At 38.9% G+C, this 144,179-nt stretch overlaps 1 protein-coding gene across 1 annotated transcript; it reads left to right on the forward strand.

The window, feature by feature from the left end:
• Positions 1-1,717: 1,717 nt before the first annotated feature.
• LOC136875686 (myotubularin-related protein 10-B) lies at positions 1,718-109,481 on the forward strand. Its single transcript, XM_067149245.2, has 13 exons — positions 1,718-1,884; positions 1,971-2,028; positions 10,834-10,970; positions 27,697-27,849; positions 32,490-32,614; positions 32,729-32,863; positions 43,586-43,747; positions 43,829-43,974; positions 63,015-63,161; positions 63,248-63,420; positions 76,646-76,816; positions 82,402-82,854; positions 108,166-109,481. The coding sequence occupies exons 1-12, from the start codon at positions 1,822-1,824 to the stop codon at positions 82,843-82,845; spliced, it is 1,914 nt and encodes a 637-aa protein (XP_067005346.2). The 5' UTR covers positions 1,718-1,821; the 3' UTR covers positions 82,846-82,854; positions 108,166-109,481.
• Positions 109,482-144,179: the final 34,698 nt, after the last annotated feature.

Raw genomic sequence — 144,179 nt, forward strand, 5'->3', positions numbered from 1 at the left:
AAATTTGAATTATAAATTTACAGTGGTGATACCCAGAAGGGAGGAGTGAGCCGCAGACGCTGGGGCCCGTCTTAAGTCTGGGGGCTGTACATGGTACACAGATGGCTCGCGGACGGAGACGGGCACAGGCGCCGGGGTCTGGGGGCGTAAGACAAGGCTCTCCCTTCCTGTGGGTAAATATGCTACTGTTTTCCAGGCTGAAGTATACGCAATACTAGCCTGTGCTGTAAATATATGGAATATGCCTGGACACAGGAGACACATCACTATATGTAGTGATAGCCAGGCAGCGTTAAAAGCACTATGTGCAGTTAAAACAACATCAAAACTGGTATGGGAATGCCAAAGGATGTTAGATCAGCTGTGTGAGCTTAGCTCAGTTACCCTATTATGGGTTCCTGGGCACACAGGAATCAGTGGAAATGAAGAAGCTGACAAACTGGCGAAACAGGGCTCAATGGGTTCCTTCACAGGACCAGAGCCCTTCCTGGGAGTGTCAATCTGAAGTGTGAGACTGGCAATATCCCAATGGATAAACCAGTCTCACCTAGATATTTGGAAGAGGTTGACTATAGCAAGACAGGCACGTGAACTTATCAAAGGGCCTAGTCAAAGCTATAAAAAGGTCCTAATGAATTTGAATAGGACCAGAATGAGAATGGTAGTTGGGCTGTTAACAGGCCACAATACCTTACGGAGACACCTACACATCATGAAAATCACCCAGGATCCGATGTGTAGAAGATGCGGTAAGGAGGAGGAGACCTCCGCGCATGTGTTATGTCAGTGCGAGGCTTTTGCAAGCACTAGACATCGATACCTGGGCTCACACTTTGTGAGCCTGGAGGACATCAGGAATGCCAAAATCCGGACACTGGTATCCTTTATAGGAGCACTAGGGCTGGACTAATCAAACCCGTTCAAGGGGCACAAAGGGTCTTCATAGACCTACGTGTGGAGCTCTGAAAAAACAGGGCTCACCCATTTCTTATCTATCTATCTATCTATCTATCTATCTATCTTGGTCCTAAAGCGAGTAAAATCTTTCGTCCGCAATTCTCAAAGACAGAGTCGTCTCTCTACATCAGTAATGATGTCTATAGGGAAGGATCATGTTGTTGAGATGAAAGCACGTGAGGAGTTCTACAGTGACATTACCAAGGCGGGAAAAAAAATCACAGGGTCGAGTTTACCTACATGTAATTGTAGGGTGAGTAGAATTGGAATTTACTAAATACATTGTGCTACTCTATGGTTACCAGTTGCATGCCTCCGTGGGGAATCTAAGACACGCCACTGTTCAGTAGTGAATGCATGATTGATTGAATACGAAGATTGATTGCTCCCTCCAAATAGGGTAGGCGTTTAGAAGAGCATCCGGCCGTAAAACCCGTCAATCCACGTAAGTGCCTTCCCAAGCTAATTGGGAAAAAATGCCAGGAAAAATGTTGAAGATTTCTCAGATAGTGACCTGATTTACCGTTAGTACTATTTTGAGTAGAGCTAGTATAATGGAAGTTGTATGTTCATGCAAAATATAGGCCATCAACTCTTTACTCTCCGGAGATTTTTGCTACAGGCCACGTGTTGTTCGACACCTTTTTATATTCATATTTGTGCCGGAATGTAGGCCTATTATCTTTTTGAACAGAGAAGGTCATGGAAGTTTTTAAAGAGCACAGACCAAATTGGATCTTTCATGCACCGCATGCACTGTTGTTTTTGCCATGGAGGTGGGACGGTAGTACTGTGTTGGTAGTAAATATGTCATTATTTATCATCTCAATTAGTTCAGTTCCGTCGGAATGATTTCATGTGGAAATGAATGACAGAATGAGTAATAGCTTTAAAAGTTATGTAGGGATCGAAGATTATGATTTACAGGTAGGAAGTTCATGAAAGATAGGTTATTTTTCTACAGAGCTCAAACGAATTATTTTCCTAAACAGTATGTGTTCGATTTATTTTAGTCGTCGAATGCCAGTGGGGATGAGTCCTTAACCGAGCTTAATCCAAGACTTTTGCCAGGTAAGAATTCAACTCTTCGTAGATATTGTCAGGTTATGACATAGTACTCATTTGCACTAATGCCATTCCTAGAAACTATGTATGGCCATTTCAGTGCACGACGACAGAGAGGACTCATGGTAGCCTCGTGACATACTGGTATACTCGTAAAATTAATGCTAGTGTATGGAATCTCATTTTAAAACCTTTCTATCAATTTTTGCCCTAGGTTGGCCGTCAGGGTCTGTGTGCCAAAAGCCTGGATTAAAACCCAAAGCTCTCCGCAGGGTTCATATGGAGTGTGGGAATATGACGCTGTGGATGGTGATTTGTCTGTCGGATGGAGAAGTTAAGCCTTCGTGCTATTCGACAGGAATAACTATGTGATGGCACTGGGTTTCGCTGTCTCCCTTCCTACTGTCATATATGACGCCATTCGTTTTATCTGCTTAATTAATCTGATGACTTCTAAGTCAGGAAGGGTATTTGGTCATAAAAGCTTGCTATGAAGATTCATCTCGCTTTATACCCAACCTCGTAGAGAAAAGGGACAAGGGTTGAACATGTAAACAATTACAGCAAAGCTGTCTACTTTGGTGGGAGAGGGGTAGTTTTGCCATTCACACACAAAACCGTAAGCCACAATATAAATTTAATCGATCGGATTACTGGTGCCTGCACCAACCAAGTGGAAGGCTACTAGTCATGGCTTTAACGCTATGGAAGGAGGATGGGAGTACCTACCCAATGAACTCAAAATTGTTCCCCAAGCACATCGACCAATTCATGTGGCTCAGAAAGAACCTTAAGCCCTGGACCAATAGTACGAGTACTGAGCTCGATAGCTGCAGTCGCTTAAGTGCGGCCAGTATCCAGTATCCAGTATTCGGGAGATAGTAGGTTCGAACCCAACTATCGGCAGCCCTGAAGATGGTTTTCCGTGGTTTCCCATTTTCATCAGGCAAATGCTGGGGCTGTACCTTAATTAAGGCCATGGCCGCTTCCTTCCCACTCCCAGCCCTTCCCTTCCCATCGTCGCCATAAGACCTATCTGTGTCGGTGCGACGTAAAGCAACTAGCAAAAAATAGTACGAGTAATTAACAAATTATGGCTAGCCCTGGACCAATAGTACGAGTAATTAAGAAACTATGGCTAGCCCTGGACCAGTAGTGAGTGTAATGTACAAATTATGGGTAGGCCTATATAGTATGAGTAATTAACAAATTATAGCTAGCCCTTCACCATTGTTAGTAGTAATTAACAAATTATGGTTGAGTCCAAGACCGTCTAAAATGTTGTCTTATTAAGTCTTAAATGTCGTCATTTTGAGAATCGATTAACAAAACTAAAACAAAGAACTTTACAAGAGGGAGACGCTCTACATCTTACAAAAGACATGATTAAGCGCAGTGCTCTAGTAAAGAAAGTCGTTTGCGATATGTGTGTGTATATATTTTTGGTTCATTTTGGACTACTAGGGACCACGGAGCTCGTCTTTAACTCTTAGCTAAGGTCTTCTGATTTTTCTTGGCCCAGTATGCTTGGATTTTCTGGCTGTGTACCTGCTTCCTTCCATCCGTCCACTTAGGTCTGGTGGTCCCTGTACTCTTTTCGTGTGTGAGGGACAGGGGGAAGACTCCCTGTAGGATGACCCTTCTGTACTGAGATCGGTTCTGTACGGTGTCTAATGGGATCTGTATTTCCTCTAGGTCTGATTTTACTGAGTTGAGCCACTTGGTCTTGGAAGCCTTTCCCCTACTTGTCACTATGAGGTTTCTGTTGGTTAGCTTGCATAGTTTCAGACAGCTCATGTGCCCGTAGGCAATCAGTCGCCTCTTCCTCATGTATGTGACTATGTCTTCCTGATGTTCGTAGAGCTCGTTGTTGTGCCTGATCCTGTGGGTGCCATCCTCCTGTCTTATGGGTCCTAGTGTCCTCCCCAAGATCTTCCTCTCTTTAAGTTGTAGTTTCCTGAGTGTGCCCTTTCGATTCATCAACAGGCACTCAGAGGCGTAGAGTACAGAGAGTCTTACTACAGAGTTGTAGTGCTTCAGCTTTAGGATCTTGGAGTGTTACTTGGAGGTGTAGATGCTTTTACAGGAATGATAGGCCTCTCTGACTTGGTGCACCTTGTGTCTGTGGCCAAAGTTTTGCTCTCGCTTGTTGCTGAGACCCATTCTCCTAAGTACTTACTGCAGGAACTTTACTTACAGTGTTGTTTCCTAGTGGGATTGTAGAAGGAACCTGCTTTATATTAGTGATAAACTCCGTCTTCTGTAGGTTGACCCTCAAGCCGGTTTATGCTGCAATACTGTAGAGGCTCTGTAGTTGGTGAGTAGCCTCTTTTTTCTATGCTGTTGGCCAGTAGGGTGAGATCATCAGCAAAGCCTAGACAGGTTACTCTGAGGTGGCCTTTCTTGTACCCAAGCTTCAGTCCTGGTTCTGATGACAATGTGGCAGTCCATTCCCTGATGATCTTCTCTAGTACACAGTTGGATAGGATGCAAGAGACATCTCCCTGTCTGACTCCTGTCTGGATGAGAAAACTCTCAGAGAGCTCACCCCTGAACTTGACTTTGGAGGTGGTGTTCGTCAAGGTGACTTGGATAGCTTGGACCAGTCTGGTGGTCTTCTCATCTAGGCCTAGTTCCTGCAGGGTAGAGAAGTGGGTCTGTCTGACTACTGAATCATATGCCTTTTGGAAATCCACCATAATGTCTACCCAGATGTGTCTCCTTTGGCTCCTATATGTGAGGATGGTCTTGTGGTTTTGTATCTGTTCTGTGCAGGACCTACGGACGTGGAAAACAGGCTGGTATTCACCTAGTTGGGAGTCCAGATGTTCGGTGGCTCTAGTTAGCAGAGCTGTAGAGAAGATCTCGTAGGTTACAAGCAACAGGGAGATGCCTCTGTAGTTGTTTAGGTCGGTCTTACTTTTGTTTTTGTGTAGTGGATGAATCACGGCTGAGGTCCATCTCTCTGGCAAGATCTCTGTTCTCCATATGTCTTGGATGATCTGAGTGATACTCTGTAGGGACTGCTAATCTACATGCTTCCACATCTCTGCAACTATACCATCTTCATCTGGGGCCTTGTTGTTCTTGAGGCCTTTGATTATCTCCTCTATTTCTTCCGTGTTGGGTGGTACAGAGTCCTGGTTCCTGATAGTGGGCTCGGTGAAGGTCAGTCTCTCTTTAGGAAGTCACAATCCTCATTGTTCAGCCGTTGGTTGTGTCTCCTTTGGCTCCTATATGTGAGGATGGTCTTGTGGTTTTGTATCTGTTCTGTGCAGGACCTACGGACGTGGAAACCAGCCTGGTATTCACCTAGTTGGGAGTCCAGATGTTCGGTGGCTCTAGTTAGCAGAGCTGTAGAGAAGATCTCGTAGGTTACAAGCAGCAGGGAGATGCCTCTGTAGTTGTTTAGGTGTGTCTTACTTTTGTTTTTGTGTAGTGGATGAATCACGGCTGAGGTCCATCTCTCTGGCAAGATCTCTGTTCTCCATATGTCTTGGATGATCTGAGTGATACTCTGTAAGGACTGCTAATCTACATGCTTCCACATCTCTGCAACTATACCATCTTCATCTGAGGCCTTGTTGTTCTTGAGGCCTTTGATTATCTCCTCTATTTCTTCCGTGTTGGGTGGTACAGAGTCCTGGTTCCTGATAGTGGGCTCGGTGAAGGTCAGTCTCTCTTTAGGAAGTCACAATCCTCATTGTTCAGCCGTTGGTTGTTGAACCTAGGTATCCTCGAGACCTTTGGTGTTTTGGGTACTCTCCTCAATGGTTGTAGGTTGGTCTTTACTATGGAGAGAGAGAGGTCAGAGTAGAGGTTGGCTCCTCTCAAGACCTTGACATTCTGTATTTCCCTGTGGTATCTCCTGTCAGTAGCCACAGGGTCTAACAGGGTCTAGCATGTGATTTGGACTCTTCCAGGTCATGGCCTTCTTAGTCAATCGCTTGAACACTGTTGTGGGACCTGAAGGATAGTGAGGAGGTTCTGCCATTGGGCGAGATGAATTCTAATAATATATGGTCGACCATTCTATGGTGTACAGCAAAGCCAGTACCCAGGTGTGGAACTGTCTTCATCACCCTCTTATCTGGTTTCCCTTTATAGATCCTGTATCCTTGGGTTTCCATTGCACCTTCATCTGTGAAACAAGTCTCTTGTAATGCTGCTATCTTGCTGTTATACTTGTCCAACACATCAAGGGTGTGTTTGAGTAGGTAAACAGGGAGTTTATGTTCACTGTAGCTAGGTAAGTAATGTTCTTTTTTTGTTGCTGTTTATGTGAGGGCAGTCGTGGTGGAGAACATGAAGGTGCAGGCTCCCCAGAATCCGATGACGTGCTTGCCCCATCGTGACTGGGGGTGGACTGGTTACCACCTGGAGTAATATTTTTGTTGATATTTTTCTTCATAATGAGTCGAACGAGTATATATGTGGGGTCACTCTAGTGGGTGACAGTTGTTAACTCTCAAGGTGGTTGTTAGCCCTGAGGTATATTTTATCAGCTGCCACTATCATGTGGAACAGACGCTGCCACTGGCATGTGGAACCATCGTGCCCTCTGCCCATTATGATGATGGACAGTAGACTGCCTCCTTCACCAGCTCCACTGTACCAAAGTCCATCCTCTCCGCCTTTGCTGCCGTTGAGGTTTTTTTAATGAACTTATGAGGCATTTCCTCCACAAAGGCTTCATGAAGCTTCCTATGAGAGAACTCCTCCGCCCAAAGCTGTTGGTTCTCTCATGGGTTGTCAAGTTTGGTATTGGCCGCCCAACCCTCGGCCAGACAGTCGTAGGTAGTACCGTCTACTGTCACATACAGTAGCAGAAAACCTCTGACCTGACGGAGTGTGTGTATGCATATATATATACATTTTCATGTTTTATAATATTTACTAATGGTCACCCAAATTTACTCTTGTTTTAGTTTAAAACCATTATGATCTTCTGTTTAATACACAAATAAGCATGAAATTTTACTAAAACCAATGTGTGCTGTAACCAGCCATGTACATACATTTATATATCTCTCTTAATTTTTTTTGTATGTACCAATACCCCCAAGGATCTGTTGAACTTCATTTTCTAGATTCCTATCAATATGACCTTCATCTTCCTAGTCCGGCTCCATGGCTAAATGGTTAGCGTGCTGGCCTTTGGTCACACGAGTCCCGGGTTCGATTCCCGGCTGGGTTGAGAATTTTAACCTTAATTGGTTAATTTCTCTGGCATGGGGACTGGGTGTATGTGTCGTCTTCATCATCATTTCATCCTCATCACGAGTGCAGGTCGCCTACGGGAGTCAAATCAAAAGACCTGCACCTGGCAAGCTGAACATGTCATCGGACACTCCCGGTACTAAAAGCCATATGCCATTTCATTTCATCTTCTTAAAACATAGAAAATAGTGTCACATTTGGAATTACTTCCACAATACTGTAGGGAAGTCCACTGCAACCCCCATGTAGGTAGGGCGTAGTAGAATACAGGGATATCCCTTACTTGAAGGGGGAGTAGGGGCTCTCAACTTGGGAGCATGGTTTGATGACCACACCCCCTAACTGAGTCTTGGCATAGCTTATACTTGTGCCAGGCTCCCCACTTTCATCTTTGCTGTCGGACTACCTTCGGCCAGCTCTGGTTCTCTTCCGACCCCAATGGAATTAGGTTTGGGAGGCTTAGGGAGCCTTCCATTGTGGTGCTTCTCTTTCTTTTACCGATATCTTAATTCCTTGAAGTGTTGGGCCTCTTCCATTTTCCCTCTGATTAGTAAGTGAGTATGGTTGTCCAATTGTACTTCCTCTTGAATCAACAGTCACCACCATCACCCCTCAGCTGCATTCTGTACGTTTTCCCACGACTTCTGTTTACTATAAGCTATTCTAAATAAGATATATCTCCATGGGACAAAATTTTGACACTGTTAATTGGGAATTTCATGAACCATTATCGTATTAATACTGGAATATCTACTGATAGCCATCATTATCAAGCCAACAGTTAGGATAAGAGAGGTACAAATCAAATGCATCAAGTAGAAATAGTTAATAAGGGACACGTATGAATCTTGTATGTCTTTCCTCTGTTAAAACTACACCATATCCATCTCCGATTGGACTGTAATGTATTTACTTATCAGCGCCCAGGTCTCAATATCAAAATTCGTGCAGAAATTCCTCTTTGCATTCCATTTTATGAAATTGAATGTACTGTACTTCAGATCATGACTTTCTATAAATTATTTCCATTTACCTTCGTATATTATTAAGAAGACCTCTCATGACAGAAATCTTTTGTAAAGTATATTAGTTTGCTGTATTATTTCATCAGCATCTAATGCGACCATCGAATTTAATGTTAAAGATTGTGTGTTTATTTTTAAAAGATTTTGTGTACTATTTTCAGATCCTTGTGGTCTTATCACTTTTATTCTCTAAAAGGTGTAATACCTTTATTGCCCACTTTTCGTATCCTGTTCTATTTTCCATCCTGGCTTTGGCCTTACACAAATCGAGTGGATTAACTATGAAATATGTGTAATAGATTTACTGTGAGAGAACAGTTTGGCCTTGGCCAGTATTTTGGATAAATACACCTTTCTCTTCAGTGTGTGTGCCTTCAGTCACTCTCGTACCTGGTAAGTCGCTGCTCTCCAACTGTTTCACTACTGTATAAGTTAATTGACTCCTGTTAGATATCAACCTGAACTTCCTTTACTAAATATGGCAGAATATTGGCAGTGATAAATTTGAAGGGTTATTTTCCATGCATGATGTAGTGCTTGGAATTAACACCTTGTTTCAGGATCAATCAATCACCACTCATCTGCATTTAGGGCTGTCACCCAGGTGGCAGATTCTGTATCACCTGTTTGCCTAATCTCTTTTTGAAAGATTTCAAAGGAAATCGTGATAGCTCTGAGGATGTTCGATTTTAATTGCCTTTTTCTTGTCCATACTTGCATATTTACCCTTTGAAACCCTATACAGAATGGTGTTACTTTTTAATTAAAGTTCTGAATATTTATATGAGTGTACTCTATATGTTTGAATTGGTTTGCAACCATATATTCAGTATTGCTGGGTCAATCGTAGTTCATTTCATGGTGCCTAAGTGTGTAAAGCTTGAATCCTAAGACAGAATCGTGACTTCTTCAGAGTTCATTAAGATGTTGAGACGTCAGTTCAGGGATGTTATACATTCACAAACATTCAACACACAGATTTTTGTTAATTGTTGAACCATAATTTGCTTTTAATAATGTTATAACTTCCATGTAACTACTATATAGTAAGAGACTTTAGCGTTGGAATTTTGCTGTTAGGAGTGTTTCTTATGAATATCAATGGGAATCTGAATCTACTGCTGTTGTTAGTAATAATTCTGAGACGGAACTTTGCCAGGAAGTTGGTGGGTGTGTCTGGAGAAGGGGTTTGCACACGCGAACGACGGTGGAGAGCTGGGCTGCTTCAGTACGCCATGAGTGAGCAAGCGATGCACACATCTGCTGCGCAATGCGTCATTATAAAATTTCTCATAAAAGAGGGCACCAAACCTTCCAAAATTTTTAAACTGCTCTGCGCACAATTTGGGGAAGAAACACGTATGCAAACTCAAGTGTATGAGTGGGCTAAAAAATTTGTGGCAGGAAGAGAAGCTGTGGAAATTTAACCTCATGAAAGGAGACCGCTGACAAGCATCATCGTAGGCAACATTGTTGCCATTCATGACATTAATGGTGAAGATCAGCGAATAAAAAATTTGCAAGTTGTTTTAGCCGTAGGAATAAGTTAAGATGAACTCCATTTCAGAAAATTGTCTGCCAGGTGGGTTCCTCGTCTCTTGAACCAGGAACAAAAAACTTTACACCAGGAAGTTCGTCAGAGACTCCTGTGTTGCTATGAGGAGGAAGGAGAGGATTTCTTGCATCGTAATTTGACTTGTGATGGAACTTGTGTGCATCATTACACCCCCAAGTCCAAGCAAACAAGCATGAAATGGTGGCGAAGAGACAAAACAGGTCCAGTCAAGGTCAAAACACGCCCTTCTGCTGGAATGGTGCTTGCAACCGTTTTTTGGGACTCAGCAGGCGTTTTGCTGATGGATTTTCTTCACGAAGAAAGGACAATTTATCGGCCTATTACTGTCGCCTTTTGGATGAAGCAAAAGCTACATATCACAAGCAAGCGATGCCGGCAACCGATCCGAATCGTCGTTCATCTCCTTGACATTGCAAGGCCACATACTGCTGCTTCAACGCAGGAAAAATTGGAGGAAATTCACTGGACACCTCTGGGACACCCTCCGTACAGTCCAGATTTATTGCCCTGTGACTACCGTTTGTTTGGACCACTCAAACAAGACCTAGGTGAACAGTGATTCGATGATGATGCAGGTATAGAAGAGTTTGTGCGGAACTGGCTTTGCATACGTTCCTCTTCTTTCTATCAGGAAGGCATCAAAAACTTATCAATCCTATGGAGAAAATGTGTATCGAAAGCAGAACTGTATGTAGGAAAGTGTATTTGTTTTGGTTGATGCAATAAAAAAAAAAAAGTAATTCCCATTTATATTTGATCTGCCCTCATATTATGCTAGAAGATTTATCAACCTTTGGCCTCTTGCATCAAACGCTCATAAAGATAACCAACTTGAACTTGCACGTTTAACACTGGGGGATGAGCACAAAACCAACTGCATTTTAACACTACAGGGTAACTTACTTTTAACCGTAGATGTGTTACATTATTTCAAATTTTTTTTTTTTGCTTTGATGACTTATCTAACCATTGTATCTGTTTATTGTTAAGGTGAGATGGTGATTGCTGAAGCACAGAATGTGTTGTTATTTGCTCCAGTCAGTAAACAAAACCAAGGAAAGTCTGGTACTCTGAGTGTAACAAATTTCAAACTCTCATTTGTTACAACAGAAGAAAGACCTAAAGAGGTAAGCAGTTGTTGTTTCTATACATACGTAATGACTTCAGGAGTTTCTCCAGTATAAATTGATGAAGGAATGGTTACCAGAAATGCATCTTCCATAATATACTTATGTACACGATACTAATATATTTTTATAATTAAGAATTCTTTTGTAAAATACTCTCTTGCCATTAGCTAATGAAATGAAAACTATCTTTAACAATTGAATTTAATGTTATTGTTCATCACTTCACTTTGTACATTTGTGGATAATGGTTGTAATTGCTTAATTTATGAGAAAAGATCTTGGTCATCAGTCTACGAGCGTACACTTTTTACCGAGCAAGTTGGCTGTGATGTTAGGGCCATGTAGCTGTGAGCACTCTAGCCCTTTTTGTATCCCATTGTCGCCATAAGACCTATCTGTGTCGGTGCGATGTAAAGCGACTAAAAAAAAAAAAGTACACTTCTTTGCGAAGTAGCACAAATATAAAGACCTATCTCAAATTCTGTATTTCACAACATTATAAGTAACATAACCAATGTTGGAGGTTTGCAAGACTGTTGATCTTCTGGTTGTATACCATGTGATCTACAAATTTGTATGTAACCATTATGTTTAGTAATGTACTGAAGAAAATGGAAACTTAGCTACATCTGTATGGAAAGCAGGAGTGAATAATATTATGCAAAATAAACTCACACATGTAACTTGCATAACCAATTTAGTAACACTACTGGCAGACTTGTGCTGCCCCACAGCATTCATTATAAAGAGGTCAGATAACTTGTCTTGACATGCCTGTCATAGTCATATTGATTTGCCTGCCCTTTTCGGTAGGTTTAATGAACATTTCAACACTGGTACATAATAATTGATCCATTAGTAATGTAGTTTATAACACTTCTTTTCACACAATATTAGTTGTACTTCGACTATTTGGGTGTATCTGGATCTTAACATTTTCAAACGATCTTGCCCGAGATAGTGCAACATACAGTAGGCCATGACTGAATACTGGTTCGGGTAAGAAGACACCCACCGAGCTTGATAGCTGCAGTCGCTTAAGTGCGGCCAGTATCCAGTAATCGCGAGATAGTGGGTTCGAACCCTGAAGATGGTCTTCTGTGGTTTCCCATTTTCACACCAGGCAAATGCTGGGGCTGTACCTTAATTAAGGCCATGGCCGCTTCCTTCCCATTCCTAGGCCTTTCCTATCCCATCATCGCTATAAGACATATCTGTGTTGGTGCGACGTAAAGCAAAAAAAAAAAAAGACATCCATCTTTTCAAGAGTTTGTTCCTACGCTTTATTGATAATCATACAGAAGACTAGTTGATTTGATACCTTCCCGTTTGTGTGTACATCGACATTTTTCTCTTAGTAGCATGTAAGTAATTAGGTATGTTCTGCCATCTGTTGAATATATTTAGAAGCTGGGTAAGATCAGAGAATCAAAGAGTATCCAGCAGAGATCTATGATCAGAGGAAGTTTATACTCTCTGGCTTGACGGGTAGTAATCAAACATGGCTGCATGCAGTCACATTACTAAGGATGAAAATCACATATACCGTATAAAAATATTGATAAAAGTGTTAATCGCTTAGCAACTCGCTAAATACAGAATATATTGCAGGTTAATATTTATAAGCCTTTGCCTGCAAATATTGGAGTGGTCATTTATTGATTTTATTTAAGGATGTACCCATGCTTCGCTACGAAATTCTAAATTTTATACAGAATTCTAGGTTAGGTAGTGTAAACGTTGTGAGCAAGATTGTATTAAGTTGCATAGCTCTTAAAGTTGCCCTAGAAGCACGATGGGCAAGTCACCAACGTTTTTCTCATATGAAGACTGGGTTAGGGAATTTTCATTGTAATGGTAGGCCAGCTTGCATACTGTCAGTAACAATCAGGTTGGGGAGTTTTCATTATAATGGCAGACGCTCACTCTCCGCCTGCGTGTATAGATTCTCAGAAAGACTCTCTTAGTGGTTTTCCCAACTGAAATGAACATGGGTCATTACAATGACGTCAGTAGGAATTGCGCGATTAAAAGCAATGCCTTCGTATGAAATACTCGATCAAATAAAAAACCTCACATTTTCTCACTTTTAATGAACAGTACTATGCTGTTGAACTAACAGTCCAAAGCTACAGAGCTGGAGTGACCAGGACGGAGACATCCGTGATCTGTGAACAATCTTCGTCCTTTTTTCGGCGGGGGGGGCGTTTCAAATAGTGGATAGTCCCAGGGCAAAAACCAAGCCCGTTTACTTATCTGTTTCCTGGGAGTACCCGATGAGTTGGAAAATCTCAATTCATTACAGTGGCGGGGGAAAGAACTGTCTGACGTGGAGGCACTTTTCCCTCCAAGCCAGAGAAGAAACCACATCTTCGCTGCTAATTTGGAAAAAAGTTAATGTAGATTTAATGAAAGTGAAGAGGAAGAAGCTTTTCCTAAGAAACGGTTCTTTTCAGGGTTGAATTTTGAGTTATTTAGTGAATTGTAGTACTATAATTTGGAATAGGGCTAAATTGTAATTCCAGACCAGTTCATACTACTGCTCCTACTACTTCTAACTGAGCCTCTGACTTAAGTGCGCACACTGCTCATTCAAAACAGCGCGTCAGAGTAGGTATCGAATAGCTGGCATACTATGATGAACCAGTGTGTTACGTACCAGCAGTATCAGAAAACATATGAACCAGAGGATTGGCATGCTAAAGAAGAAAGTTATCTAACTCCTCAGCTATTTCCCGCCAATATTCAGTTAGGCTGTTATACTCGGTACGCAGCAATCCCATCTATCGGAGTTGAGCGGCAGCATAAGAGACAAAGAACATTACAACAAACAACCGTCATTGTAATGTTATTGTTGATCTATGTTACGTGCTTTCGATATTCTAGGCCTTCACATTATTAATTGTCTTCCGGTTTTGAAATACCACTCTTATCATAGTCGGTACGGTAAAACTGAATAAAACATAAATGATCGGAAATTATATTCTCTATAACTTTTGTTATGTAGTACTTTTCCATAGGACCAAGAACATAGGTATTTAAAAATTAAATTTTAGGTTCCTTCCCCTAAACTACCATTTCACCCAGGGTGAACAACATTGTTTATAGCTTAAACTGTAGTTTCTTATTCCCCGACTCTACTGTATATACCGATTTTCATTAAATTCTGTTTACCCATTTTGTCGGGGCTCAGCGTTGATATGGACTTAGCAACAAAAATCCAAATTCATGAATATCTGTGTTATCATAGCCGGTACGGTAAAAATGCATAAGACATAAATGATCAGAAATTTAATTCTATATAACTTTAGTTACATAGTATTTATCGATATGACCACTAATAATATAAACATTTGAGAATTTAATTTTAGGCCTTCCCCTAAACTACCATTTCACTCAGCGTGAATAAAATAATTTATAGCCTAGATTGTAGCGGTTCACCCCCCGACTCGACATACCGATTTTTATTAAATTCTTTTCAGCCATTTTCTCGTGATGCGTGTACATACGTACAGACAGACAGACAGAAATTGCAGAGTAGTAAAAACTGCATTTTCTTCTTACTGTGGACATGATCGATACAGAAATACCATTCTTTTCAAATTCTGAGCAATGTCCAGACAAAACTCTTATTTTATATATATAGATCACTCAGAGTTGACTGAACTTACAGACATATCAATGTCTGATGATTAACCAGCGGGTAAATCTGGAGAGAATTAAAAAAGAAGAACAAAGCAAATTGATCCACTAGAATGGCTGCACAGACTGGACAAAGCTGTTTTTAGTAAACTTTTTAATATATAGATTATATCATGACTTCTCGTCCAAAGAACATAAAGAACATAAGATAGTCATCCCACACATCACTTTCATCATATCAGTAGAATTCATAACTTACCCAAATATCCATAACATCCCTCCCACCTTGAGGATGCTTCATTCATCTGCCACACTAATTTGTTTTACTTTATTTACAGTACAAAATTAAAACAGACTTCAAAAGTGTTCTTGCTCACTGTCTTGTATCGAGAGTTGCTGGTAAATGGCTACAGTATGACTTATGCACCAGAACATAGTAAATATGGCGTGCACCAAAACAGTACTGATTTCAAATGCACGTGTTATCACTTGTAATGTGTAGGAACTCTGATGACTCTTCCGACTCAAATCTGGACTTCAGCTTTCTTAACCTGTGGAACCCCTTCACTAGGAGATTTGTGCTTGACTCTTCTGAGCTGTCTTCAGTTCTTCCCCTTCATCATCAGTTACGGTATCTCCAATAGATAAAGTCTTTGTATTGTTCGAAGCAATTGTCCTGTAGCTATTTTTAGTCGCACAAGATGCACGACACCAACATTTCCAATAATCATTTCCACAGTTCTTCCAAGTGTCCCATTCAATCTCTTGTTGTTATCACTATCAATTAAGACAACTTCTCCCGCCTTCAGATCTTGATGCCTTAGATGACCAGCAGACTTTTGTACCAACTGATCTAGGTACTCTGGACGAAACCACTTTCTCAGGTAGTTTCTAAGTCTTTGAAGATGTCTCATTCGACTGTTGAAACTAATTTCATCTAGATGTCCACAGTCTGGTACTCCCTTCTCAAATTTCTTGCAGAACCGTAGATGGCATCAACACGTTGGCTGCTGCCTTACGTGCATGCGCATCATGTCGTTCCCGTGCTACCTGCCGTTGATGCGCAGGTGTGTCATTGTAAATGGTCCAGTTTTGCTTGTCTTTACTAATCAGCGTTGTGATTGGGCTTCGTTTTTCTGTAACAGCTCTCAGATTGAGGTTCGAGTTACGTGTTCGGTTTATTGGTTTGTGACCTGTTACTTTCAGACATAGTGTAATAGCAGACGAAAGTGGCAGTGACAGTTCCACTGGTCCTTCAAATTCCAACACAAAAAGTAAATGCAAAAGGCATATCAATGAGAAAACGATGTAAATTGTGCCATGAAAAGGGGAAAAGAACTGACTCCATTTACATATTATTGTCCTCAGTTCCCTGAAAATCCAACACTTTGCATAGAACCTTGCTTTAGGATTTACCACTAGTGCTATATATGATGTGAATGATGCAGTAATGTTCACTGCTGCATCAAAAAACAGTTACTGAAGGATATTCTTGGTGTGAACATTTATTACATAACAATATAACATCATTTGTTACAGTGAAATGTAAATATGTTGTATTAATAACAGACACATTGATGACACACTTGTGTGTCTACTGGCAGGTAAGATATTATATCACTATATATATATATATATAATGTGTATGTGTAAAAAACTTCACTCGTAATAGAAAGAAATTAAAAACATATCGCCTGATGGAATGATTTATAGGTTTAATTAAGGCGACAGAGAACGTGTTAATGGAAACAAGTCTGCTGTATCTGATGAAACACGTCAGAATCCGGGCATTGATGATCACCTCACAATAAAATCATAGACATCTCTTGAAACATCAAGCAACAAACCTTCCACATTGTCCTTCTAAGAACTGCTTGATGAGTTGGATCAGGCACTCTCACCAACCTCCCCACCAAGGTGCTCGGGGGGGGAGTGATTGTGAGCTGATTGTGAAGATCTTGATCCAGTCAGTTCTTTGAAACATGTTGTCTGAACTCACAAAATTAGTGCCATTGTCAATATATATGACAGATGGTCTTTGGGCCATAAAGAGCTAGAGAGCTTGAAGAAATGCCTCAGCGAACAATGAATAGATCAGCTCAATATGGCCTGCTCTAAACGGCACATGTAAACAGACAAATCCATGCCTTTTCTTGATCTTTCAAATATAAGGTTCCGCCAAAAAGGTACCGGCCACCTTGAATACCGACACCTCCCTTACACAGTCCAAAGGCAGAGGAGGTGTACTTGATTGCAAATTTCTTCCTTCATACCAGCAACACTTTACACAACTTTATCTCATTTTCTTCATTGTCCTTCTTCCACCAAGTATCCAGAATTGCTCTCTATTGATTCAATAGCAGGTGTACTCCGGCATGGCTGTTACTGATTTGTTCATCTCGAATGAGCCTTTCTACTGTGTTGTGATGAGAAGGTAATACAACATGGCATTTGAAAGACACAGTGTCTTTTCTAAGGAAAATTCTTGTTTTAATTTTGATGACTCCATTATCTAGAAATGGTTTGAGATAAACAAGACGATCATCTGTGATACCACCAAATGTCTCGTCCTGAATTAATTTCAAAACCTGATTCTCTGCAGCGGTGAGTTCTTCCACACTGAATTCACCTGTTCTTCTCACTGATGTCCCTTTTGCTTGTGAATTGTGTATAATTTGGAGAATCCGTGCAACCAGGCTTTCAAATCTTGAAAATCTGACAAGATACCAATCACAGTCTTTTTTCCACACTGTTAGCCTTCCTCCGTTCTGTCAGGACTGTTTCTTTATTGCAAGTCCATTCGCTCTCTGTTGGCCAATCTCTGGGTGTATGTCGGAGCCAACCAGGTCCCTCCCACCATTTTGACATTATGAGTTGATTGGGTGATAAAGGAGCCACCCAAGACCTGACCTGCACTAATTGAACAGAAACCTCTTTAGCGGTCTCTGTTCTCAGGAAGACAACCGCAGCATAAGCATTCTTGCTTGTATCAGGAAAAGTGTGGATACTGCAGTTCTTATCAGTTCGCATCTGTCTGGGGATATTCAGTCTGCTGAGTGACGATACGTTATGGAGCCAATCCTGGAAGTTTGTCTTCAATTCATCAGTCAACTCACAGTCCCAACCTCTCTTTTTCTCCCTAGTAGACTGCAGTATAATTTTGGAAGCAATGTCATGGGCGATGTAAATCCTATTGGATTGAATATGCATTTTGTAATGGACAAAACTAATCTCTTGATGACAGTACTAGTATCCATTTGTTTCAACAAATCCATGTTAATGTGCTTCATGTATCTTCTCACAGTTCCATATGATTCCAAACGTTAGATACTCTTCTTTCCTTCGTCACACTGCCATGAAAATAAAAACCACCAGAAAACATGACCGTACACGCAGCGTTAATGAAGAGACTCAAACTGTCTTCTGCATAAGCACTTGTAGCAACGTTATCGACATAAAAACTATGTGATAACTGTTGGAAAATCGGCACCTTTTCAGGATTTTTGGTACTGTATCTTTTCAGATGATGATCTACGGTATAGCAGCCTCCAATTGGAATGGGTTGCACCTCACTCTGAAGATGACTCTGGTATGGCAAAAAACATTAATTGTTTTGAATTTGTCATCTCACAATACCCCCCCTGTGGGTGGGGGATGCAGACGAAGAATACACCCACAGTATCCCCTGCGTGTCATAAGAGGCGACTAAAAGGGGCGACCTTGGCGCGGACATGGATTGCGGTGTGGTATAATGCGTTGGACCCCTGTGGATGGGAGGAGCTGAATACATTCACAGGCAATCCCTGCCTGTCATAGAAGGTGGCTAAAAGGGTCATGTGACCATGGTACCCTCTTTATTTGTAATTGTTATTTGAGGGTTAGTTGTAGACCGATTCAAAATTCTCCATGTACCTGCTGCTCGAAGATCGTGTGCAATTACGCTCAGAAGCCCGCACAGTGACCACCCACGGATCGGCGGGTGGAAGCGTCATGTACCCATGCAGCAGTATCCGTCTGGCAACACAGGTCCCCGCACAGCCGAATGCCAGAACGACATATTGTTATTAATTGTTTTTTTACTTTTTCTCTATATTTAGTGCTTTGTACACGCTATGGGTTACATGCTATTGCGGGTGATTGGAGGAAGGGAGTCATAGTGCTCATTGCTTCAGTCATTCCGTATTAAGCATCGTCCAGCATCGGACCCCGGGCAATACCGTCTACGACCAGGTGGATATTGCCTTGGCTGCTTGGTTCGGCTACACAGACCCCTGATCGGAGTGGGTGGCATTCGAGGAGGATGATTTCAGGCATGGTGTCAAAACCATTTCTGCCTGCCTTCTCGGGTAGTTCTCTGCCCAAGTCTTAAACTTTTGATTTCCTAGGGGGGAGGGGGGGGGGGCAACCCCTTGGGAACAAGCGCAGCGTATTAGTCTGGGTTCCAGCTTCCCTAGGTTAACGGCTACTACCAGAACCAATGGGCAAGATTTCAAGCTGGTCAAATCAACTCTTTTCAGTCGACACATCGAAGATGTATATGGTGAATTTGAGTATCTTAAGAAAATGCGCAATGGTGGTTTGCTTCTTAAGACGAGCACTGTGCTCCAATCGGATCGGTTGCTTAAGTGCGACCACTTTGGCGAAATCCCTGTCGAAGTGGAAGAGCACAAAACCTTGAATTTGGTTCATGGAGTTATTTTCCACCTTGATCTCGTTCTGAACACTGACGATGAATTGATGGAAGACATGAAGTACCGTGGCATGACACACGTCCTGCGCATCACGTGCAAAGTCAGCGGTGAAGACGTTGCCACGGGTGCGTTCATAGTCTCCTTCAAATTGTCAGTGTTGCCAGAGAAAGTCAAGGTAACAACCTATTGTTGCAATGTGAGGCCGTACATCCCGCCTCCTATGCGATGCTATCAATGCCAGAGATTTGGACACATGGTATCTCGTTGTTCAAATCCATCTGTGTGTGGTACATGTCGAAGAGAAGCTCATGGCGCGGAAGAGTGTACAACTCCATATAGGTGTGCTAACTGCCCTGGTCTTAATTCTCCTCGAGATCGGAACTGTCCGGTATACCTGAGTGAGAAGAAGATCCAAGAGTTAAAGCCCTGGATGGTCTTTCCTAGCAGGAAGCGCGCTATAAGTTTAATTCTCTGAATTCACCGGCCAAGACACTAGACTTCAGCATGATAGTACAGTCTCTCCCTGGTTCGTCATTTACAACTGGAACACCTTCCCAGGAGATTGCTGCGCCTAAGGCGGCAATTGCTTTTGTGAGCAACGCCGCAAAGAGAGAAAGCTCGAAGGCGGGTTCTTCCCAGCCTTCGACCACAAACAAGCCTGTGCTGGCTAAGAAATCTACGCCGGCACAGTAGGAGAAGAAGTCAACGTCTCCTTCCCTCACGAGGTTGGCGAAAGCCGCGCCTAACCCGGCGGAGGCGGCATCGTCATCGTCGATCAGGGCTGGGAAATTACCTCCCAGCTTGTCTAAACAAGAATTGATGGCAGGAAAGCAGAGCGCTCTTACAAGGCGTTCTTCCACCTCTCCTACGAATGGGGTCTTACACCCGACTTATATGGTGTCTGGAAAAACAAGGACTTCTGTCAGAGTACCAATGTGGTTTTCAAGACGCTCGTTCGACCACTGACCACCTGGTGCGCCTGGAGAGTTCTATCCAGGATGCATTTCTCCACAAACAGCATATGGTGGCTGTTTTCTTTGACTTAGAAAAGGCCTATGACACCACATGGTGATATGGTATCCTTTCAGTCCTGCGTCAATGGAGATTCCGAAGTAACTTGACGGTATTTATTGTGAATTTTTTGTCCCTCCATCTATTCCGTGTCCGTGTTCGGAGGGCATATTCGCAATACCACGTTCAAGAAAATTGACTCCTACAGGGATTTAGTGTCACTCTGTTCGCAATTGCCATAAACGGTATTGTCGCTGCTGCTGCTGGTTCAGCAGTAATACCGTCACTATATTTGTACGATTTTGCTCTGCATTATAGTTCGCCTAAAATGGCAGCCGCAGAGTGACAATTACAGCAAGCTATTAGGAGACTGGAACAGTGGACTTTGGAACATGGCTTTCGATTTTCAACCACAAAGACCTCTGGTGTACACTTTTGCTGGAAGCGCACTCTTCATGTGGATCCTGAGCTTTTCTTTGGGGAATGTTGCTCTTCCTATAGTTGACACTTACCGATTTCTTGGGCTCTTTTGTAATAGAAAATTATTATGGGAGGCACATTTGCAGCAGTTAAAACTGCAATGCACGAAGAAGTTTAATAATAATAATAATAATAATAAAAATAATAATAATAACAATGTTATTTGCTTTACGTCCCACTAACTACTTTTACAGTTTCGGAGACGCCGAGGTGCCGGAATTTAGTCTCACAGGAGTTCTTTTACGTGCCAGTAAATCTACCGACACAAGGCTGACGTATTTGAGCACCTTCAAATACCACCGGAGTGAGTCAGGATCTAACCTGCCATGTTGGGCTCAGAAGGCCAGTGCCTCAACTGTCTAAGCCACTCAGCTCGGCACCGCAGAGTCTTTTAAATGTTTCCAAGTTGGCCACACTAGGCTGCCTACAATAACGTTTATGAACTTCATGGCGTTCTCTGATAGCTGCTGCAGTTGCTTTGTTCCACCAAGGAACGAGTTTTTGGCAAGGAGTCCCTGAAAAAGAGGTAATAGACTCCTCAGCAGCTGCAGAAATAACTTGTTATGTAATTGATATCACCGTTTATGCTTCGCCTGGTCATGTCGTTAAAAACAGCTAGTGATGTGAACTTTGGCCAATCAGCATGTTTAAGAATCCATCGAAGAGGAGCCGTAACATACATTGAAATGGGTTGGCTCTCCTGTATCCAAAATACATAAATCCAGCTCTCTTACTAATGTTTCCAACTCCTTTCCCTTGTGGCAAGGCGCTTCAGAGCCCCATATAGGGTGATGAAATCGCCCAATAAGAGGAAAGGAGACGTCAGTCTATGCACCGGAAGCTGATCCATAAGATCAGTGACATCATTTATATTAAGAGGCTGGCCTGGTGGAAAATAAACATTACACATTGTTGCTATGTGTAGTACGCAAACTGCTACAGCTTCCAGCGGGGTTCTTAGTGGAATCTGTTCACTGTAGGTATCAGAACGGACAAAAATGGCAATGCAATTCCAGGAGGAAAACCCGCTGGTGCAGACTCAGACTGAACGCTGGTTCCCCTGTTTAGGTGGAATATGATGATCTCTGTGACAGTGGCCATTTTCCCATTGTTCTTACTTTGTTGAAACAGAAATCTCTGAGACATTTGGTTATGTCCCATTGGGAAATGGAGTGGCAGGCCACTCCACTTCCAAATAAGCTGAGAGGGATTAAAGGTACAACAAAGGTATGGAGGACTTTCCTTCAGGCTTCTTGGAGGGAAGCAGTGGTATTATGTCATCTTTGGATCGGCCATGGTATAGCAGTACTAATCGGGGGGGCTGACCGCACGGTGCTCCTAAGATTTTATAGGGTACACATATTATCCAGGTTAGACTATGGCAGTGCGGCATATGGATCAGCAAGGGAAAGCGTCCGTACGAAACTGAATGGTATCCATCACAGCGGAGTTAGGTTGGCGACGGGAGCTTTTCGTACAAGCCCCATTGCTAGCCTGCTCGCTGAATCTGGTGTGCTGCCTTTCCACCTGAGGCGCCTGCAAATGCTTGTGTCCTATACTGAAAATTTGCTACAGATGCCACTTCACCTAAGGTATCCTTGCGTATTCAACAATGTAAACCGTCAGCTGTACGCTGCTTAACCTCGAGCAGCGCGGCCGCTTGGAATACGCTTGGATAGCAGTCACAGATTGCTTGATGTACCTTCGGTTCCCTGCCTTGTCAGACAACCAAGTGGGGTACCTCCCTGGATAATACGACAACCTGAAATAATCCTCTATCTTCACACTGGCCTGAAGGAAAACACGGACCCTTCGATTTATTGGAGGCTCTTCCTGTCCGGTGTTGGCCGGTATCTAAGTTTAGTCGTTGTTTACACGGATGGTTCGAGGGCTGGGCTGTGTTTTCGTTGTCGACAATGATAGGTTTCTTCTTGCTCTCCCGGAAACCTGTAGTGTGTACACAGCAGAGCTCTGTGCTATCTGTGAAGCTCTGCGGTACGCACTGTCCGACACTTTCTTCTGTGTACTGACTCCTTGAGCTTGCTACAGTCTATTGATACCTGTTTCCCTCGGCACCCTCTGGTGCAGCAGATCCAGGACCGGCGGCCGGGTGTTCGGATGCCGGCACCAGAATCACGTTTTTGTGGCTCCCAAGTCACATGCGTGTTGCATCTAGTTTCGCATCTGGTAGATGAAGGGGTGCGAATAAATTCACGCCCACGACGTGGAATGGGTGTCTTTCAAAGCTAACCAATGAAAACGATTGTTCGTCCATTTCTATTGCAAATGGTTTTGAGAGGACCTGCTGCAATCACTGTTGACGATTAAGATATCAGATATCATACCACCTGGACCACATTTATGAAATAAAAAAACATACGCCTCAACCCAGGATCGATCCTTCGACCTCCTGCATGCTATCCCAAAACGCTATCCACTGCACCAACTGTACAGCACGACTAATATGTGCTGACAGAGGTAGTTACCCTACATGTGGTTACAGTGTTGCCAGATTGCCACTCTTCGACGTCCTTTTTCTGCCGGATATACTCGCAGGACGAACTTTTGTGAGAGACATTTTTTATTGCTGACATGTGAGGAGTCGCGCTGCGATGCCCGAGTGCTTGAATTTCAGTTCACCCTGTATAAGCCGTCACCCCAATTATCTTCTCTTGGAAACTGTATAATTGATGAAATCAACTCTCTTCAAATAGGTTCCTTCGTTTGGGCAGTCATTCAAAGATGGGAAGCCTGTCTTTTTTTCTGATGCATCAAATACCAGCCGAATAGGTGTAGTAGAGTTCTCCTTTAAGACTGGCCTGTGAGGAAGGTAGTGACAACGGTCTTCAGTATATTGTGCTTCTTCGATGATTCCTTCATTCTTCCATTTAGGGAGGACACTACTGTAAGCCTCAACATATTTGTTTCTTCTAGCTTCTTGGTAAAATTGTTTAAGCACTTTGCAGCCAGCAGTTAGAGGCAACAGGTCTGGATTGTCTCGTTACGGCAGATAGTTCATATCGATTTTTATCATTAACCAATACCTTATTAAGAAAGTGCTCCAGCATCTCTTTTTGAATCTGGTTCTTTGTCTTCTTCTCCACTGGGTCTGTCATTCCGAGAACGTCAAGTTTCCAAACGTTCTCCACACTTGTCTTCTGTAGATGCAGCGTGGTAACAACAGTTGCTAGACTGGAATAACATGTTGGATTTGAAAAGGCTTTCCCCCAAACAGTCCGTTCCAGAAGTGTCTCTGTGGCGACCAGTTCATTGGACAGGCTGTGTCTTCGTCCGGTCAGTAGATGACCTGCCAGGTCAGCTCCAACAAGAATCTCAGCTGATCCATTCCCATTGATGTATTCAACTTCCAATTCGCTCAACTCTTGAAGCCATGGTCCGTCTTCATAGGTAGCATAGTCAGTAGTTTTCTCCTGACCTAGAGCTTCAAATGTACACTTGTAGGAAGTATTAATACCCTCCATTTCAATGTTGTAACATTTGAGACAGCATATGTTTGTAGTGAGGCCCCCAAATAAAGAATGTTTTAGCCTTTCTTCTCGAACGACAGTACACCCAACTCATTCTGCAGACTTTTTCAAAATTTGAGACCTCGATCATCAATCTCACGATATGGTTACCATTTGTACATTTGAGTTTCAACTGCAACGTTTGTAAGATTACTTCCGTAATAGTATGTGATCTGGAGATGGGGTTAACATTACTGTTTGGAACGCTTCCAGCTGCAAGTTTATGTCCGCTTTGTGAAACCGAAGGCAATATAGGGTACATTAATACAACATGCATCTTTGAACAACACACACACATCTAACCTTTGCTCTAGACTTCTTAGCTGTGTGGCCCTCTTTTAGACAAATAAAACAGGCGTCTTTGTCAGTCAATATCTTCTTTCTCTCCTCTAGGTTAATCTCCTGTGCTTTGAAACAATTGACACTAACTTGTCCCCTACCATAAAATACACACAATTTTAAACTTACTGGTGCTCTTAGTACTAGAAATTAAACCTGTGGCAGTAGGAATCTTATCTGCTTTAAAACCATTATTGTGTATTATTGTCTACGATGTGGGGTGGGATTTTCTTCTACTTTATGCCTTTGTGCCTTTAAAATGTCTTCTGGCAAGCCGCTTTCAACAAGTGGATGGTGTAGAGAAGTTCACTTATCTTTGGTGCTACCCAACGATTCCATTGCCCTCAGTGATGTCTCTAACTTTTCATAAACTGAATTCTTAATGACTAACTTAAGTAGTTCGCAAACATAGACTTCCTCTAACATGTCTTGCTGCCCGAACCTGCCTTTCAGACCCCCAATTGCCTTTGGGTAATTTTCTGCCGTTGGAGGATAGCTTTCAATAAATTCCCATGCTCTTGAGCCTTCTGCAGTTGACTGAATCAAAAAATGGAACTTATCCTGTGGAGCAATGTGAGGATCACTATCTATTTTTGAAAACTGACCCCAATGACTAAGCCATTCTAACAGATCTCCCTGGAATTTCTTTAATTCTAGCTTTGATAACTTAAATCTCAGTACCGGTATTCCTCTTGAGCTGCTTCGTTCACTCGATTGACTGGAAAAATTAGGGTTTTTCCTTTCAAGCATTGTTTCTAGTTTAATTTTAACATTATGAAATTATACTTGATAATCATTGCTTGAAGTTATTTCTCTTTCCAGGAGGTCCTCATCTTCTTCTGTCTACAAAATAACAGAAAATATTGCCTCATTCAAACAAAGTAGATACCGTACTTTGTTTGTTTCTATTAATAACTATTTGGCTTTCAATTCCGTTAAGTTGACAATGCCGTCAGTATCCCTCTTGGATTCGAGCTTGTTGCACGCTTTCATAAATGCACTTCTAATTGCACCTCCTTCCTTCACTAACTTTTTCAGTTTCATTAAACAGTCACGGTCACCGAAATGTTATGTTTAGTAATGTACCGAAGAAAGTGGAAACTCGGCTACGTACGTACGGAAAGCAGGAGTGAATAACATTACGCAAAATAAACTCACAAGTGTAAATCATATGCAATTTATTAACATCATTATATCATGGCTTCTTATCCAAAATACATGACACCAAAAGATAGTCAACACACACATCACTTTCTTCCTATCCATAGACTTCATAACCTACCAAAATAAACGTAGCAGTAACTTTAACCACAGGGGCATGACTTTTCATTTCAAGATCTCGCATGCATTGTTTGAGATCGAGACTGCAGTCTCCTTGTTGAGAAGCTAGGGATGTTATCGCTGATCTCTTGCACCTTTTTTACAAGAAATTGTAAAATTGGCTTTTGAGAATAACCTATAAGAGTTATTTCCTGAGTTGAAGTTGAGCATCCTAGTACTTTGAACAATCCTTTGCTCTCCAGACCTATGCATTAAATATTTCTTTAAGGATAGTCCATGCATGAGGATATATTATTAGTAGATATTGGAGATTTAGGCTCAAAAAAAAATAAAAACATTTTAGGTGCCTATCTAGGTGGAGAAAATGCATTAAATGTGGGTTTTTTACGTTGCACTGACACAGATAGGTCTTATGGTGACGATGGAACAGGAAAGGCCTAGGAGTGTGAAAATGGGAAACAACGGGAAACCATCTTCAGGGCTGCCGACAGTGGGGTTCGAACCCACTATCTCCCAAATATTGGATACTGGCCGCACTTAAGCGACTGCAGCTATCAAGCTCAGTAAAATGGTTCTTATTATTTTAGAATAGGCGCAGTGAAATTATGAAATACATCTGAAGGAATACTGTAAAAGTAGAAATAATGCAGTGTTTTTTAAAATACTTAAAATGGTACATGCAAGACATTATATGTAACATTTGTGTGGTTGAGATTAAATTACTAAAACAGGCAAATAGTTAATCAATGACAACATATTCATTCATGCATTATTGTCATTTTCACTGTCGTTTCAGCCATAATGTTATGCAAAGTGGTGGTGTCAGTTAATGTCTGGGCAGGATTAATTTGAGTGCAGAGAATGATCTTTCAACATGTGCTAAAGTGACCAGCACGTACTTAAATAATGAACCCTAACAGGATTCAATCCTTCTGGTAGATCTGGGTTACACCCATTCAAAATATCTGACACACTTTTCAATACAGTATATCCCAGATTTCCCACATTTGCATTTTTTTCAAAACAATTTCTGCAACACTACCTGTAGTTCTTTTCAGCTGACACTCTGCTTTTGTAAACACAGACATTGATTCAGTGAGCCTGAGTTTTGATGACTCTAATTTTATAGTGTTTGCTAAGAATGTGAAATTAGTTTCTTCTCTTGTAGTACACACTGGGCCATCTTAATACACTGCAAGTCATGGTCTGAGAAACTGTTGACAGTGTTTTCTCACTGTAATACTGAACAACATGTAACCGTGTAGTACCCACCTTGTTAAAATAGATGCTAGAGGCAGGGGCAGATGTGGGCTCTTCCTTTAAAAGCAGCAACTTTTAATACTTGATTTTAAAAATATTTCCTTTACTGAAAAGATTAGATCATTCATTTTTGGGAACTGATTTCTAATTTCTTCTGCTAGTTAGTGTTAACATGTGAGACAAGTGGCACTTCAGCATCTCCAAAAACCATAGAAGTAGTTAGTGGGAAGTAAAACCAATAACATTATTATTATTATTTACTTATCTGACCTCCCGTGGTCGACTCTTGTTCTTTTACGACCCCAACAGTATTACAGTAGGTTTGTGAGGCTTGAGGAGTCTTTCATTTTCATGCTGTTTGTGGCGCTTTCTTTTCTAATGCTGATATCTTCATTCTTTGTACTGGGGAAACTTTCCATATTTTGAAATTATTGACGATTGTTTTTATGTGAAGCATCAAAAGAAACTGTTTCCAATGGATTTACTTCACAGAATGTATGTCAGCAGAGCTGTCTCCTGGGTGAGCATGATGTATGCTTGTCTAATGTTGATGTTATTTGCCAAATTGTTGATAAGAAGAAGCGAAAGTTGTCCCCTGGCACTAGCGTGTCTGGCAAGGTGAAAGGGCTGTATATCATGTGTAAGGTATGTGAACACTTCAGTTGCTTAACTAATTAATTTTTTATAATATCTCACTTTTATTCAACCTAAGTAGCATATTTCTTTAGATCGTGTTTTATCTCTGATGAAATGTCTGCATAGTTCCAGATATACATGGAAAAGTGATTGTTGATTGACTTGCTTTTTGTAAAGGGGCTGACATATTAAAGTGAATCAATAGCAAAATTCATAAATGCTAAGTGAACATTGTTAAAGAAGTTCCTCCTTAATGTTTTGCTTTGCCAAGAGTCCATTCAGTGAAAGTTGAATGTTTCTTTTCATTGGAATCAGTTACCAATTATACAGTATATATAGTTGAATACAGTGTGAAAGAAGTTGTAAGTTGATTATAAGGGAAATTCTGGGAAGGAAAACTTGGTTGTCAGATATTTAAATTTCGTATATAATTAGTTCCTGGTGCCATATTCTGAAATGTGACATGTTGTAAACTTTCAGGTTATGCCCAATCTACAAACCATTATAAAGCCTCATTCAGTTTATTAGTACTGTGTTTTCTGTTAAACAATATTGATTTATGTTTGATTGATTTATCTTTTGAAAGTATTGTGATGGTTATCAGGGAGGTGGGATGTTTTTTTGTTGAGCCGGGCTTGGCAGCTCATGCAGTAGAGCGCTGGTCTTCTGAGCTCAAGTTGGCGGATTCAATCCCGGCTCAGTCTGGTGGTATTTGAAGGTACTTGTATATGTCAGCCTAATGTTGATAGATTTACTGGCACATTAAAGAACACCTGTGTGATAAAATTCTGGCACCTTGTTATCTCCAGAAATTAAAAAATTACATTAAATTATTTTTGTTGACTAATTTTATCAAACTACCATTTACAATTATTTACAAGTTCTCTTGCATTTCAAGTTTTATACTCGACACTCTGTTTCCATTCACGGATGTAAGTGAACACACAACGCTCTGGCACGTCAAACTCTTGTTCTTGCTCTCCAACACGGCCTCTCACAGCACAGTATCATTCCAGCACAGTTAACTTCACAATTAACAATTCACACTGAACTCCATATACCCAGTTGACACACTCACTCCTCATTGAATTTTTACCTTAATAAGAATTTTAGGTGAATAAACAAATTATTTTAATAGGATTACATTCTTCTTATTCTTTCTGTTTTATGACCGTATAGGATCACTTCAGTCAGTCTATTATTCAAGTCTCTTAGAAGGGACTGTTCGGGCCTTGTGGTCCCTCCCAGTGTTCCAATTTTGTACTCTTTCTGGTGTTGAAAATATCTGTGTAGGATAGGATTATATTATTATGCTCCAAATATGATTTCTACTGCAGACTATATCATACAAGTGCATAATGAGGACTCTATAAGGCTGATGACACACGGAGCGGTTTTTGCCGAGTCGGCAGCCGCGTCGGCCGCTGCCTGTGATTGATACACAGAGCGGTTTTTGCCGACTGTGACGAAACCATTGCCTGCTCGATCTGCACCTAAAATGACTGCTTATAAGCAGTCATCGGGTGCGTATCGAGCTGGCAGTGGACAAAACGCATTAGCGAGCGCGACGTTAAAGTGAGGAAGTTAGCTAACATTATATCAAAATAAATTATTGTTCTTATTCTTATTCCAAACATCTACTTACTCTATATGTCCTTTTACGTGTATATTATTGAATTTCAAAGATACTTCATGATATCTAATACAGGAATACCTACCAATGATGCAATCGCCGCGTAAATTCAGTCACGGCCGACTGGATCTATCGCTAGAGCGACGCATCAAGTCGGCCGTGATTCAGCTGAATGTATTAAATCAATGGCGCTAGAGCGTGCACAAAGTCTTCAAAACGCTCGCTGCACCGCCAGCTAAATGACAGGCCGAGTCGGCAAATCTGCCGCCTGTCAGCGAGCACCGCTCTGTCTGTTTCATCCCATCTGATACAATAGAAACATGCGCCGACTCGGCGGCCAACTCGGCTGCCGACACGGCAAAAACCGCTCCGTGTGTCATCAGCCTAAATGCTATATGTGTGGTGAAAATTGCATCGATATCTGTTCAGTGGTTCTTGAGATTAGCCTCCACAAACAGAGATAGACACCTACCAGGGACTTTATTTTATAATAATTGTGTAGATATAAAAATTAAAAATTCTACCTTAAATTTATCCTACATCTTTCTCTTCTATGCATTGTGCCCAAAGGTCAAGAAATACTTCTATGTTTATAGCCAGCTATGTAATACAGTAAGTTAGGTAATAACTGCATAAACCTATGGTTGTTGAATTGTGTCATGACACAGTGTATGTGTTAAAAAACCTTTTTAAGACAAAATTATGGTACTAGAAACTTTGTTCAGAGCTGCGCATCTGTGCCATGTATGTTGCATATTGTGTGTCATGGAATATAGAAATATTCTGGTTGTGTCACACTAGACTATTCTACAACAACTGGCATGAAAAATGGATCATCTGAGAAATAGAACGTTCTGGTGGGAAGACATCATAATAAGCTTCTGGGCTTTTGCTGTGTCAAGAAAACAAGGTGAAATTTTTTACGTTTCACAGAGAGCTTTGAAGCATTTCACCTGACTATTACTTCAGTTTTCTGCATAATGGGAGTGTGATAAACATTTCTTCAACAGAGGAGCCACAAAACTTTCTCCCCGAGTCGTGTACTGCCGCTTTGTTGAAGGTATTGCATATAATGTGTTTTATGGCTGCAATTACATTGGGTAAGGCGGACCAGTGTAACAATACATCAAGGCCAGTCGTTTTCAGGTATTCAAGTCAGCAATTATCAATGATTGCCAGTGCACTCTTTTGACCCTTGTGACAGTTTACAGACAGTTTCTGCGGAATTAAGATGCTGCACACTCGGGATGAAGTTGTGAAGTTGGTGGATGCTGAGAAAAGCTTACACTACGTAGCAAATGTTCTTAGGGCATGGAACGGTAGTGTGCAGCATTTTTATTAAATGTTTTTCGGAAGTTCGGTGCTTACAATAGAAAGCCTGGGTTAGGACCTAGAAGAATTATATCTCTAAGGGATGACAGATTTCAGGTCCTCCAGATTTGGTGGGGCTGTCACTACAGTGGTTCAGGCCAAAACTCGCCTCACAAATGTCTGAAATGTTCGCAACACTGAGAAAACAGTAAGATAAAGGCTAGAGGAGGCAAATATGAAGTCAAGATGTCCTGTATCAGGACCAAAGCTCTCAGAGCGCACAAGGTAGCATGACTGAATTTTACAAGGTAGTACCAGGATTGGACTGCACATCCCCCTGTGGGTGAGGGCAGTAGAATAACACCCATGGTATCCTCTGCCTGTCATTAGAGGCGACTGAAAGGGGACCCAGAGGCTCTGAAGTATGGAACGTGGCTTGGCAACCACAGGATCCTGAGCTTAGTCCTGGCATTGCTTCCACTTGTGCCAGGCGCCTCACGTTCATCTATCCTATCTGACCTCCCTTAGTCAACTCTTGTTCATTTCCTACCCCGACACTATTAGGTTTCCAAGGGCTAGGGAGGCTTTCCTTTTCACACCCTTCGTGACCTTTGTCTTTCTTCGGCCGATACCTTCATTTTTCGAAGTGTCAGTTCCTTTCCATTTTTTTCTCTCTGATTTGTGTTATATAGAGGATGGTTGCCTAGTTGTACTTCCTCTTAAAACAGTAATCACCACCAGCACCTTGGACTGCACAACAGTGGAGCAAGTTATTTTCCTATATGAAAACAGATTTGGCCTCAAGTCTCTAAGACAGCTGTGAAAGAGTCTGGAGGAGACAGCTTGTTTCTCCCCAAGAGAGCCATGAGGAGGAGGCTCCGTAATGGTATGGTGAGGCATAAATACTCATGCCTGTACTGAACTTGTGTTCATTGGCGGTGGGGTGCTCGATGCCCAGAGGTACATTGATGGGGTTCTCAATGTACATGTCGTTTTTGCTTCATTCATCAGCGACAACTTCACATTCATTCATGACAGTGCACATCCGCATTCTGCTGAATGTGTCACGCAGTACGTTCATGACATTGGGATACGAACTCTCGTCTGGCCAGCATGTGGGCCAGACTTAAGTCCCATAGAACACATATGGGATGTGCTTGGTTGGAGACTTTGGAGTCATGGCATCATGACCCTGCAAGAACTGAGGGGGGATGTTTTGGTTGAAACATGGGACCTCATTCCTCAGGAGGATTTGTGAACACTTGTGAACTCAGTGTCTGCACCCTTTTAGTGTTTTTTAAAAAGCTTTTACAACATTTTCAGTAGCCATGTAAAGTGTATTTTGTGATGATGAAAATGTGCTGGATTTGAGAATACTGATTATGCTATTACATTTTTTTTAAACATTTCATATAAATATTTCATACCAAAAATGTTTTTTTTGTAATTTTCTTAATTCTTTAAATACTCTGAAATTTAGTAAATTAAGAAATAAAAATGCTAATAAGTCCAAAAAATAAACAATGTATAATAAAAATGCAAGTGATACATTTTTCGTGCTGGTGAATGTACTTTGTATCTAATACATCAGAGATGATATGTAGAGTGCAGAGCTCACTGTAATCTGTAGTCTGGTGGACATTGTGATCAGTAAAGTTAAACATTAAGTAGGCATAATTACTTGATATTTGTTATTTTCTTACAGAATATGAAAGTAATGACATTCAGCTTCAAATTTTCCCCTGTAGGACATGGCAAAACTTTGACTAATGCATTATTACATCATGCTTTTCCTCGAAGGCATCAGCTTGTTTTTGCATATGATTTCAGGTATGTGAAGTGCTGTGTTCACTTTCATTCAATTATTGTTTGAAAAATATGTTCACTGTCTTACAGTAGTTGCATACTACTTTTGAATTGATATTATTTCCTATTTGCTCACAGAGAACCATACTACAGTTGTTTACAAGATAGTTGTTGGTTCCGGCTCGAGCGAGACTGGCAGCTTGAATTAGATAGAACTGGATGCTCTGGTTGGAAAACTTCTGCTGCGAATTATAACTTTCATATATCTACCAGGTATTGGCTTAATCTAATTATCAGCATATGTCATTAATGTACAGAAAATGTATGCTTTCTACAAAAGCTTGCTTTCTTCAGCTAATGCTTGCTATTTCTAAGGTTGGTGGGGCTACCTAGGCTCATTTGGTTTCGGCTGGGGGTATAAGGCCAGATGCCCTTCCTGGTGACACATGATTTTTCAGGTGAAAATTCTAACCCAGAATCGACTGGGATTGGAACCTCGGCCATCTGGCTGGAAAGCCAGTAGCCAAGCCACTGCCCTAAGCATGCTCATCATACAATAAATTTATTTAAATTAAATAAACTAAATATTTCAATAAATCATCATAAGGGGCTGTACAAGGAGTGTAAATGAAAATTAGGAGCTATTCTGAGTGGTGGTGGTGGTGGTGGTGGTGGTGGTGGTGGTGGTGGTGGTGGTGGTGGTATTGTTTTAGAGGAAGTACAACTAGGCAACCATCCTCTATTAACACGTTGAGTGCTACATACTGCCATGTGGTGACATGCTTGACTTCAAATTTGAAATGGCGTATCACAATGTGGCAACACACAGTTCTCGAAAACTGACACCATACGGCGATATGGCAGAGTTTCGGGCGATGTAGTATTGAAGGCCAACTGTGCCATCTGCACGTGTTACATTGGTGCTACGTGAAGAGCGGAGTAGATGCCCCATTCGAGCTACGTATTTCTGCTTTGTGCCTCCATATGACATCACAGTTTTCTTCTAAAGTCACTGACTGGCCAATGGTGAAACTCGCAATTGCATTTGCACCTTGTTCACATCTTAATTATCATGTTGGTGTATAATTACGTAACAATATAAAGATTATGATAATATTATTGGTTTAACATCCAACGAATTACTTTTACATTTTTCGGAGATGTTGGGGTGCCGAAATTTTGTTTCACAGAGCCATTAAATTGTTTTTTCAATATTTCCACACCACTACAAGGTTTTCTCCATTTCAACAACCTCTTTTCTTTTTTCAGCCGGCCCCGCGGTGTAGGGGTAGCGTGCCGGCCTCTTACCTGGAGACCCCGGGTTCTATTCCCGGCAAGGGCAGGGATTTTTATTAATACCTGAGGGCTGGTTCTAGGTCCACTCAGCCTACATGATTACAATTGAGGAGCTATCTGACGGTGAGATGGCGGTCCTGGTCTAGAGAGCCAAGAATAAGGATTCGTCATCCTGACCACACGACACCTCGTAATCTGCAGACCTTCGGGTTAAGCAGCGGTCACTTTGTACATGGCCCTTCGGGGTTGTCGTGCCATGGGGTTTGGTTTGGTTTGATTTTTTCTTTTCAGACTCCCAGCTATTTTTATTTCAACCAAAATCTAACTTCAGCTAAGGTTGTCAATGAGTTCCCCCAGTCCATAATTATATAAATCCTATCAGAACTTAAGTCAACAGTGTCACTTTTACTTCTCAATTTTTTATTTTTTATAAGGCACCGTCACTCATCACCTTGGTATGATGCCTGCTTAATACATCATATAAATACAAAGGGAGTTCAATGTAATATACTGAAATAAAAATGTGTTGCATTTTATTATAATGAAACACATTTTTTTCTGAAAGCAGGTTGGTTTTATTGGATTCAAATACACCATCTTATTCCCCAATCCTTTTACTACAACGCCCCATTTTTCAACATAATATCTGTTCAATGCTACGGCCTTACCCTACCGTAATGTGGAGGCCTGTATGCCTGCACGGTACCACTCGACTGGTCGATGTCAGAGTCAACATCGTGCAGCGTCGATAACTTCCCCATCATCTACGTAGTGCTTCCCGTGGAGTGCATCCTTGATTGGACTCAGATTGAAGTCCGAAGGAGCGAGATCTGGGCTGTAGTGCGGATGAGGAAGAACAGTCCACTAAAGTTTTGTGAGCTGCTATTGGGTTTGCAGACTTGTGTGAGGTCTTGCATTATCATAGAAAAGGAGTTTGTTTGTTTGCATTTTTATGACTGCGAACATGCTGAAGTCCTTTCTTTAATTTCCTTAGAGTAGCACAATACACTTCAGATTTGATTGTTTCACAACGAGGGAGGTCATCAAACAGAATAACCCCTTCAGAGTCCCAGAACACCGTTGCCATGACTTTACCAGCCGAGGGTACAGTTTCTCTTCGTGGGAGAGTTAGTGCGGCGCCACTCCATGAATTGTCATTTTGTTTCCGGATCAGATTGATGAATCCATGTTTCATCGCCTGTGACAATGTTTGACAAGAAACTGTCACCTTCAGCCTCATAATGAGCAAGCAGTTCTGCACAGATATTTCTTCTTTGCTCTTAATGGTATTCCGTTAGGTGTCGAGGAACTCAGCGGGAACAAAGTGTTGAATACTCCAACTGGTGGATAAGTGTGTCAGCACTATCAACAGACACATCAAGTTCAGCAGCGAGGTGTTTGACTGTGGTCCATCAATCACCTCAAATAAGGGTGTCCGCATGTTCCAACTTTGAAAGCTTCACAGCTGTGTGTGGCCGGCCGGCACGTGGAAGATCAGACAGGTTTGCTCAACCTTGTTATGATGATGAAACACACCTCGCCCAACGACTCACCATGCTTTTGTCCACTGCCAGGTCTCAGTAGACATTCTGCAAGCACCTTTGAATATCTGTGATGTCTGGTTTTCCACCGAAAGAAACTCAATAACTGCTCTCTTTTTTGGTACCTTGAATAAGGGTGTCTGTATGTTCCAACTTTGCAAGCATCACAGCTGTGTGTGGCTGGCGGCACACAAGAGATCACACAGGTTTGCTCAGCCTTGTTGTGATGATGAAACATGCCTTGCCCAATGACTCACCATGCTTATGTTCACTGCCAGGTCTCTGCAGACATTCTGCAAGCGCCTGTGAATATCTTTGATGCCCTGGTTTTCCGCCAAAGAAATTCAATAACTGCTCTCTGTTTGGTACGCACCTCCGTTACAGTCACCATTTTGAAGGGTAGTTATACGCTGCCCCCTATTGGAAATTAATGAAATTTCATCAGACGAAGTGGGAATATTCAAACGTCCCAAATAAATTTCCAAATTTTTAAAACCGAAATTGGCCGAGAAAAAAAATGTGTTGCATTATATATTGAATGCCCCTCATATATTCCAAGATCGTATAAGCACCCTGCATTGCGTACAGTTGCTTTGGCACTAAGGGAATATTATTAAAATTCATGCTTGGCACAAGTGGAATAGTGTGCTATAATAGGCTCAGCACTCAATGTGTTAACACTAATCAGAAGGAAAAAGGAAGAGGTCTGATGCTTTGAAGAATGAAGGTATTGGAAATATAAAGGGAAGGACCTTGAAGGCCAATGCCCATTGACATACCATGACTGATGTTTTTATAACAATGATAGGAGGGAGGTTTCCACCAGCAAAGCTTTATCTCGGTGGTATTCTATACAATCATGATGTTGATTATTGTTATATAAATGCCATTAACTCCACTCTTGACTGGTTATGCTGTAAAGGATATGTCTTTTTTGTCAATGGTAATAGTTGGCTTAGAGACAGTGATATTAGTAGAGTTGGGCTACATCTTATTAGAAAAAGAACTTACGTTTGGTAAACTTCTCCTTAGAATATCTAGTAGAAGGCTCTTGGAAAAGTAATTAAGAAAATGGGAATTGTTCTAAATTATAAGTGAAACTTAAGTGATATAGAAAATAAGTACAACCTACATCAGTAATGAAATACACACGTGGATATGGAATCAGTTCACAGTGTTTAAGTGTTCAAGGCACCAAAGACATCAGTAAAAAGATGAGAGAGAGAGAGCAACAAGAAAAAGAACACACAATAGGACAAACACAATGACAGGGCAGCGTGCGAAGAAGAGCAATAGAAAGAGGAGACAAGGACAAACATGAAAACACAAAAGGACAGTCTCTACATCTTCAGAAACTGCTGTCTTCAAATACATAGGCTCTCCTCATTGGTCCCAGTTCTTGTACATCCACTGCTTCTTAGCTTCCAAAAAGCTTGTTTCTCTCCTTTCCAGCTTCATTAGGAGGGCGGACGTCAACACTCATTGAGGGGCCATCGGCCATCTTGACAGATCTTCAGTCTCGACGTGGGATGCGAACAATAAGAAGAAAGCTGGATAAATACAGGAAAAGTGAGGATACACAAGATGAAGATAATATAGATGGCAAAAGGTTAGGACTTAGGACATACACAAAAGGAGAAATGGATCCCAACGGGATAATATCTTTATTGGAAAGGAGCAAACGAGCATCAAATCAAGTCATATATATGTAGAGAGAGAGAGAGGAACAAGGAAAGGAACATACAATAGGACAAACACAATGACAGGTCAGTGTGGGAAGAGAGAGCACAGAAAGAGAAGACAAGGACAAACCTAAAAGCACAAAAAGGATAATCTTCACAAACTACCATCTTCAAATAGATAGGCTCTCTCCTCATCAATCCCAGTTCTTCTAAATTCACCCCTTCTCAGCCCCTAGCGAGCTCGTTTCTGCTTCCCAGCTTCATCAGACAAGTCGGCAATAGCTGAGCGCACCCTATCGTCAGGTCATGGTGTCGTATTCCAAGATGTGTAAGCTCTTATCCACACTAAACACTGCAGGTCTAGGATTGTATGGGAAGCTGTGGAAATATGTAAAAATCCTAACAATTTCAACAGGGACACTGGCTATCAATTACACAATACGTGGTTGCCAGCAGTTAAGGATTTACATAGGTAGTTCTCTTTCCTGTCCTTTCTCATTGTTATTTCGTTTCAGTGTTTTCCAAATTTGTACGTTCGTCATCACCAGATGGTTCATTCCAAGCTATGTGTTAATTCCCGTACTTTCATAACGTGTGTACACCGGCTATGCCCCCTTCCCCCCCCAGTCCCATACCGTCTCACATCATTATAATCCTCTGGTTTTCTCCACACACTTTCTTTCCATTCTTCAGCTCTGTTCTATTCTGGTGTGTTTTGTTGCATTTTTTACATTTTAATTTATTAGTTTCTATTTATTTCTTCTACCACATTCATTGCTGATTCGTCTTGAAGTCCTCTCTGTTACGTCTCATGCACACACAGTGTGATAGAACATTTTAATTGGAGCTTAATGTTGTTGTCAACTCCCACTTGGAATACCAGTGCTGTGTCAGCATACGGCGAGCCACCTGGTGAAGAATGAGCGTACCACTACAGTTCCAACGGTAATAATTCTTAAATTCAAACCTTCATTATTATAGAAGTCCTCCTCGTGAACAGTCAAGATTTTCTTCTGATGACACGGAGCGAAGCTCTGTGCGAAATGTAAAGAGTTTCACCTTTTTTCTTGACATGGCATAAACTTAAAAGCTCTTATCATGTTATATTAGTATAGAAAAGTGAGGGGGAAAGAGAAGCTGTTAAAGGGCAAAAATTTGAAAGATATCTTAGCCCTCATAACATTGACAAGGTTGAGGTTAGAACGTAAAAGGGAGGAGCTTATCTGAAGTGGTACATGCAGTTTGGGGCTGTCTCAGAAGTTTTTGGGCATTGGAGAGTAGTAATAGATTATGATATGGTTATATATGGTTAGATGTGTTGTAAGTTGGCTGTTAGTCCTCATAGCATTTCAAGACACCTGTCACAAAGAAATATGAGTAATTGAATTATGAGTGACATACTTATCAAAAGCAACTTGTTCCATGTCCTACAATATCCTTTCCAATTTTGGTCCTGGTGCAAACACCATAATAGTGTAGATTATCTGACAGGATTCACAACAGTAATTACATGTTATATATATATAGATCAACAACATCGATTTGGAAAGTTCTCAGCGCCATCCTGTACAGTGATCAGCTGTATCATTTCTGTTTGCCCTGTAATGTTTGAAATGTGTAAATATAGCATTGAATCAGCTTCTTGATTTAGGAGGAAGAATTTTCCCCCCCGTTTTGTAAAGGACTGTACGTGATCAGTCAATGATTTTCCAGTGGTTCAGTATTTCTGTCAAGATCACAAGCTGACTGACAGCTCTGCGTGCACGAGAAAAAGCTGTTACGAGTGCTAGCCCAGGACATTGTCAGGTAACGCAAGCTTGGAGGGGTGTACATTACATGTTCATGATTATTGTACTCCGTACAATATGTATATATATTCTTTCATATAAGGACATCTATAATTAAATGTGTTCAGCATGGCATTTATGCTTTGTAATCACCGTGCACCAGGAAAATAAATAATCACTACTTTATAAAGGTTGCCACAAGCAATGAAGTACAAAATAAAAGGCATTAATTTTTTTAGGGGCTTAACATGCTGGAATTCTCCAATGAACAGTTGTGAAGGATAATAATACCAAATTATATGCCGCTACTATATTGCTTCTGTAGCAAAAGTCATGCTTTTATAAACATAAACAAAAGAAAATAAGCTATGATAAAAGTAGCATCTCTTCAAGCAACCATGTTGAACAGAAGTACACAAACACACACTGAAGCCCTGTACAGGCGGAGACATCTCTTGTGCCAGAACCAGCGCAAGAGCATAAGTTCTCGTGTGAATATTACCCTTGCTTGCCATCTTATGGCATGCAGTGAACTTGCTTGTAGATTGCATGCCAACAAATGATGCCAGATATTGTTCCATTTTTGTTGCCATTGTAGTTGGGTATAAGTTATTGAAGTAGTGCTACTGTGTTTATGTATGAGAAAATGGAATGGAGCAGTCTAGCAGTAAATGTTTAACCAATCCCTACAAGGAAGAAACTTGTTGATGTAACATTAAGTCACCAAATTACTGTAATAAGCATACCAGAAAGAAAAAAATCTCTGAAAAGAATTGCATGTGCATTGAATAATGTTAGCCCTTCAACTACCAGCGGCATTATGACAGAAATTAAAAGTTTACATACCTCGTTTATGGCTGAACTGAACAAGATAAAACACTGGAAGAAGAGTGGATCAGGTTCAGGGCAAATACTTAAGCCCACAATTGGGTATTATGAAAAGCTATGTTTTCTAACAGAACATGTTCTGCTGAAACAAGGAACTCGTAATGCAGAAGTGAGTTTGCTGTCATATTCTGATGACGATATACTGTATATGATATATGTAAGGAAACTATTCCATCTCAAAACATAGATGTTCACGACCACTAAATTAGGTAATTTTGTGCTGGGAATTACGTAACAGGTTATGCTGTTGTTATGTTAAAACTGTTGGATATTGTTAAATCGTTTATTCATTTTATGAAGGTAAAAGGCAAAAGTTCAGGAAACTCAGTCCTAAAACCACCAGTATTTTGCCCCATTGTCGCTTGGGATCATCAGTTAAAAACATCATCTCTCCAAGATACTGGCTGACTAGCACGCTGGTAGCGACATCACAGCAAGCTGAACTATGATTAAGCACAAATGCAGTATCAACATACTAGAAGAGATATGTAAGGAATCAATGTCCTCTGTTCTCAGTTCATCGGTCAAGAAGCTATGTAATTCATGTCCACCTTCGTCTCTCTATAATATCCACAGTTTTGTCCGCTTTCATCTATTCAATCACTGTAATTTTCTTCTCCGGTGTCGTCGCAAAATTGTCCTAAAAATAATCGCTTGTACAACAGCTACCAGTGCCTCGATTTCTTATCAACCATTTTCCTGACATAATGTGTACCATTTAAGGCATCGTGTGTTCATGTGCTACTGGCAGAAGTCATACCAATACATTGTGCAATAAATGGTAAGAATAGATTGCGCCAGTTATGGCGTAAGAAATGTCTTTGTCTGTACAGGGCTGTACAGGGCTTAACAAATTACTGTGCCAATCCGTATGGCACAGCCTATGTATGTGTCAACCATTACTTCTAGACCAAAACAGATAACTAGAACTTGTCATTGATAGGCGTGCACAGCCCTGAGTCACTAACCTGGGGAAGTACAAGTCGATTGACTGTAAACGACTTGTACCCTCATGCATGGGTATTTCTAGTATGGGCCCTGCGCTTGCAGCGAGCAAGCTTTAACACCCGTGGTATAGAATAAGATGTGTGAGCTTTGTATGTGTTGTCATGATCCGCTGTCCAGATGGCAATATGTAAACCTGAGTCCTAGTGCAATGAACAGTGGCATGTAAGAAATAGGTATATAGAAATCACACTTCTGGAATAATTCAGCAGCTGGACATTTTGTAGTATTTGCAAGATGATTTTGCTTTCATTGAGTTAGATAATTCTCTTCTTATCTCCTTTGTGTGGAAGAAAATTCTGCATTTCAAGTAGTTGAATACAAGTTTGGGTAGTAATCACAACACATGGCCTTCACAACTTCTTGATTGTGAGGATTTCCCTGTAATTACATTTAAATCATTCAAACACTCAACTAATATACTGTATATTATCGCCCCATAAACTGTTAGCTACGATAGTGTTTCCGCTACAATTACTATTTCCACTCGCAACAATACATTATATACATTGTCTGATGCATTGGTAAGGTACGTATCACACTTAGTAGAACCATAATCTTTCATTAGTGTTGCTGAAGCATGTACACATATTCAGACACATCTTAAGTGCCTTCTACAGTCACTCTCAAGGATTCTAGTGTGTTGTGAAAAGTGAATGTATTGAAATCTTCTCAGAAGATATTCTGTCACATAATTATGTTTCATGTTCCTCTGATCCTTTATTCAATGCTTGTATAGGAATTGAAATTTAATGCATCAATCAGATAGAGCAGATCCCTCACGAAATTTCTAGTTATTTCCTATCTTCTAAACCCACTGAATGAACACTCTGATTTTATCCCATTAGTGACAGATCTACTGAATAGCTGAAATGCCAGTCAAATGTTCATTTGTTGGAATAAGTTTGGTTACAAATGAGCAGATGTGAGTTTATAGTAAGCTTTCATACCAGGGAATTTGGAAGGCATAAACTTTCCTATAAAATGAGTAATCACTTAATCACCATCATCACCATTGCAATATACCTGAACTTTGTCATGGAAATGATTTAAATATATACTGTGCATCTGAAAATGCCCACAGTTTTCTACATGAGTCATCTGGGTGTGGTGTGGATCACTGTAGGTTTCTTATGTTACCAGATATTTCTAAGAATTTCCATAACTTCTTGTTAGATTGGCTACCGCCTGACATGAAACCAATAAGCCTAACACGTGATTGTTTTAATTTTATGATAATAACTTGGATGAGAATTTTTATGATTGTCACCAGGGGTAGCGTTCCAGCTGTGCTTGAATCAAATTTAAAAAAAGAGAACAAACATGAAAACTAGAGCATGATTTGCCAACTGCTCCTTGTTCTCCTCGGGAGTAAAATTTCCCAAATCAATGAAGCTATCCACTTTAGCGAATTAGAGCTAAACTGAATTTCTTCCCAAAGTTTAACTTCGTCGACATTCTGCATTTTGACTCGTTCATGTCCTTTTTTTCACTAAGAATATTTTGCAGTGACAGCAGTAGCATGTTAATTTATGCCATAAGGGAATTTAAGGCCTTTCACCAATTTTCATAAGTTAGCCTCAGAAGGTGAAGGCAGCAATTCATGATTTAATCAGTGTCTTTGGGAGACCTTATTTTAAAAGTAGACAAAAGTAAAAGTAGTAAACTTATTATTATATCTCATTCCGTTTCTTATTTTTCAATTTGCATTTCTTTAATATTATATCGAATACAGTTTTCTACCAAGTGACCCGTTTTGTTTGTGTGAAGCTAGTGCTTAATTTTACTTTCAATATATATATTTTTTTATTTTCAAGTAAATGTATTCTAGCTTTAGCGATGTTCAATTTATTCGGTGTTGTGATCAAGTTAACGTTTCTGATTATTCAAGCTCTTCTTTAACAAAGGAATTAATTATTTTTCTAGCATTGACGATATCAGGTTTATCTTCAGCTGCTAAGCCTACGAGCTCTTCACCCGCGCATTCTAATTATGGCTTTTATTATCAAATGAGATTACAGATTAGATATAATATTATCAAAAGAAATATATATTTGCAAGGATTGTCTTCCTTCGAGAGAGTTCTGAATTTCTTAACTGTCTTTGAAAAATTTTGTGTAGATTTGGAAAGATGGAAGGCTGCTTCTGGCTTTAATTTCCACCTCTGTCTTAGAATCTCTACTCTTTCACCATTCATCAAGAACAAGCCTACTTGTACTAAAAAGTTATTAGAAATTGAACAGCACATGCAAAATAATTACAGAGTCAGTTTTATGGCCATTCCAGGGATAGCTTTCTTCCATTTTGAAAAGAAAAAAAAAAAAAAAAAAAAAAAGGAATTGCTGTCTTTGGATCTATATCCAGATACGAAACACATGGGTATGTTGTGGTACCTAGTTTTCACATGTTGTTCTTTTCAAACAGTGCATTTTACACATAAAGGTCACTAACTAATTAAGAAATAATGTGACAACTATATTGCCTAGATGTTTTCACTATGACAGTGAACAGCAACAAAACAGTCTGTGACTTTCATAAAAACTTACAACGTGACCGCAATGGCAATACTAGCATACTGCCGTCTCAGATGATGGTGCTGCTGCTATGCGTCAGGGCCATAACTCTTTTCATTTGTCTTATGGGTAAAAGATTAGCTCACACTTCTTCTATAAGTTACATCTGTAAATAGTAAACTTTCCCAGACTTCTACTTCCTTTGAGCAATAAATACTCCTAGTATTCTTCTGATTGCAGTGTTTCTTCTACAGTTCATTTTAAATGTTTTGACATGTTATAGTCTACCTCAGTGGCTTGTGGTGCCAGCAACAGTCCTTGACTGGCAGTTAGTAGATGCTGCGAGGCACTTCCGGGCTAGTCGTCCTCCTGTGTGGTGTTGGGGCACCAAACATGGTGCTGCCCTTGTGCGAATGGCAGACTTACTTCCGGGTGTTACTGAGAGGTAACTTTTTTCATCTGAATTTGAGAATTTAGACTAATAGTACCTTTTGACCATTGAAGTACATTTTATTTTCTATTTCAGGACGCAAGAGAACATCATGTTGGAACAAATTCGTAAATCTCATCCTACTTTAAAGCCGCCTAATTTATTGGATTTGGGCAAAGATCTCCCCAGTCCTCGAGATGTTCAGATAAGCTTCAACAAGCTGCGTGATCTTTGTGCTCCAGGTAGTTGGAAAATTAGCCATAACCACATACAATAGTTTGTGTGTGCACAGTCAAACCTCCATATAACAATATTTTTGGGCCCAAGTAGATTGTATTGTTATAACAGTGTTATTATTGTAATGAGGAAATAAACTGCATGCAGAATACTGTTTTACCTATAGGTAAAAAATAAAAAATCACAAATATGTATTTACATATTGTAGTGTTTATCTAATTTAACTACATAATAAAATATATAATGTATTACACAATAGCATTTGAAAAATTGTTTCTGCTCTTGTGTATTTTGGAAAGGAAGAGGCAATTTTTGTTTACTTTTTGCCTCTTTGATAATTAACTCATTGTTCTTAAAGATTCCTAAATAATTCCTTTGTAACACACTGAAGTGAGCTTGTAGTACATTGAATTTGTTCTGTTTGTTCCAGCAATTTTAAATAGGAGATTTTTCTTTCAGTTTCTACCCCACCATCACCACAGTCATTGTTTACTGCATGTCTGTGGATGAACTTTAGACCCGATAATAAGCAATCCACAAATCTAGCGAACACCCTGTAATTCAGAATGAAACTATAGATGGAGGCACAGACATACAATCACTGTAGTGGCAGTTGCTGATTCTCATAGAAAAATACTGATGAAGGTTTATATTTATGTTAGACGGCAGGAAACAAATAATAAATTATAAATTTTTACTTTTAATAACATTTCTTTTACATTTGCAATAAATAATAATAATAATTATTATAATTATATATTTTTTTTTTTTTACGAGGGAGTGTGGAAAATCTTTCATAAGACGCTTGTGAGGGTCCGCACTCAACAAGTGTGTGGAGATTCTTACCCACTAAAAACCACACTCCCTTTTCCCACAACATTTATCTCCGCCCCGGAAACCGCTCTCGCATTACTTCAGGACGGATGTCGTGCTTGATGCATCTTGTGCTTCATCTTCCTTCTTCTGCTTTACTGTCTGTCGTAATCATCCAGGTCCTTCTTCTTTTGACGCAGAATATTTTCTACGTAGACTGCCACCTGGTCCCAAGATTCTTGACTTCGTAGCATTACTGACACGATCCCTTCTGGCGTCAATTCTCCCTGCATAACTTCTAAGCATCTTCTTTGTGGCAGCCAATGAACACACACAAAGAAAGTATGTAATACGTCATCGATAACGCCGCAGTATATGCACACCGGACTAGTTGCTAGCCCTAGCCTATGAAGAAATTTTCAGAAGTATTCATGACCTGTCAAGAACTGTGTGAGATAGTAGTTCACTTCACCATGATTTCGGCCAACCCATACGCCAAGGTATCAGTCTTTTCGTCCATTTCCCTCTAGAATCGTCTTCCCATCTTGTTTGCCATCATTGCATTCTGTGACTAAGAGCCAAAGCCTTTGCCTTTTTCCTTCCTAGCTCTTCTTGTGTGAGCCAAATTTCTTGACTTTCGAAGGCCAAGAAGTCAATAGGAGCTACTGCTGCTACTACTACAGGTTCTGATACCGTGCGATATGCGCAAGCAATTCGTAAAGCTGCTCTCCGTTGTACAGCCGCAATTCTTGTCCGATATTTCACTGTTTTTAACGATTCAGCCCAAATTTCCGAACCGTATAGCATTATCGATTGAACAGTCGACATGAGAAGCCGCCTTTTACTAAATTTCGGCCCCTTGATATTTCCCATGAGTCTACTCAGTGCAGTCATGGTTTTTGCTGCCTTATCTGTTACCCGTTGGATGTGGTCCCAATGTGTAAGCTTAGTATCAAGCGTTACACCAAGATATTTTGTGCTCCTAGTTGTTTTGATGGCTATCTGCCCGATCTGCATTGGTACAACAGTATTAATCCTTTTCCTCGTCAGGAGGACAATTTCCGTTTTATGATCTGAGAGTTCTAACTTGTGATTTATCATCCATTCTTTCACACGTTGCATCACCTGGTTCAATTTAAATTGAGCCAGCTCTAGGTTACAGGTTACTATCACAGCAGCCACATCATCAGCATAACCCACAAGTTTTACATCTTCTGGCATCTCCAGCCGTAACAAACCATCATACATGATATTCCAAAGGTGTGGTCCGAGAATTGAGCCTTGCGCTGCACCAGCTGTGAGCCGTTTTCTTCTCTGACCATCTTCCGTGTCGTATAACAATGTACGGTCTTTCAAATAGTCTCGCAGTATATACATGAGATATTCTGGTAGCTTGAATGTTTCTTGTAGAGCTTCCAAAATATCACTCCATCTTGCTGAGTTGAAAGCATTTTTAACATCTAGAGTCACAAGAAGCGTCAGGTTTCTAGAGTAACTAGCTGATGTACCCGTGCTTCGCTACGGAATTCTACATTGTATACAGAATTGTAGGTTAGGTGTGTACACGTTGTGAGCAAGATTGTCTTAAATTGTATAGAAATGCAACGGGAGGTCACCAAACATCTTTTCTCATATGAAGACTGAGGGAATTTTCACTGTAATGGTAGACCCAATTTCATACCATCAGTCACAATCAGGTTGAGATGTTTTCATTATAATGCCTTTTTACATCCTCAGAAAGACTGTCTTAGTGGCTTTCCCAAATGAAATGAACATACAATGACGTCAATAGGAATGCTTTCATATTACGAAATACTCGTTCAAATGAAACACCACACATTTTCTCACTTTTAACGAACAGGACTGCGCTGCCTATCTAACAGTCCAAAGTTCCAGACCTGGAACGACCAAACCACAGACAGCCGTGATCCGTGAACACTCTTTGGCGGGGAGAGGGTCGAATAGTGGAGACTCCCAGGGCAAAAACTATGCCCAATTACTATTCTGTTTCCTAGGAGTACCCGATGAGTCATAAAATATCAATTCACTACACTGCCTCCAAGCCAGAAGAGAAACCCCCTCTTCACTGCTAGTTTGGAATAAATTGAATGTAGAATTTAATAAAAGTGAAGAGAAAGGAACGGCTCTTTTCAGAGTTGAATTTTGAGTTATTTAGTGAATATTGTGGTGCTATCATTTGGAAAAGGCCTAAATTGTTATTCTAGACCAGGCCATACTACTACTACTACTACTACTACTACTACTACTACTACTACTACTACTACTACTACGACGTGAGGCTCTGCCTTAAGTATGCACACTGCACACTGCTCATTCAAAACAGCGTGTCAGAGTAGGGATCAAATAGCTGAAATACTATGATGATCCAGTGTGTTACGTACCAGCTGTATCAGAAAATGTATGAACCAAGGGAATGGCATGCTAAAGAAGAACATTTTCTAACTCCCCGGCTACTTCCCGCCAATATTCAGTCAGGCTGTTATACTCGGTATGCAGCAGTAATCCCATCTATCGGAGTTGAGAGGCAGCATAAGAGATAAAGAACATCACAATAAACAGTGGTCAATGTAATGTTATTGTTGATCAATGTTATGCACTTTCGATATTATAGGCCTTCACATTTAGTTTTCTTCTGACTCTGAATTACCACTCTTATTATAGTTGGTACGGTAAAATTGAATAAAAGATAAATGATCGGAAATTGTATTCTCTATAACTTTTTATATAGTACTTTTACGATAGGACCAATAACATTGGTATTTAAAAATTACATTTTAGGCACCTTCTCCTAAACTACAATTTCATCCAGGATGAATAAAATTGTTTATAGCTTAGACTGTAGTTTCTTATTCCCCTACTCTATATACCGATTTTCATTAAATTCTGTTAACCCATTTTCTCATGTTTCGGCACTGATATGGACTTGGCAACAAAATTACAAATTCATGAATATCTTTGTTATCATAGCCGGTACGGTAAAAATGTTTGACATAAATGGTCGGAAATTTAATTCTCTATAACTTTGGTTATGTAGTATTTATCGATACGACAATTAATAATATAAATATTTGAGAATTACATTTAGGCCTTCCCCTAAACTACCATTTCACTCAGCGTAAATAAAATTACTTATAGCTTAAATTGTAGTGGCTCATTCTCCGACTTTGCATACCTATTTTCAATGAAATAGGACCACTAATAACGTAAGTATTTAAAAATAAAAATTTTAGGCCTTCCCATAAACTACCATTTCATTCAGCGTGAATTAAATTATTCATAGGCTAGATTCTAGCGACGTATTCCTAGACTTTGCATACCAATTTTTATGAAGATAGGACTACTAAAAACATAAATATTTGAAAATTAAATTTTAGGCCTTCCCCTAGACTACCATTTCTATCAGCGTGAATAAAATTATTTATGGCTTAGATTGTAGCGACTTATTCCCCGACTTTGCATACTGATTTTCATTAAATTCTCTTTGGCCGTTTTCTAGTGATGCTTGTACATACATACATACATACATACATACATACATACATACATACATACATACAGACAGACAGACAGACAGACAGAAATTACAGAAAAGTAAAAAGTGCATTTCCTGGTTACTGTGGACACGACCGATGCAGAAATACCACTTTTCAAATTCTGAGCAATGTACAGACAAAACTCTTATTTTCTATATATATGATTACCCATTTGAGCTCGTTCTGCTGTCTTCACCACTTCCTTCACAGCATCTAGCGTTGAGTGACCTCTGCGAAATCCATGTTGTTGGTCAGATAGGTCGCCAGCTAATCGAACTGCTGCTAGTATTCTCGGTTGTAGTAGCTTCTCTAAACCTTTCCCGGCAGTGTCCAGCATACATAGAGGTCTGTAACCCCCAGTTTTCCCTTTACTGATCAGAACCAATCTAGCTATCTTCCAACGAAAGCTAAAAATTCCCGCTTTCAAACAATGATTATACATTCTCAACAGCAGTTGAGGACATAATTCGACTGCCACCTTTAGTACTTCTGCTGGAATACCATCTGGTCCAGGGGCTTTCTTATTTCTAAGGGAATTAATTGCTGTTATCAATTCTTCAGTTGTAAAAGGTGGTACATTATCTAATTCTTTCTCGGCCTCATCATCAATCCTCTCTGCATGATCAGGGAATAGTGTGTGTACTATTTCTTCCATGGTGCGTGGATCCATGATAGGACTTGGTAGCATCCCGAATTTCTTCATAACAATTTTATACCCTAATCCCCATGGATTTTCATCCACTTCCTTAGACATTTCCCACCACTTGTCGGCTTTACTCTTTTTAATTGTATTTCGCAGTCTTTTCTTCATAGTCTTATACTCTACTGAGAGAGCTTCATCGTTATGTCGTGCTCTTTGTGTCCTTCGTCTGAGTCGCAGGCATTGTTTCCTCAGCTCAGCAATTTCTTCATTCCACCAATATGCTGGACGCTTGCCTCTCCATTGTTTGATTCTGGTCATTGATGCGTCACATGCTTGCTGAAGGAGTCTCATGGTATGTTCCACGCATTTATTAGCAATTATGCTTCTTTTGCCTCCGTGACATGTATCCGTCATACAATCCATTCCATTCTGTATTACTTCATGACATTTTTCTCTATCCATAGTGGCTATGTTCCATCTTTCTGGCTTGCGCGTGGTAATCCTTAGATGCGGAGTCTCTTGACGTACACGAAAAGTGATATACTGATGATCGCTTCCAGTATATTCTTCAATTACTCGCCATTCAGTTATCCTAGACGCAATATCTTCAGAAGCAAAGGTTACATCTGGTATAGTTCCCTGACACCCTGGTTGCCGAAAGGTTGTCACATCACCAACGTTGATAACCATTAATACCAATCTGGCGACCATCTCCATTGTACGCCGCCCTCTAGAATCTGTTTGAGGCATGTTCCATTCAACTGCTTGAGCATTAAAATCACCAGCAACAACTAGGTTAGTGTTCATCCCTTGCAGAGTATCTTCAAGCCCATCTAGTTTTGTCTGGAAGTCAGAAATAGCCTCATTTGGGGTAAAATAACAGCTGACAAAAATGACCTCAACTTGGACCCAGACAAACCCATCTCCGCATCCTTGATTTATAACCGAATTTTTTCCAGGGTCTGGTACCCCTATCGCAGCTGCCCCTAGATTGTCTGAAAACCAGCCTGGTTGATCTCTGTCTTGATATTGTTCGCTAAGAATCAATATGTCTGCTCCTATCTCATAGATCATTGGCAGTTAGACTCCTGTGTATATTGGCTTGAAGGATCTGTACCATTCACCACTGCTTTTTGGCCTTTTATAGTGCTTCACGAAACACAATACACTTGCCTGAGCCAAGAGCATGATGTCCTTTTGACTCTTCAACGCCCATATCTGTGCAAATTATGCATCATGGATTCGTTTTGCATCCTACTGCCTTGTGACCAGCTTCCCCGCACTTAAAGCAGAGTTTACTTCTGTCCAATCCTTGACAGTTTCGTGCTTGATGCCCATATGACAGACATCTAAAGCACCGATGAATTACGGCCCACCGTCTTACTCTGCAGTATAGCCAGCCTACTTTAATTTTGCCTATGTTTAACAGCTTCCGTGCCTAGCTATCTTCTATCTCCACAATGGCGAGTTTTTGTCCCCTGCTGTTCGGATTCGTGATTGAGACCTTCAATTCTTGATTAAGATTTTCTAATTCTCATCTTACAGCCTCCTCTACATCGGAAATAGTGGTGGCACTGTCCACATCCCGAATTTACAATGTAGTTCTAGGCGTCAAAACCTTTACTTCACCATCATGTCCAAGAGCACCTTTAAGTGATTTATTAAAATTTTCTCTATTCTCCTTTTCCGTGGCCTTATTAAATTCAAGAAGAACCGTTCCAGATATAGTTTTCCTGATCGATCTAATACCAGCGCCACTGTCTTCCGGGTTCACCTTGCTGCGGATATCCTTCACAACATCTACAAAAGTCTTGCCATTCATCGGTTTAATAAGTACGGCTTCTGGGCGGCTTCTTATAGTTGCAAGTCATTAACCTCATTTTTGGTCCGTATTGACGACAGTGATTACATACAATTTATAAAATATTTGTTTAATGTTAACCTAGTCAATACTTACAATACCACATTTTGTGGTTAAATAATTATAAAAAATAGAAAGATCGTGAACATGTTTTGCCCTTTTTAATGGGCATCATTAACACAATGTTGATAAATGTTGATAAATACCATCTGGTCCAGGAGTTGATAAATCGAATGCCGTAGAGTGTCTACCTCCCATCCATCACTTCTGTGATTATCAATTCTTCACTGAATTCTAGAAACACTGACACATAATCGTCCACTAGTACTTAGTCATCAACCGGGACATCAGTGTTCTTCCCAGTACCTTTTCCATACAACTTCAGACTTTTCTCAGGGTTACGTTATGGTTCTTCTTCTTCTTAGACAATATTGTCACATTCATCACTGTTCACAAGATTTGCTTTTCTCCAATCATTCTGGATAGTATTTTACTGACTATCCATCCAGCTGCTTGATATCATGTCGCATACTTGTTTCAATGGATTTTGTTTTAAATACTCAGGTAAGAAAGCATAGCAAATGCCGAGGCTACACCTTGATTAAGGCCAGGGCCGCTTCCTTCCCTCTCCTAGGCCTTTCCTCTCCCATCATCACCATAAGACCTATCCGTGTCGGTGCAACATAAAACAAATTGTAAAAAAAAGCTTAGCAGGAGCTAAATATTTGTAAATCTAGAAAACAAACGGAGAGCAGTGATTTGCCATTTAAGACCATGTGGATCGAGTACACATAAAAGAAAAACAAGGGTAAAAAATTTTTGGCGGAGCCTTTGTCAGTGGAGGATATAATCTCTGTTCTAGAATAATATCTGTTCTAGGTTTGTTATCACCCTTTCAGTTAATTTCAGGTTTTTTTTTTTTTTTTTTTTTTTAAGTTCTTGATGATTCTCATATCTAGTGGTTGAAGTATGGAAGTGCAGTTGGGTGGGAAGTATCACAACTCAACATTTTCAAGTTTTGGAACATTGTTGTGTGCATTTCAGTTATCTTCTGGGAGCACAATCTTCCACTTTTCCTTCATTTTTCTGTCTAGCAATAGAAGTCACTCGCTGAAAATTGCAGCCATCATCCATGTTGCCTTATTCATCTTGTAGTTAACTGAGCAAATAAAAAAGTTCAAGGTGTTGAAATATATTTTTAAAATAAATAAAAATACAGACATCCAAACAGTACATACTTCACTTGAATATTCATATTTCTTATCTGGCAAGCTCGTGACATTTTTGAAGCATCTAGTTGCTGCTGATATACCGATTATCAGTGAAGTTAAGTTCTAGGTACCTGTAACATTTGTGCAGAGTATAATTTTTTGAGACAAATCTTGACTGTTTTCTTCTTTTGGATTTTCCTCCTTTAAAAGCCATTGGTTTTTTTTTTTTCCTGGCATTGCTTGCAAAAATTATGCGATTTCATCAGCATGAAACCTCTTTAGGGCCACATTTTATGAGGTAAATTTTCATTTCATTGCCAGTAGAAGCAGAATACTCTTTTCCCAGCCACCACATTGAAGACAATGCCATTAACTGCCCTTGAAGCCATTGCTAACGTTTAAGTTCATATATGTATAGGAAACAGATAGAGAAGTGTAAGCAAGCGTACATAGAGTACACTTACTCTATGTCTTGGTCATAGGTATGTCGGTTTGAAAATTGGCAGCTTTTAAATATTTTTTTTTTAAGCTTTGCCATGTTCTCATGGGGCTGATGCAGCACTCTGATGGTCTTATTTGACCAGGTTTAATGATCTTTATTTTCAATGTATTATTTTCTGATCTCCTATTTCCTATATATATATATATATATTGTTCCTGTTAGCTTTCATACCTGTGCATTTAGCTTTAAAGTTTGTATCACCAAGTGGCATAGGTATGTCAGATAAAATCTCTATTCTATAATGTCTGTTCTAGGCTTATCACCCTTTCAGTTAATTTCAGTTGGCAGATCATAGGGTATCGTAGGATATTCTGAGCTCTTGTTTCAAAAGAATATTTTATTGTAGCGCTACCCATATCATCTGAAACTGTCATCTTCAGTCGCTTTTGTGCTGGACAAATTTTCCACTATTAACATTTTATTCAATTTCTTCTCCTTTCTAAGAAACGTTTTCAACATAGATTGCAAAAATCCATGTTTGTTTGCAGCTGCTGTCTGTTTCATTCCATCATCCAAATCTTTATAAATCCTGCTGATTGTTTTCCCAAACATGATGATGATAGTGATGATTGTATCCAAGTATCCTCAAATGTTGAAAGCTCTTGAGTATGAAGCAGCCACAGTACATTTATTGTTGACTGTAATGAAGTCTTGAAGTTGGGTTTCTACAGGGCAGTTAGGACAGATGCATACGATCTTGGATTGCAGCACACTCGCAGTCAAACTTCTATGAATAACCCCATCTTAAGTATAGCCTTGGTTCTAGGCATTCCAGTTCTTATCTTATTAAGGGTCTTCCAGACAACCCAAGATTTTGAAGTATGTGCTGCAGTTCCTTCTGTTGGCCAATTCCAGTTGGATAGTGTGGACTGTTGGTGCCAGTACTGACTCCTGAGAATGCTTGGTGTGGCTGGTGCTTGCCTGGTGTTATTATTTAATGAAACTCCTCCATGATCTAAGACACTGTACAACAGTTTATGAATTTCACGTTCACAATGGGTCCTATTGGCAACATATAATACACAAAATCCTTTGAAAAAGGAAATTTAAAAAAAAAAAAAGTAGTCAGAAAAATTAAGTATTGCGTAAATTAGAAAAAAATCTAAAGGGTCATGATTAAAAATTTAGGTACATATTTGCCCACATATAAGACAATGAATGTAGGGTATATTGAATTGTACAGTATTGACTCAGGTGGATTTTTTTTAAAATGTTCTCCATTTTCAAAGGAATTTGTGTATTTTTGCTAAGACACTGTTGTACTACTTCATAACCATAGAGAGGATGACGGTTGTTTGAGTTTCTCAGTTTTAGCTGCTATTTGCCATCGGATTGACATTTTTCGGTTTGTGGCAGCACAATATGGCATGTATCATTCAAAATAATATACACTTTCTTGGAATGGACAGAGTTGACTCACATGGGACATACTCAGGTGTAGAGAAAGAAAGTGCCCAAGGCTGTAGTTCATATATTTGCTTGATGTGCTCGCTAGCTTGACCCTGTTAACATGCGTGGTAAGTTATTCCTGGTTCTGACCTTCACACTGAGAGAATGACAATGTGCTCTAAAAGTAAGAGACTGATCAAGCTGAACCCCAAGGTATTTGACAACAGGGGTGAACTCAAGCTGCCTTCCTTCCCGACTGATGTTAAGTTGGTGATTAGCAGCTTTATTATGCGGATGTTTCCTAGAATCCGGCTGTTATTCAGGGACGATTCATTGGGACAGTTCTTCAGCCTGAATTCTACTTCCCAAAATGATCCAACACCAAGATCGTCAGCAAATAGGAAATGCTTGGTATTCAGTCTCAATAGATTTAGTGTAAATATTGAAGAGAATTGGTGCAAGGACACTACCCTGTGGGGAAACTTTTTTTTTTGGTTCTTCCAATGACTTTATTTATCTTGAAGTGTCACTTTGAATCTTCTGTTTAGTAACAAGCATTGAATGGTTCTTGTAAGTTTGAAGTCTTCAGTCATTTTAAACAGCTTGTTTATGAGAAGCCAGCGGTTGATCGTATCGTAAGCGACAGTCAGGTTGATGAAAACAGCTCCAGTTACAGGCCTTTCTGAAAACCGTTCTCAATGTACTGAGTAAGGTTCAGCACTTATTCTGTGCACGATCATCCTGGTCTTACGTCTGTCTGTTGATTAATCAGCTTACTGTCTACAGGAGAAGTAATTCTATTGAGTATAAGGCGTTCAGGTGACTCAGGATAGAGAGAGAGAGAGAGACGCCTGAAGTTCTTGGGGTTGTCTAGTGTCTTACCGGGTTTCTCAGTTCTAGGGGATCATCTCAGAATGGATACAAAAATTGAAGAAATTAGTTAACCACTCCAAGGTCTTTTCACCAAAATTCTTGATCTGTTCATTCCTAATACCATCTAAACCTGCAGACTTTCCTACTTTGAGTTTTTGGATGGTGGTTTCGACTTCCTCATGGATAAGTACTGTAGTATATCCACGCATGAAGGTTGAGCAACTACTGGCTGGGTGAGACGTGGGTGTCTTTTCCGCATGGATTTATCAGGCTTCCTGTTTATCATTAGTTGATGGGTCACTTGATCTGGGGTAACATTATAATGGCTTTGCGTTGTTTTTTAATGCTGGATAGTCAGGGAAATGTTGTCCATGCTTTCTGGCTCTCTTTGACATATTGATTTCAGAGTCTTCTGCCATTACCATTTTTCTCTCTCTTTTTTACCTATTGAGCTTGTTGGATATGCTCATAACCTCTTCATAAAAAGGATTTATGCAATAGGTAGCATACTGAACATCAAGTCTCTTTAATATTCTTGAAATAAGTAGCTTTTCTAAAAATCTGTCCTTTTCAAGGCAAAATGAATCAGCTCTCATAGTGATGTCACTGAATGTTGAAGGTTTCTCATCAGTGTTTCTCATGTGATCAAAAGACAAGTGCGACATCCTCTGTATCCAGGTGACCTACCTTGCTGGTGGTCAGCGGCCACCAGTCATTCCAGGCATGCAACTGATTATTCATCGTCCAAATTCTGTGTACAGTAGTGTTATCTTCTGCTGACCTGGACTGACAATCTTGTCCACAGACATCAATGAGAAGAAAGATACTAAAATTCTAACCATAGAAATCGAAGTTGTGACCATAACATCATTTTACAAACTACCTTCAATTGAAGTTGTCACTATAACATCATTTTACAAACCACCTTCAAGACAGTTTGCCTTTACAGAATGTACAAACTTCAGTAACCAATTAGCAAAGATTGTTGTGGGCGACTTCAGCAGTCACAGTACGAGTTGGGGATATAGTAAGACTAATGAAAATGGGGAAGCTGTTGAGCGATGGGAAGAGCAAATGATCTCGGTGTCCTATTCAACTCCAAACAGTCCAAATCATTCACGAGCATGTGGCGATGTAGTCACACTAACTAGACAACATCTTTATCAGCACCCGTATAAGAACTCGATGTATCAGAGCTACGAGTGACTGCTTCCCACACAGCCAACATCACCCCTGAATGTGCAGAATTACATCTTGCATTCATCCCCTGCACTGATTAAGCCAACCCCATTTCAATTTCAATAAGACTGAGTGGGAGGAGTTCAGACTACAACTGGACTCTGCTGTTGAAAGTATCTCTGCCAACTGTGAAGGATACAAAGACTTCACTACTGCTGTACAAGAGATCTAAAAAAAAAAAAAAAAAAGACAATTCCTAGGGGCATACGAAGAATGTATACGGTATTCCAGGACTAACTAAGGAGGAAGAATCACTACTAAAAAAATTTCAAAACTTATTGAGTTATGTTGAACAGAGGAATATGTGCATAGCAGCATGCAGTAGAAAATATCTGGGAAGACTAGCCTTTTTCTTAAAGGTTGTGTACTTCATGCTTCCTTCAATTCTTAGAAATTCCCATCCCCGGACTGTTAGCCATACCTGTTATTATCCACAGAGACGAGCTTATTACTTTCCAAGAATTATAGCTCAAAACACATATCATTATCAGTACAACAAATAATTACAAGTGATTAATCTCATTATTTCAGCCGTATTGAATTTCAGTATATTTAAAATTTTTACAATTGATTTATTGATATCCACCTTTTCAATACTTTACAATCCTTGTGACTAGGGTACAATTATTCTACTTAGGTTGTTGTGGTACATGTTTTGCTTGTCTTAGCAAACATCATCAGCCACTCAATTCTCTAAATTAGTCAGAGCTCTAAACCAGATGGTACATAAGTAAGATTGTCCCGTAAGAACTAATTGTTTACAATAATTTATGTATGATTACACAACCCAGCATTTTCAAACTTTTTTCTTGCGGCAAGAGGTGTGATAGGTGATCTTAACTAATTTTGGGTCGCTGAACATGAATCCGTTGTCCGTTTCTACGTATCACATCACGTTTTCTCGCAATAGGTATATCAAAATAAGAGATCAATCTGAATACTGCATTTAAAAAGTACTGAAAAATGTTGATAATTTTGGAAATATCTATATTTCTTTGTATTATTATATATATTTTGAAATAGTTGAATATTGTCTTGAGTTATTGTATACAATAATAATTATTGAGTATAAAATTACAAGGAAATATTTAGCATTTATTGTAATATAGTACTGATTTACACAAAAACACACAAACAACTCTGATGCAATGAAAGCATTTTATTTTAACAATTAAACATGATTTACAAGCAAACAATGTAACTTTTATTCAGTATCTTTATGAATTCATAAATGTGAACAAAATCAACTTTAACAGTCCTAGATGACCGCTTGGAATGAACGCTTGGCTCCCCAGCGTCTGACTGCATCAAAGTTTGTTTTTTCTTTTCAAACACCAACAATAGTCGGCCATCATTGGTTCATCCCACCTCCCGTGGTATCTTCTTTCTGCCTCCTTGATGTCCTGATGGAACCTCTCTCCCATCTCTTCATTAACAGCCCCAAGATTTTTCGGAAATTGATCGAGATGAGAATGTACAGTTTCAGACTCATTCTACGCAACTCTTTCATATCACCCAACATCGTTTTCACTATTGTTTCGTATTGTTCATCCTTTACATTTCCTAGGAACTTCATTCTGGCGTCTCTTATTGAATTCCATGCATCAAGTTCCATGGCATTCATCGTCTGTTCAAAGTTTCTGCCTTTCATAAGCTTTATAATTTGTGGTCCATTAAAAAAGCCTTCCTTGAGTTTTGCATCAGATAAATGTGGAAATTTGCTTGCAATGTACTTGAAACAGAGGCTACTTTTGTCCAAGGCCTTAACAAACTGCTTCATGAATCCCAGTTTGATGTGTAGCGGTGACAAAATAATTTTTTTGTGGGTGAACTAATGAAGCATTTGTAACATTTGTAACATTTTTCACACCAAGTGTCAAAACTTGTCTCTTGGGCCAAGAAGGTGCAGACCAGTGTTTGTCTCTAGCTCTGCTGTCCCATTCACATAAATAACTAGGGAATTTAGTGTAGCCTGCTTGTTGTCCTAATACAATACCACACACCTTCAAGTCACTACACACATCCAATCGGTGCTCATGATACTTGATTTTATCTAAAAGAGTTTGCATTGTGATATATTGTAATTTTCTTTTAGTGAAACCGAATGTGCCACAGGAATCGAAGCTAGAATGTTTCCGTTATGAAGTAGTACAGCCTTTAAGCTCCTCTTGTTGGAATCCACAAACACCCGATTTGCCGTTATCACAATGCAGCACTGTGCCGCAATGACACATTTTCAGACAGTAAATGGCAAATATCATGAAAACTAGATGTGATACAAAAGAACCAATGCCATTTCTGAAATCAGGAGACCTTATTTAGTTAAAATCATGTATCAGATGCCTTGCCGCAAAAATCATGCTGGGTAGTGTTATTCGATACATTTTGTTGGATCACAGTTTATTAACAGTGGATGGTTGAATTAGTTGATTATAACCTAAGATTTTAGAGGTTTGTATATTATCTTCCCATCTAATGGGGATAAAATGTAAGTATAATGTCAAAACATAGCCGTATTGATTAAGTTAACAATCAAGATAAATACAGATCTCCTTGAGTTCACATTTCGAGTTTTTCCATTGAGTACCATAGTCAACATTGGAAGCCAAATGTGCCTCTAGCCCTTTTCACAGTGACTCTGTTGTGGTCATTTGAAGATTTTAATTATAATTTATAATTTATTTTTTTCCCTAAATTCCCTTTTCTTAACCATCACCTGTACAGTTTAAAATCTTCAAGTTCATACATGCTTTACTTTAATGTGTCTGTGAATTTTTTCATATTCATCAGTGAGAGGAGATCTCCTGGCAACAAGAAAACTGACATACAACTATGTATACAAAGTGTTCCATCTTAGGCAATACAACATTTTATAACTAGCTTCAAGGACAATCATGTTTTAAAGACAGTTTTTAAGTGTTATCATTTCACTTTCTGCGGTTTTAGTGTGGCATTTGTTATTTCAAGTCAAGATTTTATTTTCAAGGACCCGTTAGAAACACACATCAGACTCCCAACAACATTGGAAGATCAAATAGACAATAGCGTTCCTTAACAGTGCTTATCATGTGTTTTTTAAATCTCTTTTAATTGTACTTAAGTATGTTTTGGAAACTTATAACTTCCTTATATATATTATATTATTATATACCGGGCGAGTTGGCCATGCGGTTAGGGGCGTGCAGCTGTGAGCTTGCATCCGGGAGATGGTGGGTTCAAATTGCCACTGTCGGCAGCCCTGAAGATGGTTTTCCTTGGTTTCCCATTTTTACACCAGGCAAATGCTGGATCTGTACCTTAATTAAGGCCACGGCTGCTTCCTTCCAATTCCTAGGCCTTTCCTATCCCATCGTCGCCATAAGATCTATCTGTGTCGGTGCGACGTAACTCCACTAGCAAAAAAAATAAAAATAACTTCCTTATAAAGGCTGAAGATGTCCCAGAGGCACAGCAAAACATGTTCCTCATGTAATTTAAATTCGGCTGTCTAGTAAATACATTACCGGGAAAGTTCGCTGTGCGGTTAGGGGCACACAGCAGTGAGCTCGCATCCGGGAGATAGTGAGTTTGAATCCCACTGTCGGCAGCCCTGAAGATGGTTTTCCGTGGTTTCCCATTTATACACCAGGCAAATGCTGGGGCTGTACCTTAATTAAGGCCGCAGCCACTTCCATTCCTAAGCCCTTCCTGTCCCATCGTCGCCATAAGACCTATCTGTGTCAGTGCGACGTAAAGCGAATAGCAAGTGAATATATTGATCAGTACTGAAAAGGTGAACTCCCTCGGTTTTTAATTACCGTATTTACTCGTGTATTTGTCCCTTTTTTTTTTTCACAAATTTGGGGCAGGGAGTTGAGGAGAGGGGAAATTACATGATATTTTCCAAGTTCAAGAAAAAGTTGTATGGCCATTTTAAAGAAAAATACAAGAAATACTGACTTGTAGGCAAGAGATGTTAATAAAGAACACATGTTTAATCATGCAACTCAGTAAATATATACATAAACAAAAGTATTATGCTAAAACTTGAAATAATGTTCGGTAGGTCGCGTGTAATCGTTTTTCACTTCTACGCTAATCACGGAAAAAAGAGGCCTGCTTTTGGGTTTAAGAGCACACTTGCTCTGCCGCACTCTCAACCACCTGCCAATGAGACAAAAAATTTGTTTTAAAATATCCACACCTTTAGATTATTTTACGTCATGCGAACACGAAGTAGAGACATGTGGCAACTTACCTTTCTCATGCATGATCACTCTCATCTGATGATTCAGCTTGTGGACTGTCGCGCTCATCATCGTCTTGTGTGTCTGAGTCTTCCATCCACATTACATTGTCGAGAGAATTGGATATGCTTGTGTTTTTTTTTTTTTTGTTGCTAATCACACATTCAGGGATCATAGCCCATTTGTCAGAATCCACTGGCACATCTGTTCGATTGGTGGTTTTTGAATTCTTCCTTTTGGTGTAAACCTATGTGCATTCATTGACATTCATTCCATATACAATTTACGTAGATAATCTTTGAAGGGCTTGTCACTGAAACATCGAGAGGCTAAAGAACAGATGTCAGACTGCCAGGTATAATTACGAGGTCCAGTTTCATCTCTGTAACTTTTTTCCCTTATGTCTCCCACAAGATGGCCTATTAAACTATCCAAAACAAGCATAGACTTCAGCTGTAATAAGGCTCCAGGATGTCTTCTCCGTACAGTATTCAGCCAGTCTTCCATCAATTCGCCGACCATATAACCCTTCTCCTGCACTCGAATGTAGATTCCTGGTGGGAAGAGTCTTCCGCTTAAAAATTATGTAAAGTGGCAACTTCCTAGTCTACTCTGATAGCTAACAAATATTACTGTGCACCTTATTTTCTCTGCTCGTGTACTTCTCACCAACACACAATGTGCACCTTTATTGGCATAAGCTTTTGGGCGGAAGCTGATGGAACTATCAGTATCAGTCTTCGAACGCTAGCGCTTTATCGCGTCAAGTGAGCCATCTGGTGACGAATGAACGTAGCGCTTCTACTTCTGTTATAATGTCTAAATTCAAACCTCATTTCTTGAGAAGCCTTTCTCATGAACAGTAGAGATTTTCTTCTGAAGGTGCAGAGCAAAGTTCTCTGCCAAATGTAAAGAATTTCACCTTATTTTCTTGACATGGCATAAGTCCAAAAGCCTATATCATGTCTATAACTACGGGCCATGAAAGCATCAATGTGCACCTATATTGCTAATTGTAGTGTTTTTCGGCCTGTCAAAAAACACCAGCGTTTGATCGACATTTCCAATCTGAGAAAGAACATAGTTGTTGTTCTGTTGTAGCCTGATGACAAATTTTTGAGATTCTAGTATCTTATCAGTGTACACTTCCAAAAGTCATTAACAGAGTGATGTTCTTCTTCGTAAGCTTAGTCCACTTCTTTGCATAAATCGTACTTCTCATCCTATACTGGCTTTAAATTTTGCGCACTGATTCTGTTCCTTCTCTCCGCCTCGCGCACTTTAATCTGCAACATTTCGTGTGTTCCTCTGTAAGCACGGTTTCTCAGTTCTGTCACATACTGTAGCACCTCCCCATCAATTTGTCTATATTTTCCACATTTCGGACCACAAAAAGACTGCAATGTTTTCTTAGCCACCATTAATTTTTCCCTATGGTTTCACCAGTATCATATTAACTTTGGATCGACTGAAAATTCTCGACCTGCAGAAGAAAGTACATGCAACTTAAATTCTGCTGTATAACTATTATGTTTATCCATCTTTGTTAGTTTTATTGCACTAAACGTTTTCACAATCTGCTCACGACCAAGGTAACTGCTGTACTGCCTGGAAGCTGGTTCAGCACAGGATTCCTGAACGCAGCAGTTGCGACACCACTCTACCCCCTGCGAGTGGGAAGGGGTTAAACCTTGACTGCTTGGAAAGCAGGTTTTGTAGGTTAGGACATACCTGTCAGCCCTCTTGATTTTTGAGGCTACTTTACAAATTTTTACCTCTTCTTCTGATCTTCTTAATTACTATTATTTGTTCCAAATTTTAATCAATTTGACCTCCAGTGATATATTTGTTAAAAAGAAAGCTCTGCAAATAATTCCCGTTCTCTAGGAGAATATCATAATTGCTTTGGTGATTTGCGCAACCTTAGTTTTGAGTTTAAGTTAAACTTCATGCTTTATCTTGCAAATGTAATTTTTCTATCATTTCTCACTTGGCAGTCAGCTCTACAGCTGGGAACTTGGGAGAATATTCGCCCCACAAGTCTGGCAGTAACTTGAGATGGTTGGTCAGCTGATCGGCCTAGGTGAGCTAAACAGAGGGTGGGGAAATTTTTCAGAGACAAATAAAATCAGGTTTTCAGTTCTGAAGAAACAGAACGGGGAAAATATGCAATAGAAGTAAATACTGTATTTTAAGAGTTATTTTACTTGCCGGTGAATATGCTGACACAAAGCTGTCATATTTGAGTACCTTCAAATACTACCGGACTGAGCTGGGATCAAACCCACTTTGGCTCAGAAGGCCAGCACTTCTTCGTCTGTGCCACTCAGCTTGCTTAGTGAATTTTGGAAGTATTAGGAAGTCAGTATGATGCAGAGATTTTAATTTTTGAGGTTACCCTGTTTATGGCTGTATTCCATACACACTGTTTTTGAAGTCTCATCTAAAGAAATGAGGGTCACATCATACTTACGGGTATAATGTTGGCTGATCACAATAGCATTGTTATGTGTCTCAAACAACATAAAACTCATTCATAGGTGTAATTTATTAATGGCTTAAAGCTCTTGTAATAGCAGGTTACTATTTCAGTTGAAGAGAGGTTGCTTACATTTAAAACAGAACTTGTCTAATTTCTAATGAGACAAGTAGAATGTTAAAAAAAATGTTGAATTTTGCTTGGTCTTCACCACTTATTTCTGCTAATTCTTGCTCTCAACAAATGTTTTTTCAGCTAGCCTGGAGCAGTTCCAGCTGCAGGAGAAAGACTTTCTGGCTCACGTGGACAGTACACGGTGGCTTCACTACATCTCGTTATGCTTGGCTAAAGCTGATGAGGCTGCAAAAGCCATGCATAATGATACTACGGTAGTCTTACAAGGTGAGCAAGAAGCCAGAACTTCAGAGTACATATTAAAAGATAAAATGTGTGTCATGTTGAAAGGAAAATTCTACTGTTTTGTGCAGAAGGTGATGGTCGAGATATGTGCTGTGTGGTGGCTAGCCTAGTCCAGATGTTGGTTGATCCTTATTGGCGTACACATGTGGGCTTCCAAACACTTGTGCAGAAGGAATGGGTTGTGATGGGGCATCCATTTGCTACTCGTTTGGCACATGTCTACCAAGAAGATTCAGAACAGGTAGGTGTTCCTGTAATTGTGATGTGTTCTGTTTGACAAGTGTTGGATGTTCAAGTTGCCATCTATTCTAAAATATAAAAGGCTTTGTCTCTCCACGATGCATCTCTCTTATTAAATAGTAGCATTTGCCTTTCAGTTTGACACAGGCATAAAAAGTTAGTTATCATGTACACTACTTGATCAAAAGTATCCATTTGATCAAAAGTATCCAGACACTCTTCGGTGCATTTAAAGTAGAGCCTAGATGTCACTTTGACCACCACTGCTGGTTTAAAAGGTGGCTAAGGGTTCGATGTTGTTCAGTGCTGTGAGATACGTGAAAACGTGAAGACGCAACTACAACAAAATCATGGCCAGGTAGGCGACGTGTTGACCAACGGGGATCATTGAACATTGAGGAAGGTGGTATAGGAAAATCACATGACTCTGTGTGATATCATCATCCTTGAATTCCACAGTGCCATGAATTGTGCAGTTAGTACCATGACTGTGTCCGGCTTCTTGGCTGAATGATCAGCGCAGTACTCTTCAGTTGAGTGGGCCCTGGGTTCGATTCCTGACCGGGTTGGTGATTTTAACCTTAAATGGTTATTTCCCTTGGCTTGGGGACTGGGTGTTTGAGCTGTCCCCGACATATCTGCAACTCTCACACCACCTGTAAAACTATCCTCCACCACAATAACACACAGTTTCCTATACACGGCAGATGCCGCCCACCCTCGTCGGAGGTTTGCCTTACAAGGACTGCACCCGGCTAGAAATAGCCTCACCAAATTGTTATTATACCACTTCTGTGTGCTGGGTGATACTAGGACTGGGGTTCAAGGCTTGGACACCCACTCATAAACCACACTTTTTGCTGGTGAATGCTAAGGGCTGTGTTTGCTAGTGGAAAGAGTGCTGCTACTGGTTTCTGGACAATTGGAGATATGTTATTTGAAGTAATGAATCCACACTGTATCGTGTGGCAGTCAGATGTGGTTTAGATATGGCAAATGATGTATGCCAGCGGCAGGGATAGGGAGGCAGTGTGCGGGGTGGTTTTTATGGAAGGGACTTGGACCTCTCATAATATTACCAAAGCACATTAAAGGTGGAAGGATATAATTACATTTTGACCAGCTGCATGTTGCCTGCAGTAGATGACCTATGCAAATATGATCACTGTGTGTACTCCCTACCATAAAGTGAGGTCTTTTCATGAGGGGTTTGTATACCCATATGAGGGAGGATAGGAAAACAAAATAGAGAAGGTATGAGAGCAGTATATCTAGATATACAGGTTGAACCTGAGTTCCAATGACAAACTTTCGGAGGTTGTTCAGGGATACCTTCTGAGTATGTTGGTATAAGGGATCCGTGTTCTCCAGTGGCTCATTACCAGGTTATTGCATTTCGTTTGGTTTGTTGCTCCAGTTAGCTTGTACCTGTATTGCACTGTAAATAATAATAATTATTATTACTATGAGGGGTCGAGTCATAAGTCATGGCAACTATTTTTTTTCTCGCGAACACGAGACAACATGGAAAATCTAAGATATGCAGTTGGAAATACAGGGCATGTACTTATGCATAGTGCCTGAAGACAATTTCTGACTTCAGGAGATTCTCGTAGGAAAGTGACAGAACACAGGCCATTGGTAAACATTGTTTTATTATGGTATAGACAGCAAATGGATCGTGTACAACAGGAAAGTCACAAACTTGGCATGGAAATTAATTGGAACAAGACAAAACTAATGATTGTCAACAAAGGTGCAGAGATTCAGCTGCCACAGCACCTTAACAATCTCCAAAGAGTCTGTCAGTTTCCTTATCTTGGTTCAATAACCGTGGATAAAAGTAGCTGTGAAGAAGAAATCAAACGTCGCATCATTCTAGGACGTACAGTATGGCAAAATTAAAAATCTGGCAAGATAGAGCAATATCTATGAATACGAAGAAAAGATTAGTCCATTCGCTTGTGGCTTGTGTTCTTGATCTTCTTGTGTGGATGCGAAACTTGGACCATAAAAGCTAAAGACAGGAACCGAATCAACGCCTTTGCAATGTGGTGTTGGAGAAGGATGTTGCGAATACCGTGGACAGCCAGGCGAACAAATGATTCTGTCATCCGGGAAATTGGAATACAAGAAAGTTTATGCCAAGTTGTGTACCAGAGAATCCTGCAATGCTTTGGTCACGTTATGAGAAGAGAGGATGACAACCTGGAAAAATTAATTGTCCAAGGAAAAGTTTCTGGCACAAGGACATGAGGATGGGTCGCAAAAAAGATGGGTTGATCAAGTACGAGAGATCATGGACTTACCATGGAGAGTTACTGTCCGGAAAATGCAAGTACGTACAGAATGGTATCAGCTTATAAAAGAAACAACAAAGTCCTTGGGTCACGATACTCATTCACGAGTGGAACGACTGGAGAGAGAGAGAAAGAGAGAGACAGCAAATACACAAGACTACATACAAAGGACAGATCTCCACTGGTGACAGGTTTTCGAAATAATCATCCAAGGTTTCCACTGTGCGTTGCCAGCAGTGGGGCAGGCGCTGAATACCATTTGCTGCATGTGTATCGCTAACGTGTGACACCTCTCTCCGAAATGATGTTACGATGTCCTCTTTGTTAGCAAACCGTTGTCCACCTAATGCTTCCCGCAGCTCTGCATGGCATTGGCGTGCACTTCTGCCGCAGAGAACTGCTATTTTAATATACGATCATTGCTCCTGCTTGTTGACTTCCATTTTGTGACTCTCTTACTCACACACTGAACTTGGGGGCATGCTTAGACCCACACTGTTATTTACATACACCATCTAGTGGCAGCATATGCAAGTACATACCGTACGTTTCCAAATGCATATCTTAGATTTTCCGTGTTGTCTCCTGTTCGCGAGAAAAAAAGTAGTTGCCATGACTTATGACTCAACCTCCGTATAATAATGTTATTTTCTTTACAGCCATCCTAATTGCTACTTCTTGAAAGATGCCGGGATGTCAGAATTTTGTCTTGCAGGAGTTCTTTAACATGTTAGACATTTAAAAACTCTTTAAAGGCCACCAACCTGGGCAGGATTTGAACCTGTGAACCCATGTCCTCTGCTGTGATTGTGGTACTTGACATTTTGAACAATACCTGTGAGGGAACAGTTCTGCATTTGTTACGTACTGTACTGTACAGTACACTGACAGAACAGATTGAACACATTGTGATAAAAGTGTAGGCCCTTCGTGTTTCGTCTGAGGGTTGTTGCATAACTTGCTCGTTTGTGTTGTATGTTTTGGTTACTGCAAATTACAGGCTTTTTCACTATTGTGAAAGTATTTTCACATAAACAAGGATGATTCAGGTAAAAAACCAAATAAATCATAATTACATTATTGCTCTGTAATGAGCCACCGGAGACTACAGGTCTCTTATACCAATGTACTCGTAAGGTATCCGTGAACAACCTCCGAAAGTTTGTCGGTGGTGTTTGAGTTCACCCTTTATATGTGCCCCATAAGCAGAGTAAATGCACAGTCAGTTCAATCAATTAATATGTTCAGTGCGGATCACGCGTTGCACGCGTCGCTAGTTTACGGGCATGTGTGGGGCACACGTCTCATGGGTCATGGGGCGGGTGCTAGGAAATGTGAATCACAGGTTTCCCACGTGGTAAGAAAGACACTCCTTGTCATCCCACACATCGTGTAAGTCCATTCTACTGGTAGGTTCATCCCTAACCAAATTTGCGCATGTGTATTTCCTATCCATAGTTTTCGTTATATGTCATTCTTTTTGGGATCTTTGTGCAGCAAGACAACTTCAGTGTGAGGTAAGACACTGCATTTTATGTTTTATTATTACTTCAAGAGAATTTTGAGTAATTCAGTTTTTAAAGTAAAGAAATTCCACTTCTACAATAAGTTCAGCGAAAGGACTGAACTTGTAATTGTCATTTATTCTTGCATCATATTTATGAGTAACATGAAAGAACTTGTAGTAGTCATTTTTTACTGCATCATGGTGATGCTCATTTTATCATTTTATTTATATTTTGTCCAGATGGCCGACAATGCAGTTCCTTCAACATCACAAAGCCCACCCAATAAAAGGCGCACTTGGACAGAGGAAATATCGCCTCTGCAGTTTTGAAATGATAAAGACGTAACATTACTTGACAGTCTCAGAGATGAGTCGGATGATGCGATGGAGTTTTTCAACTCAGAAATAGTCGGAAATTTTGGATGAGGATGAAACAGTTAGGAATCTTGAAAGTAGTTCTGACGTTCCTTCACATGAAGAAAAGCAACTCGCTGTTCCTGGCAAAGAATCTCCACAATCGTGACGGGTATTGGCATCTTCTACTGCAAGTAAGGGGCATCCTACTCAACCCTGCTTAGTATCAAAAATTCAGTTTTCGGGCAACAGGACTCAGTGATCTGACCGCAGTTGACTCCTTATAGCTGTTTTACAACTTTTTTTATCCCACAATTTTTTTAATTTCTGGCTGAGAAATGTAACGATTATTCGGTGTACGTTCTGTTTGAAAGCCAGGAGAAAAGGTCGAGAATCAGTGACTGGAAGGACACCACTGATGAGGAAATGAAAACTATCATAAGCGTAGTGTTTCATGCAGAATTGATTCGCCTGAACCGTATAAATGACTGTTAGAAGAAACGTTATTTATTTTGTTTGTTGCTTTGCAAATTCAAGAGATAGGTTTTTGCTGCTTTTGAGAGGTTTGCATTTCCAAAGAGAGCAAATGTCAACAATGCCCAATGACAGATTATTTCAATAATAAAAGTAACAAATTGTGTCATCCATCCTGCGAGTTCTCCATAGACGAGAGCATGGTGTCTTCAAGATGGAAACAATATATTCAAGGCAAATGCCTTAAATATGCTATGAAATTATATGTTTTGGCTCAGCCGAATGACCTTATCCACACGATTCATATATAGGGTGGGGGTAAAGATCATGAGGTCAGGGGCATGCTGTGAAAGTGGTGAACAAGTTACTGACAGGGATGTAAGGGAAAGGATAATTTCTACAACTCTGTTGGCCTTACAGAAGAGCTGCTCCAAAAGCAGGGTAATCCACCAGAAGTTGTAGCCAGTTGGTTGAAGAGGGGTGAAGTGATCAACCATTACACACAGGAAGGGGTATTTGTAATACATCTATATATATAAAATAAGAGTTTTGTCTGTGCATTGCTCAGAATCTGAAAATAATGGTACTTCTGTATCGGTCATGTCCATAGCAACAAGAAAATGCACTTTTTACTTTTCCGTAATGTCTGTCTGTCTGTCTGTCTGTCTGTCTGTCTGTCTGTCTGTCTGTCTGTCTGTCTGTCTGTCTGTCTGTCTGTCTGTCTGTCTGTCTGTCTGTCTGTCTGTCTGTCTGTCTGTCTGTCTGTAGGTACACGCATCACAAGAAAACGGTTGAAGAGAATTTAATGAAAATCGGTATGTGAAGTCGGGGGATGAGCCTCTACAATCTAGGCTGTAAATCATTTTACTCACGCTAAGTGAAATGGTAGTTTAGGGGAAGGCCTAAAATTGAATTCTTAACTATTTATGATATTAGTGGTCTAATGAAAATTGGTATGTGAAGTCGGGGGATGAGCCTCTACAATCTAGGCTATAAATCATTTTACTTACGCTGAGTGAAATGGTAGTTTAGGGGAAGGCCTAAAATTGAATTCTCTACTATTTATGTTATTAGTGGTCGTATTTTAAAGAAAATGGGTATGCAAATTTGAGGAATAAGTTGCTACAATCTAGGCTATCAATAATTGTATTCACGCTGAGAAAAATGGTAGTTTAGGGGAAGGCTTAAAATTTAATTCTCAAATATTATTGTTATTAGTAGTCCTATCTTGATGAAAATCGGTATGCAAAGTCCGGAAATAAGTCGCTATAGTCTAGGCTGCAAATTATTTTTTTCACGCTGAGTGAAATGGTAGTTTTGGGGAAGGCCTAAAATGTAATTCTCAAATATTTCTTATTAGAGGTGTAATCGATGAATGCTACATAACTAAGGTTACCGTATATAGTATTAAATTTCCTATTATTCATGTCGTATACATTGTTACCATACTGGCTATGATCACAAAGATATTCATGAATTTGGATTTTTGTTACTAAGTCCAAATCAGCGACGAGTTATGAGAAAATGGGTAAACAGTATTTAATGAAAATCGGTATGTAAAGTCGGAGAATAAGAAACTACAGTTTACGGCATAAAATATTTTACAAATCACAGAGTCGAAAGAAAACTAAATGTGAAGGCCTACAATATAGAAAGCTCATAACATTGATCAACAATAACATTACATTGACCGTTGTTTGTCGTGATGTGCTTCGTGTCTTCTGTTGCCCTCGTCTGCGGTAGATAGGATTACTGCTGCGTACAGAGTATTTTTATTTGATTTACGTCGCACCGACATAGATAGGTTTTATGGTGATGATGGGATAGGAAAGGGCTAGGAGTGCCTTAGGCCTTAATTAAGGTACAGGCCCAGCATTTGACTGGTGTGAAAGTGGGAAACCACGGAATACCATCTTCAGCGCTGCCGACAATGGGGTTCGAATCCACTATCTCTCGGATGCAAGCTCACAGCTGCGCACCGCTAACCACACGGTCAACTCGCCCAGTCGTACAGAGTGTAACAGCCTGCCTGAATATTGATGGGAAGTAGCTGGGGAGTTAGGTAACTTTCTTCTTTAGCATGCCATTCCCCTGGTTTATAAATTTTCTGATACTACTGGTACGTAATACACTGGATCATCATAGCATTCGGGCTATTCAATCCCTACTCTGAGGCACTGATTGGAATGAACAGTGTGCATATTTAGCGGAATAATGGCAGATGAGTGTTCATAGTAATCTGCGGCCTGGTCATCCCAGCTCTGGAAGTTTGGACTATTAGATTGGCACTGCAATCTAATCGGAGCACTGTTCGTTAAAAGTGATAAAACGTGCGGCTTTCCATTTGATCGAGTATTTTATATGATAGCATTGCTTTTAATCGCTACATTCATACTTACGTTTTTGTAATGACCTATGGAATTTCAGTTAGGAAAACCACAAAGTCAGTCTTTCTGAGAATCCCGTAGTGAAGCACGGGTACATCAGCTAGTGGAAAGATAAAAAAGAGATTTTCTCATAATTTCCAGCGTATTTGGAGGTGATTTGGTTGACACCACAAACAAGCGTGGACAGAAGAAAATTAAGCCCTAAATAATTGTGGAGTATAATAATTTCATGTGGCTATTTCTAGCCGAGTGCAGCCCTTGTAAGGCAGACCCTCCGATGAGGGTGGGCGGCATCTGCCATTTTGTAGGTAACTGTGTGTTATTGTGGTGGAGGATAGTGTGGTGTGTGAGTTGCAGGGATGTTGGGGACAGCACAAACACCCAGGCCCCGGACGATTGGAATTAACCAATTAAGGTTAAAATCCCCGACCCGGCCGGGAATCGAACCCGGGTCCCTCTGAACTGAAGGCCAGTATGCTGACCATTCGGCCAACGAGTCGGACATTGTGGAGTATAACAAACGTATAAAGGGTGTTGATAGACAGGATCAGATGTTAGCCTATTATCCACAGACCCAGAAATCAATTTGTTGGTTCAAGAAACTTGGGATACATTTATTTCACATGATTTTAAATCGTGTACAGTAGAACCCTGTTTTAACGTGCCCACTTTTAAGGAATTCCCGCTTTTAACGAAGATTCGTAATGCCCAGCCAAATCACCATAAGCACAGTGTTATTTAAACCCTCTTCTAACGAACCCTGATTTAAGGAAAGGTCCGCTTCTAAGGAATATATTTCACATAAATTACGATCTCACATCCCGTTGTAATGAAAATTTGCAATCATATACTTTCCTCTAAACTTGTTTTAAGTGTTAATTAACTTTTGTTTTTACATAATCTTGGTTCGAAGTTAATGCGCTAAATGAAAGCGCTCCTTTAGCGATGCGTGGAATCGGCGCGGCCTCTGGAAATCACTGTTACCGGCAAGCAGCAGTCACTATCATGCTAGACGCTGTTGGTTAGTTATGTCCATTGAACTGTAGGTGGCACTGGAATCACGGCTATATGGGAGCGAGGTGCAATTTCCGGTGAGGCTAACTGTTCGCCCTGGTGGCATGACTGATGTACGTGTACATGTCGCGAAACCCAACTAACTTCACGAGATATAAACATTTAGGCAGAAGGTCTCTTGCAAACTTCACGTGATTTACAGTGAAAGATATATTTCAGAAGATTAAAAGCAATTAGAAACTGAAAATGGCTATGGATAATGAACAATGAAAATGTATTCTAGAAAAAATTACGGAATAAGTAGAAAGTCGTGCCTTCTGTGGCTTACGTTGCCTGAACAGTCATCGATAGACCCCAAGTGTAAGCATACGAAATGTAGAGCTGTTCAAGCTCTACAAAAAAGTCTTGGAGGGCATATACTTACCTGTAACCATTTGCCCTTTAGAGCGAATTTAGTTCAAAGTCGGCAGTAAAACAGTAACACTTTTCAAATAAATAAATAAATAAATAAATAAATAGTGATTTTTCCCAATTTTTACATCCAAATAGTGTTTAATCTCCTCTAGGCTAATTAAGGATTAAAATAACCTTTAAAGTACATAATTTGCATGAACGGTTCTGGAGTTAGGACCGTTTTAGTTGGGGTGGGTCGCTACTTAGCATTAAAATATCCATTTAAAAAATTATTAATTTCATATCGTACATCAAGCCTGTGAGATTTCTACCATCATATTTCAGAGCATCCATAATAATGGCAATCAATAATAACAACTATAGTAATTTTAATAATAAATTTAAAAATGCATAAATAATCCCATAATGAAATTAAATATCATATGTCCAGTCATTATCTGAAAAAGGAAAATCTTCACTAACTATAGTTCAATGGTTATGTCGCCAGTGAGGTCAGCTGCCTTAACCTATAGCCTCAGCGCTTGTGCACCGGCCAGGCATTTCCATCTCGTGACTCCAATCACGCTTAGAAATCACACGGAGGGCGCAGACTGAAGAATATCTCCAGCTTCATTCACTGTTTTTGTTCCTGTGTTGTTGCAAGTTGTGCTACGAGTTACAGTTGTGTCTGTGATAAGAGTTGTACTGCGAGTTACGATGGACTACGTTAATTATGGCTGTTAAATGTAAGAAGCTGACTCTTCAACAAAAGATCGACATCATTAGTGATGTTGAAAGGGATAGCCAAGTACCTTTGTCACAGATGGCGAGAAAAATATGACTTGGCACCCTGTAAACTATTTAGCATCATGAAACAGGAGGAAGCTATTCTGACCGTGGAAGTAGAGTGTAGTTCTGGGGTAAAAATACGGAAGAATATTCGTTCTTCGCCGTACGAGGAATCTGAAAACATTTTAATGAAATGGTTCGAGGGGAAAAAGGAGTGAGAACGCTCCAATTGACGGGAACACACTTAAACCAAAAGCTTAAGAAGTTGCATTATTTTAAGCTGGGTTTGGTCGATTTCCATGCTTCTAATGGCTGATTTGATTGGCCTAAAAAAGGGCACAATCTTTCGTTCCAAAACGTGCAGCGATTGTGCAGAAGTTAATGACGATACAGCTGTGCACTAGAAAATGAATACGTTGCCTCGACTTCTTGAAAGACGTGATGCTAAGGATATTTTTAATGCCCATTAAACAGGAGTGTTTTGCAATATGCTCCCTTCCAAGATATACGCTATTTGTGGAGAAAAATGCCAGGGAGGCATATCCTAGCCTCATCACCACAGATGGATGTTGGAGACCTTCGTGACAATGCAAAAAGACAAAGTACTGAAGAGGAAGAAGAGGACCCAGCAGAACCAACTTTTGGGGCAGCAGTGGAGGGACTGCATATTGTCTGCTGGTACCTCTCTTTCAACGTTGATGACTTCATCAGCAGTCTCAACCAGATTGAGAGAAAACTTGTTTCCGAGAGACATTGGGCAAGAGGAAGCAAACTACTGTACTGAACTATTTCAGAAAGTGAAAGTTAATATGCTTATTCTCACGATTCTCATGGCCTATTTTTCACAAAACTCTTTAAAATCAAATTAGGCCTCTGTTCCTTCAAGTTAAAATTGCAAGTTAGTAATACCTATTTATATTTTCCTTGCTGCAGGTTGTGCTCCCAAAGGTCCACTAACGAATTTGTTACATGTGCTGTTTTTGTAAATATTTTCTGTTATTCTTGAGTTAATTTGAGTTTTTAGTATTAATATGTTCATTTATTATTTCTTAACATTACATTAGTTAAAGACATAAATGTATGATTATTTCTTGTGACATATAGCCTATTTTCTTTGAACCCTCTTTTAAGGAAGAAATATCAAATCCCCTTGAGATTCGCTAAAAAGGGGTTCTGCTGTTTTTCCTGTACAACATGTACAGCAGAGAGAAGAAATTTGATTTCTATGATTTTCACTTGGAAATAGTTTCGAACTTGCTACCAGAGCCACCAGAAAATTAACACCGTTATGCAATTTACTTGTCAGAGTACTTGCCTAAACCCCTAAACAAGAAGATGCAAAGGATATGCTGCAGACTTTATAGCAGAAAGTACAAAATTAGGAAGGACTCCATTTTTGGATGTTCAGGTGGCCCGAGCTTTCTTGGCTTTTGCCTAACGCCTTGTTTTAGGGAATATCATGGGTATAAGTAATGATTTTAAGAAAAGCTTGACTTCTAGATGGTTGTTCTCTTCATTTATAGTTTTACCTTATTTATATTATTATCCCCACTGTTCACTAAAGAAAGACTGTTTGTTGTTACATTCATTTATCACTTGTGTTAGCTATAGGGTCTGATGTTTGTTGTTATATTGATCATTTGTATTACCTAAAGCATTTCATTTTTTTTTTTTAATTCTTTAATAGAGAAGGGTAAATATGAATACATTTATGTTTGTAATAATACTTTATGCATTTGTTCTTTATCCGCAGTAAATAATGCACAGTGATCTTTCTATGCACGTGATGCATGATCCGCCTGATGACCAGTATTACCTCTTGATTTCAACCACCGTGCGGGTCACGCACCAGGTGCGTCATTGGGATGAGTCCACGAGTTCAATAGGTCAACTGTTCTAAAGAATCTACAAGATCCCAGTTACATACTTCAATTATATTAAATTGTACTCTATATATATATATATATATATATATAATACAATATATATATATATATACACATTTTCGCAACCAAAACAATTACAGACTGGATCATTAAGCTATTCACCGAGTTCCGTCGGCATTTGAAAGCACAGTGCCGGACATTCAGTATGTTGCGCTGATCTTCAGGAGCTAGAAATTTGCTTCAATCAAGCAACTCGTCTTCGACTTCTACACAATTTTGGGACTTCACATTTATTAAATTGCGTTGTGACTTCGCGCCTGATAGTATATGCAGGCTGGCTCACTTAACTGTTCTCCTCTTCTCTAAACCTTTTGAGACACAGTGCCGAACTTTGCGTGTGTTTTGCTACTATTCAGAAGATTACGTCTTACTTCATATAAGTGACTGACCTCCTACTTCTAGATTTTACGATTAAAAATCGCGCAGTGCCAATCCCCATTATCTTATATTGCTTCTTCAACTGTTTTTGTGAAAGACTCGTCCTTTAATTTCTTATTTACCTATGTATTGTTTTTGAATTTTATTCGGCTTATGATGACCCAGATTGGGGTTGAAACCGGTACCGCTTCTGCTTATAATTAAATAGGAATGTAACACTACATTTCTTATTTACTTGTATTGAATAGGTTGAACTACGTTATTTGTTATTTCAATTCAATTGTAAAACATTATTTACAAGCAAAACAGTAGGGATTAATATTACAATAAAATCATTTTTATCAATAACAAGAGTGTTGTGAGAATAATGTATGAGGAACAAAATAGATAGGAGGAAACAAAGTTTCTATTCAAATAAGAAATGAATGACGAGAAGGGCATACACTTCCTAACTTTGGTACAGATGCATTCCTGAACATTTGCCTTCCAGATGTTAAACATGACATAGATAGAAGGGGACATATAGTTAAAGAATATGCACAGAACTCCCTGAATTAAAGGTTACAACTTAATACATACAGCAAAGTGAAAGTCTTACAAGGTCGTCCTCCAAAATACACGAGGTTACTGAATCTACTAAAGGAGAATGTATGTTCGAAAATGGTGGTGGGTGGGGGAGAAGGAAGAGGAGGGTTCCTAAACCCAACACAACTGAAATTTAAGAGGAAGTTCCACCAGAATTCATAGCCTGAATATGCATTGGTTTCGTACTTTGAAATGTAAGTGCACAGTTAGCTGCTTATGAAGCAATAAAACATCTTTAGCGTAAATAGAATGCTGATGATTTTTCCAAAATGTGTTTCCATTAGCTGCCGGACTGACTCTCAGAGACAACTCTCCAGACTTTGAAGATAATCCTAGGAATACAGGAAGTAATATCAATGAAAGACAATAAATAAATAAATATATATTTGTAGGCAGAGGCCGTCAAGAAAGTTTAGGATAGTGTGATGTCATAGCGCGAGAGAGAGACAAAACAGGTAATCTCTGTACCCAGCTACAAGCAAGGGAAAGGATGTGTATGAGCAAGATAGTAGCTCAGGAATGCCAAAGTTAGCAGGCAGACAGCATACGGGTAAGGCGAGGCACACATAACCATAGTAACATGTCGCACTGGCCTGTCTAGAACCCTGATCTCAAGCGTATCGAATGTCTCTGAGATGAGCTAAAATAGCAACTTCACTCCGATACCCCAATTACCAACATCTCTAACTACGCATGTTACAGCAGTGCAGGAAGAATGGTCTACCATTCCACCAGAGATGTTCCAACACCTGGTAGACAGTCTCTCCTGTCGAGCTCCAGCTGTAATAGAGGTCAAGGGTGGGAGGATGGAATGGCCCACCTCCATCCCAAATTAGTGTCTACTGCTGGGCAGTATATCCGAGGAACACTTAGAGGTCTCTTTTAAGAAGGTGTCTGGGTACTTTTAATCAGATAGTGTACTGTACAGTATTGTGAGCTGGAGTGGTTTTATATTATTAAGAAATGCCAGAATGTTTGTTAATATTACCATAGTTTCTAAAATAATATGACTGAAGCATTATGCATTTTAGAAATTAATTGAGATTGGGTGAAAGACAGTACCTGAAACTCTGTGGTATATGGTTTTCTTTCTTTTCAGTCTCCAGTATTCCTTGTGTTCCTGGACTGTGTGTGGCAGTTAACCCAGCAGTTCCCTACAGCATTTGAGTTCACAGAGACGTTCCTTACCACTGTCTGGGACTCAGCCCATATATCAATTTTTGATACATTCTTGTTTGATTGTGAAAGGGATCGTTTGTTGGCTGACATGGTAAGCAGTGAGTTTTCATTTGATATACTATTTTCCAGGTCATGTCAGTTCATTATTTCATGTTTGTGAAAGGTTATTTGCAAATGAATTCTAAAAAACTGGAATGTTATAGACAATTATAAAGGTAGTATGAATGTCCACTCTCTTGGGTTAATAATACTGATAAACATCTTAAAATAGCAGAAGCACTTATTTGAATGGCTTCAGTATTTAGAATGTTGGTAGATTACCTTGTTCTTCATACTTTCCTCTTATACTACATATTAGTTCATTCTTATGTCAGGTCAATCCTTGATCAGAGCATTAGACACACTCTGCTAAGTCTTCCTCCCTTTCCTATCCCTCCATTGTCAGCACCTTAGTCATCCCTTCCAAAACATTTGTAGTCTACAGCATCACCTCACACTGGACCCTTCTTCTTCTTCTCTGATGAAGACATAATCATGAAATTTCCTTTCTCCTTAACGTCATTCTACTCTGTGTCATTCATATCCTTAAGTAAGTAACTCTCTCTTTCTTTATTTTCTTTCCCCAAGTGTGGCTAAGGGGAGTATTACACATTTCATAATGTGGATATCAGGAGAACTAAGGTGCAAGTTAGGTGTAAGTTATTGCTATGTTCAGGAAATATATCATTGTTTCAAAATAACTGGTAGATATCATTAACTTGTTTAAAAAAAAAAAAATTGTTGAGGTAGCTGAAATTCAGTTACGTTGTAAGTATAGTTTGTAGAGTAGTGACTGCAGGCTTAGCCCGTTGCTGTCCATCTCTCGCTCTTCCAGCAGTATGGGTCATACACAGGACTCTCTCTTTGGCTTTGGCGCATCAGTGACATGCAGTGCTCATAACAGGAATTGTATTGCCGTATTTTCTCGCATAATTAACACCCTTGCATAATTTATACATCCCATTATTTTTGGGTCCAAAGTGAAGAAAAAACAAATGTTCGCAGCTCCGGATGCATTTTGAAATAAAGATGTCAGCTACTTAGGTAGTAACCTACCTATTGCAAAACTGGGCATTCCAAGTACCGGGCAACTTGCTGTTATCAGCTGGTAGGAAATACCACTGCATTAGTTCAGTGAGATAATCAGCACAGAAGTGACTAGTGACACTCTAATTTTTTTTTTTTTTTTGCTAGGGGCTTTACGTCGCACCGACACAGACAGGTCTTATGGCGACGATGGGATAGGAAAGGCCTAGGAGTTGGAAAGAAGCGGCCGTGGCCTTAATTAAGGTACAGCCCCAGCATTTGCCTGGTGTGAAAATGGGAAACCACGGAAAACCATTTTCAGGGCTGCCGATAGTGGGATTCGAACCTACTATCTCCTGGATGCAAGCTCACAGCCGCGCACCTCTACACGCACGGCCAACTCGCCCGGTACACTCTAATCTAGTCTGGTACAAACGTATTTTACGAGTGTTTCGGGTATGGGGCATGCATTTTCTGTGATCTCAAAATCGTTTTAGTCCACAGTGAGCCAAGTATTCGAGTAATAGTGCATCATATAAACTCGCGGTGATCAGTTACGCTGAAACATACGAGGAAAGGGCTGGGGCCGCAAGTGTTCAGTGTCCGAATGCAACATGGGCTACCGCGGTTACCATGGTAACCGAGAAGTGCACTTCAAGCAACCAACAAGACTCACAAATCATTTTGCGAACCAAAAAGTGGCAAGTTTCTGAAAGTAGGGGAGGATCTGCTTAAATGTACAATTTAGTTATGCAACATTGGGTATGCCCTTTCTCATAAAATGCTGTATTTTAAAGGACGAGAAATAGCTGCTGCACATGGAATCGGTATGTCAGATTTGAAGGTTAGCGAAGCTCCATTAATTTTATGAAGAGAAATGGACTTTCTCTTCAATGAAGAACAACATTATGCCACAAAATGCCGAATGATTTCAACCAAATAATTGATTTTCATTGCTTTGTGATTGAGAAGCGTAAAGTGAAGGAATATTTGCTCTTCCAAATAGGAACCGCAGGTCAGACGCCGGTCAGTTTCAACTTAATAGTATGCCACAAAGTAGAAATGATCTAGATAGCAGCAGATATAGACTGAGTGTATGGAGAAACAAGTTCCAGAAGATTAGAGTTAAGAGAATTGTAGTACATTTTTCAAGAAAAGAGGTATGAAAGTATGTAATAATTAAGAGGCAGGCAGATGTTGTTGAAATGTAATCTTTTTTTTCCCTGTGCATTAGGACGTTCCTCAGTAGTACAGAAATTCATTCCGCGATATAACGAATGATAATAACATGCCTTTATTTTGCATCCTTTTGCATTTTTTGCCAATTTGGGATGATTAGTCATTATTTCAAGAAGGTTTTAGGTCTATTATATATACTGTATTATGTATATTATGTTATACATATATACACATATATACATTTTGAAGATTTTTAGATCATTTTAGATCATTTTAAAATTATTTTTAAAAATTGATGTATTCTTTATTGTCAGACTGATGAAAGTCCACAAGTAACAGCATTAAAAAATTATTCATTTTTCTTACATACAGTGGAACCTCGATTATCCGTTCCCGGAAAGTACGTTTTCCCGGAATATGCGTTCAAATTACGTGGTCCCGAGAGCATCGTAATTAAATCACGTTGTAAAAGTCCCGCATTATCCGTTCCTCGAAGAAACGATTTCCCGGATCAACCGCCCAGAAATTCCAGTCCCATCAACGCTAAATCCTCGATCAATCGTTTTTTAATAAACTGTATCTCACGAAAGGACGGCTATGGCATATTTATGGATCTTGGCGTTCGGCGATCGGCGGTGAACTTGCATAAGGGACCATCTTTGCATCGCATTCGGGTGGTATTGTTTAGAGAATCTCGGAAAATCATAGGGCAGAGAGTGGCCACAGCAATTGCTAGAAGACACGGCGCATTTCGACAGCTCTGCGTGAAGACGGAACGAGTTTCGTCAAATGTTCGCACTTATAAAACGTCCATATTATGTCCAGGGTTAGATGTTTTTTTATTTACATTTTTTCGATCGTACTGCCGAAGGGGTTTTCGGCACTTTGCTCAGGGCACTGCAGACACCTAAGTGGGCTTTCAGGCAGGAATCGAAACTGCTCCTTAACACAAATTCGGTATTTTTTATATTATCGTACATGATTATGTTAGCGAGACGAAAACAGATGTTGCACCTTACATTAAAAAAAAGAAAGCCATGGGAGGTCTTGGGATTGCCTATTACTGTTACTAATGTAAGACTGGGAATTTTACGTTTTCGTGGTAAAATACCAAAAACCGCAGTCGTTTTATTTGCTCACGTTACATTTTAAATGACTGGTATCATTTCAAACTCGTACTGACATGTGCAGCGAGCGCACTTACCTCAAGGTCACGAATAACCGTAATTTCTGAAGTTTTGATATTTCTTTTATCTTTCCAATTTGATTGGATTTGTGACGCGCAGAATTGAATATGTATTCAAGAACTTTTAAGAATTGATACTTACATTCGAAACCATGTTTTCGAGTTCAACATAACCTTTAAAAGTCGATGTAGGCCTAATTTGCGCGGTACGAGATTTCCAGAAACTGACTACGAACAGTATACCGGAGACCAAATTACAATGAAAGATTAAGAAATGAACAGATTTCGCCATCATTTTGGGTGCTTTTGTATCTAATATGCTTTATTTTATTAGATGAGAGAATTAAAAACTACTTGTGGTCGATTGTCGTTTGGCTTGGCGTTGTTAAATTTTTCGAAGAGTTTGGCTAGCGTAATCAAAGTTGCTGAACTGAAAGAAGTTTTCACGGGAAACTGACGAAGATTCCCCTGTAAAACTGAATATAAAGTATCGAGATTTTGAACTCGCGTACCGGTAATTAATGCGGTTTCGCGGTCTAACATGCCTGGCTCTCATCCAGAGGGCCCGGGTTCGATTGCGACCAGGTCGGGCAATTTTACCTGGATATAAGTCTGGTTCCAGGTCCACTTAGCCTACGTGATTACCTTTAATTGTGGAGCTATCTAATGGTGAGATGGCGACCCCGATCTACAGAGCCAGGAATATCGGCCGAGAGGATTCGTCGCACTGACGATGCGCCCCTCGTAATCTGCAGGCCTTCGGGCTGAGCAGCGGTCGCTTGGCAGGCAAAGTCCCACTGGGGCTGTAGTTTGGTTTGGTTTAGGAGTTTTTGTAAGATTATAATTATACATATTTCATTTTTGTGATGTTTAGCCAAACTGATAGTTTTCATTCATTCCCGGATTTTCCGTTTTCCCGTGTTGTACGTTTTATTTTCACGGTCCCTCGAAAAACGGAGAATCGAGGTTTCACTGTATATATTTGCTAAATATCCTTCATGACTAAGCAAAGTGACCAGCAGTTATTGGTGACTAAGAAACGATAAGGAAAGGACTTTAAAATATTTGACCAAAGTGAATAGTGATTGTGTAACAATAGTTTTAAAGTAATATATCTCTGTTCTATTCCATGCACAGCTTTTATTTTATGGAAATAAGTATCTCCTCATTTATGTGCAAGTGTGTATAAATATGGTCATAATGATTTGCTAGAACCTGGAAACATTTGTTGTTCTTAGCACTCTTTACAGCTTTCAGATATTTGTCTCCTTTAATGTACTGTTGTACAACAAACTTCCTTCCCCTACTGACTTTAACACTGCAGAGTTTACTAAACAAATCCATCTGTTATAAACACATCTCTTCCAAATTCATTCACTAGCTAAATTAAAAATACACTTCGTTATGGTTTCTCTTTTGGCAGTTTTCTTGCACAGAACTATGTGGGAGGATCATTCTATACTGAAGCACAAAGTTGTGTAAGTGTTGTTTCCCATCTCTTCTCGCATCCATTTGTTCTTGATCTTGAGGTACGTGGGAGTGAAAGACTGGCTGTAGGGGTGGGTGAGAAGGCTGGTGTATTTATTGTGCTTGAGACACATCAGGAAATACTTTCTCCTAATCATCAGAATTCTGTGTTGTGTTCTTGCACATATATTGGATACACAAGACTCACAGGTAAAGCACATTTCAAACCTGCTGAACTCAGCACCAAAACAAAATAATAGTTCTGACAAATGCACCACTCAATTCCACAACAACGACCAGCACATGCTCCTCAACTGAATCAGTCAAGTGACTCATAGGCGGTTCTTATTCAGTGCAACTATGCATGAAATGAAAATGAGGTTTTCCAACGTGGTGTCCTTGTTCACTACAAAGTTGAGATAAAATCATACATATAACAGCAGTTCATGGAACAGACAGTGAAGGTTTCAAAGCTCACGCTTGCTCAGGAGAGGAGGAAAAAATACTAATTGGCGTGAGTCGCTTTGCCCACCGTAGGAGCAGTACGATTTTGCGGCTTATGCTGCAAGCTCCAATCTACGGGTTAACAAATTGTGAATTGAAGTTATCAAAACCAATTTTTAGGATTATTTCCTTTTAATAACTGCCACTAATTCCTTGCTTCCTATTTCTTTCACTTTTAAAAGAAGGAAAAAGAAACCTCACTCTTATGGCACATCAGTTCTATTAGGATCCACCATTGAAGGGGTTAATAATTTCTGTTTCTTTGTCTGTTACAGACTCTGCGCAGTGTGTGGGACTGGGGAGAACAGTTTCAGGACCAAAGAGATATTGAACTTTTTACAAATCCACTGTATACTGTAGAGAATTCCATCCTGAGGCCTCAGTGTAGCATCTCCATGCTGTCTCTCTGGTCTCAGTGCTACCATCGCTGGGTGCCTCTGTTGGAGATACCAGGTGGAGGGCAGCCTCAAATAGACATGTACATCCGATTCTTGGTGGCTGAAATCGTTGCTCTGCAGTCCCGTCTTGAAGGAGGAGACAGCTCAGCAGGAGACAAGTTTTTACCAAAGACAGATTGTCATGTGGGTTCTTTCTTCCCATTTGGTTATGGGGGTGGACAGCCAGCAGCTCTGCTCAGTAGTTCTCTGGCTATTAATAGCAGTTTTTTGGCTGGTGATGCTCTCCTAGACTCCCAGTCATTGCTCAATGCACCAGACTGATGATACGAGGTAATGTATATTACTCAGTATTATTGTAAATAAACTACGAGGTAATGTATATTACTCAGTATTATTGTAAATAAACTTAATCAAGAAGGTTGTCTCAGCAATGGTTCAAACCTATCTGTACAAAAGGAGTGTTAGAATTTTAGCAGGAATTATTCGCTTATAATAACAATGTCACAAAGATTCCTTGTCTCATTTATATAATTAACTAGCAGAATACACCCGTTGTTGATGAGCTTATTTTTTGCATTTGTTGTTTAATACATTCCTACATTCAAATAGCCGTCATTTTACAATGATTAAATAGTGCTGCACCATCTCTAACAGTGGTATTACAAACAACACAACAAGGAACAGCAGGGTACATATAGAAGTACTACAGGCACCGCCCAATAGTATTGGCTATTGAGTATATGAATCAAAGTAGTGTATCGATTCATTCAAGTGTCCGAGTGAATCGATTCACAGGGACGGCAAGCTCACAGCACACAATTCAGCTGACTCGCAGCAAACAGTGTGCATTCAGGGATCATTGAGACGCAGCACACACGGTTCATTATCGGTATACTGGACATTGACGAGGAGCCAAACTTCCACTGCAGCGATACATACAGAGCCATAGCACACTGAAAGAATCATTCGCTATAACGGACTCTCGCGCTCAGCTCATTTGAAAATAATATCCACTAAATATTAGACGGGTTTATTTGCAGTGTTAAAAACATAATTTCAAAGTACTTAGGTTGTAAGTAGGGAAGCTATTAGGTTATTCTATTTACCATATTAGTTTAATCACAGGGACGGCAAGCTCACAGCACACAATTCAGCTGATTCGCAGCAAACAGTGCACACTAGTTGGCATTCGACAATTAATTAAACCAGCTCTCTAGCCTATCCGCCTGGCTGAGTGGCTCAGATGGTTGAGACCTCGCCTTCTGACCCCAACTTGGCAGGTTCGATCCTGGCTCAGTCCGGTGGTATTTGAAGGCGCTCAAATATGTCGGCCTCATGCCGGTAGATTTACTGGCACGTAAAAAAACTCTTGCAGGACTAAATTCCAGTACCTCGGCATCTCCGAAAACCGTAAAAGTAGTTAGTGGGACGTAAAGCCAGTAACATTATTATCCAGTCTACACTATGTCTATGAGTCATGCTCATGACCACTCGAAATTGTCTGTGTTATATTGGGAAGAACTGCTCGGTATTCTCTCAGTTCATATGTCGCATCATTGCACAATACTTAAATAATCGAATCACGAGATCACTGGTGCATGTGGACAGTGAATAAGTGATCCGACTGATACAATAGCTTAAATAAAAAGATGTTTAATCAGAAAACTGGTGGGCTACTGTACATCTCAGTTAGCCTATACAAAATATGACTATTTAAAAAATCCTCTGCTGATAGTAAAATACATTTTCAAAGATGACTGAGCTAGATGGCCGTGCATTTAGGGTCGCGTAGCTATGTGCTTTCATTCAGGGGATGGTGAGTTCCAATCCTACCATCATCAGCCGTTAAGATGGTTTTCCATGGTTTCCCATTTTCACACCATGCAAATGCTGGTGCTGTACCTTAATTAAGGCCACGGCCACTTCCTTTCCACTTTTAGCCCTTTCCTGTCTCATCATCACTATACGCCATTGTTGTTATTATTATTATTAATAATATTAATATTAATAATAATTATTAATAATTATTAACAAGTGCTTTAACACATAAAATCATAATTTCCTTGGAAATCATTAAAGTTACAAAGTTACAATTTTTGTAGGAAATGGAATTCTTAGTACACGTGAAGGGCTTCGATTTATCACCAGGTTCGCCATTTACCCGTTTTTTTTTTTTTTTAGCACAGAAAACTTGAGCAAGTTTAGTACATTTCTACACACCTTAAAAGGGGCTAGATATTGAAGTGAAAGTAGGTCTGTATATTTGAGCTTGAGCAGTCAAATAGCTTTACGTGAATGTAAGACAGATAGATTCTACAATTAATCTTGACTTCTAACCAAGGCAGCCACAGTTCAAATCTCAGCGAGTGTATGTGGGATTTAAAAAATGAAAATTCACTTTCCTTTGGTTTGAATTCTGCATAAAACTGGAGGTATTGCATGTCTTCATACCAACAGTCATATAAAACTACAAGTTTGTTTGTTTCTAAGCGATGACATAGAACAGCAGTAGTTACAACACACATTTTAATTAATAAATTTATTGCAACCAAATGGTCATAATATATACACTTAAATACACTTAGAAATACATCAGTAATAATAATAATATGCGATCAGTGTGTGCAAAACATCATCAGTTATTGACACAATTGTGCCAAGCTTCCTTTTCTACAGACGATTTCGATGGCATGGTATATATCACATCGTTGGTCACAGAAGACACAAATGCAGCCTGGTCCTGACTTGTGAAATCCCATGGTTCTCCACACCTTATGGTGGAACCCGTGTATGGCAAACCTGGTCACTGTATGCCTCGGATCACATTCACCGCGCGTCCAATCCCTGTTTAACATTACATCAGTTGAGTAAAACTCATCCCATCATAGCCCTCTTTGTTTGCAGTTCTTATAGCAACTCCCTGTAACTCCTTATCGCTGAAAGTAACAATCTAAATCTTACGTCTTCAATGAAGTAGGTCTCCTTTGCAAGAACGTATACTAGTCTTGATGATGTATATTTAGAAACACATAGAACTCTCTTCAAGAATCTAGCCTTCAGACTTTCCAGCTCTTGTAGTTGTCTTTTTGAGAGATGTTTCTATATTAGCTCTAGACCATATATGGCTGTTGGAACAACTTTCGTATTAAAGAGAGCCATGGCTGTCCCCAAAGATAGCTATGGAAGGTGTTTAATATCACTAATGCTTCGTATAGCTGCGATGACTCTCTCCTTTAGGTGTATTGTGAATGTTGTTCCTGTTACCTGTATTGAAATCCCAAGATATTTGTATTGGTTATTAATTCATAAATTTGTCCTTTACATAGGATATAATCATCTTTAGATAATTTTCCTCCCCTCCTGAAAACAACCAATTTGGTTTTGTTTGCATTAAAGTCCATTTTATTTTCTTCTGCCCATTCCACGATTAAGTCTATGGCAACTTGTAGTTCCTCTTTACTGTCAGACGCAATAGGCAATGTCGTATACGTATGCATTAACCTTCCGTGTTTGCTTCTCAATTTCTTTGATTGCATCCTGTGTGAAGATATTAAACAGCAGAGGACTTAATGGGTCCCCCTGTAATACCCCATTTGTCTGCCGGATCCACCTTGATGTGCAGAGATTGTTACTTATTTGAATATAGTTCTCCAAAAGTATGTTGGTAACTAGCCTTGTGAGCCAGGTACGACCAACGATTTCCTCTATTTTTCTAACAAGTTTCTGTCTATCTACTGTATCAAAAGTCTTGGAGTAGTTAATAAATATTACGAATATTTTGCCTTGCTTTTTTCTGGTTGTTTCATGAATATCTTGCAGGAGGCATTCCACTGCCATCAGAGTCGATCTCCCGGTTCTAAATCTGAACTGTTCGTCAGGGAGAAGTGGGTCTGCTCTTCTATTGATTCTCTGAGTTATCAGTTTGCTGATTCAAGAGCCACTCCGTGATATGATCCCGGTTTATTTACTTCTCCTTTCCCTTTGTAGAGCATCTTAACGACTGATTTTCTCCATACATTTGGAATGTTTCCTGTTTCCAGACACTTGTTCATCAGTTCTAACCATACTGTTTCTAGGTAAGGAAGAGATGTCTTCAGATATTCGTTGTAGAGGCCATCTGAGCCTGCTGCCTTGTTAGATTTTGCTCTTGAGATCACTTTCCTTACTTCTTCTTGAGTGAAAGGACTGCATGGTTTAACTTCTCCTTCCATTGTAGGTGTTCCCGTTTACATAGTATATTTTCCATGTACACCTCTCAGATCTCCATTGGTATGCCTGCTGGGAATCTTGGTTGGCGCGGACGCACTGCTTTGTACGGGTTTTCCTTGATTTCCTTCATTAGCTTCTGATATTCTTCTATGTAACTGGCTTTCTTATCCTTCAAAAGAGTTTTGTATGCCTTTCTAGCAGATTGATATTCTGCTAGGTGGACGACGTCCATACTTTGTCTGGCTACACGCATTTTCTTCAAAGTTGCCTGACTTACTTGGAAGCACTCACTGTCGAACCACACTTTGGCTTTGTGGTTACCATTCCACGATTCAGTCGCTTCTTTTATGTAGTCCTCTGTGAGAAGTGTTGCTTCGTCGATCTTTCCTGCTCCGATTTCTTGGAGCATATGCTCAGTTTCATTTGAGTTTTCCTGTAGTGGAGATAAGTTTAGACATTTCTTTAGTTTCGTTTCATTACTAGGTCTTGTCTCTCTAACTGGACTGCAGTACACGTTTGTGATCACTGGAATGTGGTTTCTTATCAGTGCACCATCAGTACGTGTGAGAAGTGTTTGCGACTGCACCTCTATGCCCTTCACTAGAACTAAATTTATTGCGCTTCCTCCATTGTGGCAGATGTATGTTTGCATTTTTCGGTCATTCACTAATGTTGGTCCTACTTCAGTTAAGTATTCCAGAAGTAAATCTGTTTTTCTGCTTGACCTGCTTTTAGGATGAATAAAAAGTAGTACATGCTTCAAGAAATGAGTGTGTACTACAGAATTTTGAAGGTACCTCAGTGGAAACTTAATTTGTTGACTGTCGTGTAATGGCGGAATTTATATGGGTGAATTGTCCAAACAAGTTTTAAGCTTGCAGAATATCACGCAAAGCTGATTACCAAACCCTCTTTAGGTTTGAGAGATGTAATGTAGAATGGATAAGTGATCATTATCTATGTGAGAGTTATGAAACAATAGGAAACATGAAGAAAGAACAAAAAATTTTCTTGAGAGTTATGAAACAATAGGAAACATGAAGAAAGAACAAGAAATTTTCTTTGTTTCATGAGAGATTGATTTTCAGAGTGGTATTGAGGAAGACATTGGAATATCAGACAAATGTTTCCTTGACTGTTTCTAATGTAATAATGACTGCTATAGCAAGGACGGCCAGGTTATTTTATTAAATATCCCTCTTCTGCTGAAGACCTAGATACTGAGAAAGACAGATGGCAGGAGAAGTATCACTTTTTTTCTACAATAGATACTATAGACTATGCCCACATACTGATCGTAAAACCTGCTCAACATGGTGATGAATATACCAACAGAACGGGATTCCATTGTGTCAACCTACAAGTAACATGCAGTGCCAGGGAAGAGTTAAGTGTTGATGTTTCGTGGCCAGTGTCTGTACATAATTCACATGTCTGGAAAAACTTGGGACATATCTAAGATAATGCAGTGGAATATTAGTGCCGTGTTGCTTGGAGATTCAGGTTATGACATAACTTCATGGCTGATGACCCATTTCAAAGATCCCACCACCCCTGAACAGCAATTGTACAATAGATGTTTAACCCAAGAGCAAGTTACTATTGAAAGATGCTTTGAACAAGTAAAGCAGCGTTTCCCTGTACTGCAACATAGAATTAGAGTAAATGTTGTTATAAAGTTCCGACTCCTGTGTTATGCTGCTTTGTTTTATACAGCATTGCAAAATACCTCAAAGATGAAGACTTCAAAGTTCTTGAGGAAGGACCTCATGAAGTGCTGATAAACGATGCAAATGACAAAGAAGCAGTCATTCGGCAAAGTGGAAAATGAAGACAGTATAGACCTGAAAAGGATGGGGCAGGCGCTGATTCAGAATTATGTGATAAGATAAACAGCTAGTGGGAAACGGTACGGAAAGGAACATGATTGTTAGCAGGTCATCTCAATTTACCAAATGTCAGTTGGGAAGGTAATGCTACCGACAGGAGTCGTGACCAAAAGTGGCAAATAAGTTAATCTGGGAAGGACCTCTGAATCAGAAAGTTATGGAACAACTAGAGGGAAGCATATTCTGGACGTGGTGCTGGTAACACCAGATAAGCTCCATACACTGAAGTAATAGATGGTATTAGTGACCACGAAGCTGTTTTTGTCTTAATTAAAAAGAAATATGCTAGAAAGTAATAATGACCGGTGGAAAATGGTAAATAAAAATGTAAACAGATTGTGGGATGGGTTTAAAGCAATTTTTCAGGAATGTGAAAACAGATGTGAACCTTTAACCCATGAGAGGGCATGTAGAATGTTCGAATGTCAGAGGTCGCTCATGGAGTTTTCTTCTGTGATCATGATAAAGACAAATTGAGCTTCACTTATGATATACAGGGTGTCCGAGAAGTCCCCATACCCCTAGTTTCGTACGTTTCATATTATAGTGGAGTACTTACATATAAAAACTATGAATCCAGGGAATCTGTATGTGCACCATCATGCCTTACACAGAGTTCTATCCGTCTCCTAGTCCTCCATTCACATACCCATAAAAAAAAATACGGTCCGCACAAGTGACGTGATGATATCCCAGCCCATACCATATCATGAGGGGGGTTCCTTTCCAACTCTTGCACATAATGCGGATTTTCCTTAGACCAGAAAACCACATTCCTCCTACGTGAACTGCGATTTATCGCACATTCAACAGAAAATAACACTCTTGAGCGAGACACGACAGTTGGGAATTGTTCCAACAAAGCACGGCAGGCTGCAACTTGTTGCTCCATGTCATTGTCAGATAATTCATTAACATGCATCGGCCTAAATCCTTTCATTTTCAAATCTCTTTTAATGTGGTCATGCATTGTTGACTGCGGTACTTGAAGTTCAGCTCCTCTTTTACGAATGGATTTCAATGGAGACGGCGGCACACGTTTCTTCCCGCGTCTTCTTATGTCCACTACGCGGCCTGTCTTTGACACTGCCTGAAGCAAACGCACGTTTCTTCCAATCAAGCAGAGTAGCTTTACGAGGTGGGGGTTTGCCAAAGCGATCTTTAAATGCGCCTATTATCACTTTCATTGTTTGCCCCGTATGTGCTCGTTCGTGCACCCACACACACGCCACTAATCGCTCCTCAACAGTATAGCTGTGTCCGGTCACGTCCGCCATGACTTAACAACTGAAATGAGACTGACAACGCTAGCAGCAGGGATACCAATACCAGTAAAACAACTATTGAATTCCCCAATTATACAAACTCAATTGTCCATGCCATAATATAACAAAATAATAATATGAAACGTATGAAACTTAGGGGTGCGGCGACTTCTCGGACATCCTGTATTTGTGTCACAATTGATATTTCTTTATAGCTGGAATATTACAGTAACATAAATAAATACTAATAGCCCTCATAGTCTGCATTACACCAGTGTTTTCATACCTTTTTCAAAAATTAAACCTAGAATTGTTAAAATTTATTCTAATGGCTACAGAATTTTTATAAAAGTATGTATATTTTACAAAAGTAGTAAGACATAATTAAAACACCAAGAAAACACAATAATTGCCTACATATAAATACGTTGCATAACCAATTACATAATTACACTGGCAGTTTTCCACAAATTTCTTGAACACCTCTCGGATCGGCGCAAAATTATCAGATTCACAATTAAGTATTTATTTATTTTCCACCTAGTCGATACAGTGATAGCTTAAGGCAATTTAATGGTTAAAAGTGGTACATGTTTTGTATATTATCAACATCTTCAGCCACATAACACTGTTTAGATGAAAAATATATAAATTGACAAAGTAATGCTTTAGAGGAAGTGTCCTTACAATTAACTTAAGATTTTATGTAAAGCAAAATTATCAAGCGAATTTGTTGCTTTGCTATTTGTATCGTCAAATCTTAAAGCTCATAGTAAGTACTTAAAACGCTTGAGAGCCATAAAATTTCAAAAGAATTCCACACCAGTGCCGTCTGATGCCGAAAGATCTTTCAAATTCAGATGGAAAGCTTTCAGAATTCCTGACAAATACACAAGGACTGTACAATTCACCGGTGGTCCCTAACCCGTTAGAGGAGAGATCCTCACTTGGACTATGTGCAAGTAAGGCAGCATCCTGCTACGTGAATTTACCGAGCTCAGAACATTTAAAGCAAGCCTCGGACCTATGAGAGTAATGGAGTCCCACTCCCATTTGACAGGCGAGGGACTCCTTGCATCACAAAAGTAATTTAATATAATAGAATCCACCTTTTCAATACACAACTGTTGCACATAGGTTATGTTACAACATTTTAATTATAATGGTACCGGTTTTGACACGTATACAATGTCATCATCAGCCATAGATAAAACCAAACAAGTGAATAGATTTGCATATAGCAACAAGACACACAGACTAGATAAAATTCGTAAATTGTCACATTTAAAATAGTTCATGCAAAATGTCTGCAGATAGCTACGTGTTAGCGGTGTATTAGTCTTGTACATGAGCTGGAGCACTTTATGTGAATTTATGCTTTGATATGATAAAAAATTGTGAACACGTTAAAATCTTGTTCATAATACAGTACTGAGGAATAGTCCGGTCACTGCTGGTGGCATGGTCTTCTTAATTTGAAGTTGTGCTGTGGGTATTAGAATGTACATGTAGGTCCTATTGTATTGTGTAGGACCGAGGTTCCTCGGTTCAATCGGAACGTAAAACGTAAAGAAAACAGAGAGCTGATTTGAGTGTGGAGTTCTGTAGAGGATAAGTCAAGTGAAGCATGGATATAGAGAATCAAAGGATGGAGACTCACCTTGCTGCAGCGTGCTGGGAAGCTTATACTGTGGAGAGGAGTTGGCGACTGAAGCAGGTTTGCGAATAAACGTGGTTAAGGGAGGGGAGGACAGGAAGGGAGGGGCTTGGAGAGGAAACGCCTATGGGGGAGGTGTTGGGGGTGGGCCTGGAGGGCTATGTGGTGGGAATGTGTGGCAAGGTAGGATGTTATGTAATGCATGGAAGATCGAAAGCTTTTCCGTAAACTTAACATGTTTAAGAACCGTAATGAGGAAGTCGTAAAGAATATTGGATTTCTTGGAAATTTCATTTAAGTTTAAACTAGGGTTAAAAAACTGATCGAGGTGTATAAAGCAATTTTCGGTGACGTCCAGGAGAGGGCCTTTTCCTAATGTTCTAAGGATCTCCAAGTTTTGGTCTATTGTAGTAAAAGTATGTTTTGCGTCATGCATATGTTGGCCCACTGCCGAAAACCTATTATGTCTAATGGCATTGACGTGCTCCATGTACCTGATTTTGAAGTTTCGTCCAGTTTGTCCTATGTACGTGGAATTGCAATTATTGCAACTAAACCTGTATACCCCTGATCTCAAAAAGGTGTTATTTTTTTTATTGTGTTAGAGTTGTGAATTATTTCAACATTCCTATTGTTGGTATGAAAGGATATCTTGATATTATGCTTCTTAAAGATGTTGGTGACACTGTAAACAGTTTCATTGAAGGTGAAAGTGGAATATGCTCTAGGATTTTTTTTTCCTAGCGTTGTGTTAGGTCGGTGCTTGAATTTATTTATTTTTCTATCTATGAAATAGTCATTATATCCATTGAATTTGGCAATGCAACGGATGGTGTTTAGTTCTTTCTTTAGGTTTGCTTTTGACATTGGTATTTTAAATGCGCGGTTGACCATGCTATTATAAGTAGCGCATTTGTGTGTGTGTGGATGTGTGGAGTACTATCTTATGGTTATTGCAGTTTGTGTGGGTTTTCTATAAATACTGTATGTTAGAGAAAATGGGAGCCTGTTTATTGTAAGGTCTAGAAAGTTACTTTGTTTGTTGGATTCCGACTCAAGGGTGAATTTTATATCTGGATCTATTTTATTGAGGTTGTCAAGGGTGGTGTTAGCACTAGTAGTCCTATCATCTACTATTACCAAAGTGTCATCGATATATCTAGCCCAAAATAGAATATTAGAAAATGTGTCATCATTGTCGATTATTGTATGTTCTAAGGAGTCTAGATATATTTCCGCTAAGATCCCCAAAGCCGGCGACCCCATTGCCAGTCCATCCTGTTGTGTATATGATACTATCGAAGGTGAAGTAGTTATTATTAATTACTAATTTCAGGACATTCATAAAGTATTGAACCTCAAGTTTGCTTAGGGAACTGTGTGTATTTAGATTTCTTTCAATGATGGGAATTAGTTTTTTGGTATTGATACTTGGATACATATTAGTAATGTCAAATGTCTATTATATTAAATTACTTCTGTGATTCTCGGTTAAATACGGAATGACCATGAAGTTTATAACTTCGGACTCCTTGGAAACAACTTGACGAACGAAATGGAATTCGATGGGGAGCTATCAATATTAATGGGGCTTATGGAAGAAAGAAGGTAGAACTGGCTGAGTCAGCAAAGAGGATGCATCTGGATGTGCTAGGAGTAAGTGATATTCGGGTAAGGGGAGATAACGAGGAAGAGAGAGGAGATTATAAAGTGTACTTGACGGGTGTTAGAAAGAGAAGGGTAGAGTCTGGGGTAGGGCTCTTTATCAGGAATACCATTGCACGCAACATAGTTTCTGTTAGGCACGTAAATGAGTGAATGATGCGGGTAGATTTGTCAGTTGGAAGAATTAGGACAAGAATTGTGTCCGTGTATTCACCATGTGAGGTTGCAGATGAGGATGAAGTGGACAAGTTTTATGAAGCATTGAGTGACATCGTGGTGAGGGTCAACAGCAAGGACAGAATAGTGCTAATGGGTGATTTCAATGCGAGAGTTGGGAATAGAACTGAAGGATACGAAAGGGTGGTTGGTAAATGTGGGGAAGATATGGAAGCTAATGGGAATGGGAAGCGTTTGCTGGACTTCTGTGCTGGTATGGGTTTCGCTGTTACAAATACATTCTTCAAGCATAAGGCTATTCACTGCTACACATGGGAGGGTAGGGGTACCAGATCCGTAATAGACTATATCTTAACAGACTTTGAATTCAGGAAATCTGTTAGGAATGTACAAGTTCTTCGTGGATTTTTCGATGATACTGACCACTATCTGATCTGTAGTGAACTAAGTATCTCTAGGCCTAGTGAATGAGTGGCATACAGGGATGCTGTAGTAGGAACAGCAAGGGAATGCCTAGGAACAACTGTGTGTAAAGATGGGAAAAAGACAAACATCTTGTTGGAATGATGAAGTGAGAGCAGCCTGTAAATGTAAAAAGAAGGCTTATCAGAAATAGCTCCAAACAAGAGCCGAGGCAGACAGGGATTTGTATGTAGATGAAAGAAACAGAGCGAAACAAATAGTTGTTGAATCCAAAAAGAAGTCGTGGGAAGATTTCGGTATAATCTGGAAAGGCTAGGTCAAGCAGCAGGGAAACCTTTTTGGACAGTAATAAAGAATCTTAGGAAGGGAGGGAAAAAGGAAATGAACAGTGTTCTGAGTAATTCAGGTGAACTCATAATTGATCCCAGGGAATCACCGGAGAGGTGGAGAGAATATTTTGAACATCTTATCAACGTAAAAGGAAATCGTCCTGGTAGTGTTGCGAACATCCAAGCTCATGGGGAGGAGGAAAATTATGTTGGTGAAATTTCGCTTGAGGAAGTGGAAAGGATGGTAAATAAACTCCATTGTCATAAAGCAGCAGGAATAGATGAGATTAGACCTGAAATGGTGAAGTATAGTGAGAAGGCAGGGATGAAATGGCTTCATAGAATAATAAGATTAGCATGGAGTGTTGGTAAGGTACCTTTAGATTGTACAACAGCAGTAATTGCACCCATCTATAAGCAAGGGAACAGGAAGGATTGCAACAACTATCGAGGTATCTCATTGATTAGTATACCAGACAAAGTATTCACTGGCATCTTGGAAGGGAGGGTGCGATCAGTGGTTGAGAGGAAGTTGGATGAAAACCAGTGTGGTTTCAGACCACAGAGAGGCTGTCAGGATCAGATTTTCAGTATGCGCCAGGTAATTGAAAAATGCTACGAGAGGAATAGGCAGTTGTATTTATGTTTTGTAGATCTAGAGAAAGCATATGACAGGGTACCGAGGGAAAAGATGTTCACTATACTGGGGGACTATGGAATTAAAGGTAGATTATTAAAATCAATCAAAGGTATTTATGTTGACAATTGGGCTTCAGTGAGAATTGATGGTAGAATGAGTTCTTGGTTCAGGGTACTTACAGGGGTTAGACAAGGCTGTAATCTTTCACCTTTGCTGTTCGTAGTTTACATGGATCATCTGCTGAAAGGAATAAAATGGCAGGGAGGGATTCAGTTAGGTGGAAATGTAGTAAGCAGTTTGGCCTATGCTGACGACTTGGTCTTAATGGCAGACTGTGCCGAAAGCCTGCAGTCTAATATCTTGGATCTTGAAAATAGGTGCAATGAGTATGGTATGAAAATTAGCCTCTTGAAGACTAAATTGATGTCAGTAGGTAAGAAATTCAACAGAATTGAATATCAGATTGGTGGTACAAAGCTAGAACAGGTCGATAATTTCAAGTATTTAGGTTGTGTGTTCTCCCTAGATGGTAATATAGTAAGTGAGATTGAATCAAGGTGTAGTAAAGCTAATGCAGTGAGCTCGCAGTTGGGATCAGCAGCATTCTGTAAGATGGAAGTCAGCTCCCTGGCAAAACTATGTTTACATCGGTCTGTTTTCAGACCAACTTTGCTTTACGGGAGCGAAAGCTGGGTGGACTCAGGATATCTTATTCATAAGTTAGAAGTAACAGACATGAAAGTATCAAGAATGATTGTTGGTACAAACAGGTGGGAACAATGGCAGGAGGGTACTTGGAATGAGGAGATAAAGGCTAATTTAGGAATGAACTCGATGGATGAAGCTGTACGCATAAACCGGCTTCGGTGGTGGGGTCATGTGAGGCAAATGGAGGAGAATAGGTTACCGAGGAGAATAATGGACTCTGCTATAGAGGGTAAGAGAAGTAGAAGGAGACCAAAACGACGATGGTTAGACTCTGGTTTCTAACGATTTAAAGATAAGAGGTATGGAACTAAATGAGGCCACAACACTAGTTGCGAATCGAGGATTGTGGCGACGTTTAGTAAATTCACAGAGGCTTGCAGACTGATTGCTGAAAGGCATAACAGTCTATAATGATAATGTATGTATGTTTGTATGTACAAAAGACCAAAGACGGCTCAAATTTCTGCAGTCGTTGTGTTCCACACAGTTATTACTTCAATTTTTCTTTATCCATATGTTTGTAAATTTGGTCACTCGCCATATTATCAGTGAAAAACAGTTCCCTCCGATCTAGTGCAGTGCATGCTTCACTGGCTTGTCTCCACAATTGAGGTAAATGGGTTCCGATTTTATTGCGAGATAGAGTCCTAACATTTTTAGACCATGCATGAATGCCCCCGTGTGTTGCCCATCTCTTCCGGTATACTTGTGTACACGGGTTGTTGTGTTGCATTTACTTCCTTGTCTAGTTCACCTAGTTCCTGTAATTCATAAACAGAAATTTTGTAATGGGAGTTACCTTCCGACACATCGGCATCATCATCAACATAATTTACTCCATCAGTTTGCGTCTCTTCTGTCTCTTTAGTGAATAAGTGTTTTCAAAATGAACCTTCCATGTTTGCATTTAGCAGTTCTTGCCGCTCCTCACGTTCCATCACTGTCCAACAGTCTCCGAATTCTTTCGTTTTCTTCTTCCATGTCAACACAGAATGTCATAAGGTACTTCACTACTGAAATATATACACGTTGAGCATAAATGTTTTTGTAATTTCCATAACATAAGAGGCCTCAGATGGAAATATGGTAATCACCAGAATAATGACTCTAGTTCCCCACTTGGTAAAGATATTAATGTCTGTTCAACACCTGATGCTCCATCACAACCAAAGAGGAGAACACACAAAACTCGATATGAGACTGTAATCAAAATTGCCACGCTAAACATTCTGACACAAACTGGCAAAATAGAGGAATCTGTAGACAAGCTTCGTGCTTGACCTTCGACTAAGTTAAACGGATTGTGGGATCTGTAATGAAAAAAGAAAACTTAATGTTGTGGATACGTGCGAGTTCTCCTAACTGACCAAAATTTAAATAGGTACTTACTTGTTATTCAAGATGTTAGGTACGTCCTACCGGTCCAGAGTTGTTATCATGTCTGCCAGTGCGGCTCCTAGTATTGTGTCTGTGTGGCAGAGGTGGTGGGGAACCTGGAGGGAGAGGGGAGGTATGCGGACACTTTTACGTCATCGCCGGTATAGGAGGGGCTTTCTTAAGAGTGACAGGAGCATGCTTAACGTTTGGAGGAGGGGCGGAAGCCTTTGTATTTAACAACTTAAACATCTGTTGGTTTTTTTTTTTTTTTTTTTTTTTTTTTTTGCTAGTGGCTTTACGTTGCACCGACACAGATAGGTCTTATAGCGACACGATGGGATAGGAAAGGCCTAGGAGAGGGAAGGAAGCGGCCGTGGCCTTAATTAAGGTACAGCTCCAGCATTTGCCTGGTGGGAAAATGGGAAACCATGGAAAACCATCTTCAGGGCTGCCGACAGTGGGATTCGAACCCACTATCTCCCGGATGCAAGCTCACAACTCCATGCCCCTAACCGCATGGCCAACTCGCCCGGTGGATTCCTTTCTGATCTGATTTAACTGCATTTAATAATTCAGGTGTTAATTCATGTAATGGACTTCTGACTTCCGTGACGTCATTGAGGTTTCGACTTTTATTGTAATTCTGGTCCAGAAATATGTACAGGCTTTCTAGTTCATTCAAAAGCTTACCTTTCCCCATACTCCTAATTATCGTCAAATCTTTTTCTATGGAAGTAAAATGGTATCCTGTGACCCTCGTGTATACTCATTGCTGAGTATTTATTATGATTTTCTGCGTTAAAGTGCTCCATATACCTCGTAAAAAAGCTTCTCCCAGTTTGCCCAATATATGAAAATCCACGTTCTGAGCATGTTAATCTATAATCTCCTGATCCCGAGTAATGATGGTTTCCCGGATTAACTTTTCCATGATTAAAAAATATAGTTTGGTTCGTATTAGTTGTTCTAAAGGCTATGTTCATATCATGTTTTTTGAACGTACTCGTAATTTGGTAAATCATCGGGTTATTATACGTAAATGTGGCATATTTGGTTTTTTTGGTTGTGTCTGGTGTCAGATTTTTAGACAACCTATTTCTAATTTTATTAATTAGTCAGTTGACCATCTCAATTTTAAATCCATTCAATTTGGCTAGGCTACTTATGTAGTTTAATTCTATCTTCAATTTACTGGGTGAGAGCAAAATTCTCAAAGCTCTATGAATCAAACTATGGAAAGATGCCTGTTTTTGTGAACTGGGGTGCAATGACGAATTGTTTAAGGTTATTGGAGCCTGTGTAGGTTTTCTGTATATTTTAAATTCAAAAGTGTTATTTAATCTTGTAACCGTTATGTCTAAAAAATTCAAAGACTTAATAGATTTGTCTTCTTTAGTAAATTTCAAGTTGGCGTCAATCTTATTTAAACTTTCCAGTATCTCATTACTATTAGTGATATTTTTATCAATAACAATGAACATGTCATCTACATATATCTATAATAATATTATAAAGAGGAAAAATTTGTTTGTTTGTAACGAATAGGCTCAAAAACTACTGAACCGATTTTAAAAATTACTTCACCTATAGAAAGCTACATTGCCAGTGAGTAACATGAGCTGTATTTTATTTTCAAAACAATTCGAGGTGGGGGGTGCGGGGGGACATATAAAAATAATAGGCTAATATAGACAAAATATTGAATTTGTCGTATAAGGACGAGACAAAGCTCAATTTAATCCTCTTGGCGCAAAGATCAAAATTCGGTAAGCCCTGTGGGCCCGAAAACCATGTTTTAAGGCCCTAAAACCAACCGTTACGGAGATATTGGCATCACACTACCCCTGCTCTAGGAATTGGATAAAGTAATGAACTGCCGTAACCATGGCAATGTCAGCTCCAGGATTCTAGAGCAGCAAAATTATTTACAATAAATCAAAAAACCTAACATGTTACAGACATGAAAATTGATATTTGGAATTTCCTTTAAAAATAAAAGAACACAAATATTCGTTTTCAGAAAATCCACTTGGGGGGGGGGGGGTGGAAAGAAGTGAGGAAGGAGTTGAATTATTTATATGAGGATACATATATCTCAAAAAATGAAGATGTTACAGACTTTAAAATTGGTACTTGGAATCTCCTTTAAAAATGAAAACATTTTTTGGAAAATCCCCTTAAGGGGGTGAAAAGAATAAAAAGTGGGTGAATTTTTAAAATGAGTATCTTCTTCTATCGCTTTACCAACACCTGTGGGGTTGCGGGTGTGAACTGTGGTCGCACATGTGGATTTGACCCTTTTTACGGCTGGATGCCCTTCCTGACGGCAACCTCATGTGTAGGGATGTAATCTATACTTCTATACTAATATTATAAAGAGGAAGAATTTTTATATTTGTTTGTAAAGGATAGACTAAACAACTACTGAACTAGTTTTAAAAATTACTTCACCTATAGAAAGCTACATTGCCAGTGAGTAACATGGGCTGTATTTTATTTTCAAAGCAATTCGAAGGGGGGGGGGAGGGTATATAAAAATATTAAAATAATAGACTAATATAGGCAAAATTGAATTTGTCGTACAATGACGAGAAAAAGCTCCTTTTAAGTCCCTTGATGCAATGAACAAAACTCGGTAAACCCTTCAGGCCCGAAAACCATGTTTGAAGGCCCTAAAACCAACCGTTATGGAGATATTGGAACCACACTACCCCTGCTCTAGGAATCGGATAAAGAAACGAACGGCCGTAACCTTGGCAACGTCAGCTCCAGGATTCTACAGCAGCTAGATTATGCATGTACGTTTGGGCATAGCTGCCAACCAAAATTGATACACATATGACTTACTATCTGGAAAAAATAAACTGTTGTGTAAGACGCTCATAGCACTCCTTTGGGCGGGGATGGAAAGGAAGTGAAGTATAAAAATAATAGCCCCGGAGATCTCCGTAATGCAGCGACCAGCAGTTGCCGACGGGCCTCCGTTTTTATGTACTGGCTTAGGTTTTAGCATTTTGCGGAGTCTGTTACCTATATTTTAAAGTATTTTCTATCAAATAATGGAGGAGTAGGATCACTGATGTTATTAGTGCCATGGCTTGAAAAAATTTATCAATATTTGTACTCAGATTCATTATATGATGTGTGACATGAGTGACAAGCCCTGAGAATTATAATTCTCGATAATTGCAGTAGTTTCTTTTATGCATCGCGTATTTCCTTGATCATTTGTAATAGTTACGAAATGTCGGATCAAACAAATACATTCAATAATATTTATATTTGTGGTACTATCTGTCGGAAGTATACTACACTAAACTTGCAGCTTTGTGAAGGGTGCAGGTATATCTAGATGGGAATGAAGGAAAAACATGCTAGCAAAAGATTTTAGAGGTCGACGCTAATTACGAGCTAATATTTAGAGGCCCCCATGAAGAAAAGAAGATACACTATAATTCCAAACATGACAAATTATTTCTACGTACTTAAGCAAATACACCAATGATATAAATATCTAATGAAGTCGTTCACACCGATAGCATGAGTAACTAAAGCCAGTTTCTGATAACCCGTACGAAGAACGGGTACTTCTGCTAGTTAATCATAAATCTATGCCTCTGATACTACCCTTTAGCTTTGTGTGCTCAATCGTGTCCATGTACATGTCCGCCATGATGCCAGACATAGGGTCTCCCATTGCCAGTCCACTTTGTTGGAAAATTTTGCCGTTAAACAAAAAAAAGTTGTTATCCAATACGAATTCTAATATCTTCATGATTTTGTTCACCTCCAACCTGCTGAGCCCGCGGTGTTTGGAAATATTATTGTAAATGATTTTGACAGTTTCTTTTACGGGAATTTTAGGGTACATATTGACTACATCGAATGAGCACATTACTTGATTGGGTTTCAAGGCAAACTTATTTAGGATGTGTCAAAAATTGCTTGAGTTCTTCAAAGATTGTTTACTATTAAAAATGTAGTGTTTTTTTAAGGAAATTGTGGATGTATTTAGATACCTTATACTGTAAGTTAGACTATTACGACAATAATAGGGCAGATTGGAATATCTTTTTTTATGTACCTTAGGTAAGGCCCTCGCTAATGGTATGTTAGGATTCATATTGATGAGTTTCTGCTGGTCCTGTTCATTAAATAAGAATGATTTCTTAATTAAAGACTTTAATTCCATTGTACTGTTATTCATGGGTCTTTTGTAGCTACTGTCTAATTGTTATCATTGAAGAACTCTTCTATTTTTTTGACTTACTCATCTTTGTCCATTAATACTACTGAACCCCCTTTATCAGCCTTCGTAACCAAAATATTGTTGTTTTCTATTTTTGTTTTTGTGTTCTGTATTAATTTTTGTTGATTAGAATCAAATTTAGTATCAAGTTCCTTCGCTAGCATATTTAATGTTTTCTTTATTTCTGATCTGATGTCATTGTGTATTTCGTATGGGAGTTTAGCGATGTTAGCTTCCACCTCAGCCACTATGTTAATGATATCTATTTCCTTCTTATTAGGCCAGTTGTGTTTCAAGCCTTTATGAAGGAGCTCCATTTCCCTATTTGTAAACTGTACATTAGTCAAATTTATTATCGTGGAATTGCTGGTATGCGTTGAAGTCTTATTAGATGTATTTGTATCCTGATCAAAGGATCATGACTGGGAATCTTTTAGTTGTTTTAGTTTTTTATCCTTTTTGCTTTACGTCGCACCGACACAGATATGTCTTACGGCGACGATGGGATAGGAAAGGTTTAGGAATTGGAAGGAAGCGGCCGTGGCCTTAATTAAGGTAAAGCCCCAGCATTTGCCTGGTGTGAAAATGGGAAACCACGGAAAACCATCTTCAGGGCTGCCAATAGTGGGGCTCGAACCCACAATCTCCCGATTACTGGATACTGGCCACACTTAAGCGACTGCAGCTATCGAGTTCGGTAGTTTTTTTATCTAAAGCTGCCTGTTTTTTTATCTAATATCCCTATTAATTTATAGTCCTTATATTGTTGGAACGAATACCATTCTAATGGGGCCAGAAATTATGCCACTTTTAAATGGGACTTATAAAGTTGTAAATTCAACTTAGTTTTCTTTTTGTATAAACCTTTTAATTCATTTCTCAACCAAATTTCATTCACCTTGTTTTGGGTTTTAATCTGATTAGAATTACTTAAATTCTTTCTTTGTGTCCGCTTTAGAAATTTAGGAAATAGTTTTAGTTTCAGACACTGTTTTAAAAAGGCTATGTTCTTAGTTCACTTATTTTCACTTTAATTCATCATGATGACACACTATTATTACACATATCTCAAATACACTACGTCATATAATTTTAATATTCAGTTTTGTTTCCCTAAGATTGGAGTTTACCTTGCAGCTGTTTGAGGTGTTAAGAAAACAAACTTACCACTGTCTATAAGATGAAGATCTATTATTAGTTTCCGACACAAGGCTTTGGATTGACAATGTGATAATTTTAATCGCTCATGTTCTCACGTTTTAAGAAGTGTTCAGTGTTGTCTTTTTTTGATGTAATGTTAGTTGGTTTTAGAGACTGTGGTAATTTTAATACTGACATTTGACTTTATAATAAGTTCACTATTGTTCAAGGTCATCATTTTAAAATTAAGTTAAGGCTGAGGATGCTCATTAAGTGAGCGAAACATGTCCCATAAAGAGATTTGTATGAAACTGTAACCACCGAAAGGTGGATAGTATTGAATAGGTGGACAATAAATAATTTCCTATTATAATTGTTGTTAACCCGTTAACGCCGTGCGTGTCCATATGATCACGGCCTGCATTCCTTCATTTAGATTCCTCTCAGTGCTTTGTATAGCGCTGGAATTGATTGCTGACTGTGTAGATCAATTCAAGAAGCATGTGGCAACTGTGTGCGAGCATATTATTACGTGATACATATCGACTCATTGTTTCGGCGCACTTTCGTTTCGTGTCATTGTCACAGCAGGTGAATCATGATGGCGCGCTTCAAGTAAGTTTGATATTTCACATATATTTATGTTTAGATTACACAACTAATATGCTTAACAAGTTTGGGAGTGATCTACGTTCACATTATGATGCAGTTAATTTACATTTAACAGTAAATATTACTCCCGTAGGCACTTAAAACATTGCGTGATCGTATGATCACGCTAGGTGCTTGTGTTAGCTATTCACCCTGTGAGTGTATTTGATGGTGGACGTTATGCTACCTGATTCTATTACTGTTATACATCAATTTTCACTGAACAACTTTATTCAATTTACGGTCATCTATTCTACATTTAAATAAATTGCGACTTGTTAACATATATGCAGCTACAAAATCTTGTTTCCCTTTCTACAGGGACATTACGCTCCAAGAAGTATTAGATATTCTTGAATCGGACGAACCAATTGGAGAGGTTAACAGCATTTTTATTGAACTTCCAGAAGCTAATATTCACTCCGACGAAGATTCAGGAGATGAAGATGTTGGTGGTTTGGTTGATAACCTCACAGGTCACCAGCTTTCAAGTAAGGCAGAAATTGTACTCGCTGGCAACGATCGTATAGGAGGCGCAGACGATGATCCCGTTTCAGCAGAAACAGATAGGATGGACCAGAATGTGTCGTACTACAGAGTAGGCATACGTGGAAAGAAATGGTGGTGGTCGCTATTCACATGGCTCCTGGAAAAGGGTAATAAACATAAAGCCGAAAATTACAGGCTAGTCAGTTTGACATGTGTTGCATGTAAGCCTTGGGAATGCGTTCTTTCGGACTATATCAGGCATGTTTGAAAAATTAATAACTGGTTCGATAGAAGGCAGTTCGGGTTTAGGAAAGATTATTACACTGAAGCTCAACTTGTTGGATTCCAGCAAGATATAGCAGTTATCTTAGATTCAGGTCAGATGGACTATATCGCGATTGACCTTTCTAAGGCATTTGATAGGGTAGATCATGGGAGACCACTGACAAAAACGATTGCAATTGAACTAAACAAAAGTGTGTTTGAATGGGAGGCTATATTTCTAGAAAATAGAACTCGGAAAATTAGAGTAAGTGAACCATTATCTGATCTGAGAGGAATTCCTCAAGGCAGTATAATTGGACCTTTGTTTTCTTATATATACAGATGATACGAGTAAAGAACTGGAATCAGAGATCAGGCTTTTTTCAGATGATGTTATACTTTATACAATAAGAAATAAGTTACAAGATTGTGAGCAACTGCAAAAGGACCTCGACAATGTTATGAGATGGACAGCAGGCAATGATATGGTGATAAGCGGTGTGAAATGTCAGGTTGTGAGTTTCACTAATAGAAAAAGTCCTCTCATAATGGGATTGTAAATAAAGGGTACAGATCTCTGCATATGGTTATGAGGGTATTTAGGGGTTCTAGTAAGGATGTAAAAGAGAGGGCATGTAAGTCTCTGGTAAGACCCCTACTAGAGAATGATTCCAGTGTATGGGACCCTCGCCAAGATTACTTGATTCAAGAACTGGAAAAAATCCAAAGTAAAGCAACTCAATTTGTTCTGGGTGATTTCTGACAAAAGAGTACGGTTACAAAAATATTGCAAAGTTTGGGCGGGGAAGACTTGGAAGAAAGGAGACCAGCTGCTCGACTAATTGGTATGAGAATAATGACTTGTAATTGGTATGTTCTAAGAAGTCATTGGAGAGATGTTTGTAGAGGTGTTTGTCAATTCTATATAAAGACTTGGTGAAGTGTATAAGCCTCCTGACGCAGTGCGAGACTTCTGTGACTTAGAAGACAGCTTACTGAGACTGATACCATCATACGAGCACGTGATACTTTTTGGAGACTTGAACGCAAATTTATTAACCCAGAATAACGATGCCTTACGACTATAAAATATTTGTAAATCCTGTGACATGACTATATTGCCTCTTAAACTCACCCTCCACGTCCATACTTCCACCATTTCCGCTGATACATTCTTAGACCTAGTAATAACAAATAACCCCCAAAAATGTCTTCACCATGGTCAAGTATCTGTTCCTGACATATCTAAACATGATCTCATATAATTAGCATACTTTCTTCGGGTGTCTAAGTACCGACCCAAATTTGTAACGTTTAGAGACTTTAAAAGCATGAATTTAATACAACTGAGACAAGATGCACAGCCCCGCCCCTGGTACGACATAATGATAATGAGCGACATTGACGAGAAAGTGGAAATATTTAATTCCTATTTACATGAATTGTTCAACAAACACGCACCAAAGCGTAATGTGAGGGTAACACGCCTGCCCTGTCCGTGGCTGACTTCTGATGTTAAGACTATGATGAAAGAATGAGACGCACTACAATGACGATATAAACAGACTCAACTAGCTGACGTATATGAGCAGTACCATGTTCTTTGAAACCGAATTAAGCTTGTAATTCGCAACAAGAAATTTAATTATTTCCAGCATTTAAACAAAAATATTAACACTGGTTCCACATGGCGACAACTTCAGTCACTGGGTATTAGCAGACCACTTGCGAAGCATACTGATACCAAGGTGTCCCTTGATGAATTAAATACACATTTCTCCACGGAACATCTCACTCTTGACTCCCCAACAGTACAAAACACCATTGACAATATATTAAGGCAACAATCACCAGTCCATCCAGTACTTGGATTTGATACTGTTACAGAGCATGAAGTAAGGAGGGAAGTTATGTCAATTAAATCTTACGCAACAGGAGCTGATGAAATTCCCATTTAATTCGTGACCTACATAATCGACATAATATTGCCCATTATTACGCATTTAATTAATACTTGCCTTACTTCAGGCAATATCCCAATTAATTGGAAAGATGCACTCATTGTGCCAGTCCCAAAAAACTCTCCTGCAAGCAATACATCTGAGTACCGACCTGTCTGCATTCTCACAGCACTTTCTAAGGTTCTGGAGAAAACTATGCATAAACAAATAGTTGAATACTTGGAAAAACGTTCTGTACTTGATCTCTTACAGCCTGGTTTTAAGAAAGGACACAGTACTGCAACAACACTAATCAAAATCACGGATGACATTAGAAGGGCTATGGACGAACGAAAACTGACTGTACTTATCCTATTTGACTTCAGCAGTGCGTTTGACACTGTAAATATTGACATATTGTTAGCCAAATTACAAAAAATTCACATGGCTCATTCTGCTATTCAGCTCTTGGACTCATACCTCAAAAATAGACGACAGCGAGTTGTATCAAACATGACGACTACAAAATGGAGGACTAAGCTATCTGGCGTTCTCCAAGGGTCTGTTCTTGGACCTCTTTTATTCTTAATCTATATTAATGACATTTCTTCTCATCTGAATGACTGCAACTACCACCTTTATCCTGACGACCTTCAGATATACTTGCACTTCAAAGTCTCCGACACTGACAAAGCAATCCACCAAATGAACTCGACTCTAAATTTAATTAGCTTGTTTGCAAAAGAGAATTGCCTATTAATTAACCGAAAGAAAATGCGAGCTATCATAATAGGACAATCGAGGCTTTTAAATACGCTAAACATCACACAACAGCCTACTCTCATGCTCTGCGGTGAAACTATACCTTTTCAGAAGTCTGTAAAAAACCTAGGCGGTGTCATGAATGACACATAAACTGGAATGACCATATAACAAGTATCTGCAGAAAAGTATATGCATCTCTCCACCCCCTAAAGTGAAACAATCCATTCTTCCACACAGCTTGAAAATAAAACTTATTAAAACTCTCATTTTTCCACTAATTCATTACTGTGAGGTATTAACCGATGCAACTGTAGAATAAACTATGAAACTTCAAAGGGCAATGAACTTTGCATACGATTTATATTTTCTTTGAACTTTAGGACACATATTTCCCCATATTATGAGAAGCTATCCTGGCTTAAAATCGATCAACTAAGAAATCTACATGCTGCGACACTAATTTTTCGACTTCTGAACGAATCTACACCTAAATACCTATCCTCACATTTTAACTTCCTCTCATCTATCCATGGACGTAATACCAGATCGACTTCTACCCTTATGATACCGGTTAATCATTCATCTGTATACAGCCACTCTTTCCAAGTGTCTGGGGCAAAGCTATGGCTATGGAACACTCTTCCTGTCAGTATACGTAATAGCACTTCAGTAGTCTCATTTAAACGGTCTTGTCAAGAATTCCTCTTAAATACGTGATCGACTTGTATGAATGTTAGTGTGTATGAGTGCAAGTATGATTTAGAGCTAGGTGATGTAGATAGATAATATTAATTATTAAAAAAACAATTATAATAAGTTACAGGCTAATATTACTCCATTAATTTAGGTAGTTTTTAGAGACTGTTAACAATGCTATTTTTCTAATTTATGTGACTATGTACTGTATGAGCTGTCTCTGTGGATCAGTGGTAGAGTGTCGGCCTCCGGATCCCAAGATATCGGGTTCAAACCCGGCAGAGGTAGTTGGATTTTTGAACGGCGTAAAAAAAAAAAAAAAGTCCATTCGAAACTCCATGTCGTACGATGTCAGCCTGTAAAAGATCTCTGGTGACACATTTGGTGTTTACCCAACAAAATTAATTAAATCTCAGCCATGGACCCCCAAGAGAGTTTCAGTTTACGTGGTCTGCCATCTAGTGGGCCTAGAGTAAAACTGATCGTCGAAATTGACGAGCAGACAGCCAGATGGCATCAAATTGAAATGTCTGCACACGGTAGCTGAGGCCGTACGATTATTATTATTATTATTATTATTATTATTATTATTATTATTATTATTATTATTATTATTATTATTATTATTTTGCTGTATGTTGTGGTTAAGTGTAAGAGAGGGCCGTGAGCCCTAACTTCGCCACATACAAAGGCATAAAATAAATAAATAAATAACTCTATGATCTCCATCAATTGCTTCTCCTGGTAAAGCTGTTATATCAGTCAACTGTGTGCGATTTATCCGTTCCACCAGAGAGTAATGAATTACTGATTTTATTCTTCTATCACCTCAACCATATCTTGTAATTCTTCTGATGTTTTTTTTTTCTTATGAAACCATGTGTTGCCCACAATCATTCCATTCCTTTCACAAGACTGAACTAGTTTCTCTCCTTTATTCCTTTCCCTATATCCATATGGTCCGATTACTTCTTTCTTTATGGGGCTGATGACCTAGAGCTTAGACCCCTTTAAACAACAAGCATGATCATCATATTCTTCCTTTCCTTGTCTTTTGTTTCCCACCTGTGAAGTCTCCCTCACTCACTGTTTATTATTCTATTTTCAGATTAAATGGCATTTTCTTCCATTTTGAGTAAGGGCTGCTGTACTTGTGCAGAAGCACAAGCAAGAAGAGTACAATTCCATTCACTAGTATCACCTCCGTTAGTGAAGACGTCATGCTCTTGTATATAATGAGTGGGTTCTCTTTATTTTTCCCTATAAATAATGTTAATATTGTATATGAGAAATGTTACAGCTATTTATTTATATATTTATAATGATAATAGCTATTCAGTTGTTGTTATAGAAATCACTGTTGATTGTGGCAGATTTCCAAAGCAATATATTTTAACAATGGAGTGCTAATATTTATTTGATGCCATGAAAGTTAATTGAACATTATGTTATTTATTGTTAAATGTCTTGTTGTAGTAACTCACACTTTTTAGGATTATCCTTCTTATGACTGTCTGGGACAGTTTGCTATGATTGAGACATATGAATCATACTCGGAAAGTGAGAATACAAAGGCTACTGAAACTGTTTACTTCCTGTATAATGAAGTCAATTTTGTACATTGTAACATATGTAATATATAAAAGAGATTCTTCACTCCTACAAATTTGCTACACATAAAGACATTAACAAATACACACTGTCATTAATAGAAAAGTGTAATAGAACCTGAAAAGCTTATATGAGCAGTTATTAATTGGTGACTTATTCTGAGAATTTAGTATAACAAACTAGAGATAGTTCCAACATTTAGTGCTTCATCAAAGTCCTGAAATATATCTTGAATATTACCCTCACTGAACATAAAGTCAAGGCCTTAGTATTAACCAAGAAATTTTATTTACAGAGGAGTGTTCCAGATTCACATCACACAGTGTGGCAGTCGGAAAATATCTCAGAATAAGGACCTGTTTTCTTTAATCTTGTAGGCAGTTATTAAAAGGTGACTTATCCAAAGAACAATAGTATAACAAACTGAAGATAGTCAGTAGCCAAAATTTACTGGATTAGTTACATATATCTTGAATATTGCCCTTGTTGTTCATTTGTTAATTGGCCATGACTGTGTGTCCCTCATAGCTCTTTATTAGGTTTTCTAAGAATATTATTTTCAGACAGTTAGTTGAAACAGCAATATTTGTGTAAAGACAGGTTTTTCCTTTTCCTCTTCTCTGCTGCACATATTTCTCATATGTTGATTAGACATCAAAATGGTACATTGCAGTTCTTCCATCTGGATCTTATATTCTTTATAAATATATGCAGAATTGTAGCTGTTAGTTAAACTGCTGATATGGAGGATCATTTGCTGCTTTTCTGACTAAAATGGGTCCCCATATCTCCACCTTTTCTTAACACATTGTTGACTATGAGACCTGCCTGCAGGTCATGCCAGCTCTTTACTTCTGGACTGTGAGACCCACCAGCGGGTCCCACGACACATTGTGTATAATACACACATCATTCACAAATTATGCTTTCATACTTTTCTGATACATCTGTACAGAAGGCAAACTAAATTTTATGATTGGGACATTTAAGGGGTATGTAGGAGATAGGATGATTAAGGAATTATTCAGCATGCATGTTCCAAGTCTTAAATACGTACAAGTATAAGGACAGAAGTATATGAAATGCTTTGACTGGTAGTCCGATATTTTAGACCACCTAACTAGCCCCATATAAATAACGAGTATGATCAAGTTTCACAACTCAGGCTCAGTTATATCCGTCCATTTATTTGATTTTGTGTTTCTCCCATTGCAGTTTGTTTCCACCAATATCAAATAAATGATTGCATTACTAATTAGATCTTTCAGTATCTTTACAATCGAAACAACCAATACTGCATAAAAACTGCCAATTTCAGTGAGGTGGTGTTTTGTTTTCTTTCAGGTTCTTCAGCGTACCAAAACTTTGACCAATAAATATATAAATTACCTAAAAAAGAAAAACATATGGTAACAGTATTATACTTGAAAAAGAAACAATTAAAATTAAAATCCCAAGAACTATAGTATAACAAACTAAAGATAGTCAGTAGCCAAAATTTACTAGATTAGCGAAGTTGTTTCTATTTCAAATATAATACTGTTACCATTGTTTTTCTTTTTCAGGTAGTTTATCAATTTATTATTCAAAATTAGTTTCAGCAGATTGAAGAACCTAACAGTTAAAAATTAACTGAGTCGAAACTGAAAAGAGATGGCTTCAGATATTATTTTTTCAAAATATAGTGAGTTTGCTGGTGGGTCACAGAATGTGCGCTAACCCCGTGCATTACTTGTAGATGACGAGACCTACCGGGTGGTCTCGGCACAACGTACACCTTAACGCTTCAAGGCCGTACTTAAGAAATATAATACAGTAGAGTCTCGTTAATCCGAACTAACTGGGACCGGAGTCTGTTCAGATTACGAAATTTTCGGATTAACCGGAAAATATTTTCTAATAATAATGTTATTGTTTTTACATCCCGCTAACTACTTTTACGGTTGTCGGAGACGCCGAGGTACCATGTTTTTCTCCCGCGGGAGTTCTTTTATGTGCTAGTAAATCTACTTGCACGAGACTGATGTATTTGAGCACCTTCGAATACCACCGGACTGAGCCAGGATCTTACCTGCCAAGTTAGGGTCAGAAGACCAGCGCCTCAACCTTCTGAGGAAAATAGTTTCTGCAGTACAGTACAGTACATACTGTAATTTGAAAAGTCCATTGTTAAGCAGTTACATTAATAAAATACTGTATAAAATTACAGTAGGGTAGTTAAGGACCCGTAGAGGAGAAAACGACAATGAAAATGACATTAGGGAGTGAATGGAAGCTGTCGTCAATTACAAATAGAACAAGAAATTGTAGCTATGGCGGAGAAAGAATCTGGAGTTGATGAGGAACAGAGTGACGACGAAGAAGACCACAGTGAACAACTAGTGGCACATTTAGATGCCGCGGCCGCCTTAGAACTTGCCGTACGCTACGTCGAGCAACATTTCGCTGCCCTGCCCACTGATGTGATGTTTATGAGATGCTGGTTGAACACTGCATCTTCGAGTAGGTTCCAATTACTATGGCAAAAGAAACTAACAAACTTTGTAAAGATAAACGATCAGTGATTGATGGTTTACGATGTGTAATTATGTTTACATTAAGTTATTCTAGTAAAATATGACTAATAAAATGCAAGTAAATCTTCATTCTACAATATGTTCTTTCATTTCAATAGGGAGAATTTTTTTTTTAATTGAATATTTCAGTTCGAACTAACCAGATTTTTGGACTAACGGGGTTCGGATGAACGGGACTCTAGTGTAGTAATCTGATATGAGTCATTTAGTTTCAAAAGCAGATAAGTCATAAATGCAACATTTTTTTAGAAGACATATAACTCTATTGCATGAAAGAAGTAAACCTTGAAACTCTGGCAAGATTTTTGCATGAGATAAGTAAATACATACCTCAGATATAAATGATCACTAGCCAGGCTGATTGGCTCAGATGGTTGAGGTGCTGGCCTTCTGACCCTACCTTGTCAGGTTCAATCCTGGCTCAATCCGGTGGTATTTGAAGGTGCTCAAATACGTCAGCCTCATATCAGTGGATTTACCGGCACGTAAGAGAACTCCTGCAGGACTAAATTCCGGCGCATCGACATCTCCAAAAACCGTAAAAGTAGTTGGTGGGACGTAGAGCCAATAACATAATTTTTTAATTTTATGATCATTACCTTATAGTTTTGTAAATAATTGGGAATTTATTTTGGATGTATCTGGTCTGGAAGCAAGCTGCATGGATGAATCCTGTTTTTGAAACAATATAAATACTTCTTATTAATTACCATAGTCAAAATATGAGCATTTAGGTAGTAATGTAAACAGTCAAGCTGAAAGTTTTAAACATGGAAATGCTATGTTCATGTCCATATTGATAATTTGAGCACACAAGTATGAAGGATGAGTTGTCCACCTAATCAATACTTTATTTTACAGAGTGTCTAGGATAATTTACATTAATGTAAATGTAATGTACTGTTGTTTTACTATCTCTTATGTCCTTTAATTTTTCCATTTTTCCCACTCTCATTTTTGCTATCATAACTCTATGATCTCCATCAATTGCTTCTCCTGGTAAAGTTGTTATATCCGTCAACTGTGTGCGATTTGTCCGTTCTACCAGAGAGTAATTACCATAGCCCTTTCCTATCCCATCGTTGCTGTAAGACCCATCTGTGTCGGTGCGACGTAAAGCAACTTAAAAGGTAAATTCACATGCATTTGTATACACATAATCTTCCTGAGTAGCATTTTCAGCAGTTCAGGATTATGTACATTAATGTAATGTAAATAATCCTAGACACTTTTTAAAATAAAGTATTGTTTAGGTGGACAACTCATCCTTCATACTTGTATGTTTGTTCACATTTCTTAGCCATTCACTAGCCCACACAACCAGATAAGTAACTTCACAGCCGAGTGAGTTGGCCATCCAGTTAGGGGTGTGCAGCTGTGAACTTGCATTCAAGATATAGTGGGTTCAAACTCTACTGTCAGCAGCCCTGAAGATGGTTTTCTGTGGTTTCCCATTTTCACACCAAGCAAATGCTGGGCCTGTACCTTAATTAAGTCCACGGGTGCTTTGTTCCCACTCCTAGCCCTTTCCTATCCCATCGTTGCTGTAAGACCCATCTGTGTTGGTGCGACGTAAATCAACTTAAAAGGTAAATTCACACACATTTGTATACACAGGATCTTCCTGAGAAGCATTTTCAGCAGTTTCTGTATCAGATATGGATTATGTTCTTGTAGTACGACAAAGACTCCAGTGACAGGGCAATCAGGACCAAAATGTTCTTCAAGTAATGCTGATACATCACAGACTTTCAGCAGAGACACCTTAACACCTGTTGGTATCAGAGTAGGAGATAACATGTCGTTGATTGTCTTGTGCCTTTTGCAGACAGTCCTGCAGCATCCTGAGTTAACCCTGTAATGGACTTCTCTCTTAATAAGAGCATGATTTCCATTGCTGTTTTAAAGAAAAATCTTTTGAAAGTGCCACTGAGCAAGTGTGCGGACAGTATTTGTAATCGCTCTTTTCCAGTCCAATGCCTTGCTCGTAAGAGGAATAATGGTTCCAAACTGGGAAAAAATATTGGTATTTTCTTGTGTATCAAGAATAAAATCACTCCTCTTGATTTCCTTTACAATTTGTGTAAAAGCATGGTCGGACAGAAGGAAATAATGTCCCATGACTGGGAACACAAAAATTCTATTCTCCTCACAGTCTAAGGAGCATAGTTCAAAAACCATACATGCACCATGCCCATCAAGAAAATGTTCTTGTTCTGTTCTGTCCCCTGCATCTATCTGATGCGAGGCAAACTACTTTGACACTCTCTGGAATGTTAAGGTTTGACAGACGGTGAAATACAGCTCAACCTACTTCATTAGAGCTTTTACTATTCTTGCTCTCATCCCATTGGTACATAAATACATTCTCCTTCGTTTGTTTGCATTTTGAATCACTGACCACTACGGTTAGATTATATTTATATAGTTGCTGTGAACAATATGTACTTTGATCAGTTACTTGAGGCAAAACTTGATTTTTTGACAGCCAAAAGACACTGTCATGAGGCCGTCATGCCTTTCTTCCAGGTGGGAGTAAAAAAGCTTGTGCATTGGTGGCCTAAAATGTTATGGCATCTCTTCTCATCACACTTCAAAGACTGTTTTTGTATTTTTCATCCTTTCATCGAGAAAGATGCAAATGGAAAATTCATCTCTTCTGGGACTGCCAAACCCAATATTGAAACACATGACAAAAAAAAAAAAAAAGATAATTTCACTTTTTGCCTTTCGTCTGATGGTGCAGCATCATACAACCACCACATTTTCGTAATGTTTAGATCAGAACGTAAGTACATCAGACAGCTAGTTTTGCTCCTGCAATAATGATTCTTGGTCACATTGAATTTCTTAATAAACTCTCCTCACACATTTTGAGCTTGCCATCACCACCCTCTTTTCTACTGGCATTTCCCCCAATCTAAAATGTTGTGAAACACCACCATTCACACGGTTCTTTGCCAATTGCAAAGTGTCTAGGAATGTATTTTGGCAAACTGGCAAATGCTCCTCGTGGATATCGTATAAATCGTGTGATTTTTTTTTCCCCCTTTTTTTGTTGTTTACAGGCCTCGATATCTTAGGAGTGAGCGAGTATCTTTTAAAATGTACAAGTCTTGCTTGATTTTCATCTGTGATATGTTTCCACTAGGGTCATAGAACTTCCTATGAAATGCATCCTGATCAGCTCATGTTACTTCTCCGCAATGGTAAGCTGCTGCTTTTTTCCCCCCATGGTTACATGTAAGCAGCGTTGGTGGACCAGGTGGGCCATACCTGCAATCAGGATAAAACTCATTCACTACGAGCTGGGATGAAATCAGTCATAAGTTATAATTTTCATAGTGGTCCATATTGAAGATTATTACAATTCAAATGAAGCTGATATATTTTCTGTCATCTGAACTGGGATGAAATAACACAAGCCTATTGTAATCTTGTTGTGGGAATGCTGCTCATACATAACTAAAATGGTGGGAGATTTTATATGTTAATCTTGTAAATATATAGATTAATAATCCAATATGAGTACCTTTGCTTTTTCAGTCTTGCCCTACTCCACATTTCTTCATTATGCGACCTCTTCCATGGTTTATTACTTTCAACTGGATGACACTCCATTTTGCATACGAAAACATACTTTAAATCAGATAATACCACACAACAATTAACAATTAACCACCTACAAGCACTAGTCTGCCTAAACAGCTGACATTGGACTGGAAAAGGCGAGGCACAGAAGCGCAGTGCCTTCTCACCTATGTATCTGATTTTGCAAGTGAAATAGTAACTTCACTGGTTTTGAACCTAACCCCCAACTTCATCTGTTTGTAAACAGCATGATCTGTTCTGCACTTACAGGATTATGTGATGGAGTGAACAAAGCTAGCAACACCACAATTTTACAAAATTGTGATCCATTAGATTTCAGGTATCCCTAAATTTTTACTATCTTCCTGAAAATAATACACCGTCAACAACATATTAAATAGTTTGATAATCTTCCCACAACATTTGCAGCTTGCCGTGATGAAGAAAAGTACCTAAGGACTTGCAGTTAGTTACTATGTAAAATTACAAATTGGTAGAAATCATACTTTTTAAAATCTAGGTGAAATCAATGGAATGCATTGGGACTCGTATGAATGGTTCTTAAAGATTTAACTGGAATCATTAAGCACTGTTCTGACAAGTGTGTAAATGAAAGCTTGAGCGAGTCCAAAGAGTTTACAAATGTTGGCAAAAAATTTAGACATAGTTCTCTTGTGCCTATCATTTACAGCTATTGATTTCTTGAAGGAAATCAACAGATGGCTCACAGATGGACTTTCTGACAGTATCAACTTCCTCGGGCTGGCTTGATGAAACCACGAGGAAGTTAGCTTAAATACTGTGATATCTGTCAACATTAGAGAGCCCATAAACTTCTTCATAGGTGTTGAATACATTTTCCTTTAAGGCATTGTTTTGACTGATCTGGCAATGTGATGATGCAAATTTTGTAAGAGAACATGAACAAGGGTTTCAAACTTCTTGGTGTAGCAGTGAGATATGCCTGGTATAGTACAAACAGCTAAAACATTTTCTGTCGTTCACGCTTCTCATCATTCACTAACTGATAGCCCCTGATGTTTTTGGATCCCTTTGTTTGCTGGGGTATATTGCATAAGTAGGAACACACCTTTTCCTTTATGCTCTTTTTACTCCAGTCCTAAAAAGATTTTAGTCTTAATTCTCACCATACCTTGAGCATATCTAATCTACTTGACAGTTCTGACCAATTATTGCACCTCTTTCTAACATAACTCAGTCAGGCTAGTGAAATTTCATCACAAAATTGCTTTATTGAATTATGAAATGGATGAGAGTAGTAATTTGTAGTGATGGTAAATGAATATACTGTCTGCCGTTTGCTTTTTTATCAGCAAGCTACAGATACTCTAGTTATGAAAATTTTTCCACCTCTATGCAATTATGTATGTAAAACAGTTTTGTATGTGTCTCAACAATGAGTAAACTATTTTAGGAATACCACAAATAAGATATTTTTTAGAAAGGCAAATCAAGTATCACTGCTCTGAAAAGTACACAAAGCATACAATGTCCAGGAAATAAATGTACTGGTAATTGAGTAAGTCATGCCTCTTTATCTTCACGTGACAATACTTTGTCTCAAATCTGGAACACATCTTTGTACTAGTTCATCATATAAATAAATGACAAAAATATTTGAATGTATCATAAACAGAACAAAAGGGAACTTCCTATAATCAAAAATAATAATTTCCCCTCAAATTGGTTTGTGTATATTTTGAAACATTTCAGTGATCCATTTCAATTCAGTAGTAATATCGTTTCATAACTATCTTGAAGGAATATTGTTCTACTTGTCTTCTCTCCAAATAGTGATACTAACTGACAGGATTTAGAGAACATCCCTTGGCTCCAGGTTAGATCATTTTAATGTCAGGAAAGCTGACAGACTCACTGATTGAAGATTATTCCCTATCCCTACAAATTATTTTGTAAATGTTCAAATAGTACGCTTCCAAATAGCTTCAGAAACAGTAGTACTAATGAGTGGAACCAAGTAAAGTTATTTTATTGCGTACTGAACGTAATTTCTTGTTCGTTACATAAATTGCCTCTGTAATTATGCTTTTGATTTTTTTACTGGTGTCCTTTTAAATCTTAATATTCATCTGCAGTATTGCCATGAAATGCAAATCATTACTTTTATAAAACAAATATGTAACTTCAGTGCAAAACTATCCAAGTGATTTTGGGCTAAAGATAAAGAATGTTTTCACTCTGCAAATATCCATTATTTTACTTATATTGCTTGTATTGCAATCATCTCAGATATAGTAAAACACTAATTTAAAATCTGTTTGTATACAATTAATTTTGGGCTTTTGTTCTGTATCTCAGTTTGATGTCAGATTAGTTAAACAAAGGTTGAGAATAAGTAGGTAATGGAAAGGAACAAACAAGTACATTTCGAGTCATATGTAGAAAGAGAGGAAGAATGAAAGAAACACATAATGGCAGGTCAGTATGGGAAGAGGGAGAAACAGAAAGAAAACAAAAGGGCAAGGACTATCTCCACATCTTCATACACTGCTGAGAGCTAATGGAATAGCTCTCTTCTCATCAATCCCAGTTCTTCTGCATGCATTGTTTCTCAGCCCCTAACAAACACATTTCTGCTTCCCAGCTTCATCAGTGGGAGCAGGCTTTGACACTCATTGAGGGGCAATCTTTACAGATCTTCAGTCTTGATGTGAAGTGTAGGATAAGAAGAAAGAATCTTGTATAAACTACCATCATTGATGATTAAATTTGTCAGCTTCTAAAGTGCATCTAGTAGCACATAATTTTGCTGATTCCACCCAAGTACAATAGTTCTGCAGAGATTTTCAATTGTGCTGATTTACCATCCTTTTCCCGACTCCTAATTCATTACAAATTTACTGCACAGATTCGCCTTTAGCTAAACACTCCAATGCACCAAGTTTCTGTTGTATTGTTAAAACGTTCTGTTTTATTTTCCTAGCACTCTTTTTAAAATCATTAAAATGCTACACCTGCTAACTGCACTGAATAAATCAGCAAACTGACTAAAAATGGAATCCACTATTATAGGTGATAAGCAGTATGAAAGAAGTTTCATCTTGTTCATGAGGAGGGCAGGGTGAGAGGCAGCATGGGTGCTCACGACCATGAGAAAACAGAAGCAGCATTATTCACCTGGTCAGCGGATTATGAAGGCATCCACTTTGCCTGCTTGACTTTACTTAAAAAATGTAGATATCCTTAAGATAGGTATTATCGAATGTGGGTGACCCATAAATATTACCTGGTCCTGACTGAAGATGGGAATAATGTGGCTTTGGATTCATCGCTTACCTGTTCAGTATTGAATATACCCGTTTTGTTCTTTGCGTGTTCAGATATTACATTTTCTACTTTAATCACATACTTGTTAAGTTCAAGAAGTTTGGCTCTTCGGTAGTTCCCAATTAAACCCACAATGTGACAGGATGTGTGAGCTCATCCCCAAGATCCCTTCTTGGAGATACTCAACACACTGTCGCCAAATTACATGCCTTGATTTTGTTAGATTCAGTAGCTATTCTCATTCATTCTGCTCGAAAATTATGCAACACATTATTGATAGGACTAGAATTACGGATGCTAACTCAGCAACAAGCTTATGTGCATCATGTCGTCTTGCCATGTCTCCCATATACCAGATTTCTTCCTTAAATTAGACCGGGCGTAAGAATGACTACCAGCACTAGATTATGCCGTGTGTAATTAGTAGTCATTTGTAGAGCAATTAGGTGGTTAAATGTTCTGTTAAATTTACAACATAAAAAAGTATTTAGAATTACATTCATAATCATTCAAAATCATAATATTTTGTGAAAAAAAGAAGTAATTTCACATTGTTTTGTGGCCTCAGTTTCAATCAACGATATGATTCAATTCATTATTTGTACATGTTTTATCTGTTGTACATCTTGCATTTTTAGGCTAGCTCAGGCCCATCCAATACAGTGCCTACAAACTAGATACTGTGGCAGCCCATTTGGTAAATTCAGGTAATAGCAGAGTTATATTTAAACACATGTTGATGTCTATCTAAGGCAAGTGATTCAGATGGTAGAGTGCTGACCTTCTGAGCTCAGGTTAGCAGGTTTTATCCCAGCTCAGTCCAGTGGTATTTGAAAGTGCTCATATATGGCAGCCTTGTGCTGGCAGATTTTCCAGCATTTAAAGAACTGCTGCAGGACAAAATTCCAGCACCTTGGTGTCTCTGGAAACCATACAAGTTAATTGGCAAGATATAAAGCCTGTAATATTTTTATTGTTCTTATCATTTTTAATTTTCTTTTTAACTTACAGATGGGCCTTAAGACCACCAGTTGAAAACCATTTAGTTTCTGTATCTAATTGGGATCATGATGTCATTTTCACAGTGTGTTGACCTTTCCAGGCCATAGATGACTCATTATTGTGCACATTCAACTGAAATTATTTAATATCTTGAAAGTATGTCTTTGTATTCCTACTTTTCGAACAAACCTATATAATCCTCCTCCTTTTATTAGGCTTAATTTAACATGAATGATTATATATATGGACCAATGACCTAGATGTTAGGCCCCTTTAAACAACAAGCATTATCACGATTATATATATATTTATTTGTACAGTTATATATGTATATTTTCTGTAACTGTGAGTGGATGAAATCAGTTTGAAATACCATAATACTGTATTTATTTTTCAAAATGAGGTGACGTGCAGATTGCAGTATCTGTAATTCTATTATGCACCTATGACATGTGTCTAAAGAAAGTTGTCTATAACGACAGTTTGTAAGCTTCCACTACTGTGGCAAAAATTTAGGTGTGGCTTTCTGTATTGAACTGGATTATAGCATTGTTTTTTGATAATTCCTATATTTCAGTCAGGCATATGATATAGTATGTTCGCAGTACTTCACAGAGTTTTTACTACACACTTTGGAAAGTATGAAGTAGAATGTATGAATTAAATGCTGAAATTATTAATATGGATAGATTAGATCTACCACATTAGTCAGTGAGTAAAAGATCAGATTTATCAAACGTCTTATGATGTTTAATCCAGAAAACCATGTCCTAAAGGTTGTCTGTATTTTGTAGTATATGGTATACCAAAGCATAGTGACTAACTGTACCTGTACAATTTTGAGTGTGGATTTCTGACAGCTATAGCAGAATATTGTTCTTCTCTTCAGTGTTGTCTCAAGTAAGAACATGATTTTATTTTCTGTGTGACTGTGGCACTTGTAAATTATAAGTAAATTATAATATGCATTTTACACATTTTTATTTATTTTTTTCACCCATTTCTGTTGTATATATTCCAGATGTCAATACCTCTCTGTAATTTGAGGAAAGCTTTGCTGATATACTCTGCTGAGTTATGTAGCTGGTAATGCTGTGGTAGCAATCATTATTTTTCCTTTAAAAGTTAGAGCTGTCTCAGCCTTTTCCATAGAACTTGATTCTAGTAGAAAGCAGTAAAGCAAGAGGCATAAACAGAAGCACAGTGATCAAAGAAGAATGGTGGAAGAACAAAATAAAGTGGAGGGCTTTAGTACATTACCCTACCCAGTGTCTCTGGAAATGGGAATGGACAGTGATGGAGGTTTTTTGTGTAGGTATATTATTCCATGTATTTAATCTCATTTCTCTGAGATTTCTATTGATTTAGCACCCAAATTCGAAATTTCAAAACCTACATCGACACACTGAGAGTATATCCCCCCGTTGGTGTGGGCGGTAGAATAACACCCACGGTATCCCCTGCCTGTTGTAAGAGGCGACTGAAAGGGGCCTCAGGGGCTCTGAACATTGGAGCGTGGGTTGGCAACCAGGGGGCCCTCAGCTGAGTCCTGGCATTGCTTCCACTTACTTGTGTCAGGCTCCTAAATTTCATCTATCCTATCTGACCTCTCTTGGTCAACTCTTGTTCTTTTCCGACCCCGACGCTATTAGGTTTGCGAGGGCTAGGGAGTCTTTCATTTTCACGCCCTTCGTGGCCCTTGTCTTTCTTTGGCCGATATCTTCATTTTTCGAAGTGTCGGATCCCTTCCATTATTTCCCTCTGATTAGTGTTATGTAGAGGATGGTTGCCTAGTTGTACTTCCTCTTAAAACAATAATCACCACCACCTGAAAGTATACCTGTTTGTGAAATGCTTTCCTCTTTGGACATAGGCAAGGTCTTAATGTTGTGGAGTCTTCTGCAGTAACCGTCTTAATTCTTTGATTTATTGTTAGGCTGTAATGCTGCCTCTGATTATAGTCCAGGCTGTTTATTGTCAAGCAGTGTATCTTTCACATTGTGTTTCAGAGAAAGACTAATTGTTGGATACGTTGCATACTAGTTAAAGAAACTTTGTGACTTGTCCAATTTGTCAGTACCCTAGAGCTTATCGAAAGGATGCTTATCTGACAGCCTGGATTGAAGTTTGTTTGTTCCTTCACTGGCCAACAACAACAATCAGTCACCTTAGCACTGACTATACCCAGTGATGCTTAAATGCAGATATATGTTACTATGGTGGTTACGCCTATGGCTTTCATACTGGTTAGTGTATACTATCATTAACAAGAACTGTGTCAATTTATTTTCCCTGTATGGATAGAATACACACAAAAGAAACACATGGGTCCAAAATATTTGGCTGCAGGCTTCATCAGTGGAGTAAGAAGAAGAAGAGTAGGAATGGTGGTGACCGTTGTTAAACTAAACTGCAACCAAAAATTTTGGACCCATATGTTTTCTCTGTGTACTCTTGTCTACATATGCTCACATGGTAAGTCGTGCTTACCATCTTGTTTCTTATCTATATATATTTTGCTCTTGTTAGCGTTTTTGCCTGATCCTTTACCTTCTCATTTGGATACTCAAACATTCTTGGTATATTGTAGATCTGACTGAAACAAAAATCCTGCTGATGCTGACATGTTGCCACTTATCTTCTCGTAGGAATATTGAATTGTTATACTTCTAAAAGAATACATACGGTTATAATTAAAGATGTAAAGATTGTTCAAAATATGTCCATTGCAGTAAAGGTCACAATATTTTTACTAGTACCCTGTGTTCTTGTTCTTTTTGTGAATTTCTGTGATGTATAACATATTATCATGCTTTGTTTTCTCATGCCTTTCTTGCAATTTATTCTAATATTGGTTTGCATGAACAGCCTTCTGAAAAAATATATCATAAATACTTTTTTTAATCTTGCACATCATTATTTAAATAAGCTACTGGTTTTCATTATGTCCAACTCATTTGTCAAGTGGTCAGTGTCCTGGTCTTCTTACTGCAGGTTTCCAGGTTCAGTTCGCATCCAAGTCGTGGGATTTTAACTCTATATGCTTAATTCCTATGGATTGGAGCTGGGTGTTTGTTCGGTCCCCAATACATACTACACAGATATGCAGTTTCCTTCTCAAGGCAGACTTCATCCACGTCCATCAGAAGGTCTTCCTTCTAAAGGCTGCACTAGGGTGTAATAGCCACACAAAATTATTGTTACTGTTTCCATGATTTTGTAACGCCTTTTAAACCCCATCAGTACCAGTGCTCACTCTTTGAAGTTGAAGCTGTAGCAGTTCCTTTCTCCCTTGCACAGTGTGAAGACCAGGTGAAACTGTTTCTTTTTTCTAGTACTTCAAGTGATGCCCATTAATCTAATTATATGTGTGGTGTCTGATTGACAAGAAGTTGCTCTTCCCTGATTTAATACTTGCTAGGGACCGAACATTGTGTACGGTGGAGCTTCAGCAATTCGAGCTAATTGGTGCTGACATTAGAAAAAAATGGATTGCATGGAAATAAGAACAAATAAAAGAGTAATGTGTGAATAAATGTTTAATGAGCACAAAAAAAAAGATTAACAATACAATACAGTACTGTAGATATGGGCTAACATTACAGAGTTTAAAAAAGAAAAAACAACAAAGAAACTATGCAGACTCTTAAAAAATCAGCCTAAATGTATTTGTCTATAGGCAGTAGTGGTGTGGGGCCAGGGTTCTGTATATATGTACAGGGTAAACAAGCAATGTCCATGTGGGACAGTTTTATGTGGAGAATCTAAAGAAAGTTCAAAAATGAAACATACACCTGTGAAAAAAGTACTTGAAAGAAACTTATAAATGGGGTTGTATTGTATTTGTAAAAGTTTAATTTTCGTAAGACCCACTTGAAATATATGGAACCTCGAACTACCGGGACATGAATTACTGATACTTTACTGTATAAATTAGTGAAGCTGTAAATGTGGTACAAATATTATAAATGCCTATCTACCACTACTAAAGATAGCCATTAGGGGATATTTGGTAGAAATAATCAACAGTGATGAAAGGAAGTTGTTTTATACATGACAAACTGATTACTGATATCCACCTTCCTTTGGGAGAATACCTATAGTTGGATTTGCATTTACTTTTGTAAAAGACTGAAATAAGGTGATATATTTTATGTGCTTCTAAGACTCCAAACAAACAAACAAACAAGCAAAGAAATCCTATGGTGCTACAGCCCCGGTGGCCCTTGGCCTACCAAGTGACTTATGCTTAGCCCAAAGGTCTGTAGATTATGCTGTAACGCTTGGTGGTTGCGTCGAATCCTCTTAGCCGTGATTCTTGGCTTTCTAAACCAAGGCCACCATTTTTGAGTGAACCTCATACTGGCCCTCAGATCCAGGTAAAAATCCCTAACCTGGCCAGGAATCCAAACCAGGGCCTCCTGGTAAGAGTCTGGCTCGCTATTTGTAGATTATGGGGCCGGTGCTAAGACTGTGGATACATACTCTAAATACAAGAAAACCTTAAATAAAATTATCCCAAATAGAGGTTTTCTGTCTAAAATAAAAATTGTTAACCTTTCTGATTCTCTACTATAGTATGGTGAGCAGACTGCCCTTAATTCTTAACAGTATGCCATAAGAGTAACCATTTGTGTAGTATATTAATAACTAGTGTATGAATGGTTGCATGGATAAACTAAGTTGAAGTTTGGCTACAAGTTTGGTCATGTTGTTACCCCTTCCCATGATTCTGACACAATTGATGTGAGTTCTTGAGAAGCGAGGAAGCCTGAGCTCCTAACTTACAACATGACGAAAGGAGGTGTGGACACTGTTGAGTTTCAAGGACTAGCTGTCGCTGACCTCGGACTGTTTTCTATGGGTTATTAAATATTGCTGTAATTATAATTGTCCTAAGGGAAAATACACAGAAATTCATCATTCGACAACAATTTTTTGAAGAAGTTCACCTGGCAACTGTGCCTTGAATATCTCCAATATCTAGAAACCATTTATTCCTAAAAGATTGCAGCAAGTCATCTGAGGTGGAGTGTGAACAGCTTGCAGCATCGAGATGGAAAACAGACTTGGTCGTTCTGCCTACTGTGATTGGCACAAACACAGGCAAACCAAAACCCAGTGCAGCATGCAGCATGTGTCAGTTGTACATCTGCGAGGAGCGCACAGTTTCAGCTTGTATCGCATTTAGCCCGGCTGAGTGACTCGGATGGTTGAGGCACTGCCCTTCTGACGCCAACTTGGCAGGTTCGATCCTGGCTCAGTCCGGTGGTAAATGAAGGTGCTTAAATACGTCAGCCTTGTGTTGGTAGATTTACTGGCACATAAAAAGACTACTGTGAGAGTAAATTCCGACACCTTGGCATCTCCAAAAACCTTAAAAGTAGGTAGTGGGATGTAAAGTCAAGAACATTATTATTATTATTATTATTATTATTATTATTATTATTATTATTATTATTATTATTATTGTGTCGCATGTACAAAGGAAGGTGGTGAAGAAGACGAATGAGTAGGTTTATCAGGAACTGATGTATTACTGTACATACTTTTTGTGTTTTGTATATTGTTGTTACAATTATTGCTATAATTTTCATCGTTGTTAGAAGTAGTTATTAAAGTTCACAGTATAATGCGTATCCACTGACTGAATTATAATTTTTAGCTAATTTTGTAATTGAATATTTTTAAACTAGAAAAACCAGTTTTCATTGTAAAATAAAGTTATGACATAAAAATCAATCCCAAAACAAGCAAAATGACATAAACTAGTAAAAAAAATATCAGTACTCTACAGTAAAGCATCATTTGAAACAACCTTGTCTTAAAAAACCAGCAAAACCTCTCCTGGGTTAATATGGCAGATTGCACTTCCTTGCTTGAGACCTATTTTTGTGTAAAATATTTCAGAGTCACCACTCCCCACTTGTACACTGCTTTTACTGTCATGATACAACATTTTTATCTTGTTAATTAATGATTTTGGTGCAAAATTGAATTAAAAAATTAATTAAATCTCTGTCATAGATTGCCTAACACACACCTGGAAATGGACCATTGAAATAACCGCACAGGCAGCCTAAATGGCTTCAAATTAAAATTCCAGCACAAGATAGCTGAGGCCATACAATGAACATATTACCTTACCGTCAGTAAACAAGAGACATGTTATGATCACACAATGATTTGCCCATGATCATAGATGGAAAAAAAGAGTGCATTTTCTCTTGTAGAAGAAACCTTGTTGTTTTCTTTGTGTGCACCTGGCAACAGGGACCCAAAGCAAGAATTAGTTCTCGTACTGTAAGTAGTATTTCTCAATTTATCAATTGCAGCACTGCCAAGACAGCATTCTCAGCAAAAAATGTATGGGACTCAAGCTGGATTTATTGAACGATCACCTTTCCATGCGTAATGGCTGTTTGTAGGAGTGTACAGTACATATCACCAAAGTTCCATTTTATACACCTTGTCTTTCTCTTTCTCCCACTTTCCACACTCCATAAGTTCCAAAATGAAGGTGGATAAAAGTTAGTCATAGATAACAATAGGAATACTTTATTTACATTTTATTGTAACTTACTATCAGTTGAGAGTTGGAGCACTCATTGAATCAAATTCCCCTGTCCTGTTTGTATTTTGATGGGATTGCCTCTTCTTTTGGTGCTTGAAACATTTTTTAAAGAATAGAATTTATATTCTACATTTGCCTTATACATATAAAGGGAAAAATACACTGTATTATGACCTGTGTATTAGAAGAACTGAAGATCACGTGGGATTTTCACTTGTTCAGATGCCTTATTCCTGGTAATTTTTATTTAGATTGTTTCTTTTTAAACAAGAGATACAATGTAAATTAAATGGAAACTGAAATAGGTACTATACATCAAGTTACCAGTGATGATAAAGTACAAGGAAAAATTAATTGGGCTGACTGTTGGCAGCCCTGAAAATGGTTTTCCGTGGTTTCCCCATTTTTACGCCAGGCAAATGCTGGGACTGTACCTTAATTAAGGCCATGACCCCTTCCTTCCAACTCCTAAGCCTTTCCTATCCCATCGTCACCATAAGACCTATCTGTGTCGGTGCGACGTAAAGCCACTAGCAAAAAAATTACTTACAGTTCCCTGAGATATATTTTACTCACAGTTACAAATGACTTTTTCAATACGTAATTAGTAAAATTACAATTATAATTACAGTTACTTCACAGAATGCCAGTTTTATCGAAATCACAGACTTTTTGTTTTTATTGACACTTGTATAACTGCAATCAGGGCTCAGATTGCAAAGTTTGAAAAATAAAGAAAGAAAAAAAGGATTACATCATTTTGTGAGGTAATTTTTTTTTTAGTATAGAGACATTAAGTTGCTGTAATCACTAAGTGAGACTAAGCATGGTACCTCGCAATTTCAAAATATTTTCTTCCCCATCATTTTTATTTTAGTTAGCAACTTCTAGCACTTCTGATAATTTGCTATTTACTTTACAAAATAATTGGTTAATAGCCTAAAATTCTCACCACTATTTGCATTTGCTGAAAAGATGCTGTATAGGGCCACTTGAAAGAATATCTGTATTTAGTTGTAATTCTCATCAGAGTTGGATGTTGTCAGAAAAGTTTAATGTCTTTGTTAGAACTGTGAACTGCTAATCTCTTGTAATGACATGTCTTAATTCAAAATTAGCTTTTGTCCATGAGTGATCTATCATTGCCCCTGTGCCATAGAAGTCTGGTTGGACTTCTTCTCTCTTCTCCGTCAGTTTTGCCAGCAGTTTCTCTGATGCACCGGTGTTCGGTAGGGGCATACTTGTCCTGAGATCTTCTACGAGAAATGATTCCCTTGCCAGGATATATACAAGTCTAGAATGTGTCGTTTTTGATACACCTATTACCTTCTTTATATAGTTCGCTTTCACTCTTTTCAAGGTTGATAGGTTCCTCATTGTTAAATGTGATCAGTCATGCCATAAGTCATTATTGGAAGAATTTTTACTCTGAATAGCAACATTGCTGCCTCCAGGCTGAGTGATCTAATGTCATTTATTTCGTGCATTGCCATCATTGCTTGAATTGCTTTTTCTGTGACATGTTTTGTGAAACAATATGCGCTCAATTGCAGGGTGATGCCTAAATATTTGAAGTCTGGTACTATCTTTAATTTTTTATCCCGAATGAAGATCTTTGCTGAGGCGGGTACTCTCCCTCCTTTCCTGAAGATCATGGTGTCTGTTTTTGAGATGTTTATGTACAGCTTGTTTTCGGAGCACCAGTTTTGCACGTCATTTACAGTTTCCTGTAGTTTTATTATGTCTCTTGGGCCAATTACAATGTCATCGGCATACGCGCAAGAAAATGCTCCCTCCTTTTGGGTAATTACCTTATTATACTTTCAGTTTAGTTGCAATATAACTCTCATAAATTTACCTATAACACCAAAATATTTGAATATTTATTTCCAGAAGTCTATACAGAGTTTCCTCCATAATAGACCCTATGATATCTGGAATATAAGTCTACCTAGAATATCCTTTTATGTGCCTGCATGGGCGCATATGACAAATCCCCCCACCGAGTCACGGATAACCGCCAACCAAGGAGCGAACCTTCTACTCACCAATCGAACTGTTGCCTGAAAGCCCATGCAAGAACAGCTCCTAGCTCCCCGCCACGGATTGCCAGCAGCTGAGGAGATCACACTATCACATCATGCCCGTATCTCAGCAGTTTTCCCAACTCATATAACTACTGTATTAGTCAAGAGCGCCCATGTACCCTCAGTAGCCTACTCCTGCAGGTACGGATTACCACCAGCTGCGGGTACAACCCTGTCTCTCTCATTGCCTGAGTAATTGTGCATATAACTTTTATCACTTACCACTACAATCGTCCTATACATTACAGCAACTACTCCTTTCCTGCAACTTTCGTATACGCATACTTCTAACTGCACTTAAGTATTTCTGTTTTTTTAATACTTGCTTACATTACTAGCATTATTCCATTCATTCTTCATCCATCTTATAATGTTATGATCGTTTTCTTACTGGCTTAATACTAATAGTTTTCTTCTTCTTCTTCTTCTTTTATGACCACATAGGATCACTTTAGTCAGTCCGTCGTTCAGGTCTCTTTGAAGGGATTGTTCGGGCTTTGCGGTCCTCCCAGTACTTCTTCATACGCTCCGATCTTCGTGCCCTTTCCTCAGTTGAAAATGTGCGTGTTGTTGGTTTGTTTTGTGTAAGGGTAAAGCGGAGGTTTGTATTCTTGAGTTTTGTATTCAATTTTATCTTATTTGTGGTGTCTTCTGTTGTAAGGCCTATTTCCTTCAGATCCTCTCTTACTTTTCTGATCCATTTACATCCTGTTGTGGTATTTTTTGAGATGAGATTGTGTTGTACTAGTTGTTGCAGAAGTCTCGAGTCCTGCATCCTCATGATATTTCCAAAGAATCCCAGTCTCCTCTTACACATAGTATCTGTAATGGGTTCTAGCTCTTTGTACACGACTTTGTTAGGTATTAACCGCCACTGTCCATCTTTCTGATATTTTTTGTTGATACAGGTTCTTCCAATCCTCCTTTCAATTTTCTGAAGTCTGTCAGTCTTTGATTGTTTATTCAGGTAAAAGAGTGTTTCTGCTGCATATGTAGCTTCCGGTTTTATAACTGTGTTGTAGTGTTTTATTTTTGTATTTATTGATAGACATTTCTTTTTGTAGATATCCCATGTTAATTTTTGTGCTTTAGCTAATCTATTTGTTCTTATTTGGATTGAGATTTTTTCATTTAGGTTATGTGTTATTACTTCTCCAAGATGTTTAAATTGAGTTATTATTTTGATTTTATTACCATTTATGGTGACTTCTTTTAGCTGTGTTGGTTTTTGGGGCATAATTTCTGTTTTTTCAAATGATATTTTGAGACCAATTTTATTTGCAATATTTTGAAGTTCTGATATCTGGGTTTTTGCTTCTTTTATGTCCACTGCTAGTAATGCTAAATCGTCAGCAAAACCCAGGCAATTTGTTTTGATTTTTCGGCCAATCTTTATTTTAGGGGGACATTTCCTAAACCATTCCCTCATTACCATTTCTAGAGCACAATTAAATAATAGTGGTGAGAGCCCATCTCCCTGCCGTAGTCCAGTTTTAATTTCAAATGTCTCTGATGTTTCACCCCTAAACTTCACTTTTGATTTGGTGTTGGTGAGAGTCAATTTTATCATGTTTATTAATTTGAGGTGTAGTCCAAGGTGTCTTAAAATTTTAAACAGAGATTCTCTATGGATGCAATCATAAGCTTTCTTGAAATTTACAAATGTTATCAGCATATCTCTGTTTCTTCTCCTGTTATAGTCCACTATCAACTTAAGACTCATGATCTGATCAGGACAGCTCCTCCAGGGTCTGAAACCTCCTTGATATTCTCCTAGTTCTTTCTCAAGTTGTAAACTTATCCTATTAAGGATGATTGTTGAAAATATTTTGTATGTTATGTCTAGGAGCGAGATTCCCCTGTAGTTATTAGGGTCGGTTTTGTCTCCTTTTTTGTGCAGTGGATGAATGAGGGCTGTTGTCCAGTGTTCTGGTAGTTCTTCTTTAATCCAGATAGAGACAAGTTGTTAATGGAGGGCAACTTTTGCTGATGTTCCTGCATATTTCCAGATTTCTGCAAAGGTCTGATCTTCTCCTGGCGCTTTGTAGTTTTTTAATTTATTCAGAGCTTGGTAGACTTCCCTTATTGTGGGGGGATTGATGTTCTCTGGTGATGTTTTTATCGGGGTGTTGGTGTCCAAATGAAGGAGTTCTGTAGGTTCCTCAGAATTTAAAAGCTTGTTGAAATATTTAACCAGAATTTCTGCATTGTCTTTATTGTTATGGGCCAGCTTACCATCTTCATCGTTCATCAGTAGGGTCGGAGGTTCATATTTTTGGAGCTGCTTTCTGAAGGTTTTGTAGTAGTCCCTTGATTGAGTTTTATTGAATTATTCTTCAATTAACTGCAGGGTGTCCTTATGATGATGTCTTTTTATTCTTCTTAAGACTTGGGTAGTTTCATTTCTCTGTTTTACTAGCTTTTGATAGGATATTTCTGTTTTTTGGGACTGATATAATAGCCATGCCTGATGTCTTTTCTCCACTGTTTCATCACATTCATTGTTCCACCATTGGTGTTTTTTACGTGGTTTAATTGGAGCCAGGTCTTCTGCAATTTCTTCAAGTTTATCTGTAATTTTAATTTTTTCAGTTGCTTTCTGGTAATTTTTGTTGTTGATTAGCTGGGTAGGATCTATTTTTCTTTTAGTTTTAAGGGCTTGCTTTTGTTGTCTCCTCTGGGGAGTGAGGTTAATTTTAATTTTAATTACATAGTGATCTGAATCTGTCTCTATTCCTCGGAGGACTTTGACGTTATAGATCTCTTTGTGGTGGTATTTGTCCATGCAGACGTGATCCAGTTTCCATTCTCCTTTAGTGTAGTCAGGGTGTTTTGAGTTTTTAAGGTTTCCTCTTAAAACATGTAGATTTTGAGATTAAATTATGGTTTCTATACAGGTCAACTAGTCTCTCTCCATTTTTATTTGTTTTCTTATGTGCTGGCCATTTTCCGATGATGTCACGGTATTTTCTTTCTCTGCCTAGTTGAGCATTGAAGTCGCCTAATAATAATTTTATATCGTGTTTGGGGATGTTATCTATGGTCTGGTCCAATAGGTCCCAAAATTCTCCTCTTTCCTCCTGGTCTTTTGAGGAGTTGTTTTTATCATTAGTGGGAGCATGGGCATTTATTATAGTATGGATTTTATTAGATGCCTTTAAGGTGAGCGTTGAGAGTCGTGGAGACTGTGATCTGAATTCTTGAACTGAGTTTATTATTTTAAGGCTGACCAAAAATCCTGTTCCAAATTGTGGGACATTCTTCATCACTCTCTTCCCGGGTATACCTTTATAAAGTCTGTACCCTTGAGATTCCAAGGCATCCTGGTCAGTGTAATCCCATGATAAGAATTTTGTGTTGGTCCATTATATCGGTGATCACTTTTAGTTTACCGGTTTGCATGAGTGAGTTTATATTGTGTGTAGAGAAGTATGTTATCTGCTTTGGTTTGATTCGTGATTTTGTCTCGTTCGTGTATGTGGTACTGGGGTATTTCCGTGCCTCCGACTTCACGGTATCTTTCAGGTGGCAGCCCACCGTATTCGAATGCTGCCTTCTCTGAACTCTTGGTTCAGCTGGTGGAGTATTCCTTGAAAGACCTTCCATGGTTGACTGTCAAGGTGTCACCTGTGTGGGACTAGGTCCCGAATTACAACTCTGGATGTGATCCAGTGAGGTGATAATGAGGCCGCTCCTCTGGGGTACAGACGCCTTGTGCAGCCGCCCCTAATCTGGAGAACAGACACTGCATAATGGATTCCAGTGGCATTTCCTCCACTGTGGGGACCATCACCCCACCCAAAGGGGCTCATTCGCCCAAAGCCGTTGGCCCCCTTAGGGAGTCAGGTTATTTCCCGCCGCCCAACACTCGGCGTTGGCAGTTTTACAGCTGGGTGCCAGACCAGCAAACCCTCCTCCTTTCTCATTCCGGACTTGGGACCGGACAATGGTGGAGTTTAATAGTTCTCTATTACTTTAAAAAAATTATTCTAATCACTATAGTTTCTTTACATACTTTGAGGAGCTGAAATTCTTCTTTCATTTCTCCACACAACACACATCTTGCATTGTCCTTTTCCCTTATCCATCCCTTGTTTTTGTAAATTCTCATCGGCTACCTTATCAGACTTCTTCTTTCTCTTCTATTTACATTCCCTATCCTCATATTCATACCCTGGTTTATCATATTAAATATCAAGAGGGTCACCTTGCTCCTGCACTCAGACTCCAACCACTGTCTTTGAATATCCTTGACCCTTCGTGCGATTCTCTTCCATATTGTTGCCTCGCCTGTTACCACATCTGTCTCTCAATAATTTCCAAATCCCAACCTCTCTAAGATACTTTTAACCTTACCTAACCAATATTCTCCGGACATACTGCCCCACACCAAAATATCATCTTAAAACAAACTTGACTGAAAATGAAAGCCACTCTCCTAAAAACAAAAGTAAAAAGTAATGCTGAGGAATATATAGATTATTTTCTTTTTGATGCAATACTTTTTAGCCCAGGCAAGTTTGAATCTTATATAACAGACCTTTCTGGTTTGATCTTTTGCTCTGGTGGATGAAATTTCAAATATAGTAAAAATGATGACACGTTCCGTAGTATCATCTAGTCAGTCACAATTGAAGTGCAACAAACTATAGCTGAACAGAAAATTGTTACTGAAATGTTTATGTTGATTGATTAGACTGCAATAGCATCTTGAAATGATGCAGTTTCTTTGAATGGGCTGTATCCGCCCGAATCTATCGAGAAGTGTGGCTTGCTCAATTAGTGACCTTTTGGTCAAGCCATAACTGGTTTAATACCAGTCCCTGGAATAGACTTTAAACTGGAAACTCAGACCAATTGAAATATCTGTATATGAACCTTAGTAGAACATTTCAAATAGTACAGTATATGGTTTTGCATAAGAAATAATGGAATTTTATAAACCAGATACATGTTGGTTAATACAGAACTGAAGAGGAGAGTAGAGCGACTGGAGGAGGTCATTTTCCTTGGACCATGTGATCTGTTTGAACAACAGACTATCCATCCAAGGCATACCACTTCACACACCAAACAAAGCAGACCATTATCATGTAGAAAACTCTGAATCTCCACCACCGAAGAAACTGAAATTCTCCAAAAGAAAGTTCTAGTAAAAGTACTGTGGTAAATTAATGCTGCTCTGTAGAGGAGCTTCTTGAATGATGACAGTGGTGAATACCACATCTTATATTAACATTCATGACAAATATTCTAATGTAGTTTGTGTCAATTGTCAAGTTGCATGTCCCAGTGCTTTGCTTACTCTCATGGTGCACATTTTGTTAGCTACTTTTTTTTTTTTTTTTTTTTTGTCCAGCAAAAGGGTTCCTAACTGGCTATTGTTTGAATATTTGTATTGAGGAGGTGGCTATACAATCAAAAAATGGACTCTTAAACAAGGTGAGAATTACCTTGAAAGATTTGGTTCTTATGTTGGAAAATGACTCCTAATAGCCTACGTATTTGCCCTAGCTATTAAACTTTTTCCCAGTACATTTCTATTAATATCTATTTCACTTTTTCTCATTTATTCTTAACATTACTATAATTTTTTTAACCATAGATACCACTCAATTTCTGAAAATTTGTCAACATAGATTTATGTATACGTAGGAATAATGACTATTCACTTATCTAATGAATTTTTTTTAATTTGTGAAAAATGTAACTTGTCAACCAGCTTATCACTAAAGCTTTCCTGATGAGTTCTGCAGATAGTTATTTAAAATGCATAATGATTTCTGAATGGTAGAATGCAAATTCTAAGTCATAAGAGGTATTTTGCCTTTATATTCATGTTCTTTGTTATTGATTCTTCAAAAAGAAAAAGAACATGATTCATTTTATTATAGACCATGGTAAGAAGAAGAAGAAGCAGCAGATTCCGAACAATAATAATGAAAGATTTTTGTCAGAAACTTTGGCTATGTAATCACATCTCAACAACCCTCTCCATCTTAAAAAATGGCAAATACATTAATAGTAATGAAGAGGGAACTACTTCAGGATACTGCATATGAATAAATTGCTGAAAAACTTCTGCTTACAACACATTTAGAAAACAAATTAACAAACCCATTACCGTACTATTAGTTTTTACCTAGTACTCTTCAAAGCAATCACATTTACTTGCAAATGGGAACTCTATTTTTAGCTTGCAGACCACAAAAAGCTGTGGATTAGTTTGCTGGTTAATGATCTCTCTTCCAGAGAATTTTATAGGAATAGGAAAAATTAAGAGTAAAGGTGATTTATATCAGTAAGAACACAAAAGACATGTGTAATAGATAAGAACAGTGCAAAGTACAATTCATGTTCTCAAATATAGTCTTGTATAACATGCTTAACCCGCCAGTGGTCGCTAGAATGAAAGTAACGTGAGTGGTCGCGCGTTGAGCAAAATGCTTACGGTATGATATGACGTGTTTACGTAATAAATACCAAACCAATTTCAAGCGAAAATGTATTAACACATTAAATTAACATACGAATAAATCTCAAATCGTTATAATGACCACTAAAATTACAAATAGTAATAAATCTCAAATGGTTATAACTGTATCTGGAAAAAACATTTCCCAACTTTCTAAAATAGTGTGTGGGTCTTTCGCAATGCCCTTTACACAAGGAGGATGAGTCACTATATTTTTTTTGCTAGTTGTTTTACGTCGCACCGACACAGATAGGTCTTACGGCGACGATGGGACAGGAAAGGGATAGGAGTGGAAAGGAAGCGGCCGTGGCCTTAATTAAGGTACAGCCCCAGCATTTGCCTGGTGTGAAAATGGGAAACCACGGAAAACCATTTTCAGGGCTGCCGACAGTGGGGTTCGAACCTACTATCTCCTGAATACTGGATACTGGCCGCATTTAAGCGACTGCAGCTATCGAGCTCGGTCACTATATTTTCAGCACAAGTACGTGAGTGTGGATTTCTTTTCTATGAAAGTCTGCCCTACTTTGTCACCATATCTTTCCCTGTATAAACATTGTCACTAAACATGAAATTCTCATTTACCTACAACATAATTATGTTGTTCGCCAGCTAGAGATTGTTCTCCAGGTTCGGTTCCATCAACACGTTCTTCTCGCTCGGACTGTTCACTATCCGTAATATGTTCACTGTGTTCACTTGTTCACAGTCCGAGTCACTGTTTTCACCCTCGAGTTGATCACTAGGAATTTCATCAAACCAAGCTAAAATGTCATGACTTGAAGCCATCGTCACGCACTAATTATACAACACATTAATACAATAAGTTGCAAAGAACTGTTTCAACTGTGAAACAGCATACAACAGTAGCGGAACTATAACACACACAGAAATTAGCGCCAACGTGACTGGTCGCGCGTGAAGCAAAATGCTCACCCTTGACGGTCGCTGATAAATCCTCCCTCCCTGCCCCTTCTCAAGGTCCCAGATGTGCGTTTCAGTGCATCCGTCCTTCTCTCAAAACTGCAGTGCGAAGGTACACCAGGGCTCAAGTTCGAAACTACATGCTGTTTAAAAGAGCAGATGATGTTCTACGACCGTGAGCATTGTGCTCATATAGCGACTACTGGTGGGTTAAAGGAAACACCCATAGTATTTCATCAAGAGATTCAGCTCATTTTGTGCTTGAGCATGACTTCCCTGTTTGGTTTTAAGAGACTGATTACTTCAGTCTTAATCTCTTAAATCTCAAAATTCATTGATAGATCTCTCAGAATCTTCTTCCACTTTTCTCACATCTGTGCGGTCATGGGTGTCGCACATGTGGTAACGGCCGGATGCCCTTCCTGATGTCAACCCTATATGGAGGGATGTAATCACTATTGTGTGTTTCTGTGGTATTTGGTAGTGTAGTTTGTCTGAATATAAAGTGTTGGGACAAACACAAACACCCAGTCCCCGAGCCAGAAGAATTAATCGGACGTGATTAAAATCCCCAACCTGGCTGGGAAAACCCAGGACCCTCTGAACCAAAGGCCTCAAAGCTGACCAGTCAGCCAATGAGTTGGATATTGATAGATCTCTCAGACTCTTAGAATATTTTATAATAAACCATGCATGTAATAAGCAAATAGTGCCCATTATCTATATATTGTTTATTTTTATTTTTTTGTGGTTAAGAAACTACTAGAATGTAAACTTAATGATGTTAATCTCAAAATTCCTGGGGATTTATCTGTTATCATAATAACAGCGGACCACACTGTTCATTTCTTATCCCTCTCGTGCACACAAATCTTGTACTAGGTTCCTAATGTGTGTCTTATTCAGTGCCCCCTTTGATACTTCCCTGTAAAAGTATATTCAATGACTCCATACTTCACTTTAGACTTCATGTGAGGTGAGCTCCTAGTTCCACCTAAATTCTAGAGATGGAAGTGGGAAGCATTCTGGTAGCCTCTCAAACTGTTGTTGTTTTACGTCACACATGCTACGTTACTGGAATAAGCATATCCTTATAAAGTAACTGTAATTGGTGAGTAAAATTGGTTTCTCTAGAAGAAATATGTGTTCTTTCCAATGATTCTACTTTTTTACATTGTATACATTACCATTATTTCTTTCAAAATACGGAAAACTCTCGATTATCCAGGCTAATCGCTGGACAAATTTTCACGGATAACTGAAAACGCAGATAATACAATTTTGTACATTTTAATGCACAATAAAACTTTTAATAATACTGAACATTCAATACTGTTTGAAAATGCAATAATGTCAAACAATTAACACATTCAATAATCACTTTTATCAATAAAATAGGCCAGTATAAATTTACTTACAACATCTATTGTTGGTAAAACACTTGAGGTACAAAAAGTATACAAAATGTCAGTTTTTGTTGTTTGGCGTAAAATAATCGGTAATGTTCTTTTGATTTCAAAATTCATTTAAGACCTTTCGTTTACAGATACGAATGTTCTGAAGTGCAACAACATCACTATAATTAAAAATCTCTGTGTTCAACAAAATCTAAGTGTGTTTCAACACTTTCCAATGTTGAAGCATGTCACACACGTGAATTTTCCCTTTTTTCTAGCTCCTCCTTTTCCTGGCCACTCCCTTCATATTCCATGGTGATGCCCACTGTGGTGGTAATTTCTTCATCTGCCATTAGGTGGAACCCCAGTTCACACGCATCCACATGAAACCCCTCTTTAATATTTTTTAGTACTTACATTTTCAAATTCTTTAATGTGGAAATCAAAGTGATTATGTCAGATGACTCATTTTCTTGTGTAGAAAATCCCTGGAAATCTATTTCTTTTATTTCTGGTAGCAGTTTACACCATGAGTGTGTAATCATTACCAAGTTTATAGAAGCCCAAGCCTTTGAAACCAAATGTACAGCATCCAGCAATGGAAGCCTCTTCCAGAATGTTAATACATTGTTGTATTCTTCAGCCAAATGTTTTAGTTATGAACAGTAGATTTGCTTCATTGATGTAATGTTACCCTGATCTATGGCTTGGAGAATTGATGTCATGGTTGGAGGCAAAAATTTCACTTATTTTTCAGTCATGGGAAGCAAGCATATCTTCAGAAGGATCTGGAGGAGCGTTATCTAAGAGTAGGACTGCCGTTACTGGTAACCCTTTTTGTTTTAGGTAATTTGTCGGGAAGAAATTTGGAGTGAAACCAATCTTGGAAAATTTCTTGGTTCATCTCATGCACCTTTTTGGTTATAGTAAACCACCAGGATATTCTGAGTTTCATTCCCTTTAAAACATCAAGGTTTTCTAGCCTTTCCTATTATAGTAACACCTCATTAGTCCAGACTTTGCTTAATCTGGACAGCCATTTAATAATAATAATAATAATAATAATAGTAATACATAAATGCAATTCCAGTATAAAGCTGAGTTACAAGCATAATGTTGTAAGGAGACATTGAAAATGGGATTACTGCAGAAGCTCTGAAATGGATGAATATGACCAAGATGAAGCAGTATTAACCCTAAAGCTAAAACGTAGTAAAATTTAAGACCATCTACACATTGTCATTAAATACATTGAGGATCACAACGATGAAAATATATCTGCATATTATAAACATATGAGGCATCTGCATGAGTTAATTATTAAAGAAATTAATGTCAAAGAAAGACAACAAAAGATCAGCAGTTTCTTCAACCCATTAAGCATGTCAAGTATGGTCAGTGAAGGTGTGCCTTGATTGCCATGTTCTAATTCTGTACTGCACTAATTATTCTGTATTTTGTAGGGCCGAATACTGTATTGCATTGTATCTTGTATACTAAATAACCTTTGTATTTCTTAAATTTAAAATACTGTACTGTACACATTCTTTTCACTGAACAGAGTATTTAAATAAGTACCTGGGCTCATTTCATAAGTTATTTGGTGTAATCTGCATTTTCATTAATTGGGCAACCTAGAACCCCAGTTATTCTGGATTAACGAGGTTCTACTGTACCAACAATTTCATTTTATGGCCTCCAGAAGCATTAGCGCAGCACATTACTGTTATTTGTTCTTTTGAGGGTTTACGCCCTGCTGCACATTGTTCTGCTTCATGTACAAATGTATGGGATTGTACACATTTCCAGTACAAGCCAGACTCATCTGCATTATAAATCTCGTCAAGAGATAAATTCTCCTCTGAAATTTAATTTTCAAATTCTTGTTTAAATGTATCTGCACTAGGCACTCGCCTTATACAGCAGTTTCCTATATTCCATATCGCTCTTTAAATCTTGTCAAGACAATGCACAAAATGAACCTTCCAAGTCTAAGACCCCATAAAAAAATTTTACTTTTTCAGCACACACAGTACTTGATATTGGTATCCCTTCTGATCTCTTCTGATGAAACCACTGTAACAGGGCTGCATCCAACTTATTGTAAGTCAACTTCTTCATACGCTTTCATTTTGAGGGGCCTGCTTCACTTCTGCAATTTCTAGGAATTCTAAGAATTTCTTTTTTAATGTCTCTGTCTGAACACCATTCTCATAATTATTTGCTAATTTCTTTACTGATTCTCCTTTATTACAAGTTATAAACTTAATATTTGGTCTGTATTGTCAAGTTAACAGCACTTTATTTTGTTTCGTAGGCATGACTGCTGTTGCAGAACACCACAGTATATTGTTCTTGAACAAAGCATACTGCCAGCACACTTGAAGTCAAGAGCGTGCTCGAATTCCAAGCGCGCAGTACACACGTATCCAAAATGCTGTGACAAAAATTAAGGAAATAAAAATAAAAATACAAAAGAACTGATAATCTGCACCCTAATTATTGAGAGTTTGCTGTATATAGAGGCCCTTACAATTTGTTAAGGAAATTAAAAACTAATTACTGAATTTTTTTTTTTCTTATTTCATAAGCATTCAATTAATAAAATACTGGGAAAAATTTACTTCTTGTTTCAAAGTGGAAATGCTTGCATAAGAGGGTTAATCCATGTTGCTCTTCTTTTTGTCAGGCCCAATACTGTTTCATCCTTTCTGAACGTAATTTGCTTTTTGCTTCTGGAATCACCAGACGTGCCAGTTCCCCCAATTTGAGCATGAGACTCCTGATTTTGGTCCTCCCTCCCTCTCTCCTGATCATAGAGAATTATCTCCAGATCTTGATAAAATCCCAGGTTTTTACTTGTTCTTTAAGTGGCTGGAGATAATTATTGATTTTCAGTGGGCACTGGCCAGGAAGAATAATCAACCGTGATGTTCTTAAATATGGCAGTTATCTCTAACGTAATCCTTTTTTATTTCATTATTTCCACATAGCAATGCCGACTGTGAGACTTTTTAGCATATTTTTAAGGACAAATACACAGTTCAGATCATTGTTTCCCGAAAAAGAATTCTGGAAAACCTTCAGCAAGGAAAGTGTTTTGAGCAAAAATTTAGGCAGCTAATATGAATAGTCATGTTTTCTGAATTTAGATATATGCAATATTTTAGTCAATCAATCAGTGTCTAAAGGCAATGCCTTGTCGATTCAACCATTATCTTCTGTCTTCAGCTTGTCGTTTCATCTCACAGTAGGAACTACATCCAACGTTTTGCATCAATACTTGAAGGAATTGCTTCCCTAGGGAGACCTCTTCCCTTCTTTCCTATGATCTTTCCTTCTAGTAGATTGGTTAGAAAAGTGTTATGACGCACTGTGTGTCCAATGAATTTAGCTGTCCTTCTATGTATTGTTATCATCAGCTGTTTCTTCTCCTGTATTTCTCGCAGGATACTTTCTTTGGTTCTTTTTTCAGTTCAACTAACTTAGCATTCGTCTCTAGACCCACATCTCAAATGCTTCAAGCCGTTTCGTGTCCTGTTCTTGGATTGTCCAAGATTCATATCCATATAAGAGTATGCTTCACACAAATGACATCAGAACACTTTTCCTAATCTCAGTATCTAGATGTATATTGGTTAAGAGATTTCTTTTGTTGCTGAATGCTTGTTTGGCAAGTGCTATTCTTCTTCTTATCTCTTTGCTCCAACGGTTATCATTTGTGATTAGACTTCCGAGGTGACTTGTTCCACTACTTTGTTAGTAAGCCTGATGTTGGTGTATACATAAATAATTAAACAAGATAAATTACTTAATCAAGTAGTATAATGTGTTAAATATTCTTCGATTGATGCCAAGTAACATCATCAATGAGGTGCTATATGCCGTAAAAAGGTTTCCCGATTTTTGACATCTAGAAGTCAATCTTCCTATTCTATGTTTGTTGATTTTCATCTGTAGCGTAAACATGAGCTTATTTGCATTTTCTAAATTGACAACATAGCAACATTTTACATTACCATTGGGCATTTGGCAAGGAGTAAATAGGAAATTATTTATAGAGTTCACTATGCTAGCGTACCGCTATGGCCTCATAGCAAATCCTGGCATGCTTGGTTTCCAAAATACAGTCTTTATTTTTTATTAATCTAACCTCCTTTTATTGGCAATATGTGAGTATTTGTCCAACCAGTTTAGCCATGTCCTTAGGTGTGCCGGGTTAGCTAACTCGCAGGCTCAAGATTTTGGAGATTGTGGGTTTGAATCCTACTGTCGGGAAAGCTGGTTATGGTTTTCTGTGATTTCCCATTTTCACCCCAAGCTTATGCTTACCTAATCAATAGGCCACACTGATTCCTTCCAAATTGTTGCACCCATACCTGAGCTGATTTCTACGCTTATCGCAATAAATATAGCGTAAACATGAGCTTACTTTTATTTTCTAAATTGACAACATAGCAACATTTTACATTACCATTGGGCATTTGGCAAGGAGTAAATAGGAAATAATTTATAGAAATACATGTTCATGAAAAGCATCGATTTATTGATAACACTTCTGCATAGAAAATAATAAATACACTTTTTGCAATGTATTTGAGTTGATGTAGGCTTTCATGAATGTTTGCTGTAAGGTAGTTGAAACATGCCACCATCACATCACAACCCAGAACAGTTTACAACACTACTTGTGTGCCTCGCTAAAACACGGCAGACAATAATGAGGCTGCTAGACACACACTGGACAGTATGTAAGCACTTTCTTCACAACATTCTTTAGAATGAGTCCATCCATTTTTTTCTGGTAACAACCTTTGCAGTATCTTCATACCTTCCTGTTGTCACCTTCCTTTCGTTGAAACGTATGTCTTGCAGATCTTTTTAGCCTGGGTCAGCGTTGTTCCTCCTCTCTTTCAGGTTCTTCCTGTTTTTTCAAGAGTTCCATAACAACACGTTCTTTGAAATTTGTTATGGATATGAGTTTTCCTGTTACTTTTTTTTGTACAGGATATATGCATTGACCAACGTTGTACCAAAAAGTAGCTTAATTGCTATATTTTTGTATCATCTTAGAGATTTTCTCAGAGACGAAACGTAACTGCTCATCTGATCGGATAAGTCTGTGTGACCTTTCCCTTCTTTGTAATCGAGAATCATTGTTGGTTTCCGGATGTTACCATGCCTTCTTTCTACTTCTACGGTTTCATCACTGTGTTTTGTTGACAACATAAGCACGTCCCTTTTATCCTTCCATTTGAGGACAGTTATGCCTTTTTCATTCTCCTTTGCAATCGCTTCACTTTTCTTCAGTTTCTTCTCCCAGTATTCGGGAGACAGTAGGTTCAAACCCCACTGTCGGCAGCCCTGAAGATGGTTTTCCGTGGTTTCCCATTTTCACACCAGGCAAATGCTGGGGCTGTACCTTAATTAAGGCCACGGCTGCTTCCTTCCCACTCCTAGCCCTTCCCTGTCCCATCGTCGCCATAAGACCTATCTGTGTCAGTGCGACGTAAAGCAACTAGCAAAAAAAAAGTTTCTTCTCAACAACTTCTTTTGGTATACCTTTCATATTTTTTCTCAGAGTTCCCAAAAGATGCGTCTGATGATCAAGCAGTGTCGTAGCTAACTCCAAGCTCGTATAGTAATTATCAGTTACTATGGTTCTTTCATCTCCGAGGAAATCTTCGGCAAGTTTCATAACTATGCTTGTTGGGACAGATCTTCCTCCATCTCTTTACTTTCCTGCATATATTATTATATTCCAGGTGTAACCTTTTGCACATCAAAGTTTGAACGCTTTGACCCTGTACTTGTGTGCTTTGTTTGGGATGAACTGTTTTATTATCAGTCTTCCACGAAAGGGTATCAGAGATTCATTAATGCAGACTGTCTGGCCAGGTGTTAGTAGCTCCTTGTACTTTCCCACTAGCATCGTGATAAGAGCAGATAATTTGAATAACCTGTCTCCAGGGGGACATACTTCATTGTTTTCATTGTTAGAGAAGTGCCACATTGCTAATAACAATTGGAATCTGTTTTGGCTCATTGTTGGTGAACATATTTTGTTCTTGTATAGAGACAATGTACTCCAGTAACCTGCAACGTGTGGCATATGCACTAGACCCATGTAGCCTATAATACATAGGAAATTTCTCATCTCATTTTCGTTGGTTGGAGTCCATAATCAGATACAACTGAAAGGAGAATATCCTTCTGCAGTGAGTTTTTGTTCTGCATACAAATTTGTTTCGTTCACCATAAGAGTGATAAGCTCACTGTTAACGAATTTACAGTAGAAGTCATATGGAGAAGCACTGACAAATTTGTCATTCAGTTCAACTTTATCCGGAGCCCCAACATTGGAAGCAAAATTCTGATGTCTCTCCTGAGGATTATGCCACATAACAAATATTTCCTCTCCTTCTTCATCTTCCTGCACCTCATTTTCCGCCTCTGTACTCTCGCGTTCTTCATTAGATGGTCCTGGTTGCACATCTTCTTCAACTGATGCCGCGTCTTTCTCATGAATGATATTTTCCAGATGTGTCGTATTATTCTTGTCCGCTGTATTATGTAGGAATGACGTTCCCTTTGATTTTCGTTACTTCTGTGATTACTGTACATTTAACTTGAGCTTTCTATGCATAGAGATAAGCAAACTATCAAAAAGCTTCTAAGAGTCAACTCTGTGTGCTATTTCATTAGATGAATAACACAGGCATGTGATGTTAAAGTGTCTTCATCAACTGCAGATGATCACATATGTTTTTTGGAGCTTCAACATGGAAAAGCTGTGCTGTGCAATTGCAGCAATCGCTGGCAGTACAAAGAAGATTCACAACTCCACTTCTAAAAGTGAACTGAAAGAAAAATATTTGGCAGGTTAGGAGGTGCCCAGTTCACCTTACCATACAGTCATTCTAGCCATGCTACTTTTGTGGATTTCTAAAAATATTTTGATTTTATAGATTATCTAGAAGAGTATGCTGGATTAATGCCTGTCACCTGATGCAAGAAGTGCTGAAAATAAGGATGATCGAAAAATAACCCATTACTGCTGTATTGCTTGGCTCTCTGGGACTAGATATCTGAGCTCTACTACAGACTCTACAAGACAGGCAAGTTTGCCCACACAGGTACATTGAGCTGATGACTTGTTGCTCCTATACTTGCAGATGGGATAACCTAAGTGACATAATCTCCCGCTTCTCATCAGTGCAATTACTGTTTGAAACCCAGTGGCATGGGCTTTCTGATATGAAAAGTTGTGTCCCTGTGGTTCAGATTCCACATGAAACTGGAGGTCTCAACAGTACCATAAAACTACAAGCTTGCATCTACCCTGAATTAACACTACCACTGCTGCTTCTGGCTAAAATGTAAACATTTGATGGTGACCTGTCGCTTCCGCGGCCAGCCTGGCTGATGCTCCCTCCAGGGTAGTGCTGGCTTCTCTACACATGCATCCAGATTTGCTCCCTGGAGGGAGCAGTCAGTTGGATTTGGTCAAGTGAGTGGACAGGACATGTTTCATTAGCCAGAAAACTTCACTATCATTGCAATATGTCATGTCATC

Source organism: Anabrus simplex, chromosome 1, assembly GCF_040414725.1.
Source record: "Anabrus simplex isolate iqAnaSimp1 chromosome 1, ASM4041472v1, whole genome shotgun sequence".
NCBI lineage: Eukaryota > Metazoa > Arthropoda > Insecta > Orthoptera > Tettigoniidae > Anabrus > Anabrus simplex.

What these genes read in the sequence shown, in the direction of transcription:
- LOC136875686 (XM_067149245.2), top strand. Translation starts at nt 1,822, where the DNA reads ATGAATGACAGAATGAGTAATAGCTTTAAAAGTTATGTAGGGATCGAA. An exon ending in TCGAAGATTATGATTTACAG is followed by an intron (nt 1,885 to 1,970) that starts GTAGGAAGTTCA and finishes GATTTATTTTAG; the next exon opens with TCGTCGAATGCCAGTGGGGA. An exon ending in CTTCCGGGTGTTACTGAGAG is followed by an intron (nt 43,748 to 43,828) that starts GTAACTTTTTTC and finishes TTTCTATTTCAG; the next exon opens with GACGCAAGAGAACATCATGT.